The 126,980-nt window shown below is 50.3% G+C and overlaps 1 protein-coding gene and 1 long non-coding RNA gene across 2 annotated transcripts; one reads left to right on the top strand and one right to left on the bottom strand.

The window, feature by feature from the left end:
* Positions 1 to 5,378: 5,378 nt before the first annotated feature.
* On the bottom strand, positions 5,379 to 7,370 carry LOC122368672. The gene is made up of 2 exons (XR_006254276.1): positions 6,512 to 7,370; positions 5,379 to 6,200 (listed from the first exon to the last, which is right to left on the bottom strand). It is a non-coding gene; the product is annotated as an uncharacterized LOC122368672 (long non-coding RNA).
* Positions 7,371 to 46,356: 38,986 nt separating this feature from the next.
* Positions 46,357 to 121,526, top strand: LOC122368673 (glutamate receptor ionotropic, NMDA 2B-like; the record flags this gene model as incomplete). The annotated part of the gene is made up of 12 exons (XM_043342847.1): positions 46,357 to 46,895; positions 54,315 to 54,493; positions 56,988 to 57,172; positions 70,523 to 70,671; positions 74,873 to 74,956; positions 88,081 to 88,267; positions 97,382 to 97,520; positions 107,366 to 107,462; positions 108,969 to 109,113; positions 110,204 to 110,351; positions 111,251 to 111,446; positions 121,417 to 121,526. Coding segments are annotated over exons 1-12 (1,899 nt in total), but the record flags the coding sequence as incomplete, so codon positions are not given.
* Between the last annotated feature and the right edge of the window lie 5,454 nt (positions 121,527 to 126,980).

Raw genomic sequence — 126,980 nt, forward strand, 5'->3', positions numbered from 1 at the left:
CAAAACTCGCAAATGATAACTTCACGTGCGGATTCAATGCTGACCGTCTCGAGCATAGGTAAGTGAAGCCGGTTTTTAGGTTCATATGAGGCTAATCTTGTAAAAACTGCGTTGTGTCCAAAAGGTGGCACCCTTCCTTTAAAGGGACTGTTCCACCTTTGCATTAGTTCTGAGTTGAGATAGCCAAGTTGGCGGCCAGGTTCAGAAACCACTATATATCCTGGTCGCAATATCCTCAGTTTCGTGGTGTTAAAGAAATTCGTTCCCTTCACTTGAAAAGTGGGCCTTAGCTAAGGCCCTATCTCATAACTATTAACGGCCATTTGATGACGTCATCAGCCGTTTCACGCGTTCGACCTGTTTTACGAATAAGTTGAAATCGGCGTATATTTATAAATATATTATATTAGTAAGTAAATATTATTTAGTAAATATATTTGCTGCCAAATTTCCCCCCACATTGACATGAAGTAAATCCTTCATTACGTCACAGATCCGATCCAAATGACGTCACGAAGAAACAAAGTCGCAGTATCTCAAAAAGTATACGATGAAAACGCGTATAAAACTGCAAAATTCGTCACAATATCCTGAGTAACATTTCGGAATCCTAAATGGTACTTTTTTGAAGGTGGGATAGTCCCTTTAAAGGGACCCTCCCACCTTCAAAAAAGTTAATGAATTGGCATGAAAGTGGCAATGAAAGTGCCCTTGGTTCAGAAAGAGCGAAAACGAATATCTACCAAATTTCACCGAAAAATATTCACTGGTTTTCAAGATATTAGGCTTTTACTTTTGTTTACGTTTTGGGATCTCCCTGTTACTAGCGACTTTATTTGGAAGCAATAATTTGGCAGCCTTAAAGTGCGGCAGACGTTGCGCGCAAAGCAGCGTATACCACCACGTGTTAACGATGGTTTTAGTCTAAGATTTAAAAATCGTTAGATCTCCGCTGACGTCACAAATTCTAAGGGGGCATACCAATGCATTAGCCCCTTAGAATCCGAAAACTGCAAGTTTGAAATTCCATATCTTCGAATTAAAGCATTTCTCGATGTTGTGAGTGCCCAAACCGGTATTTGCAGGCCATGGCCACCAATTTGGCTATCTCAACTCAAAACTAATGTTAAAGGGACCCTCCCAAGTTCATAAAAGTTAATGAATTGGCACGAAAGTGATGTCGTTCGGTTCAGAAAGAGCGAAAACGAATATCTACTAAATTTCATCGAAAAATATTCACCGGTTTTCAAGATATTAGACTTTTACTTTTGTTTACTTTTTGGGATCTCCGCTGTTCCTAGCGACTTTATTTGAAAGTGCGGCATTTGTTGCGCGCAAAGCAGCATATACCACCGCGTGCTACCAAACGTTATAGTAAAAGATTTAAAAATCGTTAGATCTCCGCTGACGTCACAAATTCTAAGGGGGCATACCAATGCACTAGCCCCTTAGAATCCGAAAACTGCAAGTTTGAAATTCCATATCTCCGAATTAAAGCATTTGTCGATGTTGTGAGTGCCCAAACCGGTATTTGCAGGCCATGGCCACCAATTTGGCTATCTCAACTCAAAACTAATGTTAAGGTGGGAGTGTCCCTTTAAGGTGGGAGGGTCCCTTTAACACGCGCGGTGGAAGGGGGGGATTTCGCCCACCCCTCCTGTTTTTCGCCAATAACTCGCGCCGCGAACATAATATTAGTGTGAAATTTTTCCTACCTGTCCAGAATTGAATTGCGGATCTTCTCGTGCAAGAAATAAAACCGGTTCGCAAGTTTTCTAGTAATAGCGGTGTAAAGTCAAACATCCTGCCGCGCTAGCCGTTACGCGCCGCCTGAATTGTAAACTGTGCCGGGGCGGGACGGTTCCGTCTTCACATCGCGCTCCTTACCACTGATTATATTCGATTCGCGTCAAATTTGGTGAGAAGACTAAGAAATGTACAGGCAATCTTATGGTCAAAGAATTTTGAAAATCGGCCGGTAAAAACTTTATGAGTGTGTAAACACAAAATTGTGATTGCCGCTTTTCCCGCGTCCGCCGATCCCGCTTCAGCCGGCGACATCTTACCCTTAGCAGGATTCTAACTGCCATATTTATTATTTGATTAACTAGAAATTTACCCTACATACTCATAAATGTATGTTCTTTCGTATAGTGAAAGAAAAAAGAAAATCGGCTGGTAACTTTTTGAGTTATCGGCGTGTAAACGCAACAAAGTTGCTTATATGGCAGATTTGACCACATTTGACCTCATTTGATCTTGTAGATATTGACCTAGGGTCATGAAATTCACACACAACAGAGTTCCCCAGGGCCCCCACCTACCCTCCAAATTTCGTCTTCCTAGCTCCACTGGGAGCTGAGAATTTAGGGGGGGCGCCATCCGCCCCCCTTCCACTGGGCGTAGTACTTGCAACCCTACCACTGCGCGTGTTAACCCCCGTGCGCCTCCACGAGGTAGAGTCTCTGAGCCAGCTGTCGCCGATTCCTATCCGTGGCGCGCAGCGCTGCCGCCAGCATCTCTTCATCCCTGCCAGTGCCGGGGTGCAGCTGTTGGATGACATCCCGGTTATATTCCCGTCAGTTGAGTCTACCCCTCCAGCAAGTATCCAGCCGAAGCAGGAGCCCATGGCCACCGGCGCGGCCCGGCTGAGCTGACTCAGGCCCATGTCGTCCCCTATCTCCCTGTGTGTCCAAGTGCACAGATGACGTCACACGAAGGGGCGGAGTCGGGGGCGGAGCCTAGCGCAACGGCCGCCATATTTGAATTTGTTTTATTAGAATGTATTCTATATTTTGTGTTTCAGTCAATTGTTATCGATAGTTTTATGAACGGTTAGCTGTAATATAAGTCATTCATCAAGAAACAACACATATTCTGCTTGCAATTTCGATTTAAGTACGACCCGCGCCTAGATTCGAACACACGATCTTTGGATTACGGCGCAAGCATCCTAACCACTACACCACCGCGGCGGCGTGGCGGCCGGCGGAAGGGAGGCTGCGGAGGCATGGGGGCTTTTTACGCATTTTTGGAAAAACTAATGGGTTTAGTGAAAAATGCTTCTTAGATAATTCGAACAAAAATGTATCGGCTTTCCGATGATGCACTTAGTTTTGTGCTAGCTTTAGCAGAGTTTGTTCTATAGCGCTTTAAAAATCGCCCATTTGCATAGGACTTAAACGGGACTTCAAGACTTGCCCCCAGATGACGTCACGAGCTGACGTCACGATCAGGTAGAATCGCCGGACGACCCTACCTGGTATATTCGCCTCGTGACACCTCGCTAGGTGGCAGCACTGTGGAGCCGTATAGATAGGATAGCGAATATGGCGCACGAGTTACGAATACCGGTGAACATGTATTTCTGTATCAGTTTCAGTGGAAATTGGGGTTGAAGGGCGCTGGTTAATATCGATTTTGATTCCTTTTATGTAACGTTTTGGGTTTTTGACCTCTGGAGTAAATTATCTAGCTATCGCTAGTGAATATCATACAGCATTTGGCTGCAGAAAATTGCCATGACCATTGACTTTTGGTCTCAGTCTGAAGCAGCTTACAAAGACGCATGGCAATTCTTTAAATGATTTTGTTTCCATAATTAGAATGGATATATTTCAGGCAATAAGGTGCATATGCAATCTTTCATGTTGTAGCAATAGCATGCTATGACAATGACATGACCACACAAGTACAAAAGACAGGATCACAACTCAAACTAGTGGCATTTGACCGAAATAGGAAGACAAGTGATGGCTGCCAAGTGCCAACCCGATGCCACTGCTAACAGCAGCTGTTCCACTATGCTAGGGTTTCTGAGGCAGCTTCCAGCAGCAGGTTGCAGCCCTGGAAGGAAGGAACTGAGGAGTCTTGCTGCCAACCCTCAAAACCCACTTGCTGCTGAGAGGGCTGCTTGTTTCGAGGAGGTAGCTGAAGAGATTATACCTCAAATTAAGTCTGTTGTTGGCATGTGTGGTGCAGCTCAATATGCTACATGTGTTCTGCACATGTGTCCAGCAGAGCACAGAACATATTTAGCTCATTGCACCTCACCTCAGTCACCCCCTTGCTCAGCATTGAATTGACAAATGGTCTGCTCTATTAGTTAAACCTCTGCTAAGTGCTTTAGAAGTTGGTGCAGTATTGGTGGCATTAGAGGCATTGTAATCAATGATAAGTTCACAACTGGCCTGAATTTGCACATTATCTCTTTTGTTTCCTGAACTATATCAACATCATATGATCAATGGTGTGAGAACTGAGAATACTATCTGGGAGAGGGAAGCAGTCTGACGTCCTCGGATGTTCATTCATACCTTCCCTTCAAAAAGCCTGGGCCTAACCTTAAAGTTATTTTCATTGCCAGTTTTAGGCCATTTATCTTTCACATATGTAACTGATAACTGAAAGGAAGAATGTAAAAATCAAAAATTTTTGGTGTCAGTGGTCATAAGGCTCCACCCAGCCCCCTCCTAAGTCATATGGCAGCATGGGCGTGACTTTTCCTACTAGCCCATAGGGTTGCGTGTTAAAATGCGACTTTTCGCGCTCGGTTTTCAAGGTTTCGTAGTGTGGGCATCCACAAAGTATGTCAAAAGATAGCTACAACATTTTTATTTCCATTTTTGGGATGAAAAGTTCAAGCCCATCCAACCGTTTTCGAGATATTCGTCCATATATGACCCCATGTTTTTGATACATCGGAAGGTCCTGTGTTCGAATCTCGGACAGACCAAAACTTTTATCGTTAATGTGCGGCAAACCATTGCTGCAAAGTAAAGTAGGGGTGAGCGCGCTGGTGATGGAGGGTTGTAAGTTGGCATACCTGACCTTTGATTCAAGCCGGATTTTGTGACACCAACCTCATTTTCAGGTCAGGTCAGGTCACTGACCTATGACGTCATAAGTGAACCTCTGCACGGTCTCAAAAACGTCGTAACATAGCAACTCCATCAATTCAAGGAGATCTATCACAGGTAGATGAAACTTACAGAACTTATCAAACTCCCTTATTCTCAAAAGTCGTTAACTTCGGATTTCTCCTAAGGGTCACCTAACGTCAGGTCGGTCAGGTGATCTGGCCATTATAAGCCGATGGGGGGGGGGGGGATATAGAGACAGTTATTTTGGCGCTGACAGTGATCTTAGACGGAAAAGACACAAATAGACTCAGAAAGACCTGCCAAATTGAATAACGTGCAACTTGACCTCATCATGAGGTAATGACCTGACCTGACCTTGGACGGAGGTCAACATCCTAAATTGACCTCACCCATACAAAAAGCATATCATTCGATGTGGCTGAGCATGACGAACACGATTGTGTCAAAATTGCAGCTCTGATACCATTTTAGGCGACCACCGAACAATCCACTTCCTGATATGCCAATGCTTTTATTATCTAAAGACGATGAACACTGAACATTCTCATATATGCAAACATGCCACCAGAGTAAGTGGTTCCCAATCGTACATACTACACGTTCCACACATCACACTACCGCTCGTAATTGCAATGCAAACAAGCTTTGGCTCGTTGGAAATAAACTTTGGCATTGGAAGATGTCACGGTGTTACACTTAACATTGACCACAATTAGATATCAGGTATCAATATCAGTAACATTCAGCTCATCCTCAACACATAACAATCAGACGGAGAACACTACCTACAGTAAACCTCAAAGAGGTTTTGGCCATGGTAGGCAATGAGGCATAGCTGCGAGCAAGATCTTCGATCTGAGAAAACATGAAGATGAAATTACATGCATCACACTTGCAATAAAAACAAACTCAAGTGATATTTATCTTTGAAAAATCAGGATGAAAGAACATGAACCTATTTGAAAACATAACAAGCATTATCAGATGAATAATGCATGGTTATTTAAAAGACCTGTTAATATTAAGGTAGTGGACAGGATCTTAGAATGGTCGAGAGATGTTACCTTCAGAAGGGTTTCCTTTCGTGGTCACACATTATTGATGTTAACAAATGAACACCGGGTGGTGCACACCCTGAAAGTCACATTGTCTATGTTGAAAACTAGGCTTCCTTCCTGTTCAGATTAAGACAGTTGATGGCACCTTTGGTTAGCTTTGTTCAAGGAAGCATTCATTTTGCCAGTGTCGGTAGGGCAACCTTGCTACATATAGGAATCTTGAGCCAGGCACAGCATATGTAGTAGTGCATGTCTTGTCCTGAAAAAGGATCAGAGATATATGGCTAAGGAAGTCGTGAATGGAATTGACTCAGGCTGCTCTGAGGATGATTGACCACAAAGACATGGCTATTGCGAAAGCCCTGAAATAACTTATGAACTGGTGTGTTTTGAGTGAAGTGGAATATCAAGAACAGCATTAAAAAAGAAAAAGTAAAAATTGACCTAAAAATTATCTTCCATGTTTAGTTTCAATCACCTAAATCTTACGCGTTTTCATACAAACTTAAAATACCAAGAAATTGTACAATTATCACTAACATGTGGCAACAAATGCTTCTTTCTACTTACTATCCACTTTCATGGATGCAGGATGCATGTGTTTTGATTTCATTATCACAGCAACACAGTTGTACAAGATGCTTACACAAAGTATTATGTTATATGTAGATGTTATTCAGCTGGAGCCTGGGACAGTGGTATTGTATTGTTAAGTTTGTTCAAAACCAATGTCCCAAAATTTGCCAGTTTTGGGTGGGAAGTGACATCCAACTGAAATCAATTTTCCACTTTCATCTCCAATTTTCAAGAACAATTTTTCACTCTGAAATAAAATTTTGGGACACTGTTCACTGTTCATAACACCAGCTCCATTTCTTAGTAATGATAGCTTTCAGAAGACTTTAGTCATCCTTCATCAGCCTGTCAGGGCTCTAAAAATACATACAAACGAGTAGCGACCAACATAGAAAAGACAATACACAAATGTCGTACGAAAGCTGCCATTGCAAATAGATAAAGCCGGTGTACGCAATCTTTGCAATACGATTATACCAAATATGCTCACAGATAAGTCGAAAGGTGTCGCCATGCATCACAATTGATAAAATTCCTTGAAACTTCTTTTTTAACACATTGCTACGCAACAGTGAAAGAATGAGAAAGCATGAGGCTGGCCCACCACCCAGTCAAGGACAGCAGTTTGCAAATTTGTACACAGTTACTCAGAAAGGCCTTTGTACACACAATTCCATGCATAATGAAGAGCCAATTTTTTAATGCACACGATAGTTATTAAATACTTAGCCAGCACAATTTGTAAGTATTTAAATGTAGGGAGAACACCATGGAACCGCGTGAAACCACAGGCCGCCTTGTGTATAAATATGAAGCGCAATGTATTGAAACACGAGCGCCAGCTGCGCCGCGCTTCAGCGCAGCCATATCCTAGGATAGTTTTCGGTATATAGTAAAAAAACTCCCAGTTCTAGTTGTTTTTCTAGATGATATAGTATAATTCTAGTATATACTAGGAAAAACTTTGGAGTACCCGACTCTTTAGTGCCCTGGCTCCACCCTCTGAAGCCTTATGAATCTGAAGTGATAACTGAGAACTGAGTTTGAATTACACAGATAACGTATCCAACCCCCTATCATTGGGAGCAGAATCAGCCCTTTCTGAACCGAATACATCTCTCATTCCCTGCTCAGTGCTCAGGCTAGTAGCTACCTACTGCTAACTTATTGGTCCTGACACTCAGATATCATTAGCAAAAAGCAATGTGAAATGAACATGTTCCTTCGCCTTCCAGGCGCCGTTCGAGCAGCTGGTTTTGTTAGTCTGTTCCATTCCATTCCATTGGTCAACAGGTCATTTGAAAGGTTGAGCGAACCCGCACTGAACTCACCTTTGGCCCGCACCAATCCCTGATCATTCTACATCGGCACCCGAGGGTCCACGCTGGTTTCTGAAGGCTGCAATCTACAGTGGCGGATCCAGGGGAGGGCGAAATGGGCATTTGCCCTCCCCAAAGCTAAATCATGTGGGCAAGACTGTCCTTTTGCCCCTCCCAAAGCATATAGAGATGATAAAATTGAATACGGCGTCGAGGACTATCTGGACGAAAAGCAGGACTTTCGGTGACGGCCATTCCGAAGGAAGGAGCTGGACGCTCGCTGCTGATGATTCAGCCAGAATGCTGTTAATAGATCGAACTCCCTGAACTGATTGCATGTAGATAGTAAGGCGTTGTAAAGTCGTTTGGTCATCTCGGTGCTCAAGGGCAGCGGAAACCCGGATAGAGGGTGCAGGGGTTTCAGCTCCAGACCCATGGAAAACATTGGAGTGCAAACATAGCTTTTTGCACCCTCCAAAAGCCGTATAAGAGGCCTGTCTTACCACCAAATATATTTTATTCTAAAAACCAGTGATCGGGAAACGAACGATCATGTGGGATCACCGATCATCAGACGTCCAGTTGTTGGTCAGGAGCGCCCTATGCTGGTCTTTGGGGCCCTCACCGGCTAGGAGTGTCCCGAACCGCGTTTGGTGCCCCATGACGGCATCTGAGGACCCCACGGAGACTCCAGGGGCTACGCTGCCTCTGAGGGCCCCCACGGCGGTCTCTGAGGGCCCTCGTGACACGGTCCTAGACCCATCTCAGGTCTGAGTGCCCATCGGGCTTTAGACGGCCCACGACGGCCTCTGAGGGCCCCAACACAACCAGGCTGCAGGGGCAATGCTGGCATCTGAGGAACCTGTGACGGTCTCTTGATGGCCCTAACGATGGACTCTGATGTCCTTACCACAGCCTCTGAGGGCCTTGCAAAGATACCTGAGGGCCCAGGGCCTATGAAGACCGTCATGATGGCCAAGGATCTTCATGATGACCTCTGATGGTCCTCTTGAAGGCTTCTAAGGGCCCTCACAACGATTTCCACAGTGATTCCACCCGAGACGGTCCCTGAGGGCCCTCACGACGACCTCTATCATCTATGGGCCTTCACGACGACCTCTAGGACCAAATGCAAGCTTCAAATGCCCACGCTGGCGTCTGAGGGCCCCACGACGGCCTCTGATCTGGCCTCAACGCAGGCAGACTGCAGGGGTCATGCTGACCTCTGAGAGTCCTGCAACGAAGGCTCTAAGGGCCCACGCTGGCCTATGAAGAACCCTACGACGGCCTCTGGAGGGCCTTAACGCAGGCAGGGGACATGCTGGTCTCGGGCCCCGTTAAGATTTCAGATTCAGAGGCCCTTCACAACGACCTTTGAGGGCCTTACAAAGGTCTCTGAGGGCTTACGCAGGCTCGTGGGATTCCACACTAATTGTCAGGTCCCATGCAGGCTTGTTGAGACACTGTATCCGCTCCTGGTGCCCCTTCGCCGGCCTCTGAGAGTCTCAACACCGGAACTTCTTGGCCCTACACCGGCTTTTAGGACCATTACATCGATCTTGGTACCCACGACCCATCAAATGTCTGGAGGATACCCAAATATCTGGAGATCTGGAGGATCTGGAGGATACCCAAAAAAGCGGCTTCTAAGAATCCCCATGCATGTGTGGTCCACGGACATGAAGCCGAATTTTTGGGCTCACACGCGAGCTCTTGGGACCCCATGCACGCTCCGGGACCTACCTGCCTCCAAGAGCCTCACACATACTTTTGGGGCCCTAAACGCTTGCCCCTGAAGGCCCCACTCAGACTCCTACCCTTTCCTCCACACCGGTTCTTTAGGCTAAACATCAGCTCCTTTGGCCTCTATCCCGGTTTTTGAGGGCCTCCATACAGGCTTTTGGGTCCAATGCCGGTCTTTGAGAAGTTTCCAGACTCTCGAGCCTACGCTGCTTTCTGAAACCCTTCAGCACCTTCTGAGGAACCGACCCTGGTCGGGGACTCATTCAATCTGAGAAGTCGTGAAGGCTTCTGGAGGAGCCTCCATTGAGTCATTCAGTTTCCAGAGGTTTTTTAACGGTCTTGTAAGAGCGGACCCGTAGGGCTCTCAAAGGTCCACTGCGGATCCAGAAAAGTGGTTTGAGGCTTGCGGGTGGTGGTTAGCATAAGAAATATCACCCAGTAACAAAAAAACTTTTTGCATTTCACGTATTTAAGTATGCTATGATTGTGTTAGGTTCACTGAAATATGCAAACATTTTGGGTACCTTCCTGTATGGATTGTTTCCTTTACTTTTGGTTTTCATAAATCGATGATTGACAGCTTGAAAAAGTAAAGGGGCCAAAAAACCTTCAGTGGGGCCCCTTGAGAAAATTTTGCATCCCCATCCAAAATTTATCTTACATTTCTCCCAGTGCGGGGGCGGATAGGGGTCGTCGGATAGGTCGGAAACTTTTGCCCTCCCCAAACGGATCGGCTGGATCCGCCCCTGGCAATCTACAGGTCTTTGAGGGCTCCACGGTGGCGTTTTGGAGCCCATCGCAGGTGCTTAAGTTCCGATGGTAGTCAATGAGGGCCTTATGCAGGTTTCCGAGAACTCCATGCCTATTTCTGAGGGCCCCACGTCGGCCTGTGACGGGCTACAAAAGGTGAATGTCTTATGCCGGCATATGAATGCTCTTAAGATCTCATGGCGGTTCCAAAGCATCGGGCGGTACCTACCTACGTAGAAAACCGTTACGACGAGGGTTCAGACAACTAAAATTGACATCCTAAGTACGATATGTGCCCGGAACCTTGCTCTTTCGGCGGATTGCAATATCCTTATCGGCCGCCCTTACCGCCCTAACAGGTTGTGATCACCAATACTGCTTACTAAGTGCCACAGGGCGCTTTGTTCAGGGCCCTTTTGGCTGTGAAAGGATGTAGGATGGGCTATGAGAATCATTATTCGTGATCTATGGGGAATTTGTCGTCGAATTATGTGCATTGCTTTCCAATTTTGAAAGAAAAAACATTCGAAATCCGGGGTCTCGTGAGATTAGACCGGCCGGCCTGCATGCGGCGCGGCCGCCGGATCCTACCTATAGTAGTTCAGGAAACGGCCACCAGATGTCAGCCACTTCTGAGTCACGAGGCGAATAGGGCCTTGAGCTGACTCATTCTTCCGTCAACTACTTCCTGGAAGTGGTCTAGTCCTATCAAAATGTCCACTTCTTGACTGGGACCTGTACCATCAGAAAGTTCCGCGAGTTGAAGAGTATTGAATTTTGCTCCCGACAGGCCGAGGCCCTGGTCGGGGTGCCGGTGAGGTGAGGGTATTTCTTTATCTCTGCAGCTGTGACTGTAGGAGGCGCAGCGCAGATGTGTGGCACCTCGTACGCCGATATCGTCACGCCCGATTTGCTGTCAGGCTTCAAAGACAGCTCCATCTTTCGAGATCGACTCGGTGTCGTTTGACCCCCGCCGAAAGTTTCAACACTCAGTGGGTCGTTACTGAGAACGCGGCAGCCGAGGTCACGAGCAACCGCTGATCTCACGAAGCTCTTGTTACTCCCTGAATCGAGCATGATTCGCACTGTTCTTGATTTGACCTCTCCGGCTGCTCTCACCTGGGCCGTCTGCATCAGAATTTTTCTCTGTTTGTCGTTCGCCGCAGTACAGTCCCACGCACAAGGGGGAAAAGCTCAAATTATTGAGCGCTCAAAATATTGAGCGTGTGACGTCAGAGGCTCCCATAGGCGTAATGCTGAGGGCTCAAAAAATTGAGCCGTTTCAGGAACACGTTTTGCAAAAGCAACTCGCAACACCTAGGGAGAAATGGCAACACCCTAGGAGAATCACTAATGATGCAATACAGATTAGGCTTTCATATTTTTCACTGCTCAAGCTTCAATGATTGGGGGAACACCAATTTATAGGTCGAAATCTTACGGCATACCAGGATGACCTAAAAACAGGCCAATATTTATGTCGAAATAAAAGTTATTTTTTGTCCATTCAGGTTTTTTACTAGGGTTCTGTTGGAAAGAGCATTTTTCATACTACCCAAAATGATTGCGACTCAATTTCACATTACCCATATCGGAGAATATTTTTCATTTGGCGGCGCCGTTTGTTTATTTCGTCGCGACGTCTCCGGCCTCGTGGTTGTCGTCGTCCTTGTGTTGAAGGTAAGTTTTTATCGTTTTAGTTATACTTAGATGTTAAAAGGTACACTGAAAAGTTTGAATATGCTGTGATTTTAAATTTGGAAACACGTAAACGTCAATCAATTCACGTTTTCCTCGATTTGCGTGCAGATAAGTAACTGTCGACGAAAGTGGCGCCATCCGATATGATGTTTAGAAGGAAGGAGACACAACATATTTACGTGAAAATTTTTGTTTTTTAGTGGTCTAAGTGCTTCAAAGAGGCTGTGAATGTTTTCTTCACACAATTTTTCATTAGGTATGATGAGGTAAAAGGTAGTTTCAGTCTTAACTTTCATATAATTGACATTAAAACATATGATAGTCCACTGCTATCAGTGATTGAGTACCTTGATATTTGGCATTTCTTATTAATTTGAGTGTATTCTCTATCCATATGTCCTGATAGTAAGTGACAATACTCTGCCAATATGTTTCCATAGTTTTCACATTCATTTTCCAGTCCTTTACATAACATCACAATTTATAATCAACAAAACTCAACTCCTTCGTTGCTTCACAACACTGACAGCATGACAGACTGACAGTCAACTATTGTGTGTGTGAATGCTGAAACAGGATAGCCACTTTGCTGACTGGCTCATATGAAATAAGATAAAAATGATCCTTTATATCATTTCCATCTGGAGGATCGAAGTCAACGGAAAAGGAAGGCCACTTTTAAGCCTGAAGGTCTAGGCCGCCAAACGCCAGTCGGCAGTCACCACCAAATTTATAATAGATTTATTCATTATTATACTTTGAGACCCTTAGGTCACTGGATCGGCATCACATTTTCAGTTTCAATATAGTAAAGGTTTTTTATTTGTATGATGTGAAATATTTTCCGGAATCAGAATTTAATTATCCCTAGGTACCTGGTAGAGGTTTCGGATTTAATGCTCATTGTTGGTGTGCAGTCAGGATTTTTTGACAGGTCCAGATAGGGAATCCTGAGCAATTTTATAGTAAAGTGGTCTCCTTATAATCACCACACATTTTATCAAAAGTATTTGCAGAACTCATTCAATGAAGAATTTTATCAATGTTGCACCCATTTCTTAGACGACCTAGGCTGCATCTTTTTTTAGTTCCTGTTGTATGACATATTTTCCATTTTGTTCCACTGCATAAAGAAAAAAATCGTTTGAGATCACCAAACAGCTTTTCTTTTTCTGGCAGGTCTGCACAACCAAGCGGTCGCTGGCGAGGACGTCGGCCGTCCTTGTGGGTAAGGTCATCTGCTCAGCCTTTGTGGAGATCAGCAAGACGTCACCAAGAAGAAGACTTCGCTGGAGCAGAAGCCGCTGACCCGTGTCCGATCGGGCAGGTCATGCTCGACGGCACGAGCCACAACTTGAACGACTAAGTGACATCAACAACATGGTGGAGCAGGTGAATGAGTTTGGCGACGTGTTGTGCGACTGCAAGAAGGGTTGTCTGCGTGTTCTGGCCGGCGGAGCGGCGACGCTGCGCATCTGTGCTGGCGGTGAGCAGCTGGCCGTGGTGACCGCGCGCGCCCACATGCGCCGACAACCTGTGCGGCTTCGACGGCCCCGGGACAGCCCGATGCCGCCCACTATGCGACGCCGACCGCGCACTGTCCGCACGGCCACATGGAGGTGTGCCCGCGCCTTTTGCCCGCACGCCGCTACCTCGCAGCTGGTCTGCAACCACGCCGTCGCCGCCTGTAGCCCGATAACAAAACGGCTGTCTGAAAATGCCGCGTGTTCTTTGTGATGTTGCTACTGTGATGGTTGCTACTGCTGGTCTGAGACTCGATGTTTCCATTCGTCCTTTACATGTTAAGGATTTGATAATGATTAGCTTAGTCCGAGCTTAGGTCGTTTATATCATTTGTTATATGGCATATTTTGGATCAAAGCAGTACGACACTGCCTCCTGCTTTTGTGATGTATGCTGGCAAGACGCAGGTTCCGGTCGCAGGTCACCCGGTTCCAATGTGGTCGGGCTGGCATGCGATAATGTGATGTTGTTTTGCTCGTCTCTGTGTTCCACACTTGATGATGTTTGTGAATCTAACCCACATTGTATAGTATTTTTGTTTGTTTGCGGCCGATAGCCTTGTAAGTTGTAACCGTGGCAATACAGTTTTTCCTGCTATAATTCTCCAATATTCAAGCGTGGGTGGATATCTTTCTGTATTCACGTATTCCCTTCTTCCAGTACAGTCAGAGAATAGCAATACAGTATTCATACGGATTATTCAAGCCCTGTATTTGATTTTGAGGTGTGCCGAATCCGAAAGGCGACCGATAAAACTACTAGCGGAAAATGTGACATGATGCCATGGGTTTGTGAAAAGTTTAGGTACCACGTAGCATTCAACTTACTGCATTTCTGTTTCAACTCAGTTTAACGTATTTCAACGAACATAACATCAAAAATGGCAGCCAGTACCGGCTTCACCTGTCACGGAGAACGCTCAAAAAATTGAGTGTAGATGCTGGCCGGCACTCAATTTTTTGAGCGCCAGCTGACTGTCGTCTGTCGTGGCGCTCAATTTATTGAGTATCGCGGTCCCGAACGACAAGTGGCGCTCAAAAAGTTGAGCGTCTTTAGGGCATTTTCTTTCCAAAAACACCGATATGAATTATCACGGCGAGTGTTCGAGAAGAAACCTTGTTGCTCTCTCTTGCCATTGATACCTTATTTGGATACGATATTTGCCGTAGTGTGACGCTAACGGCATTGTAAAATACCATCGTTTCGCCTATTCCTTCATAATGGGGCCCGCTCAATTTTTTGAGCGCTCAATTTTTTGAGCTTTTCCCCCTTGTGCGTGGGACTGAGTAACGGTGATGCTGGCTCCTACACTCACTGACTTCTTGGAGATCGCAGAAGTTGCAGCGGTCGGTGAACTATCTGCGGTAACGGCGTTGACTGGTGCACTGACTGCATCCGCACATAGGAGTGTGTCGTGTCTTTCGGCACAGTTGGTTTGCGTTTCTGATGGACCCCTGGACAGTGGACACGTGCGATGGGGTCCTTGACCTCGACCGGGATGGATCCGATGCTGGTGAGTTTGAGCAGTGCCTCGGTTTCCTGGTGTGTCCGGTGTGTCAGTGGCGGCGGAAGGTATTCTAGGATAGGGGTGCAAACGATATTGAAGCGCCCCTTCCCGCTGGGCGCCCCTTACCATGCCGATGGCCGTCCCTGCACTGGAAAATCAGTTTCGGCCCTATACAGGCGCCCATAGAAGTTTGCAGAGTGCTATTCCTGGTCATAATCATCTCCCCAGTAAAAAAAAACGCAAAATACGCCCTAGCACTAGGGGTGTAACCGCCCATACGGACAGTGCAATTTTACAGGCCCCAATCTCGGACCTCCCTTAACCCGCGCCCTGATGGGGGGGGGCCATTTTGGCCCCCCCTGTGGTTTTTCTTAAATAGCGAGAAAACGGCGGCGCGCAGCGCCGCCAAATTTTGGGTACCTTACCGGACATCAATTTGACACCTTCACACAAAATTTCAAGTCACAGGTCACCTCAGGTCAGGAGTTATTGAGGTCAAACTGAGGTCATGTTCGAGTAAAAATGAGCAAAAAACATGACATCTTGAAACGCTCACTTATTCTACAGTTCACAAGCAATTTTAAAGTTCTTTATGTGGTTGTGTAGAGAAAAGACGGCGCTACAAAACTGCTATCTCGGATTTTTGAAATTTTTGGATTTTGACCCCCAAAAATAAAAAAAATTGATTTTTTTAGAAAAACTCAAAAAATTTCCAAATTTTTTTTTGAATTTCGAAAAAACCGGAATATATGTGATAGTCCCTGCGCTCTTCGATATACATACCAAATTTTAGATCGATAGCTCTTTTTTTGGCCAAGTTATAGCGAAAAAACTGTTAAAAATTGATGACGTCAAATTTTTGAACTCAATTTTTAGCAATTCTATACCTCGTAGCGCACAACGGAGACCACCATTGAACTCCCCGTGACGAGCTGCATCGAATCGATACCCATTTTATGCAAAAGTATCAACTTTGAAATTTGACCTAATTTGACCTGACCTTGACCTGACCTTGACCTGACCTTGACCAAAACGTGACCTAAGCTGGCCCTAAAGTCTGTCTGACCCACATAATCGCATTTGTCATGAAAAATGGACCATAAAACATGTATCACACGACACTTTCATATTGTGACCCCCCAGTGACCTGACCTCTGTGACCTGACCTGGTATCAGTGACCTCAAATAGCAAAATATGTGTTTGAAGAACATTTCCCCATCGATGATTTTCATTGAAATGCATTTTACACGATTTTACAACGCATTTCTTGAAATGCCTGTAAACGGTGAAAATTCGACCTTTGACCTGACCTGTGATGTCATCGGTTTGACCGAGGTCAATGAAATTGGGTCACAAGGTAGTTCCCTGTTGGGGCTATCCAACACCGTTTACCGCTTGTCGCTATGTTGCGTGGTTCTCGAGATCTGAGGGGGGGGGGCCAAAATGGCCCCCCCCCCCATCAGACCGCGTTGCTCGGCAGACCCCATCTGGGCGCGGGTTAACATTCATATGTTGTAAACGGCAAACCGCCCCCGATAAATGTTACACAAACTAATTTCCTCTCGCATATCGGCCATCAGGCGCCCCTTTTTGTCGCATGGAGCCTGCAACGCTATAAGCCCTCATATGTTCGTGTTGGCGTTCGGAGGCTATCGCCTTCAAAGACGTCTCCATAAATGTTTCTTTTTCGTCCCACACACAGGCGCCCCTCTTTCGCATGCAGGCGCCCCTCTTCCGCATGGCGCGCTTCTCGAGTAGCTGCGCCCTCCTAGCCTTTATCGCCTGGCAAGATTATATTCGACGGGTCGGCAGCATCTGCCTTTGTTTCAGATAAGGATGCCCTCCACTCTTCAGCATATCAAAAGATACTTTTCCCACGTCATTACCACCCTCTCCGTGTCACAAGTGCCTTTATCAGTTGCGGTGTCGCACTGCTCAGCTTTATGGCTGCCGCACCTCTTAACTTCCTGCCTCCTCTACAGATTTTCGAGGCGCCCCTTTCCATAGCTTTAGGGTGCAGCTGCCCCCCTTGCCCCCCTGCTTCCGCCGCCACTGCGGTGTGTCGTCGTGTGTATGTAGAGAGCGGTGCCCTTGTCAGAGAGCTCGGCCTTGAGCTTGTAGGAGGTGGTGTTTAGAGTCGTGTTCATGTGGTTGGTGATGCTGTTCTCGATGACCCATGGATAGATCAGCTTAACCTCCTGCTTGTCCATGGGCCGCAGAACAAGCCACCGCCTCACTCACCATGGGAGGGTTGGGAGGGGAGGAAGGTGCGGGACATGGTTGGGAGCTATCGGATCGTCACTGTCGGCAAGAGGGGGCAGTATCGATAAGCCCTATCCTTTAAACCAGCAAGGTGCTTGACAGTGGAACTAGAAATTTTGAACCCAGACCAAATGGGTGGGCCTACAGGGGTGGCGCACTGAAAAAGAAGAGGTGGAATCTAAAGGAATCTGTGTCAAAATCAGCGGGGGGAGTGGGAAAGCCGAAGATCGTTGGTCGAGCAGAGAGTGCCTGAGAAGGCAACCGTACTCAGATGGCAGGTCTATGGCAGGTATCAGATGGCAGGTCAGAAGGCGCGGACGGCGAAGAAGCAGTTGACAGCGGTCCCAGGAGCGTGTCTTCTCGCGGACGGCGAGAGGACAGGGTGGCTGCCAGGGGCGTGCCGAACCGGCCCAGCACCGAGGACAGCGAAGAAAGAGGACTCGTAGAAGGTACCGAAGCGTGCCGAGCCGGCCCCGCTCCGGTACTGCCCGCAAAAGCGGAAGACCTCGAAGATGTCGAGGAGGAGACGATGCCCCGGAGCGTGCTGAATCGGCCCCACTCCGAGGCTGCCCGCAGCGGCGGAAGGACTGACAGGTGTCAGAAAAAAGGCGCCAGAGCGTGCCAAACCGGCCCCGTTCTGTTGCAGCCCGGCAAAGCGGAAAAAGGTCTGTTGAGCTTGTGGCTTGACGTGGAGATCGCGTCGTGGCGGAGACCCGCTTTTACCCTGAAGGAGGGATCCAATTTTCGGTCGATTAATCCCCCAAATGGTCACAGCACCGTCATTTCGGTACCTGACACTTATCTGGCACCATCGAATTTGTGATGCTCCGCCGCGAAAAATGGTGTGCGGATATTTTGGAAAGCTCAACGTGCTTACCTCAGATCAGGGTCATAACGAAGTCGTTCAGGTAAAGAAACATGTCGATTGAGATGATTCTGAGTACCTACCTACATTGATGACCCTTCCCTCGATGCCCTCATTTTGTTTGGAGTCTATTGACGAAAAATTCTCACCTCAAACAGCTTTAATGACGTCACAATTGACGTTGCGTCTTTATGACGTCACGCAAGGTCCAGGAGCAAAACTGAAACATCGGACCTTGCAAAGAATGCGTGAAGTACATTCTCCCCGTAAATAATTGTTTGGCAATGAGGGCGTTTCGCTATTGCGACATTTTTAACATTACATAGGCTCACTTATTTGACGTCATAGTTCAGTGAAGTGACCTTGTATGAAGTTTGTTTGGAGACTTTAAATGCAAAAATAAATTGGAAAAAAGATGGCCACATTCTCAAAATTTGATTTCTAGAAACGAATTATATGTAAATAAATCAAATCAAAAATTTTCCAAAATAATTGATATCACAAAATCTTTGTTTAATTCCAATAGGGTTGGGACCTATCTGCATGCTCTGTATGTTTTGGTAAAATAAAAAAGCTCAGAATTTTTAATGATTTAATTTAAAATCACTTCGTTAAAAAATGCCTAGTTAGTTCAGAAATTAATTATTTGTGGCTGAAAACAACTTGCTTCTGATTGGTCGGGCTAATCATGACGTCACATGTAGGTAAATAACTGTCTGTATATTTGGCGCAGTTGAGACATACATTTTCTATGTATTTTCCTATGGTAAATCGGAGTGATTGGTCGTGTTTTCAGTGTCTCTTTATTTTGCGCTGGTATTGCGTGGCTAAGAAGTTTTATCAAGAATGGCATATACTAAAATGTTCCTTTAATAATGGAGCTTCAATATCTGTGAGTTTTATTGGCAAGCGAAAACTGATTTCGCTGTTATTTTATCTGGAAATTACTCATTTTTTAGGTCAATATTCAAAATATTTTACGGGAACAAGTTGGCACTTTTCTTGATTTTTGCACTCAAATCGCGTGCGTTTCAACTGTATTGGAACTTGCAAAGAAGCTTGGTGATTAATTAACTGTGTTGTTATGGCACTGTTTGCAAAGCATGGATAATGAAACTCTGCCAAAGACTTAGCTACATAGCAATGTCTCAAGAAATACGCAGGAGGGACAGAATTCAGAGTCCGATCGAGAAGAATCGGTGCAAATGCTACGAAGACCAGGCAGCTCTGATACAATAGCTAGTCGTCTCACTACTCTCACTCCATTAGACCAGCTGATTCCTGACAGCACCGACTCGGATGCAAAGATGGAGCTCATCTTCCAAGCCAGAAACCAGTTCTTTGATGGAAGATGTGATGCTGCCTCTGTCTCTGCTTTGTTGGCCACTTTGGACGGGGCGGAGCTCCGCTCCTTGCGTGAGCGGTTATTCGCCTGTCATCCAGAAATAGTTCCTTCGTTTGCTGGCCGTTCCCTGATTAGGTGCAATACGGGGAGCTGTAATCAGGGAAGTACCTAACTTTCCATATGAAAGGGGTGCAGGTGCACCCCCGTCCCCCATCCACTAGAAGTGCACCCCCATAGGCTAAGCGGCGCCCCACACGCCGCCCCACACGATTAGCTCTAGAGCAGATGGCGAGGGTGATTTCTCGGCTACATTCCATCTCGGCGTCGTGATGCTTGTGGGCTTGGAAAGCGTCCAGTCGTATGTAGGGTAGTGTAGGGGTAGGGTTGAGTTCAATAAGGTCCTTACATTTGAAAGCCACAACCCGCAATCAGCACAACATACCACAAGTTAAATAAAAAAACTACCAAACTCCGCCCAACTAATATTAATAAACATTACAGCCAAACTAATGGCCTAAATAAAAATATATCTCAAATCCTAACAGTTATCGCGGGTGATGGCGCCATGAGTTGCTATTATCCAAAACAGATGCAAATAAACATGTTTGTATGTCCTATGTATGTTTGTTTTAAAAACGTTGCAGCGGTGCTGGGAACTGCAGTCTTAGATCTGGGTATGTTTGGCATCTGCAACTCTTCATATACACATTAACCCTATTTCGGACGGGGAGACTTTTCAGGATTTTCTTGTACAATTGCCAAACGCCGCGAGACATTCAGCTCATATTTGGTGACTTTTCCAAAATGCTCATTGCGCACATCTCAGCAAAAAAAAAAAATGCCGGGTCAGGTCAGGTAACCAGAGCGGGTTTGTTGACCCCACCTCAGAAAAGTTTGCAAACACGTCAGAGCTTGAGTTTTTCACGAAGTTATTTCCTCTCATCAAGTCTTCAAAACAGTACCTGCAGTATGTGTCGTTTGTATATCTCAGAATTTTTGATCTGTGACCTGAGGTTAGGTCAGAGTCGTGACCTTTACATTGCAAGCCTATGGAAAAGTATTGAAATGCGACCTGCACCTCGAGTAAACGAGTCAAAACCACCAATTCTTTAAGAATTATGACAAATTATCTTATTTGTAATGATCCAGGTGCCATTTACTGACAGGGACACCGGAGAGGGTTATCTGAGCCGAGATCATGTGAGGTGATCTCGGCACAAGTTCTACGAGACATACTGGCTCGATTGTAAACCATGTGCTCGCCTTGTGTGATGGAAGCCTTGGTAGCATTGTCAGGATCGCTGGCGGCCACGTATCGCCCGAGTGGGTAACATGTCCTACTGTCCCCTGTGGCTTAACCGACTCACTACGATGGCTGATGGCCCAGAACGATACCTGTGCCTGGAGCCTCGTCAGACTGTTGACATGCGATGCTCTCAATCAAGGCCATTCATAGGCCCCGTCGGCTGAAAAACTGATCGTACTCGTAGTGTATGTAGTATAGGTGTGTATGTGTACATGTATATGTGTTTGTCCGTCAAGGATGTTGTAATAAATTGATGATGATTGATGATGATATCTACCATACATCAATGCTCACAATACTTACAATATTGACAATGCTTTTGCTTACAACACTTACAATACTTACGATGAGACCAGCAAGCACTCTGCCGTTACAGTTCTAACTTCTGTTTCGAAAAACGACGTTACACACATTCGCTGCCAGCATAACATGTATTGCTTGACAGTAACAAAATACAATTGACATCTGAACCCCAAGCGGACCGCCATCCACTCAAATTTTATAACCCTGACCGGTCAGGGGGCGAATGGAGGTCATTTCCTGGGCATTACACTCAGCCCTTGCACAAAATATCTCACCTCACAGTGATCATTACAACAATAGCACCGACTTGATAGTGGATTTCAAAGTACTTGCATCAGCTCTTCCTGCTATTGCAGACGATCATCTCCTCAGGGTAATGTTGTTCGGGACATGAACGAAGTTCGTTTTCGGAGTTTCATAAGTGCTACTGCAACAGCCTGGCACAAAACAGGACTTGTACGCTCTTCTCTGCACTTTGCCCTTCAGTATATCACAAAAGAATTGTTTAGAATCCATCTTACGCTTCTTTCACAGTCTCCCTTGCCACCGTAGGGCGTAGATAGATTGCAGTTGCTGGTAAGTTAAGGCACGGTAGATAGAAATTACCTCGGTTCTCAACGCCTTAAGTTATTTTCATAAAAAAGAACAAATAAATGATCAATAAGATGACAGGAATGTAAACATTTTAATCGTACTTGAACTTGAACTTGACGGTTTTGAGGAATTGCCTTTGCAACGGCTCCTCCTTTTCTTTTTAAACTTTAACTTAAACTATCGCGCTATGAGTTGGTACGGGGTGCTTAACAAGTATTGAGCTCTTTTTGCCTTTTAGTTCTTAGGGTCCACATGCTGTACAAAATCTGTTTCTTTTCTTCCATATTCCTTCTTTCCTTATCAAATAGAAATCTCATTATAACTTCTTCTTTGTCTTCCAAGTATGGCTGTTGTAATTCACGATGCTTCACCCTAACTTCATTTAATATTGGACATTCTAGCAAGAAATGATTAATATCTTCATTTTCCGCTTCACACAAGGCACAGTTCGTTCTTTCTTTTGTAAACTTCTTCCTTGCGTTCAGAGGGAGAGTATCCGTCCTCGCTTGAAAGAGGATTCTTGATTGCGGGGTGTTGTCATAAACATCATCCTCTTTTATCTTCAGCTTCCATCTCTTGTATACCTTCAAACTTGTTTTAGTCTCTACTTCCTCTTTCCATCTTTTATCGTCCCAACTAATCATCTTCTTATTTAGTTCTTCTTTCTTCATGTTTCTAAGTAATCGTAAAGTAGTCCAAATATTGGAATGAGCTTTTGCTTTTCAGCATCCTCCGATTCATCATCTTTATCATTTGAAAATTCGAGGTACATAAAATGTTTATCACGCGCTCATGTTAAGTGGGAATATAGTACACGGCAGACACATCAATTTTTGACACTGAACATTTCATCCGTAAATGTTTTAGCATAATTTAAAGTTAAAAACAGCGCGAATGGCAGAGTGAAGCAAACAACATCTTTCACCCATTGATATAACATGTAATCTGTGGTGCGCCAGATGCGCCATTATTTGTCAACCGCAGAAGGTGACATGTGACGTAACAGCATCAAGAGCATCTTTTTTCAAGAACCTTTCAAAACAAGTTTCCTATCTTTCTTCCCCCATTTCTCTCAGCTTATTGATTTTATGAGGCAATGGTATGCACCATAAATTCTGTGAAAATAGTTTGATCATTTTCATGCATTCTTAAAAAATCGAGTTCCCAACCCCATTGTGGGGATGTGCAGTTTTATATGAATCTAATGAGTATTTAGCTAAATATCCGCGGATGAAATTTATAGTTTTTATGATAGTCATTAAGTGGCCTGGGGCAGTATCTCCCAAAGTATTCGACGGATGTGATTGAAATTGTCACAATACGAATCGCCGGGCGAGATAATAAACCCATAGCCGAAATTTCATTAAAATTGGAGAGGTAGGTTGTTATTTCGCGATTTTTTTTTGGTCGATCTGTCGTGATGCCCCAGTTTCGTCGCGTCGACTCCGGCGTGTTATCAGACATAATAGCCGTTTTCACGACGGGCTATCCGGCGAGTGCACCTACTTTGACGAAATCTGCACCTATTCTCTTTTACAGCAAATATCTTTATTTTATGAATTTATTTCAGTGTTTTAATCGATGGTACTCTCTGATAATATGACTAAGCAGGCATATAAGCAAATAGTGCAACCCTAGCTGATAGCTACTTAGAGACACACTGAACCTAATTTGACCTAATCTGCACCAGATGTGCACCAAATGTGTACCAGATGGCCGTCGTGAAAACGGCTAGTATCAACAGTCATGTGCCTGCTGTACCGTCCGATACGCAAGATGTTGCCAGGACCCGCTCGGCATGACTTACATACTTTCGCGGTCTGGTGATGGAGGTCAGGGCGCCAGCTTTCCGGAGTTCTATAGCCTTGAGCTTTCCCGTCAGAGGAGCGCTTTTGCTGGCCTCCCGTGACCCCGTCCCTTTCTCTACAGGGACGGCATCGTCGGCTACGTTGCCGAGATCGTCTATACTGTCAATTACGGACAATTGGAATACCGATACCAAACCAAATACCAACCAAAACCGTGGGAAATACCGAAACCAAACCAACTTGGGAAAATCAGGGAAATACCAAATTTATACCGATTTCTTAGCCTCTTATACATTAGTGAGGTTCATGATACCAACACAATACCAAATACATTACGATTGAAATACCAAATACCAAGTTGGTATCGGTTTGGTATCGGTATACCAAAAAAGTTGGTATCCGATTGACATCTCTAGTCTATACTCGCATCGGGAGAACCAGGGATAGCCAGTAACAGTTGGTAGCATTAGGCCAAATGGGCGCTCAAAAACTACTACCCCACAGGGTTTCCATGTTAAATCGACCTTTTTTCAAGCGACTTTTTCCATACGTAAGCTAGAAGATAAAGTGTCAATATTATTGTGGGGAAAGGTAGTCTCAAGATTCCTCTACAACCTTTCTATCTAGCGTTTTTCGATGCGGAGGCCATAACAGGTCCAAAAAAGCATTGGGCGCTGCCCGAGGTACCAAAATCCCCTCCATAAGAGCACAATATCCTGCGCATGCGCACATTGCCTCAACCCTAGACTAGCGTAAATTAGTGATACTGCTAATGGACTCGATCAGCCAATCACCATCACTGATTACATTCATAGATGTCGCTAGCATAATGTAAATCCTGCTTGCGAACACATTTTAAGAATGAAACAGCTGCGCCATTTCTGCCTTATATTGACTCCTTCCATCTTAGCATCAACTATACGCTTTTCAACTAACTTTAGACTAAGTTTTAAACTATGGTTAGTACGTTAATTCTGGTACATATTATTAAAAAATAACTGCTTTATGAATTTGGCTTTACTTGTCAGAATGGAATACTCCATTTTTTTCCATATTCAATTTGTAAGGCCGATGAAATAGCCGGCTGCAATGCGATTACAATGCAGGGTTCGATACTGGCTGATGGCTGGTCATAAATACAAAATATTAGTTGCTCATACATTACACATGCTTAACTTCCTGCCCTTCAAAATATGCCGCTTATGCCTCCGTATGCCCCAAAATTGGTCCCTTTAAACAACATTGTTCGTCTGTTGCAGAGCGATGCACCGTAGAATATTTATAGGTTACACGGTTTCCGTGCATGAATGGTTGTAATGGATGACGTGGATGGACTGGAACACAGTCAATCCACAAAGGTGTTTTTTAACATGTATGCGAGGAAATCATGTATTAAATCGCCTATAACATTTTTCACGGTACGACTTTGCTCTCCCTTCAGTACCTCCCTGATCTCTATCTCTGTTCACTAAGGTGCAGTTAAATGGCGGTCTGCGCTTGCAGCGTATTTACAAATTGCAACCGAGCTCCGCCGTAGGGTATTTTATTTCCGCCGTAGTGTATTTCACTTGGGGGATTTTCTACCATACATCTGCCTGAGCTTAGGGTAATTACAATTTGTCGGCGACGTTAAAAAATGATGCACTTTTTTCGCAGCATAGGATATCGCATGTGCATATTTCTGCCTCTTTGGGTGCGCTCTATCGGTTTTTCGTGAGTAACTCACGTAAAAACCGTCCGATCGCGACGAAACTTTCAATGCCCCGATTTTATCAATTTTACACCTACCCTGTAAATTTCACGACCCTGACCCAAATGACCTTTGACCTGTGACCTATTTCTCGAGACCATGTTTGGCCCGAATCGCGATTCGGCGTATGTCGGCTCGCATTAGCCGCGCGGTTGCAGTCTTCACGTGGTTTCAAGCGTTAAAACATGTGATATGATGCTGGTCCCATGCATTATGGTGGGTGTCAAGGTCACCTGAAGGTCAGGTCAGCTCAATGACCTTTGATGACCTCGGTTCCTTTTTCGAGTTTTACATGTTTCCAGGCTAGTTTTTGGAGCTGATTTCGAATTTAGCAACCATTTGAACATTACAGGGGGTGTAACGAAATTATACGGACACCTTTCTTCCCGCTGTAATTAAAAAGCAAAACAATCTGGTACTTTTTCTTTTAACTGAGCTTGTAGCCACCTTTCATAAAAACACAGTGGTGAATGTTCTGGAGCATTTCAGCCAATGAATTATCCAGCACACTGGCTTTGATGCGGACCAACGCCGTCTAAACCTGTGCCTGCGGTTGAGCAGTGCTTATGGCGGGTGGCTCTTCATACACCTGCTGAACAAGAACCCACAGGTTTTCGATTGAATTGGGATCGCGACTTTTTCCAAGCCATAAGCGTTAGCCCAGAATGATTGAAGGTTCTATCGGCATCACTTCCCGTTCTTTTAGGGACTTTCAAGTAGCACGCCGCCCCGTATGAAGACAGCGTGGCTTGAATCAGGCATCAGTGCGCGTTCAGAAATCGTGCCCTCCTATGCCGTCTGGTTGAGCGCCTCCAATCATCCTCCACCACCTTCCCTGGAAAAGCTCCACCCTTGCCTATGGGGCAAAATATAAGGGACACAAAAACACAAAACAAGACAGATAAAAACAAAGCAAAATTAACTCATTACCTAATGAAATTCAGGCTGGAGCAAAAACATAGGTAATAGGTTAATAGGTAATAGTTTTCTACATCTACATCTACATAGGTAATAGGTATCTATGTCAAATTAGAATCTATATTATGAATTATAAGTCGTCCGTCCAATCTCCATCCATCCGTGTGTCATGCCTTATGTGTCTTATTGCGCCTGAAAGGCGCCGCGTAGCGACGTGAAATTTGGCATGCCGAATCGATGGGTTGATGTGACCTCTGTATTAAAATTTGGGACGGATTGGCCCAGGGGTGCGCCGTCGGCACGTGCAAATGGGCGCTCTCATAGGCTTAACACTGGGTCGGCGAGGCCGGCGGTCGGCCGAAAATCGGGCCGATACGGCTGGCCTTCCGGCTTGATATCTCGGCAACGGGTGGTCGGAGCGAGAAGCGGTTGCCACCAATGGGTAGAGGAGAGATGGAACTAGCGTATCGATATGGGTTCATAGTCTATATTATGAATTATAAGTTGTCTGTGCGTGCGTGATCCGTCATGACTTATGTGTCTTATTGCGCCTGAAAGGCGCCGCGTAGCGACGTGAAATTTGGCATGCCAAATCTGTGGGCGTGGGCGGCCTTTGTATTAAAATTTGGGCGTGATCGGACCAGGGGTGCACCGTCCGCACGCGCTCGCGTGCGCCATAGGGTTAACACGGGAAACGGTCAAATCGAAGATCGGGCGAAAACCGGCCTGCGGCGCCCACTTCCCGGGCCCAAAACTCGGTGACAGATTGCCGTAGCGAGGTGGGGTTTCCACCACGGGATAGAGGAGAGATGGGCCTAGCGTATTGACATGGTTTCATAGTGTAGCACGCGCCACGTGCAAGACAGCACCCCCGGTTGTCAAAAAATGACCGATTTCGTGCATTGTGACGGGAAAATCGATGCCGCTGGAAAACGGCTTGACGGAATGAAATCGGTGTGGTACCATTTTGCAGACAAATGTATGTGTAATCAGAGAATAGCAAACAAAAACTGATGATCCGTACCATTTCCTTAATAATGAAAAATTAATTTGAAAATTTGATTCGCGCGGAGTGCGTTGTCCTTTACAACATCAAAACGTATTGAAAACGCTGATCAATGGCTTTGAAACCTACATATTCGGAAAGAGCATTCTTTTCTGACCAATATCAACCCAAAATATTATCGAAAAGTCAATAAACTTTCGTGAAAATGACTTAAACAGACAACCGTGTTTTGTTAACGTTACGGGTATTTTTCGACAAAATCCGATCGATGGCTTCGGCAGGCAGGTCATTCTACTTTTCACAATAGCTATCAAAGCATGGGCTGCAATGCACCGCCCGCCCAGCGGAATCCCAAATGCTTGAAATAAGCGCTAAGCAGTAAACAGTACATTTTTGTACTAGGAATAACTCAGCTAATACTGGGCCGATTGCGCTGAAACTTGGACTGTGGGTGGAGGGGGCGCTCACCTGGCGATGCATGGTCATGTTTGACAGGTAGGGTGGGTCGATTGCACGTGCGCACGTGAGGGGTCCACTTATACATCTCAAGAACGGCTGGGCCGATTTCGCTCAAATTTTGTTCACTGTTGGGGACAATTTAGAAAGGTGGCTGGCACAAGTCATCTGGAGTCTCACTTAGCGCGTGCGCACGTGCAGTGGGCCAGTTTTATATCTCAAGAACGGCTGGGCCGATTGCGTTCAAATTTGGTACATTACTTTAATCGGGTATGAGAAGGGTAACTACGTGTAGGTTGTGAGTAGGTAGGGTATGGGTAGGTTAGGGTAGGGCGGCTTTGAGTTCGATAAAGGCAAACCACGAGAAAGGCTCTAACAACCCGCAACCAGCACCAGCATACCATGCCGTTCAAACAAATATCCAACTCCGACAAAATAAGACAAATAAAAATCAAAAGTTCCCACACCCAAACTAATGCCCCCTCAAACGCATCTATCAAAACGCACAGTTATAGCGCAAAACATGCCATCTAGTCTATCTATCTATATTATGATTTATAAGATGTCTGTGCGTAATCCGTCATGCCTAAACTGTGTTATAGCGCCGGAACGGCGCAACGTAGCGGCGTGAAATTTGGCATGCCGAATGGGTAGGTTGATGTGACCACTGTATTAAAATTTGGGACGGATTGGCCCAGGGGTGCGCCGTCGGCACGTGCAAAAGGGCGCTTCCGTAGGGATAACACGGGAAACGGTCAAATCGACGATCGGGCGAAAACCGGCCTGCGGCGCTCGCTTCCCGGGCCTGAAACTCGGCGACGGATTGCCGTAGCGAGATGCGGTTGCCACCGATGGGTAGAGGACAGATGGAACTAGCGTATTGATATGGTTTCATAGTATAGCACGCGCCACGTGCAAGACAGCACCCCCGGTTGTGAAAAAATGACCGATTTCGTGCATCGTGACGGGAAAATCGATGCCGCTGGAAAACGGCTTGACGGAATGAAATCGGTGTGGTGCCATTTTGCAGGCAAATGTACGTGCAATCAGAGGATAGCAGGTAAAAAGTGATGATCCGTACCATTTCTTTAATAATGAAAAATTAATTGGAAAATTTATTTCGCGCGGAGCGCGATGTCCTTTACAACATCGAAACGTATTGAAAACGTTGATCAATCGCTATGAAACCTACATATTCGGAAAGAGCATTCTTTTCTGACCAATATCCACCCAAAATATTGTCGAAAAGTCAATAAACTTTTGTGAAAATGACTCAAATATACGATCGTGTTTTGTTAGCGTTACCGGTATTTTTCGACAAAATCCGATCGATGGCTTATGGCCGGCAGGCCATTCAAATTTTGTTAATAGCTTTCAAAGCATGGGCTGCAATGCACCGTGCGCAAAGGGGAATTCCAAACACTGAAAATAAGCGCCTACCAGTAAACAGCACATTATTGTACTAGGAATAACTCAGCTACTACTGGGCCGATTGCGCTGAAACTTGGACTGTGGGTGGAGGGGACAATAACCTGGCGATGCATCGTCATTTCTGACAGGTAGGGTGGATCGATTGCACGTGCGCACGTGAGGGGTCCGCTTCTACATCTCAAGAACGGCTGGGCCGATTTCGCTCAAATTTTGTTCACTGTTGGGGACAATTTAGAAAGGTGGCTGGCACAAGTCATCTGGAGTCTCAGCTAGCGCGTGCGCACGTGCAGTGGGCCAGTTTGATATCTCAAGAACGGCTGGGCCAATTGCGCTCAAACTTGGTACGTTACTTTAATCGAGTATGAGAAGGGTAACTATGTGTTATTAGTAAGGTAGGGTATGGTTAGGTTAGGGTAGGGTAGGGTGGGTTTGAGTTCGATAAAGGCAAACCATGAAAAAGGCTCTAACAACCCGCAACCAGCACCAGCATACCATGCCGTACAAACAAATATCCAACTCCGACAAAATAAGACAAATAAAAATCAAAAGTTCCCACACCCAAACTAATGCCCCCTCAAACGCATCTATCAAAACGCACAGTTATAGCGCAAAACATGCCATCTAGTGAAAGATTAAAATCAACCTGACCAGGCCTTACGGTCTGACCTGGTTCTAACCACCTTACTTCGCCTAACTTAACCCAATTCAACCTAGCCTACCACCACAACACCTGCAGAGGTACCTTCCTGGAAAAATGACGCCCAGGGAGGTGAGGTGACTGTCCAACTTATTGAAATACTACCATGATTGCTTGTCAAAATGAGTGTCATCATGCTCTTGTTTGACAAGTGATGTATAATAAATGTGATATTCAATAATTATCTCCTGACTGTTGACTGTTGAGTGGTCAAAATATTCAAATAATCAGGGTACAATGCTGTGCATAGTGCACACTAATCATGTTGTTTTTGTGTAGGCCCTGTGCACATTGTTGTGTGCACTGCTATGTGCACCTTAAGTAAAAAAGTGACTGGTGGTACATGACAAAAGGTTATGCAACTGTGAAGTTCATGCCCTTGGTCAAGCTGGTGCCAAATGCCTATAGCTATAGCAGGATCAGTGAGGGTTGTAGACATGCTACATACATTGTGCATTGAAGATATTGGCACAAAGTTCATCCGTAATTACTATGCTTAACACCTAATGTAAGAAGCGACATAAATGCCTAGATGATAAAACTCTCTGGTCAACATCACACAAATTTATTGACATACTTTGCAGGTACATATTTACATTCATGGCAAATACTTTCGATTTGATTCAGAAACTAGGTAGTTGCTAGTAAGCTTGCATTTTTGTAGGTACAACAACGACCATATATTGAATCATAAAAAAACCTCATGGCATTCATCACATACCTTTTTACCGAACAAGTACCTAGCTACCATGCAATGATTCTAAATTGTTTCCGCAATCCATCTATATCTCAACTGACACAATGAATTTGAAATACCCTAACAAAACCTATAACTGTACATAAGAAGAATGCAATACTACAAGAACTATGAATTTCTGAAGTTATTCTGACATGCTGGAATGTTGAAACTCTACTTTTGTCGTCAATTTCCACGTTTGATTGAGCCATCATATCAACTGTTTTCGTTCTTCAGTCACAAGCTTTCGCACAAATCTTGAATTTTTACGCATCATCTTGAACCATGCTCCAGTCTTTCCAACAAGGTACTATGTAACATCAAAGCAATTTTGATTTGTTACAACAGCTTCAGATCATGATAGGCTTGGTGTATCAATTCCCAAACTAAGTAATTGATCATATCAGTATTATGTTTATATAAAGAAACTCAAATAATCCACAAATTGTTATTGAAACACTCCGACTTCAACTTCAAGAATAGAATTCACAGCAATAACAGTACAAGTTCAGAAGCAAACAAACATTGCGCCAGATTTCGTATGAAATGCGCCATCATCCTGAAGTTTCTACCACAGACGGTAGTTCCCCAAGTTCAACCGCAGCCGTAGTGCGAAAACCCCTGCCCATCTTGCCCCACGGCGGAGCTCGGTTGCAATTTGTAAATACGCGCGCTTGCACGGTGTACTGGCTGGTGTCGACCCGGCTCCTGAGCTACCAGCCACAACTAATGTAAAAAGTTATATTATTTCTAATTTTTTTAGAACGATATTACTAAAAAAACAGCGATCGCTAATGCGCAGACACAATGATTCGCATACAGCTTGATCACCCCATCTGACTTGCAGCTTTCATCAGTTGCTCGAGCGAGTTGACACCGAGCGGTTCATTCTTAAACCACATGTCATCCGCGGGTTATATTTTGAATCTGCTCTGCTTGAACCGCCATTGACAATTCCCGTGGAGTTGAGTTTGCTGACGAGCTTCATGATGTCTAGCAGTTAGTATTTTCCCAGCTCACAGTTCCTAGATAGTAGATAGTATACGGGTGTAGTCCCACTGCAACTCAGGGTCTGGTCCTTCGTTTTCTTTTCTTTTTCAATGAGCGACTGCTTAATAGTGAAGTGCTTAAGACCTTGGTCATCAGCAAACACCAAGCACTCTTTTTTCAGTTGACGATAGAGTTCTCGCCGGCGACATCCGGTGCTGAAGGCTATCACGAACCATGCAGCCTGCTGCAGTTTCCGTGAATCAGTAGCGGTGATTTCGCTCCCTAGATATTCCTTGGTAATCATCAGATCTCCCCCCCCCCCCCAACGCGGTGTGTGCCCTTCGCTGGGGATTGGCATTCCTGCTTTCCGTACAGCTTGCCCTTAGCAGTGAAAGTGACGTGAGGCGACGTTTCTTGAGTCATTCCCTCAGTCTAGCCATCGCCCAATGGGAGGGCTTATCCGTTTGTTTGGTTGCTACTAACGCCACCGTCCATTTGGGATGACCTGAAGCGGTAGGTGATTCACTGTCACTGTCCATAACTTAAGGGCGTCTGGTTGATGGTTCAAGAGCACTGACTACCAGTCGAGTCCGGCCGCCCATTTGAATCTGGTGCTGTTTGAACAGGGCGATTTGCTCGGACTTCCAATGGACAGCCTTTACCTGCTCGTTCGCGCCGCCTCCCAGTTCATCGGCCGAGCGAGCCGGCGGGAAGGTATAGCCGGGTGCCGTGGTGCCAGGTCAGGTCGTTCCCCGCCGTTAGCTGCAGAGGCACCAGGAAGGTGAACACCACTGGGTAGCCCACTGAACTCTATAATGTGGAATGCGCATCGGCCGCCAGATGGTGTCCAACGGTGCCGCCATGTTGCGCAGACCAGGAAGCGGCCGCCGCCTGTGTTGGGGAATAGGGAATTCGGGACCTCGATTTACGTTTGCGGTCGCTGCATCCGTTACGTTCAAGCTATGTGGACACGGAACCCGGCATCTTACGCAGAATTGAGTTGAGAACAAGGTGAAATCCTAAAAAATCCTCAGATACAAGGAACTAATACGTTGCACCCTTATAAGTCAATGAGGAAATATGAAAATTGCTATTTTAGCGCCGAGAATGATCTGAAACTATCTCAAGCATATAGAATCATGATGTCATGCACTCTTTGCAAGGTTCTATGCTTCATATTTGCATTGTTGTCCATGCGTGACGTCATCTGTGACGTCACAAGGGTCACAATTTTTCTTCAATAACTCCCGATCAAATTGAGCTAGCGAGTCGGGAAAGCCACCAATGGACCCAGGAAGACCTGCCGAATCGAATGATATGCGACATGACCTCTTTCGACCAACTTCGTGACCTGGGGGTGCTGACCTGACCTTGACCTGAGGTCAACACCCTAAGGTGACCTGACCCGAACAAAAAGTATATCACTCGATGCGCCTGAGCTAGCTGAACACGATGATGCCAAAATCGCGGCTCTACGGCCATTTTTGGCGAAGTTATTTACCAAAAACCGAACCCGTGCCTTTGATCACTTGACCTGACCTCAGAGGTCACCGGTTGACCTGAGACCCTTACAGCGGGTTCCTACCAGTCACTCTGCATTATACTTTGCCGCATACGACCACTTTACCGCTTAATTCTAGTTAAATTAGCGGCGCATTAGCGAGGTGGGTTCAATCAACCCCCTCGGCCGGGGCAAATGTAGGTCCGGCGAGTGAAGTTGAGGAATTCTGAAGATACTATCGTGTTCCCCACTCAATTCTGCGTAAGATGCCGGGTTCCGTAACTACGTAACTTGAACGTAACGGATATGGCGGCCGCAAACGTAAATCAAGGTCCCGAATTCCCTATTCCTCAACACAGGCGGCAGCCAGTTTCTGGTCTGCGCAATATGGCCGCCACCGTTAGACACTACGGCCAATAGGATTGAAGCGGCAGTGCTCCCCTGTGGGGTAGCCTCAGTAGCAGAGGATGGCTGGCTGGCTGTAGCTGCTTTGAGCTGTGGCCCTATCCAATGATCGGACTACCAAACTGGCGCAGGTAAAAAAGCTGTCGCCTGTTTTTCGCTATTTTGTATCTCATTTAGTTTACGCATGGTGCTCCATTATGTCAGAATGGGGGGAGTATGCGACCTTTGACATAACATTAAGCTAATTTGTAAACTTTAAAAATTGCTGGTGCATGTACCTACTTTTTTTCATTATTTTTTGACGGTCTATCGAGCGCCGTTTGTTGGTTGTCGCTGCGTGGTCAATAGCTGAGCTAAGGGTGGGGGAGGGCTTAACCCTCGCCGGCCGAGGGGGGGGGGGGGGCGGGTGCCGCCATACGTCATTTATGACGTCATCAAGGTCATATTAGTTTTTCGTCAATAACTCTTGATAAAATTGAGCTAGCGAGTCGGGAAAGCCACCAATGGACTCAGGAAGACCTGCCGAATCGAATGATATGCGACATGACCTCTTTCGACCAACTTCGTGACCTGGGGGTGCTGACCTGACCTTGACCTGAGGTCAACACCCCAAGTTGACCTGACCCGGACAAAAAGTATATCATTCGACGCGCCTGAGCGAGACGAACACGATGCTGCCAAAATCGGCGCTCTGCGGCCGTTTTTTGCGAAGTTATTCACCAAAAACTGAACCGTACCTTGGGGCACTTGACCTGACCTCAGAGGTCACCGGTTGACCTAGGACCTTAAAATCGGGTACCAATCTCTGCGTCTCGTAACGGCGCACACGCTCGTTTTTTTCCGCGACGCGCTAGCTCCACCAGGGGCGAAACGGCGAGGGGGGGGGGGGGTCGTACCCCCCCCCCCTCGGCCGGCGCGTATGTAGAAAACCAATAGGTCCGGCGAGGGTTAAAATACACTTGCGCGCTGTAAAATTGGAAGAAAGCGGCGAGTTGTTTGAAGAGTGCGCCGCGGCTACTGGGGCGAGCCACCGCCGGGGCGGCGGAGGCAGCACGCGGTCACTGTTGGCGGCAGCTGCACAGAGTGGTCTGCACTGCAGGGGCCGGCAGCGGGAGCATTGTCTGCGCCCGACCTGCCGGCGGGGGCGTTACACGGCCGTCCCTGCGGCGGGATAAGGTCAGGTCACCGTGTCTCGGAGGTGACCCCACCGGCCGCCGCACGGTGACGGGCGGTGGCGGGTCGGCAGTGGCACCGCTCAGTGGCACTATGATTGAGTTCCGGTAGTGGCGCCGGGAAGAGCTGCCGGCCCAATATGGGTGTAGGAATTCGGGCCGTTATTGGATGCGCCGCGGCTGGTCGGCGGCCGACGGTCGGGACACAGCGCGCCGGCCGGTCCATGCTGTTGCTCCTCCTGAAAGGTGCAGTCCCGGACGGAATCCACATACTGAGCACTGCTGCTGACGTGGGGGGAGGGGCGGCGGGGCGACTCGGCTTCCCGGTCAATTTTCTATTCTTTACAAAAAGGCTTTAGTAAGATAAAGTGAATTTTCCTTAGCATTCATTAGGAGCTTTGGGCAATTGGCAAACAATTTAGCTTTTATCTTGGCCAGAGGCGTCCAAAGACCCAGTTTCTGGGAGGCATGTTTTCGCTAAACCTCGGCTCCGCCGATATTGGCCGTTGATAGCCGGTTGTTTTGGTATGCACCTGCGATAAGTGGTATTTGACGTCGTAATTGTTCTCTGTGAGGCGTCTGACGTCACTTCGAATGAAAATTTAGATAGGCTAATGTAGGCATGGGGATTGAGTGAGGTATTTTGATTAATTGTAAGTTCTGCATGAACTGTGAGTAAAACTCTGCCAGATGTTACATTTTCATCCTAGCCGACGCAGAATGGATAGGTACAGCCCACCGCTAAAGTAATGTGTGGTTTTACCAATCTCAACGGATGGCTTTGACCGACGATTTTTAAATGCGGACTGATTGAAAAGAAGACGTCAATAGATAAAGTTGTAGCTGCAAGGGTGAAGATACATGTAAGCTACATTTAAAGTCTCGTTGCAGTCTGGCTGATCGTTCCTAGGCTTCAGAAGTAGAACATACCCATGACTGAAACCACACATTACTTCTGCTGTGTACTGTACTTTTAACGCGCGCCGAGGGTGGATATTTATATAATGACGGGTGTGCCTGGATGTAGGCAAGGGAAATGGGGGGTTGGGGGGTTGGGAGGAAGATGCGAGAGTGAAAACCACTAATTGCTCGACCATATTTGCATTCAATGTGATATTCCCAATTGATTTCCTGCATTGGCAACCGTGGTCAAATATGAAGAGACGGACGCAGGTACGAGCTAAGGGGGAGGGAAACTGGTTAATGCACTTTATGATACCGTATGCCGTTTACTACATCAAAATCGACTTTGCAGTTCTCGAAAAGTAAGCCAAGTACTAAGTGAATGGTGACGATGATATCGCAGTCAAGCTGGATACCGCCGGCTCCCGTCCGGTGCCGAGGGAAGCAGGGAAGGGCCGTTCTGGTTGGTTCCCGTTCGGTGATGGGGAGGAGGGAAGGGCCGTTCAGGTGTCGTTGGTTCCCGTCTGGTGCCGGGGGAGCAGGGAAGGGCTGATCTAGTGTCGTTGGTTCCCGTCTGGTGATATTATTCCTGCTTGCTGCTGAGGTGAAGCTGCTGGTGCCGCTATGTGCCGTCTCTTCCCGTTCGGTGCTGTGGGCAGTGCTGCTGTGCCGCTCGTTGCCGCTGGTTCGGTGCTGGGGGGTGCTGTGCCGCTCGTTGCCGCTGGTTCGGTGCTGGGGGGTGCTGTGCCGTTCTGTTGCCGCTGGTTCGGTGCTGGGGAGTGCTGCTGTGCCGCTCGTTGCCGCTGGTTCGGTGCTGGGGGAGTGCTGTGCCGTTCTGTTGCCGCTGGTTCGGTGCTGGGGGGTGCTGTGCCGTTCTGTTGCCGCTGGTTCGGTGCTGGGGGGTGCTGTGCCGTTCTGTTGCCGCTGGTTCGGTGCTGGGGGGTACTGTGCCGCTCCGTCGCCGTTTGGTGCTGACTGCTGGGGAGTGCTGTGCCGTTCTGTTGCCGCTGGTTCGGTGCTGGGGAGTGCTGCTGTGCCGCTCGTTGCCGCTGGTTCGGTGCTGGGGGAGTGCTGTGCCGTTCTGTTGCCGCTGGTTCGGTGCTGGGGAGTGCTGTGCCGCTCGCTGCCGCGGCCGGTCTCCGGAGGCCATCAGACGCCACTCGTCCGATCAGGTCATCACTCAGAGGAGGCCGCGGGCTGCGAGTGCTCTCCGAGTCAACAGGCGGTGTTGATACACTGCGGTCGGACAGGCACGTACACACACACACTGCACTACGGTATACACCACAGCGGACACCACACACAGACACAGGAACCCACCGAGCGCCGACGTGGCAGCGGAGCGATCAACGTATGACTGGCGCAGAGATAGCCTTCGCATTGAGTTTCTAGCTTCAGTGGTGTTTTTGTCAGCTCGCTGATCTTGTTTCTGCAAACGGCGTTTTTAGAAGGACTTGCCAGGGATGGATAATGAGTTTTTTTTTGTTAGAACGTCCCCACCCCGCAAACGAGCCGTGAAATTCCAAATTTCACATCCGGTAACGATCCTTTAGCTGGTGGATGCCTGCTTTCATAGCCGGACACAGGTCAGCAAGTGCATGCTGCAAACACCTATATACGTGTTTGAAAAATGCACCATTCACTTCTTTCTGAAGGAAAAAAAGTCCTTGGTATTTTCATGAAGTCTTATTCGGGGCTGCAGAGTTAATGGATTTTAAAGGGACCCTCCCACCTTCAAAAAAGTTAATGAATTGGCATGAAAGTGATGTCGCTCGGTTCAGAAAGAGAAAAAACGAATATCTACCAAATTTCATCGAAAAATATTCACCGGTTTTCAAGATATTAGACTTTTACTTTTGTTTACTTTTTGGGATCTCCGCTGTTCCTAGCGATTTTATTTGAAAGTGCGGCATTTGTTGCGCGCAAAGCAGCATATACCACCGCGTGCTACAAAACGTTTTAGTCAAACATTTAACGGACGTTCGAAAGCCTGATGACGTCATCAGATTCCCGTAATGGTTAAGAGATAGGGACCACGCTGGTCCCACCCTGCAAGTAAAGGGAAGAAATTTCTTGAACACCATAAAGCTGCGGGGGTTGCGACCAGGATAAATGGTGGTTTCTGAGCCTGGCCGCAAACTTGGCTATCTCAACTCAAAACTAATGTTAAGGTGGGAGGGTCGTGACTCCGACTCTGACTTCGACTCCGGCTTCCAAATTCGACTCCAACTCAGACACCGGACTTTGCTCGTTGAGGCCATAAAATAAAATCATTTTTTTTTAGGTCAGATCTTTTTATCTTGCCTGAAGCGACCGTTACGCGTTCCAAGCCCTTACATTATAAATAAGTACCTACTTTTTAAATAGCATGCAGATGCAGAAATTAAAACAGGTTTTGACGCAGCAGCCGTCTTCAGCCATTTTCAATGAAAATGCTCGTCCAAAACGGAGTATGTCCTTAGCTTAAACAAAATCTGATTTTGAAATGTCAGGAGTAGAATATCGTCAAGCAGCCATATGAGAGGCATGACTGAGCCATGCAGTGTTAATTCCGACTCCGGAGTCGGAGTCGGTAGGATTTTAGCGACCCCAACTCCACCTCCGACTCCGACTTCACAGCCCTGGTCCTATTGGTTTGTCTGTTTGAAGACGGAGCCTGCAGCGCGCCACAAGTCGCTGATTTTCGTGGCGTTGATGATTGACCCCTAGTCAGACCACGTCGCTTCTGCTTTCCCGCGACACAAAATGCACTAGCCAATCAGCGTGATATATGACTAACATTAACCGGATGTGAGCAACAGATGAACCTGCTAACGCCATGTTAGTGACTAAAAAAACAAACTATTTTTTGTAAAGCTTTGTGATCTTACTAGGCAGTAGGCGGAGAGTTGGGTGATAAGTTTCTGGCGGGTTTTTGCTCCTGACTAAGCGCACTGGCATGCATAGTGATTAGTGAGATGGTGACCTGATGAACTGGCCTGAAGCCACCAGGAATTGACGTTAAATAAAAACGTGCATGCTCACAGGATTGTATCAGCTTGCTGGGCGGGCGGGGGTGATGGCTAACCGTATCCTGAAGCACTAATCTAACACTATAATTTGCATTACAGGTCCTGGAACAAAGAAGCTCTCTGCATCAGCATGAAGCGGATCACTGGCTCACCTGTGGTTCGTCAGAGTAGCGTACCAGGTACACTCTGAGCATACAAAGGACCAAGGGTGAACTCTACCCAGAAGAGCCAAAAGATGAACTTTACCAAGAACTCTGGAAGCAGAGTATAGTGTACCAAGGACTCTGAGAGTAGAATATAGTGTACCAGGGACTCAGGAAGTAGAATATAGTGTACAAAGGGCTCAGGGAGTTGGTCAGAGTACAGTGTACTCTGGAAGTGGGGTGCAGTGTACCACCAGGGACTATAGGGCCTACCAGAGAGCCCAGACGGCCGCTGTGAACATGGCGGCGCGCCGGACGCTGATGGCGGCCGCCATATTGGCCGCCGCCGTGGCCGCGGCCTACGAGTACGACTACACGAAGCAGGAGTTGAACGTGGGAGTGGTGCTGCCGTACTCGAGCTGGCGGCGCCGCGAGTACCTGAACCACATCCGGACGGCGGTGGGCACGGTGCGCAAGGCGCGCGGCGCGCTCACCTTCCTGGAGCGCTTCCAGCTGACCGCGCTCGGCGTGCACATGGACATGCTCAAACTGTCGGCCAGCCCCACCAGTAAGTGCCGCCGTCCCACGGCGCCTCCCGCTCACCGGCCGCTGTGCCGCAGACGCAGCCAGCACCCGTATCAGTATCGGCGCCACCTGCCGCCGCGCGTGCCCGCCAGTGTCACTCGGTTATTCCCTCTCCCGCACCGCCACAGAACAGACATACTGAAAGCTGATTATTCGCCGCCGACCAGCCGGCGGCGACCGAGCCCAGTCCCGTCCCTCTGCTCCCGGTGCGGCCCACTCTGTACCAGCCGTACCATGGTAAACAGTGCTGAGTCGGTCAGTTATCGAGGCCTGGAAGCCACTGTGCTCAATGCTGGTCAATTTACCAGCACGAGGCTGGTTAACTGTATTGTCGCTCGCTAAATCTAATATTCAATCGAAAAACACATGCAGGCTGCACGTAGCTGCAGGTAACATGACTTGCAGAAATAACATTCTCATTGGCCCTTAAGTTAATGCCTTAATGCCCACACACGTGCATAAGCTGCATAAGAACATAGATGTCGAATTTTGCCTTGTTGACCACGATCTTTGGCTGAAGGATTGCGTGCAAAAGGTTTGTTTCTTGTGACGAGTGCTGCCAGCCACATTCCAACGGCAGTGACGGCGCGTTATTGCGCTCCGGCTGGGCCGTCCCTCTGCCGAGCTGTCGGCAAAGTTTGTTCATACCGGCCGCACTGGGCGCGGGTCCCACTGTGCGGGGAGCGGCCGCGCTGCGCCGGCCATACCCGCCCACCGGGAACACCCTCCAATATACGTGCAACATCGACACATATTGCCCAATCTCGGGGCGTGCGACGTCATCTGGCGAGCTGCGGCGGCTGCCAACCGCCCCTCTGTCCATAGTCATGCCCAACACCGCTCTCTGTCCTCTGCCTGTACCCAGCGATGAAGGAGTTCATTGAGATGTGTGCTAAAATCTGGACGAAATCGCCCCAGAAACAACAAAGCTACAGTCGTGTAAGCCATTTTCAGGAAAATCTCATTTTTGGAGTGTTTGGGCCACAAAACACAAATTTCCGACTTCTGATTTTGTAAAACTGGATAATATAGATCACGATTATGGCTGTTCGTCTGTCTGGGGCCGCGACTGCCCGGTGTTGGGCCGATGTCCGGCACCGGTAACCCTGCGCCGCACTCGCAGGCCGTGCTCAGTGGTTCCCGAAATAAGCGGCCGACTGACTGCTGCCGGCGGATAGCCCGCGGCCGCGCCGGCGGCGGCCACCGGCAGTGTCTGCGGGCGCGCCGCGCGCGCGCGACTGGGCCGCCCGACCAGGTGACCAGGTGACCGGTGACCAGGTGACAGGTGACCTGGTGACAGGTGACAGGTGACGCGTGCGACCCGCCGCCGGCTGCATTGTCTCCGTCTCCACCGTGGCGCTCTGGATAAGTCGTGTGATATGATTGCTGTATGGGACCGTGACATTGACTTCGTAGAATGATAATCATTAGCCGTTTTCACGGCGGCTTATCTAAGTCACCTTTAGTGCTATTTGGAATAGAACCTTTTCCACATCCAATAAGATGCAGGCGCTAACAAACAACTTTCTCAGATTTTCGAACTTATGGAGTTGTGACCCAAAATAAAGTTTGCTCAATGTGCATTCTTTGGAGCAATATGAAATATTTTGTAAGGTGACCGTTTTTATGTATATGACTCGGCACCAGCGACGCTATGATTAACTAGCCAAATGCACGATTCGCTTTTGACGGAATTTCTTTTGGACAGAAAGCGTTAAACTCCTTAGAACTACCTACGTAACGCACTTGTCTGTATTTAATATCACAAAAGGTAACCAATTTACTTTGACATAGGCGTAGGAACCGGGGGGGCCAGGGGGGCCACGGCCACCCCACCATTTTGGAGTGGGGGGGGGGGCAGTAATGTGTGTGGCCCCCCCACTTTTGAGAGCACTCCAATGTCTGAGATTCGCTCACTAAACACAAAAAGATGGGCCACGGTGCCGTTTCTGTCACGGATAATCTGTGCTTTGCAGGTAGAATTAACACCGTCTAAAACATGCAGCAGTTTAGCGATTTAGCGCGTAAATTTTCAAATTCAGCGCAGAAGAGACATATCTGATATGTTTATTGCGCCAACCGGTTTCGTTTTGTGGATCTGGTCAAGGCACTAAGATGAAGATCTGGTTTGAGTCAGGTAGAATTTAGAAATGAGATGGATATAAGAAGTTTTTTTGCGAAAAAGGTGGGTGTGTATCTGGTGAATATACATATTGCATGATTAATGCGACCTTGACAGGGGTGGAGAATTATGTAAATCCCAGGGTTGCCTTTTCTGGACGGACCTATGCACCTACCCTACCTACAATTTCCCCAATTTCATTCAAAATTAGCTACAAATGAAAGGTTGCCTTTTGTTCATGGGTACCTTTGGAAATAAGAGTGTGTTTAAGAGAGTGTGAAATAAGTGTGTGGAAATAAGTTTTTCGTCAATAACTAGGTACCGATCAAATTGAGCTAGCGAGTCGGGAAAGCCACCTATGGACTCAAGAAGACCTGCCGAATCGAATGATATGCGACATGACCTCCTTCGACCAATTTCGTGACCTGGGGACGCCGACCTGACCGTGACCCGAGGTCAACACCCTAAGTTTACCTCACCCAAACAAAAAGTATATCATTCGACGCGCCTGAGAGAGGCGAACACGATGCTGGCAAAATCGCGGCTCTGCGGCCATTTTTTGCGAAGTTATTCACCAAAAACGGAACCGTGCCTTGAGGCACTTGACCTGACCTCAGAGGTCACCGGTTTTTGTTTGTTTTGTTGGGTTAGGCCCTTTCAGTCCAATGAGACCATTTCAGAGTCAGAAGGATGATAGGATATACATAGGGGGAGACATTGGTCTGGGCAGGCACCCTAGTGAGTCGCCGGGGCTGAGCCCGTCCAGAGGACAGGCCACCCAGCCCCAAGGCACTCACTGCACCCGGCTACGGGGTGCGCTCCCTCGGGAGCAGCGGTGCCGCTCCAAGGGAGCAGCCCGCATGAGATAAAGTTGCCTGTCCAGCCCGGAGGGGGTTGCGGTGTGGAGGAGAAGGATTTCAGTATCCTGAGGATAGAAGCACGGAACGGTGTCAGAGGTCACTGGTTGACCTAGGACCATAAAATCGGGTATCGATCTCTGCGTCTCGTAACGGCGCACACGCTCGTTTTACCGCGACGCGCTAGCTCCACCTGGGGCGAAACGGCGAGGGGGGTCGTACCCGCCCCCCGCCCCCTCGGCCAGCGCGTATGTAGAAAACCTATAGGACCGGGCCGTGGAGGGTTAAACTGGCCTCTGAAGGCCCAGACCGTCTAAAAGTCCCACACCGGCCTCTGATAAGTGAAAGTCAATCAGCCCAGTTGCAGTGGTCGCTGATATAAAACCTCTTAAAACGTTATAGGCCTGGCTGAGCCTAGCTGGGCCGTTCATGCTGATTTTTATAGGTATATTGAAAAGACTCGCTTTGCACGTTTCACGCTTGCTCGTAATGAAAAAGTTGCTGGATGCCTCTGGAATTTGCATGGGTGCCAACGGCTGCGGAGGACAGGGGAACGCGTCCATCAGTTTGAGTTTATGGACGGGAGAGTGGAGACTCCCTGAAATTTCAACCATTTTTTTGTCTCTATTTTTTTTTTTACCTCTGAGCATGTACCTCTGAGCATGTTGCATGCGAAAACAAAGTGGCCGAAATCCGAGGAGAAATCGGATTTTGGGGGTAGGTTAGGTTTTGGATCTCTGGGACCCTGGCCCCCCCACTTTCGAAAACGTTCCTACGCCTATGTACTTTTTGATCTGATATGTCATCGGTAACACTAGATCAATGTCCCTGAGTTACCTGGTAAATTAGTCTTGACCCATCGAGGTATCCTTGTTTTTTCTAGTTGGTCCAGCAGTATCGGAGATAGCCAGGGGTGGAACTGCCCAACCCTAAAAGCACGGAGTCAGGTTCCGCGGTCAGGCACAGGTCAGGTTCCGCGGTCAGGTGCAGGGTCAGGTTCCGCGGTCAGGTACAGGTCAGGTTCCGCGGTCAGACACAGGGTCAGGACCGTAAGGATCGGTCCATGGGATCGGTCCAAGGAAGCGTTGTGTCGCCGGCTGGTTCTCAGACAGTGCAGTGGCAGGACAGCCAAACAGTCCCCCCGTGGATCGAGCACACGGTGTCCGCTTACGACTGGGTGTGCAGTGTGCCGTCGGCTGACCGGCGGCGCCTCTGACAGCCTCTGGAGTTCCATGTTTGGTAGGTAGGTTCTTACCGTGCCGTGCTGACGGGCGGCGCACCGCCGACCTCCGAGCCCAGGCAGTGTGTGTCGGCTGCTCGTGTGTTCGGGGCCCAAAGGGTGGCTGTTTGTGTTGGCGGTATGGACCGAGAGCTGGTCTCGGGCCGACCGACTGCCGACCGCCGACCGCCGACCGCCGACTCCGACTCCGACTCCGACCGCCGACCGCCGGGCCGATCAAAACGGAACCCCAGGCAGTGCTCGGTTTGACACTCGGCCGCGCCTGTTCGACACTCGGCCGTGTCGTGTTGGCACTCAGCCGGACCACTCTCGGCAGCTCATTGGGCGCCGGCCCGCCGCCAGCTGCGGACAGCTGCAGGTAGCACTGGTGCAGTGATAAACCCACGGAGATTGGTAACACTGGCGCAGTGATAAACCCACGGAGATTGTTTGTACAGGACGTCAAACAGTCGAACTGCTGCACGGCCGTTCAACGGAGGAAACCCTGCGACTTTTCCTGCAACACGCAAAAAGTACATTTTTTATGACAAGCAAATCAGAATCTGAAGTATGTGAATTGTGTTTAATGTATATAGGAGAAATGACCACAAAATATGCATGTCAACGAAGTAAATATTTTGAGCTTTTAGTTATTAGCAATAAAGAAATAGTAATTGTGTGCCGGTTTTCATCAAGTTTCCTTTTAAAATTTACCAAATAAGCATTCTATGTCAAATACTGTTAGCAGCTGAGAAATACTCCGTCTAAGATGGTGGCGCATGTGGTTCCGAAGTTCTGTCGACCTGTCACACCCGGGTCCGACGGGTGTGAGACCTGCCGGGTGCCGGGTCCGACGGGTGTGAGACCTGCCACACCCGGGTCAGACGGGTGTGGGACCTGCCCGGTGCCCGGTCAGACGGGTGTGAGACCTGCCCGGTGCCCGGTTCAGACGGGTGTGAGGCCTGCCCGGTGCCCGGTCAGACGGGTGTGAGACCTGCCCGGTGCCGGGTCCGACGGCCTGGGTGTCGCAGCCAGCCGTGCCTGGCGGTCATCCCACCCACCAGTCACACCTCCACAACAGGGGCCAGCACCGACACAGTGCAACACTGCGGTAACACTCGCCTCGCTCAGTCGGTTGACGTGGTTACATAAGACACAGTTCTCGTCCACATGTCTGGTCACCGGTGATCAGTGCTGGCGTTGGGCTTTGGTCACTTTCGCCCGGCATCGTCGGTCAGTTTTGGCCCTCAGTATCGGTCAGTTTTGGCCCTCAGTATCGGTCAGTTGTGAGTTTCGGTCTGAGTTTTGGTCGGCTGTGACCTGCAGTATCTGTCGGCTCTGACCTGGCTGTTGCTCGGTTCTGACCGGGCTGTTGCTCAGTTGTGACCAGATGTCGCTCGGTTCTGACCACTGACCTGGCTGTCGCTCGGTTCTGACCCGACTGTCGCTCGGTTCTGACCGGACTGTCGCTCGGTTCTGACCCGCGCTGTCGCTCGGTTCTGACCCGGCTGTCGCTCGGTTCTGACTGGGCTGTCGCTCGGTTCTGATCGCGCTGTCGCTCAGTTGTGGCCAGATGTCGCTCGGTTCTGACCGGGCTGTCGCCTGTCGTCGCCGCCAGCCCGGTGTGGGCGCGGCTCGGTGGGCGGCGACGCGGCGCGCTCATCCATCCGGCCGAGTCTGCTTGTCATGTGCGGCGCGCTCACCTCTCGTCCCCTCTCCTCCCTCCCGGTCTGATCAGCCCCCCCCCCCCCCGGCCCGGCCTGCGTCCGACAACCTCTCGCTCATTTCTCGTCATTAGGTTACCGCTGAAGAATGCCGGGTGCATTTCTTAGTGGGAGGGGCCGGGCTGGAGGGCTTTGTCCCAGACCAAGCTGGAGGGGGTGTCCGAGGCCAGGCTGCCTTGTTCGAGGTCAGGGAAGGACTGTGTCCGGGACACGGCTACTGTGTCCGGGACACGGCTACTGTGTCCGGGACACGGCTATACGTGTGTCGGCCTTTCTCGGACACCCCAGTCGGACAGGCCCTGGCAGCGGCGAGCTGGCTGGGGCGCCCGGTGCGATATCCAGTAGATATCCGACTGGAACGGCCGGTCCGATATCCTATAGATATCCGACTGGGACGGCCGGTCCGATATCCAGCAGATATCCGACAGGGACGGCCGACCGGCGCCCGCCGCTCCTGTCCCTCGTCTCGCCTGCCTTGTTGAGCTAGGTTCTGTTCGGTCTACTGAAACAGAGCCAAAGTGCCGATGACGGCTGCAGTTGCAGCCCTGCAGGCTGCAACGGTGGCCAGCGGAGCTCCGCGCCGGCTCAGCGCCTGCCGGCCTGTACCTATAGGTCAGAGGGCCACGCTAACGGTCTGCCTGGCCCACGGGCGCGTGGCACGCACCTCAATGGATAGGACGGACGACTCCGCTCGTATCTGCCGCGGCTTCTTCAGCTCTGGTCAGCGGCTTCTTCTGTCAGTTCGCTGTCGGCGTCCCGCCTGTCAAACGGCGCCGGGCGGTGGCGTGGCGCTGCTCCCAGCAGATCTGTGGGATATGAGATCCGCTACCTTAGAGAGACAGAGTGAGAGAGAGAGAGAGAGAGAGAGAGAGAGAGAGAGAGAGAGAGAGAGAGAGAGAGAGGCGGCACGGACCGTACCTCGTTTTTGCTACAGAGGCTGCTAGGCGTCTGCCACTGGGCGGGGTCGACTTTGGACGCCGGTCGGGTCGGGGGACTCTGACTGTCCAGATACGGCCGAGTTAAATTAATGCTGTATCTGAGCCCCTGATCTGTGCTGTACAGTTGTGCTAACGTGTAAACATGTGTGCAAAGCATTTCGTGGAGGTGTCAATATGACGCCGATATCATAGTTGGCAGTTAATATTTCTGTGTGACTAAATGCGTGGTGATTTGCTTCAGAATTGATGAACGAAGAGGACTTTGCTTTAAACAACACAAGAACATCTGGTCGTTGCGCTGCCCGTTGTCTGGCCAACGAGTGTTCTGTCCTCGGCGGCGTGGTCCAGAGCCAGGTGTACCGAGAGGCCAGTGGCGCGCAGCGGACGGCGGTGCCGGCCCTCTGCGGCGGACGGCGGTGCCGGCTCTCTGCGGCTCTGCGGCGGTGCCGGGGCCCTCTGCGGCGGACGGCGGTGCCGACCCTCTGCGGCGGACGGCGGTGCCGGCCATGCCGCCGCGGCTGCCGCTGCCGCTGCCGCCGCTGCTGCTGCTGGGGCTGCTGCTGGCGGCCGGCCGCGCGCAGACCGCGGACGGCGGCGACTGGACGGAGCGGCAGGCGCCGCGGATCGGCGCCGTCATCCCGCGCAGCAGCTTCGTGCGCGGCTACTGGCGCAGCCTGGTGATGCCGCTGGGCGAGATCAACCGGCGGCTCACCTTCCCCCAGCAGTACGCGCTCAGCACCGCCTCCGTCACACTGGGCATGATGAAGGACGAGAGCTCGCCGATGAGTGAGTGGCGCCGCCCCGGCGGCAGGCTGAACGACACTGGACAGTAGTGTGTGGCAGACTCACTCCTAATGGTCTGAGTCAGACTAACGCCCACTGGGCAGTGGTAGACCAGCAACTAACGCCCACTGGACAGTGCAGTCCGGTAACTAACGCCCACTGGACAGTAGTAGACCGGTTACTAACGCCCACTGAACAGTATATGCACGACTAGCAATGGTCAATGGCAGAACCATGGTGACACGGCCACTCTGTGGCAGCTTACAACTAGCTCCCACTGGCCTCTGGCAGCTTACAACTAGCTCCCACTGGCCTCTGGCAGCTTACAACTAACGCCCGCTGGTCTGTGGCGGACTAACAACTAACACCCGCTGCTCTGTGTCTGTCTGTCCCAGGAGGGGCTGTGTCTGTGCCCACGACTGCTGGCCTGTCTGTGCGCGCAGAGCGGGACTGGTATGTCCGCCGATGTGCAGTGAGCAGTGAGCGTATGTCGCGGCGTCGGCCCGTATCATTTCCGCGCGCCATTAGCATCGGGTAATCGGAGCCGGTCACCTCTGAGAGCCGGCAGCTGGGAGACCGGCTGCGCCCGCCGCCCACCGTATCGGGGGGCCCGGCTGCGCCCACCGCCCGCCGTATCGGGGGACCGGCTGCGCCCACTGCCGCTCTCACAGCCCCCTCATGGGCTCTGAGCGCCCCTCACGGCCTGATACCGGCCCTCGCGGCCTGTGACCGCCCCTCACGGCCTGTGACCTCCCCTCACGACCCACTGTGCAGCGTTCACGGGCTCTGTACCGTTCACGGGCTCTGTCACGGCCTGCCGTTGGATGGATGAGCCGCTTATCGGCGAGCGGCGGTCACTAACGCTACCGACAGTATTCAAAGGCTGATCGATCGCCTGTCGGTCTATTGGCTCCTAATGAGCACCGCTGCGGTGATTTGTGGTAAATGATGCGCCATTTTATAAAACCCCAGTCTGCGATAGGCACGTACAGGTATAGCACATACAGACGCACACAGCACATCCAACAGGGCCACCGGGCCTCGGTCGAACAAGTGAGCCCACCGTGGTCGGCTGCCACGCGTTCCAAGCAGCGGCCTGCTATTCGTAGCGTGCTATTTGTACCGTGCTATTTATAGCGTCAACACTAAGAGTTTTTATAAGCGTAGATTTTAATCAGGACATGCATATTTTTGGACTAAACAATTATAACAAGAGGCCACATAACTACAGTCAGAAGCATATCGGTATGTGCGACGCAGAGGCCTTTCGAGAGATGTGCCTAATCTTGCAAGCACGTCACACGGTAAAAGTTCTCCGGGCCCAGCGGTCCGCGAACAAAGAGCTCCTTTGGCGGCGCGGCCGGCCTGATTTGATGCCCAGGAGTGGCTCTTCTGGCCCTCCACAATCGGCGCTGCTACGTGCGGCGGCCGCGTTTAATGGACGCCGGCAGAAAGCGCCGCCGATGGGGCTGGTGTGCGCTCCCCCGGCCGGGCCCGACCGATGTAGATGGGCGTACCCAGAGCATACAAGCCACCTGACGTTGCCGTAAACTTCTCGTGTCGACATGTGTCTGTTTGGGAAATGTGGGCATTTCTTGCAGACGTCTCCAAACGGACTCAATATCTTCAAATTGTATGGCTCAAGGTCGAAGATCGCCAGTGAATAAACCAGCTCTTCTTTGCAGCAATATGCTAACCGGTAAACTGCTACCGGCTCCCTCGCAGCCAGCCAAATGCCGCCAAGAACCATATCATAATGTGCAATTTGTGCATGTTACAGACCGACTGACCGAGCAAAGCGCAGGCACGCTATTGATTCGAGTGTTGTAACGCTCGCGGACCAGCCTCTCCTGGGCCCATTCTACAAAGCGGGGTAATTTCAGCAGTTTAAGACGTGTGGTAACATGTGTATTGTGTATTGTATAGTTACAACAATAGGCTGGTGCTACCGGTCTAAAGAATTGTGCCAAATTTCAGCGCAATCGGCCCAGCTGGAAATGTCGCCCTGCAGGCGCGCACGTGCAAATTGAGTCTCATCGGACTTGTGCACTGTACCCTTCTAACCGGTTCCAAATCGTGTACCAAATTTGAGCGCAATCGGCCCAGCCGTTTTCGAGATCTGGAAGCGCCCCCTGCACGTGCGTGCGTGCAGTTGCACACTAACCGTTACACAAAGAAATGCAATGCCTTATAGATGCCTATCTGCGTATACCAAGTTTCGGCGGAATCGCCCCAGTATTTCCCGAGTTATTGCAATAGGCAAGGCCATGTAATAGGAACAAATTTGACACCTCTCTTTTTTGCATTTCGCACGTGCAAAGCGGGCGACCCAGATGCATTGTGAGCATAAAATGTCTGGGAGAAGGGGATCAGGGATGTAATGTAACTACTAACTAGGTACTCTAAAAAAAAATACCGCATGCACTTGGCCAAGTGGTTGCTGAGATATAGGCCTCTCAAAATCGTCAATTCTGCAAAACAGCTTAAATATCCCTGACTTTTCACGTGGCACGTGCCACGACAGTCACCTAGATACACGAAGAGCAGCCAATTACGGGGTTGATGGGATAGAGCCAGTGTTTCATTTTTCAGCCTTTTTGGTGGCAAATCACACCTAATGGGGAAAATATTTTCATCCCTAAAATATGAATGACCGACTTTACTTCATCTCTGAAAATAGTTTCATGTATTCCCAACAGCCAGTTCACTTGTCACTTGACAGTTGATGCACCCACATCCTTTTGTTCCACACCCTGTCAAGATCCTGACATGAAATCCTGGTTTATCAGTTAGCATAAAAATTGGCATTACACCATTTTGCAAAAATACTGCAGTTATTTACTTTCTTTTTTCTCATCCTATGATTTTTTTTCTTCATCGGCACACCCAACCAATATCCAATTTTAGAACACTGGATAGAGCTACCCGCCCCCCCCCCCCACCCAAAGAACGCAGGCCCTTAACTTACGACAAAAGTAAAAACCTGGCATCTTCTCGGGGCGCTGTTGGCGGGCTGTAGCTCGCGGCCCGGCCGGTCGGCTGTCTGGGTCGAGATCGTGGACAGAGTGGCCCGTCAGCTGGCGGGGGGTGACGGTGGGGGGGGGGGGGGGCATCCCGGCTAACAGAGCCGTGTCGGCTGCCTGTAACTATACAGGCCTGTTGAACAAGTTAAATGACCCGGCTGACGGTGTCGTTGCGGGGCAGAGCTGCGGCCGTCAGAAGGCCGGCGGGGCTGACGGCGTTTCTCCCCTCCCCCATTCCTCCTTTCCGTCCCCTCCTCCTCTCCCCCCCCCCCCGCCCGATCGGGGCCGTAACCAGCGCGGACAGACGCGCGGCCCACACCGAAACCGACGCCGGTGGAGCCGCGCCAGCCGCGGCGAACGTGGCGCACTGCCGCGCCGGAACGGCCGTCCCGTGGAGCCGCGCCAGAATCGGCGACAGCTGCGGGGGAGGGGGGGGGCTGTGTGCCGTGTTACAACTCAGCCCCGGATCGTCGGACGGGTCACCGACTGGGCACAGCTCCTCACCCCCGTGGGACCGCTGCTGTGACCGCTGCTGGGACCGCCGCGCTGCTGAAACCGCTGCGGGGACTGGTGGTCACCTATAGTAGGTGCGAACTGTTGCACACCGCTGTGAAGAGCAGCGCGGCCGGCTGCGCTCCAGCCGCTCCCAGCTCTGCTGTTGCTGTAGCCGGGCCGGTGCGGTTCCCGCTGTACCAATGTAAACTCGCTGCGCCGGCGCGGTGGGTTTCGGTGTGACGCCCCCGTTCTGTGATTTATTTCGCGGCCGATCCGGGACCTCCCACTCGTGATCTATCTGGCCGCCGATATTGGTCGGCCAGAGCTGAGCGGAGCACAGAATATCCCCTCTGTCTGACAACCTGTGCTTGGAGTGTATCGCAGCCGTATGGTGACGCCGACAGACTCTGTAGGACATCTGACATCTACATATCTTCTGTATGATACGGAAAGCCTTGGGCGTGCTTGTCAAACTAACCTTCGAAACTTACTGCAACTTTTTAATCCTCTTAGTTGCTGATATGCTCTGCAGAGAACGTAACTGGGTAAGGGTTTAAAAGGGGGGCAGGGGTAAAGGGATCAGCTGGTGGTGGTGATGTGAAGTGTTCCTTTTTCAAGGTGAACGTCTTTCGGCCTTCCCGGTCGTAAACTTCATTATTATGCTAAAAACTTAATCTAGCAATGTTTTCTTTCAAGGGTGAAAATGCCCAAAAATTTACGTTTCCCATGCTTAGAGATGTTATGTCTTTATTGGTTTCGTCAGTGGCTGTTTGGCAGTTTTAAAAGAAGAGGTCTATTGCCGACACAATTTTTCACTTGAATCCGTTTCCGAACATTGCACGTAGTTTCAAGCAGTTGAAAAATTGGAAGAAGTGAGTAATTTTTAAAGAAATAAAAATTCTGATTGACGGCTTTGCTATAAGACCACAAAAGCTTCCGATCGCGATATCAATTACACGTCTTTGCTCAGAAGTCAGTCGAGTTAGGGATACACTTCAAAGTTTGCCTGATTCATTTTTTAATGTTTTTTATTCAGTATGCCACTTTACATTTGCACTGATTACTGAAGGACGACATGCTATCCAGTGCTATCCAGTAGCCTGTGAACGCCGGAGCCGTTACCGGAGCTGGAGTCAGAGCCAGAGTCGCAGCAGGAGTCAGAGCAGGAGTCGCCAGTCGGAGTCAGAGCCAAATTCAGAGCTGGAGTCGCAGCCGGAGTCGCAGCCGGAGTCAAAGCAGGACACATGGCCGAAGTCAGCACAGGAGTCGGAGCCGGAATCTCAGAGCCAAAGTCAAAGCCACAGCCGAAGCCGAGGGCAGAACAGGAGTCAGAGTTGGGGAGTCCGAGTCTCCGTGAGCCAACAGCGGGGAGCAGAGCAGCCGGACCACCCTTAGGAGCCGGCCAGTCAGTCTGGCCAGTCCGGCCAGTCAGTCCGGCCAGTCAGTCCGGCCAGTCCGGCCAGTCAGTCCGGCCAGTCCGGCCAGTCAGTCCGCGTCAGCGCAACTCCGCCCCGCCCGCTCAATCCCCGGCAGTCTGCCCCGCCTGGTCAGCCCGCTCCGTCTGGTCAGCCCGCTCCGTCTGCTCCGTCACCGGCAGTCTGCTCCGTCACCGGCAGCCCTCAGCCCGCTCCGTCTGCTCCGACACCGGCAGCCCGCTCCGTCTGGCTGCTGTTGCCATATCCCGAGCAGCTGATGATTGAAAGGCGGCCGACGAGCTGGCCGACCAGAAACTTACTCTCACCCGCGGAACAGCCCAGTCAAGAACGATAGATGAATGGACGCTGCACAAGGAACGATGTCATCTTCGACAACATACAGAGGAAGAGCGATGCTGGCGGCGAGAGAGAGAGAGAGAGAGAGAGAGAGAGAGAGAGGGAGAGAGAGAGAGAGAGAGAGAGAGAGAGAGAGAGAGAGAGAGGGAGAGAGAAAGGGAATTTTGAGACTTTTCCGGGCAGATTGGGAATTTTGAGACTTTCCCAGCAGCTTCAGATGCTTTCTGGATCGGTTGATAATTAACCCTCGCATGTGTAGGGGGGGGGGGGGGTCGGATGGACCCCCCCCCATGGTTTTTCGCGAATAACTCGCGTAAAAAGCGGCCGATCGCGACGAAACTTTCAGTACCCTCGCATTGATCAATTTTACACCTACCCTGAAAATTTCATGACCCTGACCCAAATGACCTTTGACCTGTGACCTCTTTTCCGAGACCATGTTTGGCCGGAATCGCGATTTCGCGTATGTCGGCTCGCACTAGCCGCGTGTTTGCAAGCTTTTCGTGGTTTCAAACGTTCAAACATGTGATTTGATGTTACTCCCGTGTGTGTCAAGGTCACCTGAAGGTCAGGTCAGGTCATTGACCTTTGGTGACCTCGGGTGACCTCGGGTCACTTTTTCGAGTTTTACATGTTTCTAGGCTAGTTTTTGGAGCTGAATTCGAATTTAGCAACCATTTGAACATTTACGAAGTAGTTTTGGTGACTTCGTAACATGTTACGAAGCTGTCAGAGGCGGTTGACACGTACTACGAATACCCGTCACGACGCCTACTGGTTGACCTGACCTGACCTGACCCGACCTGGTCTAAATGCTTCAAGACATCATCTGTGATCAAAACTAACACGATATTCGTGATCAGCATCCCGAAAAACCCCTTAGCAGCCACACTTTACGACTTTCTAACAGGTCCCGATTTTCCCGACTTTGGGTCATTGACCTGACCTGGAAGGTCAACCAATGACCTAGGACCTTAAAATTGGGTATCATCGGCTTCCTCTCGTCACGGGCAACACGCTCGTTTTTTTCCGCGAAGCTCTAGCTCGATCAGGGGCCAAACGGCAAGGGGGGGGGTCCAACCGACCCCCCCCCCCCTACACATTAGAAGCTGGCAAACGCCGCACACATGCGAGGGTTAAAATGTACGCGACAGATGATGCAATCAAGAGTCCTGTCAATAGGGCGTGTTGTTTCAGAGGTCTATTTCGGACACCGTATTGACGTCCGGCCGGCGGCGGCGCGCCCGCCTCTGACTCGATATACCGCCTCCTTTGGCTCGGCCTTCCGTGACTGGATGCAAATGTCGCTCAATTTCATGCCCGGCTGGGCCGGCCGGAGATCGGCCGGCCCGGGGCGGTACGTGCGGCCCACTCGGGGGAAACGAACTGTATCAGTCCGACCGACGTCCCGCCGCATTCCATAATAATTAGACGCCGTTGGGGCCGTGTTGGTGTGTCGGCGGCGTTATGAGAGGCGCGGGACCGCCCTCAGCGGCCAGTGTCCGGCCGTCGCTCCATCTGCGGTCCGATTATAGTAGAGCGGCGCGGCGCGGAGCCGTCCACTGACAGTCCCACCGGAACTCGTAACTGGTGACGTCACTGGCGGCGGTCCCTGTCAGAACTCAGAACAGTCTGTGGTCTCTGTTACAGCAGTCTGTAGCCTATGTTACAGCAGTCTGTGGTCTCTGTCACAACAGTCTGTGGTCTCTGTCAGAACAGTCTCTGGTCTCCTTCATATCAGTTTTTGTCACAGCAGTGTCTGTCACATCAGTCTGTAGCCTCTGTCACAGCAGTCTGTTCTCTCTGTTTCAGCAGTCTGTGGTCTCTGTCACAGCAGTCTGTGGTCTCTGTCACAGCAGTCTGTGGCCTCTGTCACAGCAGTCCGTGTTCTCGTTTAAGCAGTGTGTGGTCTCTGTTACAGCAGTCTGTATTCTCGTTTCAGCAGTCTGTGTTCTCGTTTAAGCAGTGTGTGGTCTCTGTTACAGCAGTCTGTGTTCTCGTTTCAGCAGTCTATGTTCTCGTTTCAACATTCTGTGTTCTGGTTTCAGCAGTCTGTGTTCTGGTTTCAGCAGTCTGTGTTCTGGTTTCAGCAGTCTGTGTTCTGGTTTCAGCAGTCTGTGTTCTGGTTTCAGCGATTCTGGAGACGCTGTGTGACAAGTTCCTGCCGAACAACGTGACGGCCATTTTCTACCTGACCAACTCGGAGCGGTACGGCCGGAGCACGGCCTCCAGCCAGTACTTCATCCAGCTGGCCGGCTACCTGGGCCTGCCTGTCATCTGCTGGAACGCCGACAACAGCGGACTCGAACGGGTACGGACCACGGACCACGGACCATGGACCACGGACCACGGACCACGCGCCGCAGATGCCTAGGGGGCGGGCGGTACGGCGGGGAGGGGGGGAGGTACGGCGGGGGAGGGGGGGGGGCGGTACGGCAGGGGGGGGGGGGGGTACGGGGCGGGTACACGACGGGTGCGGTGAGACGGGGCAGGCACTGCTCGCAGGAAGCGTCCCGGAGGCTGGAGCGCTATGGCATTTTTTTAGAAGGTAAGGAATGATCGAAATGGGAGGAGTGGTCGGATTTACAAATGGTGATTGGTGGGACATTGCATACGTCGCCAAGGAACTGCCGCTGATGGATGCACCAATACCGTGTCTGTACCTACTGGTAAATGTACGCAGCTTGGGGAAAAGAGATCGCTGTCATTAGCCTACTGATGTGTTGAGTCCAAAACGACAAACTGATTTATAAAGTTGTATCCAACGATAAAACGGCATCAACATTCAACAAATAACAAAATTATTGTTGTGCTTGCCTTACGCGATTGCTATGTAGAGATAGAGATATTGTTTTTGTTGCGCAATGCGCAATGCCAGCTGCATAATAAAGTCTTGGGAATAAGCTAAGACATTTGGAGATTAACTTTTTAGGTTTCAACATAAATACAGAAGCATTACGCTACATAATTGATAATGTGATCACAAATAACTATATGCATCATTTTGAAATAAAGTCGATGACCGAAAAGATCCGATCCAAAGGCATTGATTCTGATCAATTTGGTCACGTTTGCCGCTCAATTCAGGAACAGGTAAGGGGAATAAACTGCCCTTAGTTTTGTTCATACAGTTTGTAGTTTTGATGACTATCGATCACATGCATGATACCAATTATTTTATTTTCTAACTTTTTTTTCCATCAACATGGCCATCAGGCACCCGCGTTTTCAAACGCTCGTATACGGCCTGGGCATAAACAGCTGCAGTCTATGCCAAAAAGCTTGCGGACGGCGTATTTCCAAATCAAATTGTTTTTTGTGCATAACCAGGAATGCTAAAACGACATACAGCACAAAAGTCGAGCTTTTGGAGGCGCTTTTACCGCAACCTTTTTGGAGATTCGGTGAAGTAGATATGGAACTCCTTCTGCCAAATTTTCCTGCACGTTTCTTTAAGTAACAGAAGCATGCTCTTTGTGTATTTACTCAGTCGCTTATGTACAGTCCACAGCAGAAGTAATGTGGGGTTTCAGTCATGGGTATGTTCTGCTTCTGAAGCTTAGGAACGATTAGCCAGACTACAGTGAAACTTTGAATGTAGCTTATATGTATCGTCACCCTTGCAGCTGCAACTTTAGCTATTAACATCTTCTTTTCGATCACTCCGCATTAAACAATCGCCAGTCAAAGCCAACCGTTGAGATTGGTAAAACCCTACATTACTTTAGCGGTGGGCTGTACCTACTAAGATGATGACGCTGTTGTCCGAATACTGTTATTTGACTAGCAATCAAGCATACATTTTAATTTTTGTCCTCACGATTCTTATTTTAAATGCAATAACATAGAAAGTGAAAATTGTATTCGAAGCCAAAGCAATCTAACATTTTACAAGGCAACAACGATACCAATTTTAAATGCCTGTTGGAAATCCGAGCTAAATAGTTAAGATACTTAATCCACGGATATATGCCCAAAACAGTATTGATTAGGGAAAAAACCGAATGTTTGCTGTCAATAGTTATCACTATTTGTTAAAATTGTGTTTCTCTATTGAAAAAAGAAATCTGAGTTCCCTGACAATATTGCAGAAGTATGGGTAAGAACAATATTTATTGATTTCGGAGCATTTCAGAATCTGTTAGGACTGAGGAAGAGGATTGCTCAATTAAAAAGACGAAGGTATGAACCAAAAATGTTGCTTTTAAATTACCTTATGCCTGGTCTGTTGGAATAGCTAGCAGAGATGCCAGTCGTGTCACGTGTGGTTCTCACCCTTGGCCCTGGGCATCGGCTGGAAAATTAACAGCGGCCTATGTCCCGCGAAATCATTAACCATCCCCGCGCGTGTGGCACTTTCCAGCGTGACGCACTTATTACGTCACTGTTACGGCTGATGTTACCTATCGAATCTGCGTCAGCAACTGTTATTTGCATCTAGTGTGACAAGAAGCTGAACACTCTGCTGATATTTAAGTAGTAAACAGCCTACGATGATCCTTTGCTATTGCTTAACGTCTCAAACAAATCGTGTGTTTTGCTGGAAAACATGGGCCATTACAGTTATGCTGACGTGTCATTGACGTGCTGTAATGAAGTGATGTTGACTCCGTCTGAGTTTGCCGCCATCCGCCGTCACTCAGTCGCGTCCAGCGGCTGGCGACGTCTGCCCCTGTGCCCTGAGACTGGGGCTGTCTGTATGTACTCCCAGTCCAGTGACGGTCCGTGCGCACGTGCCGGCAGTCCAGTGACGGTCACTGCTCGTGCCGGCAGTCCAGTGACAGTCACTCCGCGCGTGCCGGCAGTCGGGCGCCCAGTCGCCGCTGCAGCTGCAGATGGCGCCCACCATTCAGCAGCAGGTGGGCGCCATGTTGTCCATCCTGGTGCGCTACAACTGGCACCGGCTGTTCGTCGTCACCAGCCAGATCGCCGGACACAAGGAGTTCACGCAGGCCGCCTGGAACCAGGCCGCCGACTTCGCCGACTTCAAGTGAGCCCACTCACTGACAGACTCAGTGACTCATAGACCGACTCAGTGAGTCTGTGACTCACTCACTGCTCACTGAGTGACTCAGTAACACAGTGACTCATTGAGTGGTTCACAAAAACACCGACTGACTGAAACACTAACACAAAACTCACACTGCTTCCTTGACTGAGACATAGGCTCACAGCACTGACTGAAACACTAACACAAAACTCACACTGCTTCCTTGACTGAGACATAGGCTCACACCGCTGATTCCCTGAGACGCAGCCTTTTGCTGTGAGCGAGGCGGCAGCCCCGGGACATGTGTGTGCTGAGCGCTGCCCCGGGACATGTGTGTGTGCTGAGCGCTGCCCCGGGACATGTGTGTGCTGAGCGCAGCCAGCTGTTCTCTTTTTACTTATGGACATTTGTGGATGTTACTCCGTGACAGTTTATAACCTGGTGATTTATGACAGTTTATTTCTGACCCACTGCTGTCTGCTGGTGTTGCCGGGCGTGCTATCGGGTCCTCTACCATCCAGTCTATCGGGTCCTCTGCCCACAACAACACGATTTCTCGGCATTTTCCAAACATTCCCGCGGCTAGGAGGGATATGATAGCTCGACCAATAACTGTCACCCGTCTGAGGCTGCAGGTTCCCTCGGCTCCCACTCCCCCGACCCCCGGGCGCCAGGCAATCCCCTATTCTCTTCCGTCTGCACCAAATCGCATGCTCCATGTGATAATCAAACGCTTTATTGATAATCCAACACCATTCATGCGTGAAAGGTGTCCGTTCTTATACGAAGATAGTTATCTTTGTACGAAAATATCATCACCCATTCAGTAACTAGTATACTGAAAACTTTTTTACCATTTCCTGAAGGGTAAACCCGCCATAGCATGGTAGCTTGACACACAGACGTTTTTTACCACCTTCCAGATGGTAAATTTTACTCTTTCATGAAGAGTAAACTCGCCAGGGAGGGGTAACATGACACACAGACGTTTTTTACCATCTTCTGAATGGTAAACTCTTTTGATTTACTCTTGTCTAGAGTGTAACATTTTTTGGGTTACACTCTTTGAAAGGGTAAATCTTTAACGGAACCCTTTTTTAGGGAGTAACGCATCATCTACTCTGTGCTTTACCCTCCTACAAAGAGTATATTCTTATGGCCTACCCTTTGTCACATGATAATGTTTACTCTTTCCTTTAGTGTAAACCCCCCAGAGGATGGTAACAGACCCACAGACGCTTCCTTCAGAAGCTTCACGAAGCTTCTGTTAACCGGAGCTCACCAACTAAAAAAAATGTTTCAAGAGCAATAATGTAGGTATATTTGGCTTCCGTACAAACAATACGAGGGGCACACCAACCATGAACATTGTGAGACTCTTCACTTATTCATACAAATTTATACAAAGCGTTCAGCAATGCACATGCGGTAAATAAACACCACGATACAACTTGAATGCAATTTGAATATGAATACAAGACATTCAGCGCCCTCATATTGGATTAGGCAGAGCGCACAATATTTGAAGTGAGCGACGGCGTTCCTGGGTGGTCGCCCGTCTGCGTGAGATAATGAGACTGGATCACTACAGTGCAAGGCTTTTTCAAAGTCACCAACAAAATGCATTAACTTTTAGCATCACAACAAAATTAATGTACGTACTCACAACACTAGGCCACGTGGCCGTGCACGGGGTCCTGTTAACCAGGTCAAATTAGCACCACTCAACGGCACGCAATGCTCTAGCCCTCGCCCGCACATGGGGGGGGGGGTGGTTGCCACCCCCCCCAGGTAGTCTTTCTGCTCTGCACTCAACATTTTTAGAGCTAGAAGGCTGATTTTTCGTATAGCTGCTTCTCTATCCTTTCTTGATGTCCACTGACAATTTCAAGTTTCTGTGATTTTTGGTTTCGGAGATATGACCTTGTTTTTCAGGTCATGTCATGACCCAAATGGCCAATTCTCAACATCTTGCGTTTGCCATGGGCCTTATGAGCTTTTGACACCCTGATTTCGGCCTTTTTTGCCAGTCTTACCTCCTACCTATCATGGAACATGTTCTTTGACGATGTACAGGGGTCAAGGTCAGGGTCAAGGTCAACCTAGGTCACCTAAGATAATTGCGTTTTAGGCAAGCTGAATTTACTTTTTTGAAGTTTTTTGACGGCATTTTGGGTAAAAGCTTCTCAGATCATGATTTCATGTAATATGGACCCAAAAACAATCGGTGCACACATCAGTACACACACAGACACACACAGACATACAAACACATATAATTGACCTTGACCTAACTTGACCTGAAATGACCTCAGCAGCAAACTTCTGGTCGGGTAGTGTGACAAAGAGGTTCTAGCTGGCTTGGCACCAGAAAACAGCATCGTCATCGGTATTTGATAAGCAGCACACTTGATATCCAACGGTGACCCAAAACAGCAACATTTTTTAGTTTGACCTGACCTGGAAGGTCAATGACTGACCTGAGAAGGTAAAACTGGATATCATTGGATTCGTCTCTTCCCAAAGAATCTTTTTGGTCTTTACTGCTAAGCTCTATCTCCAACAGGAACGAAATGGCGCGGGGGGGGGGGGTGGCAACCACCCCCCCCCCCATGTGCGTTCTAGGATGGGAAAATGGCATGTGCGGGCGAGGGCTAGCACATCGGTACTTACAATAAAATGTCCACAGAGGCTCTATAGGCGATGAACAACACACAAGCACAATCACCAACGGCCACGCCGCGCGGCACCGACACTGCTCACATCCTCTCTCGGAGACCAACGGCCGAAAACTGACAGATGCGCGCGGCCTTCAAACCGCAAACGGCCGATCTCGTTTCTGATTGGCTGATTGTTTCCATTTCAAATATCATCTTCACGAGGGTAAACAAGATCCACGCATGAAATGACTATCTGTACCCGAGTCACGATACCCAGGAGGAAAGAGTTTTCGTGATGTTCTGGATCGCGAGAGTAATATTGAATTGATATTTACATGGTAATAATACTCTTCGCTGGCGAATAAGTTCATATTAACCACGTACCGTTACTATGCACATAATGGTAGCAGCGAGTTACCCTTTCAATATACTATTATCTTGCGGGTTTGATGAAAATGAACTCTCCAGGAGGTAGTAAAAAAGTTTTGAGTGACTCCGTAATAAAAAGGAATTGCGGAATGACACCGTAATGATGTGGCTGCGGCTACCTGTGGCTGTGGCGAATGTTCGCTGTAATGTTTCTTACTCTTTCAGTTTGTCAGATTATCTGCCAAGATGTGATGTATTTCTGCTGATGTTAACTGTCGGTGGGTTTAACCCTATTCCTGGCGGGGGGGGGGCCTCAGGAGCCCCCCCCCCCTGAGGTTTTTTGGTTATTTCTCCCAAACGCGTTGAGCTAGGAAGCTCAAATTTTCTGACTTTTCCTAAAAGGCTTCTACGCAACATGTCTGAAAATTTTGAGTTGATCTGACCTCAGGTCAGGTCACCAGAGGCGGTTTGGTGACCCTACCTCAGAAAAGTTTGCAATCACGCCAGAGCTAGAGTTTTTGACCGATCAATTTCTTCTCTTCAGGCTTTAGTTAGGGTACCAGTATGTGCAATTTGTTTATCTCGGAATTTTGATATCGGTGACCTAAGGTCAGGTCAGTTTCGCGACCTCCCCATTATAAGTCAATGGGGGAAAAATCAACTCCCTGTTTTTACCACTAAAACGGGTCGGAATGGCCCCATATACCATACATGACTTCATATACGATCAACCTTCACTACCTTGAGGTCTGTTTTGCTGTTGGGCAGCTGTGAGGTCATGTGACGTCATCAAAGGTCACCAAAGGTTTTTGGCCAATAACTCCGTACAGGAACAAGATACAGACGCGTGGATGGTCTCATTGTGTTCAGCTCGTCAAGATGCATCGAATGATATACATGATGACCTCGAGGTCACGTGACCTGAGGTCAACCTTTGACCTTGACCTTGCGAGGTCAACATATATATATCATTCGATGCGGATTGACGAGAGGATCACGATGATGCCCTTAGTTTGTTCCTATCTTGACTAATTCGAAAGTTATTCGAGAAAAACTCTCTCCATATCTAGCGCCGCCATTTTGACTTTTTCGACCCCTGTGACGTCATCTTTGACCTGACCTGAAAATGACCTTAGTAAAAATTGTAGATCTTGACCGTGCGTATCCGATGCCGTTTACCGTTTGTCGCTATCTTGCTTCGTTCTCGAGATCTCAGGGGGGGGGCGAATCGCCCCCCCCCCCGCCAGTCTCTTGTCCCGGCGGAGCCCGCCAGGAATAGGGTTAAGTGTGGTGTATTCCTCCTATGGTGTGATAAGCTCCTGCCGATGTGTGGTGCATTATTTCTTATTCCGATTATTGCCGCTCATCCACGAATTAGTGCCGCGTATCCGCCAGACGGGGGTGCAGCAATTCGCTGCTGCAGTGGGTGCCAAGTCCAACAGCAGCGGCCGCCGGCCTAGCTCGGCCGACCGGGGGTACCGGCACAGGGGGCGAACAGTACCCGCTCCAGGCACCACTGGCCCGCTCCAGGCAGCCATCCCCCCGACCTGCTCCAGGCAGCCATCCCCCCTGACCCGCCCCAGGCAGCTATCCCCCTCCCCCTGACCCGCCCCAGGCAGCCATCCCCCTCCCACTGACCCGTTCCAGGCAGTCCCCCCAACCTGACCGAGTCGGGTCACTGACCCACGTGCACCCGAGCGCTGGCGAAACGAACCCAAGGTCAGAGGTCACACTTCGGTGCTATTTGACATTCGATTGAGTTTTCGGTTCGATTCAAGGAGCTGCCATCCGATTTCTTTAATTAATTCGCCACCATTGCTGCCTTTCGAACTAAGAAATCGTTGCCAAACTCGCGGGTTCGATCATTCTCTTCATTTATGTATTGACACTGGCAGACTGGCGCAATGACGATGCTGAGCATTGTGCGGCGGAGTTTTGTCACTGGCTCCCTCGTCCCTGATCTGTGGCCACTCTCACCCCCTGAGCATTGTGTGGAGTTTTGTCACTGGCTCCTCGTCCCTGATCTGTGGCCACTCTCACCCCCTGAGCATTGTGTGGAGTTTTGTCACTGGCTCCCTCGTCCCTGATCTGTGGCCACTCTCACCCCCTGAGCATTGAATGGAGTTTTGTACTCACTGGCTCCCTCGTCCCTGATCTGTGGCCACTCTCACCCCCTGAGCATTGAATGGAGTTTTGTACTCACTGGCTCCCTCGTCCCTGATCTGTGGCCACTCTCACCCCCCCCCCCCCGGACTCCTCCGCTAATTCTGTGGCCCCGGTGACGGTAACTCTCCGTAAGGTGGTGATGTCGGGTGTCTGTCCCCTCCGGACGGAGGTGATTTCGGATGACACCCTCTCCGGGCCGACCGGCTCTGACTCCCGGCTCGGCCCGACTGGCGACAGGCCCCAGCCGGCAGCCGGCACCGGCCGGCCGGCCGACCCAGCCGCCCCGCCGCGGCCGACCTCGCCCTGTGCCGGCTAACCTCTCAGAATTCGAATCAACTGCCATGTGAAAATATTGGGCCCGTATATCTGGTCTGCGAAGTGGCGCCATCGGCAGCCGGCCGGCCAGCTAGGTCACAGACGGAATCCGGCACCGGTCCGGGGGGCAGGGGGGGCAGGGGGGCAGGGGGCTGCCGCAGCTAATCACCAGACAGCTCGTCCCGGCGGGGGACGGGCGCCGACCCGGTCAAAGTATTGTCCCGATGTGACCGGTACGGGTGAATACCTACAACAGGGACATCAGGCAGGGCGAATATACGATTACTATCGGATGCCAAGAAGCATACAGCTTTACAACAGTGCACCGCAGCCCCTTGTATGGTGTACGACGGAGCGCACGGCTCCCATTATGTGTCATTGGGATGCATAACCACCGGGAGCCAGCTGCAGTTGGCCGCGGCGCTGCCGCTACCGACCCCACTAGCACTGCCGGAGACGAGCCGTCGCAGACGGGCTCGCCTTTAGCCTCTGGCTCTGACGTTCAACACTGCAGGCGCTGACACGTGTCGTCACTGCAGCGCACCTCACATTTTCCCCGGCACAAACCATGTCGGACGGAGCGCGGCTGTCGGCTGTCAGGCGCGCCTGTCCCCTGTCGTAGCCGGCTGTCGGCTGTCGTCTGTCAGCTGTCAGACGCAGCCCCTTCTCAGGTTTCCCGGCCGCTCGTCGCTCTGAAATTTCTCCGCGGGTGGTCAGACTCAGTGCCGTCCCCGGCTGCGGGTCTCGAGGGAGAACCGCTGAGGACGGGACCGCTACGCGGTCTCGGGACGAGCATTTAAATGCCAGTTAAGGGTAACGCAGCATCCTTGCTCAAACGTCTCCCAGCGGCTGGCCTCTAGAACCACGCCGGCCGGCACCGGCGCGCGGTGACCCGACCTGACCCCGCCGGAGGGGTCGTGACCTCACCGGCGCGCCGGCCGCGAGCGAGACGGCCGAGGTCCACTCAACGCGGCCCGAGCGAGTGGAGCGGACCAGCAGCGGTCGCTGCCGAGCACGTTTCCTCCACCCACCCCCTCCAACCAGCTGCGCTGCTCTTTATTTACCTGCATTTCCTTACCTTGTCGACGTGGTCCTCTTCCTGGAAGGCGAATAGGATATAACGGAAAGAGAGAGAGAGAGAGAGAGAGAGAGAGAGAGAGAGAGAGAGAGGGAGAGGGAGAGGGAGAGGGAGAGGGAGAGGGAGAGGGAGAGGGAGAGGGAGAGGGAGAGGGAGAGGGAGAGGGAGAGGGAGAGAGAGGGAAGGAGAGGGAGAGGGAGGGGGAGAGGGAGAGGGAGAGGGAGAGGGAGAGAGAGAGAGGGAGAGGGGGAGAGAGAGAGAGAGAGAGAGAGAGAGAGAGAGAGAGAGAGAGAGAGAGAGAGAGAGAGAGAGAGAGAGAGAGAGAGAGAGAGAGAGAGATATTGATCGACTGGTTGTATGTTGAATACGATAGACTTGGTGAGGGTAATACATACTATGTGGTTGGGTAAATGCATGTCTAGTGAGGGGGCGGGCTGAGGGCGGATATACCGGGCTGAGGGCGGATATATCGGTCTGAGCGCAGATATATCGGTCTGAGCGCGGATACCGGGCTGAGGGTGGGCCGCCGCTGACGGGACGGATATACCGGTCTGAAATCCGGGCGCGTTTCCCCCCACCGCGCCGACGGGCGCCCCGGCAGGGGGACAGCTGAGTCAATGACCCGGAAAACGCCGGTCGCCGTCGCACCGTAATTGGTTTTCTATTAGCATATCTGGGCCTATGTATCACCACTAACTACATCCGATCGGACGCGCTGATCGCTGAAGGACTGTGGGACTGAATGACTGAACGGCTGCTGAATGCTCACCAAACGACTCCTGCTCTGTGGTATGTGACCAAACGATCTTGTCATTCATGCCATTCTCTTAAAGGTAGTGTGCCAGCTTTCTTGGACCGTATGGAGTTAATGGCCCAGATAAGGAGAACCGGATTTTTAGGAAACGTCTTAAATTCTTCAAATTTTGAGTACCCCAGTGCGAAATTCGCCCCGACGGGTTGTCGGTCGTACCCCAACCACATTTCACACCACTATGAACAATAAATGCACACACTGAAATCGCTATTACCGATATGCTCATCCAATCAAGTTTCGATAAACCCGTTCATCATCAGCTCCTGCAGTTTCGAACACTCCTGTTAGGTGGTGCGGTAGACCACGCCCAAAGCCAGGGCCCCGGTAACGTGAGGTAGCCGAGTCAGGGCAGCGTGCGCTGACCCAAGCCGGAGCCGCGCGTCCTCCCGGTGTCATGTGATAGCCCGGGGCCGCCGACTCGGCTACCTCACGTTACCGGGGCCCTGGCTTTGGGCGCGGCTTCTGCTCATACTTTGTGGTGCGGTGGTGGTGCGTCGGGCTGCGCGCTCTGACTTCGGCCAAGAAAAATGCGTCAGCTGATCTTGTCATTTCTGCCACTTGCGTGTGGTGAAATGGGGTCATAACTTATAAGACGGCTTTATCATATCAATTATTTTACATAAAATCATATTTCAAACCATAAATAATGTTCGACAGCCAAATAAAAGAAACAATACCAATACGGGCTTACAGTTTAAGGCTCGACATTGTGTTGTCTACGATTAGACAGCTGATAACTCATTCCCGTACGTCGTATGGTCGTAACACTATAATGACCTTTGCTTATTGTCACAAGTGCGCCGCATTCGCTATTGTTGCCCGACGCCTGTTTGCAGGTGAGCCCACTACAGTTGTTATACATATCTAAAAACCGATAAACTTTTAGGCGAAAAAGGCACTATTCCAGGCCCATTTTTGATTTTTTTTTTGCGATATTAGGTAAAAACAGAAGCTTCTTATACTAGGAAAAATAAAATGGGAAATCTTTCAAAGGTGGCACACTACCTTTAAGCAGTATATGTATTCGGGTGATCAGATGTAGTGTAAAACTTTTCAGTAGCTATATCTACCTAAGACCCAGAGTATGATTCCCAATAATGCCTTCGAGTGGGAGTAGGAACTCACGGTACCTACTCAAGCGTCATCTTTTGCGCACTCGAGTGCCGCGTGGTTTCCCCGAGCATCCATACCGGGGCTGTTGACCGCAGTCAAACAGACCGTTGCCGACCAAAAAGGAGCGCGGTCTGCTCATTGCCGGCGACCCGGGAGCTCAGAGCTCGGAGCTCGGAGCTCGGAGCTCGGAGCTCGGCGTCGGCCGGCGGTCGGCGCTCGGCCGGTCCGCTGCAGGTGCCAGTGTCTGTGCAGTTCTGTCAGTCTCACTGTCTGTGCGGCAGTTCTCTCAGTCTCAGTATCTGTGCAGTTCTGTCAGTCTCAGTGTCGGTGCGGCAGTTCTCTCAGTCTCAGTGTCTGTGCGGCACGGTTCGTCGGAAGGTCATCTCAGGCTCAAAAGAAACGGTATATACCATTCGAAAGCTGACGGTGAGCTGAATCCAAAAATGTAATTTTTATCAAAATCGATCGATGGCCTTTTTTGAAAATTGCGTTTTTGTAAAAACTTTATAATCTTTTATTCAACGGGCTGTCCCGGATATTCTTGAAAACATAAACATGTATTTTATAGTTCCAATGAAAGCTGAACACCAAAAGAACAATATTTAGCGAAGCAATATTTCCAAACATTAATATGCGTCTCCCACAGCCGACAATAAGGCGTAATCACACAGCCCTGTGTTACGATGGACCAAAGTCAGCCACACAGAAGCGTGAAATGACCCTTATCGACTCGCAGACCCGGCGCTCTCGGCCCGCCTGACCGGCCACGGAAAGAACGTTCGGCTCTCGTTCTACTAACCAAATGTCATATTTGTCAGTTTAACTGTCCACATCGCCAGTAAAGTTATTCAGGATACCTGTGAAGAAAATTCATTGTTCTGTCATCTTCACATCATACATTAATTTGCATTTGTTCGTGTCTTCTTTGCTCAATTGAGCTTGGTATCATGCCCATATAAGGAAAATTGGCCGCGCTGAAATGTCAGAGGTTGAACCGGCCTCAGCTCGGGTGGAGTGGGGGTAGCGCCCGGTGGGGTAGGGTAACCTTTGACCGGTCGCACGGCCGAGCAGCTGTCACCAGTACAGCCTCTGACAGTGAAACCCCGTTAACTTCCCCTGCGCGGGCACTGAGCGCAGCTGGATGGAACAAAACATGTAAAAGAAATAGGTAAATTAAAGCATGTTGTAAATCTAGCAGAACAATGAATTTTCTTCACAGGTATCCTGAATAACTTTACTGGCGATGTGGACAGTTAAACTGACAAATATGACATTTGGTTAGTAGAACGAGAGCCGAACGTTCTTTCCGTGGCTGGTCGGGCGGGCCGAGAGCGCCGAGTCTGCGAGTCGATAAGGGTCATTTCACGCTTCTGTGTGGCTGACTTTGGTCCATCGTGACACTGGGCTGTGTGATTGCGCCTTATTGTTGGCTGTGGGAGACGCATATTAATGTTTGGAAATATTGCTTCGCTAAATATTGTTCTTTTGGCGTTCAGCTTTCATTGGAACTAAAAAATACATGTTTATGTTTTCAAGAATGTCCGGGACAGCCCGTTGAATAAAAGATTATAAAGTTTTTACAAAAACGCAATTTTCAAAAAAGGCCATCGATCGATTTTGATAAGAATTACATTTTTGGATTCAGCTCACCGCCAGCTTTCGAATGGTATATATCGTTTCTTTTGAGCCTGAGATGACCTTCCGACGAACCGTGGCGGCAGCTCCGTCAGTCTCAGTATCTGTGCAGTTCTGTCAGTCTCACTGTCTGTGCGGCAGTTCTCTCCGTCTCACTGTCTGTGCGGCAGTTCTCCGTCAGCTACTGGCTGTCTGTGCGGCAGCTCCGTCAGCTCCTGTCGGTCTGTGCGGCAGTTCTCTCTCAGTCTCAGTGTCTGTGCGGCAGTTCTCTCTCAGTCTCAGTGTCTGTGCGGCAGTTCTCCGTCAGCTCCTGGCTGTCTGTGCGGCAGTTCTCTCCGTCTCAGTGTTTGTGCGGCAGCTCCGTCAGCTCCTGCCTGTCTGTGCGGCAGTTCTCCGTCAGCTCCTGGCTGTCTGTGCGGCAGCTCTCCGTCAGCTCCTGGCTGTCTGTGCGGCAGTTCTCTCCAGGGGCGTAGGCAGGGGGGGGGGCCACTGGGCCATGGCCCCCCCCTTGGGCGCCGAAGGCGCCCTTTGCGATTGGAGGGCGCCGAAGGCGCCCTCCAATCGCAAATGCAATTGTGATGTAATAGAATCGAAAAACAATCGCGACTGGAGGGCGCCCTCCAATCGCGAATGTGTTTACAGGGAAAATACGGATGGAGGGCGCCCTCGGAGGACGCCCATTCCAAATACGCCCTCCAAATACGGTTGGAGGGCTCCCTCGGGCGCCCTCCAACCACATTTGTAGGCTGTAGCTCTCTAAGCGTAACGGTGGTCGCCTATGTAAGCCGCTGTCCTGTAAATAAGCGCCCTCTCACCCGAAGGCGCCCTCCTGTAGGTCGCCACCCTGCTACACATTGCCGCCCTTCTGCTGATCGGCGTCCTCATAATTATTGGCGCTCTTCTACCTATTGCGCCCTCATGTGAAATTTTGAAGGCCGCCTTTCTCCCTTTTGGCACCCTCTTGCTCAGTGCCGCCCTCCTACCTATTGGTTCCCTAGTCCTTCCTGTTGAATGCTAATCGGGGCCCTTCTCCTATTGGCGCCCTCGTGTTGATCGCCGCCCTCCTAACCACTGGCACCCTCCTGTTGATCACCGCCCTCCTATCTACTGGCACCTTCCTGTTGACCAGCGCCCTCCGCACAGACGCCGTCCTGTTCGTGTCATCCTCTTGAGCAAAGGCGCCCTCCTCACCATTGCCACCCCCATTTTAATCGTCACCCTTCCGCTCATTGGCGACTTGCAGTTGATGACCGCCCTCCCACCTATTGGCGACCTCTTGTTGATCGCCACCCTCCTATTGGTGCTCTCCTGTTCCTCGCCACCCTCTTACCTGGTGGCGCCCTCCTGTTGATTGTTGATCGGGGCCCTCCTACCTATTGGTGCCCTCCTGTTGATCGCTGCCCTTCTATCCATTGGCGCCCTCCTGCTGCTCGCCAACTTCCTACCTATCGGTGCCCTACTGTCGAAACTCGGGATGTTGATCGGGGCTCTTCTACCTATTAGCGCCCTCCTGTGGATCGCAGCCCTTCTACCTATTGGCAACATCCGTTGATCGCTGCCCTCCTATCATTTATTTACTCCTTTGGCATGTTCTTCAACTTAGTCGTTCTATTGCACATAGGTAGTTGATGTCTTGCCTGTGAAAACTGCCACAAATGAACGTGCATTCAGCACAATGAATGAAGTACCTATACCTACCAAAACTATCTACGCTCTACGATGCATAAAACACGTCTTTGGTCTTAACGGATTGATCCTACTTTACGTGCATCATGGCATCTATATGTATTACGATTAAGTATTGTCAACAGGTTCGGCCGCAACAGCAGGCATCTGAAGTTTCGGTGATTGAAACTGGTTATGTGGGTACACTGTATGCACCTGTGAGAAGGCTATGAAGGCTGGTCTGAGGTAATTTGGATGATGTTTACGCATCTCGCGCTCCGGTATCAATCCGATACGGTGATCTGGTGCGTAGATATGCCACCGCCAATAAACTTTTATACATCGACACCCATGAGCCAAGCTTTCTATACAGTTTGTGTGGCAGCGGCCCGACCAAACCTTAGGTATTTTTTATACCTTCAAATTTGGTAAAAGAGCGAGAGGAGCTTTGAACAGTGATCGTATAAAAGGCGTGCCTAAAAAGCGGAGGAAAAGGTTGTTTTCAAAAATTTCGCGCGCCTTCGGCGCAGCATTTCAAGACCACTTGACCTTTTGTGACCTGGAGTATAAAGAATACACACGATGCAAAATCAATGCAGCACGACCTATACGAGGTTACGCAAAAAAAAAACTGGTGGCATGGTAAAAAACGCCTCCCAACCCCCCCCCCCCCCCGTTGAGTGATTTTTTATCTCGCGACCGTATGGCGCCCTCCTTGGGTGAGGTGGCGCCCTCCAAACCCTTGGCCCCCCCCCTTCGCGATTTTCTAAATACGCCGCTGGTTCTCTCTCAGTCTCAGTGTCTGTGCGGCAGTTCTCTGTCAGTCTCAGTGTCTGTGCGGCAGTTCTCTGTCAGTCTCAGTGTCTGTGCGGCAGTTCTCTGTCAGTCTCAGTGTCTGTGCGGCAGTTCTCCGTCAATCTCGGTGTCTGTGCGGCAGTTCTCCGTCAGCTCCTGGCTGTCTGTGCGGCAGTTCTCCGTCAGCTCCTGGCTGTCTGCGCGGCAGTTCTCTCAGTCTCAGTGTCTGTGCGTCAGTTCTCCGTCAGCTCCTGGCGGTCTGTGCGGCAGTTCTCCGTCAGCTCCTGGCTGTCTGTGCGGCAGTTCTCCGTCAGCTCCTGGCTGTCTGTGCGGCTGTTCTCCGTCAGCTCCTGGCGGTCTGTGCGGCTGTTCTGCGGCAGTTCTCTGTCAGTCTCAGTGTCTGTGCGGCAGCTCTCCGTCAGCTCCTGGCCGTCTGTGCGGCTGTTCTCCGTCAGCTCCTGGCTGTCTGTGCGGCTGTTCTCCGTCAGCTCCTGGCTGTCTGTGCGGCTGTTCTCCGTCAGCTCCTGGCTGTCTGTGCGGCAGTTCTCCGTCAGCTCCTGGCGGTCTGTGCGGCTGTTCTCCGTCAGCTCCTGGCTGTCTGTGCGACAGGTTCACCATCATCTCCTGGCTGTCTGTGCGGCAGCTCTCCGTCAGCTCCTGGCTGTCTGTGCGGCAGTTCTCTGTCAGTCTCAGTGTCTGTGCGGCAGTTCTCTGTCAGCTCCTGACTGTCTGTGCGGCAGGTTCACCATCATCGGCACGCTGACGGTGTCCAGTCAGGAGGCCGACCTGTCCGAGCTCAGTCAGTCGGACGCGCGCATCATCCTGCTCTACTCGACCCGCGACGAGGCCAAGGAGATCCTGCGGCAGGCCACCGCCAGCGGACTGACAGGTAACAGTCACCACCGCCAGCGGACTGACAGGTAACTGTCACCACCGCCAGCGGACTAACAGGTAACTGTCACCACCGCCAGCGGACCGACAGGTAACTGTCACCACTGACAGCGCCCAGCGGACTGACAGGTAACTGTCACCACTGACAGCGGACTGACAGGTAACAGTCACCACCGCCAGCGGACTGACAGGTGACTGTCACCACTGCCACCGCCAGCGGACTAACAGGTAACTGTCACCACCGCCAGCGGACCGACAGGTAACTGTCACCACTGACAGCGCCCAGCGGACTGACAGGTAACTGTCACCACTGACAGCGGACTGACAGGTAACTGTCACCACTGACACGTAACAGTCACCACCGCCAGCGGACTGACAGGTGACTGTCACCACTGCCACCGCCAGCGGACTGACAGGTAACAGTCACCGCTGACAGTCACCACCGCCAGCGGACTGACAGGTGACTGTCACCACTGCCACCGCCAGCGGACTGACAGGTAACAGTCACCACTGACAGCGGACTGACAGGTAACAGTCACCACTGACAGCGTACTGACAGGTAACAGTCACCACGGACAGGTGACTGTCACCGCTGCCACCGCCAGCGGACTGACAGGTAACTGTCACCACCGCCAGCGGACTGACAGGTAACAGTCACCACCGCCACCGCCAGCGGACTGACAGGTAACTGTCACCACCGCCAGCGGACTGACAGGTAACTGTCACCACTGCCACCGCCAGCGGACTGACAGGTAACTGTCACCACTGCCACCGCCAGCGGACTGACAGGTAACAGTCACCACTGACAGGTAACAGTCACCACCCAGTATACCTGCCGACGTCGGCCCGACGTCGGCCGACGTCGGGGTGACGTCGGCAACTCGGCATCGGCATGCCGACGTCGGCCCGACGTCGGTCCAACCTCGGAACGACGTCGGCTGGATGTCGGATATGCCCGCATGTTCCGACGTCCAGCCGAGGTCCAGCCGACGTCGGGCCGACGTCGGACCGAGATCAATTGCTGAGGTCCAGCCGACGTCGGGCCGACGTCGGACCGACATCGGCCGCTGTTTTGACCGTTAAAATAATATAAAATACATGTTTCATGTTTCATAAAGAGCTCCTGTATTCAAAATATCCTCAGGAAACTCAAATCTTCCTCCACGCCGCAACCCCCTGATCCGGACTGGACGGGAAACTTTATCCCATTTGGGATTGCCCGTAAGCCGAGCTCGCCCGTAGCCGGGTGCGGTGAGTGCTTGGGGGCTGCTCGACCTATCCTTTGGTCAGGCTCAGCCCCGGCAACTCACCAGGGCCGGGCCCAGTTCATATAGAAAGGCCAGTCGGCAAGTGTCACTTTGCCAAAGTGCCACTTGTCAAAGGGACACTTTGGGAAACGTTGGTGCAGGTGTGTAGGGGAAGGTGGGGTAAGACGGACCAGCTAAGGTTTGAGGCCGCATATCTTGCTACACTGCTCTCGTAATTCATATTATTTATAATCTTCGGAATGCTCAATCCTTCCTCTGTTGATATGTGTAAAGACTAAATTTCAAATTAAAGACATCTAGGTGGTGGATGCTCTTAAAGAGGGACATGTCAAAAACTCAAACAAGAAAAAACGTGGGGTAAGACGGACCACCCAGCAGTGCCTGCTTTCCGTTCATGTGTGTTACACTTCTGCTCTCTACTCTTGTAAGAAAAAGTAACCAGAATGGTAAAATAACAAAATGAGCCTTTATTCTTTACTCATGTGTGTTGGAAGTGCAGCTAAAAGCTGGGAACATGTGTGTTGATTGTCGTTTGGCATGAATGCATGCTAACTGAACACTTGCATGCATGGCTCACATGCAACAAAGACTCCTTCCTGAAAAATTTGCTTACTTAAGCTTGTGTCAATGTTTTGGGAAAGAACTTTCCATATGCAGGGTATAATGGACCACCACAGGGTAAGATGGAACACAGTGGTCCGTCTTGCCCCAAATCTAAATTCTGTCATTATCATGACGTATATGTCAAATAGCCCAACATTGCAAAACCTTGCCTTTCCTAAAGTGTGACTATAACTAAGTTTATAACTTTGTTCTACACAGTTAAGTGCAAAATAGAAACTAATCATGCCAGAAAGGCGCCGTAATTGAATCACCCGTAGACCTCTTATATTAGATCGGTTTGACGAAAAACAACATTTTTCTCAATAACTCAAAAGCTATGCATCCTAGCAGCATGAGCTCAAGGTGGCCATTGTTACGAAGGAAAACAAACATAGTGAGTGCATAAAGCAGTAGATACCAGCAGCGGTTCAGCCGGGAGGGCTGGTGGTCCGTCTTGCCCCGCTGGGCCGTCTTACCCCACCTTCCCCTAAGAGTGGCTATATAAATCCATTGTGGGGTCGCCCTTTCCAATAAGCGTCACGTAACAGCAATGGGACCAGGGACTCTATATGAACTGGACCCAGGGTGCTCGCCAAAAAGACCAATGTCTCCATCCTATGATCCTTCCGGCTCTGAAATGGTCTTGTCAGACCAAAAGGGCATAACGGAACAAAACAAACCAAATTCGTTAGCTGGCTGCGTGGTGTAGTGGTTAGCGCACTAACCTCGCGTTCGAATGACACTGGGTTCGAATCCCATCGCCGGCTGATGCTTTTGGCGTGTTGTCCCAGTAAACATGCCGACGTCGGCGACTGGGGGGCTCGAATCCCGCCGCCGGTTGATATTTTTGGCGCGTTGTCGCAATAAACATGCCGACGTCGGCCCCGTCGGTTCAACGACAAACGATCTCGTCAACCTCGGCAAACGATCTCGGCTCGACGTCGGCTCGACGTCGGTTGGACTTCGGCTGGACGTCGGAACATGCGGGCATATCCGACGTCCAGCCGATGTCGGGCCGAGGTTGAACCGACGTTGGGCCGACGTCGTCATGTTTACTGGGCACCGCCAGCGGACTGACAGGTAACAGTCACCACCGCCAGCGGACTGACAGGTAACAGTCACCGCTGCCACCGCCAGCGGACTGACAGGTAACTGTCACCGCTGACAGTCACCACCGCCAGCGGACTGACAGGTGACAGTCACCACCGCCAGCGGACTGACAGGTAACTGTCACCGCTGACAGTCACCACCGCCAGCGGACTGACAGGTGACAGTCACCACCGCCAGCGGACTGACAAACTGTCACCACCGCCAGCGGACTGACAGGTGACAGTCACCACCGCCAGCGGACTGACAGGTAACTGTCACCACCGCCAGCGGACTGACAGGTAACAGTCACCACCGCCAGCGGACTGACAGGTAACTGTCACCACCGCCAGCGGACTGACAGGTAACTGTCACCACCGCCAGCGGACTGACAGGTGACAGTCACCACCGCCAGCGGACTGACAAACTGTCACCACCGCCAGCGGGCTGACAGGTGACAGTCACCACCGCCAGCGGACTGACAGGTAACTGTCACCACCGCCAGCGGACTGACAGGTAACAGTCACCGCTGACAGTCACCGCTGACAGCTGACAGTCGCCACTGCCATCGTCCAGCGGACTGACAGGTGACAGTCACCACTGACAGATGTCAGTCACCGCTGACAGGTTGGGGTCACTCGGGTCCCGCTATACATCATACACACACGACACCCCGCCGCCGTCAACACAACTGGAAGGCAAAATGTTATTAATGTGCTATTGCAAAAAGGTAGATGTCCTTGCTTAGCACACCGTACTCATAACGTAACAGTCATATTTTGACAATCATAATGGGGCAGTCATATTGTGACAGTGATATTGTGACAGTGATATTGTGACAGTCATATTGTGACAGTCATATTGTGACAGTCATTATGTGACAGTCATATTGTGACAGTCATATCGTGGCAGTTCAAGCTGTTCAAACTGGTGTTCATGCGCTCTGAATGCCTCGCCTCGGGATGGAGTGTTGGAAAGCTGCCATAAGATGTCCCAAAGCGAACCTACCAACGCGAACGGTTGTGCATTTTTCCAAATACATACTTCTTGTGGTACCGCTTTTGTGTTAGTATTTGACTGCTTTGCTCAAGATAACGAGAATTTTAACTTCTTACTTGCTTACTCCGCTCGCACTTTCAAAAATATATTTTGCAGTTATTCCAAGTTGCCGAAATTACCAACTTAGCCAGCCTGTTCCTACCCGGTTATGTTCATGACACCGGTGGTTGTTCCCACCTCCAGGGAAGAACTACGTGTGGATCGTGACGCAGAGCGTGCAGGGCAGCACGGCAGTGGCGCCCGACAGTTTCCCCATCGGGATGCTCGGTGAGTCTGGGGCGCCTCGCGGCCCGTGGGTCATATCCGGGGCGCCCCCCGGCCGGCGCCCCACTGGGGAACGCCCCCGGCCGGCGCCCACGCGCTGCCTCACGGGGGGTAACGCTACCGACAGGGCGGCCTCTGATCCTGATCCCATGGAGCGCCGCGACCATTTGTACCAATTCACACGCCGAGGGGTAGAGCACCGCCAAATGCGGCTTCATGTTTCAGAGCGCTGCTTTCGGATGTGCCTGTGTGATTGTGATTGATACGCTGATGTCTCTGTTTTAGTAGAAACTAGGGTGACCCGCGTGCTCCGCAACGCGAAAAGGGATATTTTCGATCGGCGGGTGTTCGGTTGTTCTTGTGTCGGTTGGGTTATCTATCCATTTCGGTCGATTGCTTTTTGACGGCTAAACGTTTTGGTTTGTGGAAAAAATATCCACCGCATCGAGGTGCCCGTGTCTGATAAGCATGCTTTCCACTTCAGAATCTGTCAAATGTGCTTTATAATTTAGGCGCGTAGTTTTATGACAAATTAAAGGCGTAGATAATTTTCACTAAAAATCGTTTTGCAGAGGTTTGAAACATTTATATTTTTAAGAATACTGTTGCTTGTCATGCAAACGTGATGATTGGATCTTGGAGAGAATTGAATGCTCTTTCCAATGATAGCATTTTCAATTGTCAAACGTATCAGGTTAAGCAGCAAAATCCGTGTAATTATTTAGTGGCACATTTTGGACAAATACCATTTAATTCAGCGATTTTTTCCACATTGTTTTTTATCAATTAGCTTTTCACAATTTTTCCATGAGAGACGGTACATTTTTATTGCTAATAGGCGCTGTTTCAACTCATTCCGTCTGACGATCACCTGAAATTAATATAAATTCCAAAATCCGTCCAAAACGTCCATTTTTCAAAAGAAAGTGTCCTCCCCGGTGCACGTGGCGCGTGCCAACCCCTGCACCGCACACCATTCGATAGCTCGTTCGATTCTCTACACGATGCTGTTTTCCCCGTACCGGTCGGGCCCACGGTTACCGAGATATTGCACCGGGACCGGACCCGTGTCGGGCAAATTTGGCTGTTTTCGCCCGTTTTTGCCAGCCGATTAATACATGTAAAGTCTATGACGCGAATTTGCACTTTTTGGGCACGCGCCACGCGCTCGCTATTGATCCGATCGAGCTGAGACCCATCAAAGGCACGTTGTCCATCCTTGTTCTATGAGTTGCGCAAACTTCAGCGCGGTAGGTGCAACGGTGTGACCTGTAACCCGCGCTACGTAGCACCATGTCGCGACCTTTGTAATAGACAGAAACTACGTCACCACAAATAGTAATATAGACAAGCGGCTGCGCCACTTGCTTTGCTGCGTGGTAGGAAAAATTGCGGCACCAGCCAATTTGCTTTCGAATGGTGTTTGATTCATGTCGATGTGTCGTCTAGAAGCATAGATATGGACGGAAATGTGAAGAGAATTTAAAAAAGAACTGTTCTGAGGGCGTTGTTGGATGAAATTTGGGTGATACGGGGTCAAGACGGGTCAAAGGGGTCAGCCCCGGTCACTTTGGGTCAGGCCAGGTCACATAGGTCACCTCTCGTCCGCTGGGATCAGCCCGGGCCACTTTTTTGCTTTTGTCTCCACCACTACCCCTACCCCTACCACTACCCCTACCACTACCCCTACCCTACCACTACCCCTACCCCTACCCCTGTCCCCTACCACTACCCCTACCACTACCCCTACCACTACCCCTACCCCTACCCCTACCACTACATCTACCCCTACCACTACTACTACCCATACCACTACCCCTACCACTACCCCTACCACTACCCCTACCACTACCCTTACCACTACACTACCCCTACCACTACCCCTACCACTACCCCTACCACTACCCCTACCCCTACTCCTACCAACACCGCTGGGTCATGTCAGGTCACAGAATAATTCGTGCCATTCCATTGCCCTTACTCGATTTTGTCGGAAATGGCGCTTTGTGGCAAATGTGGCGCATTGCGGCAAATGCGGCGCATCTGTACCTGTTGTTTGAGCATGCATCTTGACACCAAATTACACCCATATCGGACTATATTTGACAAAACTGTGCGAGTTGCGGCGAAAATGACGCCCTGAGATAATTGTGGCGCATTGCGGCAAACGCGGTGCATTTGTAAACTCGTATCACAAACTGTTGCCATTCAACGAAAATCTACACATTCTCTCGACACTATTTATTCAAATTAAAACCTGCCCATCCGCCAATGCGAGGCACCCGCCACCGATCGGCATGCATTTAGTCCACAAAGTTTGTCGACCCCGGCTCTCAATGAAGATATACGAACCGATGAAAATTTCATTGGCGTTCTTCCAGCGCGCCCCACGCGCAAACCGTGCACCCCAGCGAGTGGAAACCTAGAAAAGGCGCTGACCCGCTTTGTCACCTATAAGGTGTGCAAATTTCAACCCCCTACGATATACCGTCTGCCCTGTAGGCCGGCTAAATTGAACCCACTACACGGCGTGGCGGACAAACAGACAGACAGACAGATGGATCCTGTTCAAATAGTAGTATAGATGTTGTAAAAGTAGAATACATCAAGCTGAGTTTAAGTTATGAAGTTGTCGCCGTTAAATCGTCATCATCACGCCTCAAAGATCAGATCACTGATAACTCGGAGTCGTAATACCAAAACAACCACATAAGGATCGTCTATGTTTTATTATCTATTTTGCATGCTGAATCAGCTGGGGCTGGCAACGGCCACTTCACGACTGGTGTTAAGTTAGGTCCAGATCATTCTCAAGTCTGGCAAAACAAATTGCAATCCAAACTTGTGAATGAGCCAGGTTAGGCTCAGATCAGCCCGGAAAAGTTTGAAATCCAAGCTTGTGCATGACAGGTTATCTGTCCGACATTTTTCTAGATGGAACTTTCTGCAGTTTTAGTTCTTTCCCTAGGCAAATAGGTCACTGGCTGTTTTCGTATGGTACCGAGGGGTACACTGGGTCAGTGTTTATAATAATAATAATCCATTTATTTCGCACCGATATTTCACGGTACATATTCAACACATAACAATACACACCAACACAACACACGAACATGCAGACATAGCACAGCTACGTTTTACCCATTAAGTCAGGCATCTAAGTCATTACATCTAGGTGGTCCCGCCTTGGTCCCGCCTCATCATGCGTTCATTGACTATACGCTCAATGTTCGACATAAATATGTTTTGTAAGTCAAATGGAGTTATGACACTGAAATCCAAGCCTAGTAGGTCGTAGCGTCTCCGTATTGCGAGGCTAGCTTTCGCAGATAATCCATTACGGCCTATTACACTATTTCTAATACACTGGACAATACCATTACTGCTTTGATTGATGCGACGGTGAAACATGAGCTGTCTTTTAGCCAGAAGCATAGGACAAGTAAGTAATTTGACTCGATGACACAGTTCATGATTTCTGGTTCCAAGGGGCAAATTCATAAGCTTTTTAATGCACCGATGATACGCTACATGCATTTCACGAAGAGATCTCTGATTGGTATCAACATTCCATAGTTCACATCCGTACATATGTGTACAGTATGACTTAAATAATTTTATAAGTAAACTCTTATTAGCATGCCTGAGCTTTGCATAAAGCATGTTGGTCATATAGTACATTGAGCGCTTTACCCTTCGAATATCGGGCACATCACATAAGTCATTAGAAATGATATGGCCAAGGTATTTAAATTGACTGACCCATTTCAGATTCTCACCACACAGTGCGATTTTTGGCTCCTTAGAGTTCATTAAATGACTAGCTTTATAAGGCTTCCTAGGGTTAAAAACCATGCACACAGTTTTTTGCACATTAAACCTTATATCTCTGGACACAGCAAAACATTCACACTGATCCACCAGAGTCTGAAGCCCTTGTCTGGTGGGGGATAGAAGCACTATATCATCCGCATAGGCGATGACATTGACGGCACAATCGCCAACAAAACATCCAGTTCGAAGAGAACGCAACTTAATCAACAGATCATCAATATATACATTGAATAGCAATGGGGAGAGGTTTCCGCCCTGCCTTACACCATTCTGGATGGAGAATGACACTGATTCCCTACTGGCCCATTTGACACTCATTCTCTGATGCCCGTACCAGTGAATAAGAAGTTTCAAATATATTGGGGGAACTTTTCGTTGATCAAGTATCTTAAAAAGCGTGGCATGACACACTCTGTCAAACGCCTTACTCGCATCTAAAAAGGACACATACACCGAACTGCCTCGCTCTGTGTAATAGTTCACTGTCTCTTTAAATGCATAAACAGCATGAGATGTCGAATGGCCATCCTTGAATCCAAATTGGGATTCACATGTCTTTAAGAAGGGAGCTAGAAGCTAGAAGGGAGCTGTTTGTTGTAGCCGTGTTTTTTTATTTTAGGGCAGCCGGAGATTGCGTCTCATTATCGATAAATACGGACTCAGCAGCAGCGGCTGGCCCGCATGAGAGATACACAATACCGTAGTTAGATACCTACTTACTCGCTTCATCAGGCTACCAGGTTGGCCAGTTACAGGTGAAGTAGGACAGGGTTTTCACTTGGGCATATCGATACAGTGTCGACCACACGGAAGACGTTTGTGATGTGAAACCACTGATGCCAGTGATAGTTCACTATTACTTTGGGGAGGGGTTGCGGGAGGGGAGACCGCCTTATTGGACCTGCAAAGGGTATGACCTGCTGAATCTCCAGGAACGGCCAGAAACCTGAGCGCCGAACTCAGCCTTATTGCCAAATCTAGGTGCTGTGAGCGCGGCGTCATCGATTGGCCGTGGTGTGGGGCGGTGCGCGGCGCTGAGCGGTGCTTTAGTAGCCGCGGGGATTTCGGGGTGAGTTGGAGTGGAGCGGACCGCGCGCGTCTCACCAACTGAAGGCGACCCTAAGCCGGCGATCTGCGGCCGCACTCGGCGCACGCCCGGAGTTCCGACTGCTGGGGGAGGGAGAGAGTCGAGGGACAGAGGGGAGAGAGTCGAGGGAGAGAGGAGAGAGCGACACTGGGCAGAGGAGGAAGAACACCAGAGCGGCGGTACCTGGACCTCCAGAGCGGCGTGTGATATACATGTCGATAACCAGAGAAGTGCATTACCTATTTGACTGAGACAGGACGTCCCAGTCCCATCGCACTGGGGAGACACAGCCCGGTGTCGGAGGAGACACTCACAGCAACTGTGGTGCAGGCTGTCCCGGGGCCACTGGGGAGACACAGCCCGGCGGTGGGAGGGGGAGGAGTCCCTCTGGGGAGACACAGCCCGGTGGGGAGGGGGAGGAATCCCAGTCCCACTGGGGAGACACAGCCCGGTGGGGAGGAGTCCCAGTCCCGCTGGGGAGACACAGTCCGGCGGGGAGGGGAGGGGGGAGGAGTCCCAGTCCCGGTGGGGAGACACAGCCCGGTGGGGAGGGGGAGGGGGAGGAGTCCCAGTCCCGGTGGGGAGACACAGTCCGGGGGGAGGGGGAGGGGGAGGAGTCCCAGTCCCGCTGGGGAGACGCAGTCAGCAGTGGGACTGCCGGGTACGGAGCAGTTGCCGAGACTGCAGCGACTGACTGCGCAGCCCGCTGACTGACTGACTGCGCAGCCCGCTGACTGACTGAGTGCGCAGCCCGCTGACTGACTGACTGACTGCGCAGCCCTCTGACTGACTGAGTGCGCAGCCCTCTGACTGACTGAGTGCGCAGCCCGCTGACTGACTGAGTGCGCAGCCCGCTCAGGGCGGCGGCGGGCCCGCTACACGCTACACAGCGCTACGAAACGACAGGTCAGGTCCGGCTGGGTCGTACTCGTAACAATAAGGAATCGTCTAGACATGAACTGGCACAGCCCCGAGTATTTTATACAGCCAGAACCATCTCGTAGTTTACCAGGAGTTTACCTAAGTTGTAAACTCGTAAAACTCGGCAACTCGTAAAACTCGCAGTCTGTCATTGGTTTGACAAATCGCCCACGCTTGGTCATAAAAAAATGTGGGACATACATCACAATGTCGTGCGATAAACGTTACTTTATGATTATGTGGAAACAGGCTGCAGTTTTGAAGCTAGATGTGTTTTTAAGCTAGATGTGCAGTTTTAAAACTAGATGTTTACTTATCTTAACCCTGGTTTTTCCAGCCCTCCGTTTCTGAGATTTCCGGCAGTTTCAGATCAGTTACAATTCAGTTTCAGTTCAGTTTCAGTTCAGTTTCAGTCCAGGCGAACTAGCACTATTAACCCTCGCCCCGTTGGGGGGGGGGCCATTTTGGCCCCCCCTGTGGTTTTTCCTGAATAGCAAGAAAACGGCGGCGCGCAGCGCCGCCAAATTTTCAGTACCTTCCCGGGCATCAATTTGACACCTTCACACCAAATTTCAAGTCTTAGGTCACCTTAGGTCAGGAATTATTGAGGTCAAACTGAGGTCATGTTCGAGCAAAAATGAGCAAAAAACATGCAATCTTGAAACGCTCACGAAATCTACAGTTATCAAGCAATTTCAAAGTTCTTTATATGGTCTAGTAGACAAAAAGCGGCGCTACAAAACTGCTATCTCGGATTTTCAAAATTTTTGGTTTTTGACCCAAAAAAAATCAAAAAATTGATTTTTTTAGAAAAACTTTGAAAAAATCCAAAATTTTTCCGAATTTCGAAAAAAAACGGAATATATGTGATAGTCCCAGCGCTCTTCTATATACATACCAAATTTCAGATCGATATCTCGTTTTTTGGCCAAGTTATAGCGAAAAAACTGTTCAAAAATGATGACGTCAAATTTTTGAACTCAATTTTTAGCAATTCTAGACCTCGTACGGCAAAACAAAGACCACCATTGAACTCCCCGTGACGAGCTGCATCGATTCGATACCCATTTTATGCAAAAATATTAACTTTGAAATTTGACCTAATTTGACCTGACCTTGACCTGACCTTGACCTGACCTTGACCTGACCTTGACCAAAACGTGATTTAAGCTGGCCCCAAAGGCTGCCTGACCCATATAATCGCATTTGTCATGTAAAATGGACCATAAAACATGTATCACACGACGCTTTCATATTGTGACCCCCCCGTGACCTGACCTCTGTGACCTGACCTGGTATCAGTGACCTCAAATAGCAAAATATGTGTTTGAAGAACATTTCCCCATCGATGATTTTCAATGAAATGCATTTTACTCGATTTTACAACGCATTTCTTGAAGTGCCTGTGAACGGTGAAAATTGGACCTTTGACCTGACCTGTGACGTCATCGGTTTGACCTAGGTCAATAAAATTGGGTCACAAGGTAGTTCCCCGTTGGGGCTATCCAACGCCGTTTACCGCTTGTCGCTATGTTGCGTGGTTCTCGAGATCTTAGGGGGGGCCAAAATGGCCCCCCCCCAACCGGGCGCGTTGCTCGGCAGAGCCCAACGGGGCGCGGGTTAATACTGTCGGTACTGATTGTATGTATGTTACAGTTAGTATGCGAAATCCGTTAGTTTGCAACGCAACTAGTTTCGTTGCAAACTACCTGACCGGCCAGGTAGTTTGCAACGAAACTAGTTCCGTTGCAAACTAACTGACCGTCCAGTTAGTTTGCAAACTAACTAGTTAGGATGCAAACTACCTAGTTACTTTGCAACGGAACCAGGTGTGTTGCAACGGAACTAGTTGTAATGCGAAATCGACGAGGCAGTGGCTCTATTTGTCGGTTATATTCAACTTTTATGTAAATTTTAGCAACGGTTGTTAAAACAAAGCTGTGTTTTTCTAACGGATGACACTAGACATAAGACGGGTGGTCACATTTAGGATATAAACAGTGAATTAACCGGATTCGACTACATACGTTACGATCACTGGCGGATCCAGAGGGGGGGGGGGGCGCCCAAAATCGCTTCGCCATCCACGCAGCGCCCGAAAGTGACAAATATTTACTTATTTTGAGAACGAAACGGAAACTGAGCAACTTTTATAATCAAATACTTGTTTCAGATTGCACAGCCGTGTGTAAGGATTGGAATCAAAATCCGAAAGGTTTTTGGAAAACTTTTTTTTTTTGGATTATGTCTCCCGCAACGTTTAAGACCATCTTTCTGGAACCGCCAGTGATCACCATAAATGTGTACTGTAGACATAACCCGCGCCCCACTGGGGGAGGGGGGCTATTCATAGCCCCCCTCCCGTTTTTCTGCAATAACTTCTAAACCGCTTGACGTATCGCCGCCAAACTTTCAGCAGGTACCTTCGGCTGCATCAATTTGACACCTTGTGTCAAAATTTCAACTACGTATCTATCATAGGTCGGCCGGAAATGACGTCAGAGTGACGTCATGTTCGATTTTCAAAATTTTCAAAAAAAAAAATTGACTTTGAAAATTATACATATTAAAATTTAAAATTTGTATTTTTATCTTTTTTCAAAAACTTTTGCACTTTTCGAAAAAACGGAATAAATATTATAGAACACATGCTTATGACTTAACCTAGCAAGTTTTAGCCAGATATCTTAAAAAATGGTCAAGTTATACGCATTATAGCAAAAATTTCACAATTTTGAATTTTCAAATCAATTTTTCTGTACCAATTTGACATCGCACACCAATATAAACAGCACCATCGTGTTCCTGAGCTCAAACTGCATCCGATAGACATGTTTTTTGTTGAAAAATTTCAACTTTAAAATTTGACCTTTTTTGACCTGAAAGTGACCTGACCTCAGCTATATTCAGATGAAAATGGCCTCAACTGACACAGGCGACACCGAATTCGAAATCTATAGCCTAAATGGACCATAAACCATGTGTCACGTGACCGACTTATGACATAAGATTTCCGTGACCTATGATGACCTGACCCTGACCTGAAAATCAAAGTACCTACAAGTTTGGTACCCTCAGAATATCTAAAGCATCTGTTCAAGAGTGTGTAAACCAAAAATCAGCCTGATCTGACTTGTAAGACGGCAGCCATAGAGCCCAAAAGGTGAACAAGCCAAATATCAATAATATTTACTTTGACCTGACCTGTGACGATATCGGTGACCTCGAGGTCAATGAAATTTGGTTTCGTTCGACAGTTTTTCCGGGGCTATTAGATGCCGTTTGAATTTTGACGATCGGACCAGTAGTTTCGGAGTAAGAAGGGGGAGTCTATGAATAGCCCCCCCCCCCCGTAGGGCGTGTTATACACAGACCCCAGTGGGGCGCGGGATAAGCGGAAAGTAAAGGTTCTGCTGCCGATTTCGGAATATTCCAGAACCGAGTCGCTGACGAGCTCCTACCTCCACAACCGATCATTCTGTGACGCAACCTGCCCTCTGCTCATTGGCTGTTACCGAATGACCCGGCACCGCTAGGTCACCTGGCTAGGCAAGTCGCAGTAGGAGTCGCCCGGTGAGACAGATTCTTGATCGCACGCTTACCCTGGATCACGGGACAAAATGGGACAATACAGTTCAGTTCTGTTCTGTGCGACGGCTGTGGTGACTGGTGTTAGTGGGTGTCTAAAAAAATCAAAATCGTAAAATGCCCCCCGGAACTGCCCCTCCTCTGGATCCGCCAGTGATCGTCACATTATGTAGTCACTAGTCGAAACTGTTTCAATTTTCATCCATAAATGTGACCACCCGTCCTACACGTATGTCTAGTGTCACACGTTAGAAAAACACAGCTTTGTTTTAACAACCGTTGCTAAAATTTACATAAAAGATGAATATAAACGACAAATAGAGCCACTGCCTCGTCGATTTCGCATTACAACTAGTTCCGTTGCAACACACCTAGTTCCGTTGCAAAGTAACTAGGTCTACCTGGCCGGTCAGGTAGTTTGCAACGTAACTAGTTGTGTTGCAAACTAACGGATTTCGCATACTAACTGTAACATGTATACTGTATAGGCACGGGAACTGCTGGTGCTGTTGGTAAGTGTCGGTCCTGCCAGAACTGTCGGTAGGCACTGTGGGTATTGATGATGGCCCTTGGGCCCGTGGGTGAGAGCATGGCTCAGCTCACCGCTCCGTGAGAGCAGGACACAACTCACCGTTCGGTGAGAACCAGCACAGCTCACGGTTCTCTGCGCTGAGTGGGCCGACCGCTGAGCCAGTCTCGGCTATCCGGCAGGTGTTTCCATAGCGACCGGCCAGAGCTGGCTGGGGACTGAATGTGGGGGACTGAATGTGCCCCATTGTCTGTCAGCAGCTGTGCAGAGCGCTGTTCAAGTCCCGAACTGCGGCTCTGTGGTGGAAGTTTGGTTAATAGATTTGCATGGGGAGGGTAATTGTTTTGTTTTGGTGCGTCCCGCTGAGTAGCTCATCCCGTCTCTGCGTGCTGCTGTTGAGGGGGGCGGTAATTGCCTGAGTTGCGGGGTGGGCTGTTGACATCTTGTTGGAGGCGGGATTGACATTCAAATTAGTTCAACGTTAAGAGGCTTGTTTTGTTGCATTGTTCAACTGAATAGCAAGGTAGTAATGATCCACGCTAGCCATGGCGCCAATAGAAGCAACCACTGATGCCAATAGCGAGTTACAATAGCCCGCGTACAAGGCGGCCATTTCTGCAGGCCCATATCTGATGAGATGGATATCGCAACAGGTGGATATCCACTGGTCGACAGGTCTGAGATATCCCAGAAACGGCGATGCGCGGCGCCATTTATTTGGTGAAACTCTTCTTAGATTTATCAAGTGAGTTTTTGCTCATTCCTGACTCCAGACCATCAGGCCACGCTAGGTGATTTAACTTCCCAACTGATTTTGCTGCAGCTGGCAAAATGTCATTTGGGTAAGGGTCATCGAATTCTTAGATAAGATGCAGAATTGAATGACTGGAGCGTACGTTCTTGCAATTCCTCGCCTTTTCCGCCAGTTATTTGTAAAAAAAACGAGGGGTGTCCGTTCAATTCACCTTCTATAATTATGTGCACGAGGGCTAAGCTTACATATCTCAATTGTCATTTGTTACAGTGCAGAACGTACCGTTTTTTTCTTTTTTTGGCACTAATAATTTATAACATTTTTTTCGACTACGCAAAGATGAGCCTATCAGAAACAAACTTAATTGTTATGGTCTCGTCTACTCTACATTATGCCGAGTACATTGTATGTATATTGTACAGTCTGTCTTAAAAGTACCGCGCAAAGTAACGGTGGATCCATCAAGCCTGACCGAGGAAGGACTGCTAAATTTGAGTCACCGCAGTCACCGCAGTCCTTACAGTGAAGGACGTCCTCACTGTAAAAAAATGTTTACTTATTTCTTAGTTATCCGGCCACTTTTCACTAACAAAATGCGAGTAGACTTGAAGTGCGAGTAATACTCGTATTTTGTTAGTTAAAGTAAAGTTTACTCCTATGTAGTTAGTGAAAAGTGGCAGGATAACTAAAAAATAGTAAACATTTTTTACAGTGCTCGTCCCAGGTCAATTGGTTCGGTGACTTTCAAATTATAGCAGTCCTTCCTTGGTCAGGCTTGATGGGTCCACCGTTAATTTGCGCGGTACTTTTAAGACAGTTTGTACCTACACACATTAGCCCGTGAAGGTCAACTGAACTCGCCAGTGAGCGTCTGTTCCAATAGTTTTTTTTTTTTAGTTTGTCCAAGGCAACACAAAACTTTTGCTAGTGAGGTGCCTCTGTAAAATTAGAAGAAAAAAAAATGAGAGAATGAAAAATGTGTATGCATTATGCATTGTCTGCATTTGTTTATAAAACTTAACATCATATTTTGCGGTCTATGTACTAAAATAAATGAGGCATTCAGCAATCAGCATTCGTCAAAAGCTGGTCAAGGTATGGCCCTTGACTCTAAGCCTTATCTTTTTTGGGGAAAAAACTGAGGGATAAAATATCGACCATTGCAATATCGAATGGACCAAAGCATCACAATTGCTAAAACAGTTAAATTGAAGTTTTTCTCAACATGAACGGGCTAATAAGCGGCCAATTGAGCAACAGGCGATTCGACATAAAATCATGCTTTCATTTCTCTAAATGCAGACATGCATATTGCATAACTACAAACATACACATTTACATGTCTACAAGCATACATACCTACAAATATACATACCTATTACATACACACATATACATATACTTACATACAACGCATACATACATACATCCATTCGTGCAAACATACACGCATTCAGATCATGGATGCTAATTACCCGCATGCATGCATAACTACATGCACGATAGATACCTTTCTATGTACTTACGTGTTCCATAGGAAACGTGTACCTTTAATTGCATGGACCCAATGTTTGATCCGTGATCTCAACAATGTCTCACGACCAGTCAGGCTAAGGTCCATGACGTCACTGTAGGTATTCCAGGGGTGCAATTCGCCAGTACCCCGTGCGTGCGATTGATATGGGGGGAGGCAATTTATTGGAAAAGGCTGATGGATTCGATTTCCTGCGTATATGCCGAAAGAGTGTGTTTCAGCCTCTTCCGGCAAAAAGGTACGCATAATCGCCTATACTTACATCGGATCTAAAAAACAGAACCATTTAAAAATGCTTATATATCTCCCTGAGTATAGAGATATGAATATGCTTATATATCCCCCTTATTATAATTGCTCCCCGAATAACCAGCGCCGCTCCCTGAATAACTAACCCTCCTGTCGGCCCGTCCGTCGTCTGCGCGGCGCTGCATCTCCAAATGGAGCCGGGGGATTACCGCCGCCATTTCAGCGGCCAAACGGGGACGGACTGACAATGGAGCGGTATATAGCGGACCTCAATTATGCACTGTCACATCGGCCTTTATAGCAGAATTACGAGACTTCTGGCGGCTTCATGTGGTCTGAAATTGTTTATTACGGCTCAGCCGACTGCATATTACTGTCTTGAAATTCACACCTAGTATACCGCTCAGCACGGACGGTTATATGCCAACTAGCAGGGGTTGTAAACCAACTACGGGTGGGTATGCCGACCGCCCGGCGTGGTACACCAGCAGGGGTGGTATGCCGACTACCCCCTGCCGCCACGTGTGATGTACCCGTTCCGTGGTTACTGATCTCCTGGCTACCCCCTGCCGCCGGGGGTGATGTACCCGTTCCGTGGTTACTGATCTCCGGCTACCCCCTGTCGCTGCAGGCGTCCATTTCCGGACGGACGAGGAGAGCCTGAAGGAGGCGATCGGTCGCGCCATGACGGTGTACGCTCACGGCCTGGAGCTGCTGTACCGGGACCGGGCGGCGGCCGGCAACCTCAGCCTCAGCCCGGCGCTCTCCTGCACCGGCGGCGGACAGTCGCGCTGGGCAGACGGCGAGCGCTTCTACCGGTGAGAGGGGAGCGCTTCTACCGGTGAGAGGGGAGCGCATCTACCGGTGAGAGGGGAGGGGGGGGGGGCGAGCGCTTCTACCGGTGAGAGGGGGAGCGCTTCTACCGGTGAGAGGGGGAGCGCTTCTACCGGTGAGAGGGGAGCGCTTCTACCGGTGAGAGGGGGAGCGCTTCTACCGGTGAGAGGGGAGCGCTTCTACCGGTGAGAGGGGGAGCGCTTCTACCGGTGAGAGGGGGAGCGCTTCTACCGGTGAGAGGGGGAGCGCTTCTACCGGTGAGAGGGGGGGGGGGTCGCTTCTACCGGTGAGAGAGGTGGGGAGGGGAGGGAGCCGTGCATAGGTTCTCCTGCGCGTACAACGAGTCTGGTATACTCTGTACACAATGACACAGTATATTTATGTTAAGGCTGGCTGCTGTCCAAGTTCACAGAAAGCCGTCCCTGTTCTTTATTTTCAGCTGAAGAATTCAAGTGAATCGCCTAGAAAAGCCCCGAGGCTGATGCATTGTGCACATAAATAATTTTACGGTCGGAGCGCGGATCAAGTGGGCGCAGTACTCGCGTTTACAGAGAGAATGTGATGCCGTCAGTCACATATGGAATAAAGCGCGAACCAGCTGAATGACAATGGAGCGGGCGGCCGAGGAGCGGCCCGCTCCTGAGCCGACGGCAGTGTTTCCGTCACGGCTCGGAGAAGCGGCGGCGCGCGCCGGGCCGCCGGTTATGGTCGGGTGTCCGCTGCCGCCGGCGCCGGCCTGTTTAACCCATCCATCTCATGGTCTGATATTTCTGTCCGAATGGAGCCGGATGGGCCATCAGAAGCCGCAAACACTCGGGGCTGTTTGGCCAGAGAGCTGGCGACGGCCGCCGATTGTCGCCAGTTCCGACCCCGACAGGTCGGACCACCGCCACGGACAATGTCACACCACCCTCACATCTGAGACATCATGCATCACCTGATAGCCACAGCGGGGTGGGCACTTCTTAAAGATGACCTTATTGACTCTCCTGGATTCGTGTGGCATTATAATGATAGTTAGGTAATAATGATACCGGCTTCTCACTTCTTTCTTATTGAATCATTTGCAAAAATCCTCCCCGTGGCCTAGTGGATAAGGCGTCCGTCTCCTAACTCGGTGGCAGCGAGTTCGCGGCCGGGAAGCTCCACGTCGTTTGACCCGCGTTCCTATATTAAGCCAGCTGGCAACTGGCGAGAGAGGGCCACGCTAGACCCGGGAGGACCGTGCCGCCATCTACCTGCGGCACGTTAAACTTTCGATCCAAATTATCACCGGTGAACCGGGCGCGGGCAAAGTGGGGTGGTGGGTCCGTGGTGTCATTCGCAACAAGCACTGCTTAGCGGGGCACCCGGGCCCGTAGCCACCCATTCATCCATTCGGACAAAATTTCAAAACAAAAAAAGACAAACAGTGGCATGGAATCACTACCTTCATTCCCACCGCTCAGCTGGTATTGTCGATCAGTGACCTGTCACGAGTGACGGCGCCCCCCGCCGTCTGTCGCACGGTCCCGCCGGGCCGGCCGGCCGGGCCGTCGTCACTCACCCCCGTCCAGCCGTTCCCACTCCAATCCGGCGGCGCCGCCGTGCCCGGCAGTGCCATATCTCCGGCTGCCGGCTCCGACACCATCTATTGGCGGCGGATAGGCGCGCCGCGGCAGCCGCTCAGATTGGGAGCAAGCGAGCGCCGACCGATCGCTCAGATAATGAGCCGCCCCATGATGGATAGGTCGGCCACAGGATGGCCACAGGGCGCCCACAGGCAGGGCTGCGGAGTCGATGGATTTTCGGCGACTCCGACTCCGACTCCGACTCCGGCTTTCAAAAACCAGCTCCGACTCCGACTCCGGGCAGAATTGTCGACTCCGACCGACTCCAACTCCCGACTCCGACTCCGCAGACCTAGCAGGGCTGCGGAGTCGACAGATTTTCGATGACTCCGACTCCGACTCCGGCTCGGGTTTCTAAAATCGACTCCGACTCCGACTCCGACTCCGGTCACAACTGTCGACTCCGACCGACTCCGACTCCGACTCCGACTCCGACTCCGCAGCCCTGCCCACAGGATAGTCACAGTGTTCCACAGGACGTCACAGGACGGCCGCAGGGTCCCACAGGGCGCCCACAGGTGACGGAAACTGCCGCGGTGAGTCGGCTACAGCGCGATCGGCCGCTGCACGCTGGCAGCTCACCCGACCAGCCGCTCCTCGGCCGCTGCACGCTGGCAGCTCACCCGACCAGCCGCTCCCCGGCCGCTGCACGCTGGCAGCTCACCCGACCAGCCGCTCCCCGGCCGCTGCACGCTGGCAGCTCACCCGACCAGCCGCTCCTCGGCCGCTGCACGCTGGCAGCCCACCCGACCAGCCGCTCCTCGGCCGCTGCACGCTGGCAGCTCACCCGACCAGCCGCTCCTCGGCCGCTGCACGCTGGCAGCCCACCCGACCAGCCGCTCCTCGGCCGCTGCACGCTGGCAGCCCACCCGACCAGCCGCTCGGCCGCTGCACGCTGGCAGCTCACCCGACCAGCCGCTCCTCGGCCGACATGCGACCGGGAGAAATGACACGCCACCGGCCACACGACTTTATACCTACACGGCCGGGAGAAATGACACGACTGTATACACGGGTCGGGAAATGGCACGATCAACCAATCCTGACGCCGCTGGGGGAGCTGATACGATCATATACATGCAATACACAGCCGGGGAAACAGTCACAGCTGGGGCCGCTCGGGGAGCTGACACGGTATCAGATTACACAACCGAGAGAAGTCAGAGTCGGGCTTACTCGTATTGAGAATCTCATGAAACATGGCTATTCTGATATTCTATGTAGATACCTTCGGACAAAGTTTACAGCACATTTGCTAACATGTTTAGAGGAATGCCTGAGCAGAATCCATTGAGTGCTGTCGAAGTGTCGCTATCCGTCACACAGCCGGGGTGAGTGACGCGCGTCGGTACAGGCCACACTGACGAATGTGTTCTCACGGCCGCTCTGACGCCGTTACCGGGAGGGGGGGGGGGGGGGGCGGCTCGCTGACCGCCGGTCATGTCTCCGGCGTCCGGGGGTCATCAGGTGTCCGTCCGGGGGTCGGCGGGTGGCCGCCACACTCCGCCGCCGCCGTTCCATCCCGGTAACGGCGGCCCGCCGGACCTCATTTGAAGCGGCGCCGGACAGCCCCGTGGCCGCAGCAGCAGACTGGTCGCAGTGAGACTCAGGCAGCAGCAGACTGGTCGCAGTCGGAGCCGCCAGAGCAGCGGTGGACTGGTCACAGTCGGAGCCACCAGAGCAGCAGTGGACTGTCGCGGTCGGAGCCGCCAGAGCAGCGGTGGACTGGTCACAGTCGGAGCCGCCAGAGCGGCAGTGGACTGGTCACAGTCGGAGCCGCCAGAGCAGCAGTGGACTGGTCACAGTCGGAGACGCCAGAACAGCGGTGGACTGGTCACAGTCGGAGCCGCCAGAGCAGCAGTGGACTGGTCGCAGTCGGAGCCACCAGAGCAGCAGTGGACTGTCGCGGTCGGAGCCGCCGCCCGCCAGAGCAGCGGTGGACTGGTCACAGTCGGAGCCGCCAGAGCGGCAGTGGACTGGTCACAGTCGGAGCCGCCAGAGCAGCAGTGGACTGGTCACAGTCGGAGCCGCCAGAGCAGCGTTGGACTGGTCACAGTCGGAGCCGCCAGAGCAGCGGTGGACTGGTCACAGTCGGAGCCGCCAGAGCAGCGGTGGACTGGTCGCAGTCGGAGCCGCCAGAGCAGCGGTGGACTGGTCACAGTCGGAGCCGCGGCGCGGCCGGATATATCCCGATCAGAGCTCGATCCGACGATATATCACCTCAGTGGGCCGGCAGACACGGCCAGAGACGACCTGAATCTGATGCACTCACAGACGGCCAGTGACGGCCACAGGCGGTCAATGGCGGTCAGTGACGGTCAGTAACGGCCACAGGCGGCCACAGACGGTCGGTGACGCGCCGGGTGGACCGTAAATCCCTCGACCGTTTCCCGGCGGCCGGCCGTCCCGCGAAGAAGAGGAACAGCAGATTGGCTGTCCAGGCGGCCCAGAAAAAGACACTCTGCCGCCCGTCTGTCTGTCTGTCTGTCTGTCTGTCTGTCTGTCTCTCTGTCTGTCTGCAGAAAAGAAATCATCACTTGGCCTTGGGACGGAGACGGTCCATAACCAGAGAGCGGTTTGATATCTGAGATGGTGCCGCGGTCGCCGGCGGCCGGCAGATCGGCGGAGCAGTGGGGGCCTGTCGACATCTCACCAGCACTCGCTGGGTGTTAACTGAGGTCATGGGGTCATACTGCAAGACGGGTTTCCGTTCATTTTTTATAGAGGTGCTTAGCCCGGTAAGTAGCAGTTACAATAAGGGAATGATCCGGTTTTAGCTGGCACTAGCTTTTTCATTAGAAATACCCGACTTTGTTTAATTATTATCGTCGTTTGATCTCGATAATTGCTATTCGGAACGAGCGTCTACGTAGTTGGTACCGAAAATATGTTGATCGGGGTGAAACTCCTCTTCTCGAAGATAGGTTTATGCACGAAAGACGGCACATAACGAAAAAGGAGCACTTAATGCCCGTAGTAATAAAAATGCAACAGTAAAGTCCGAAACGTAACAAGCGAGAACGAGGAGACATCTAAGCAATGCCACATCAGTCGTTTCAAATGTTCTGGCTCTGTTGTGACATCTCGCACAGTGAGTGTGATACCGAAAAACATTAATTTTGGAAGAACATTTGAAGGTGTCAAGCTCCCTCGCCTGCTCAGACCTTTGCAGACACCGCCTTGAGATCTCATCTAGTCCTGCAGTCGCTCCAGTGCAGAAACTCTTCAAACGCCTCAGTCAGTTGCGCGGGAACTTTTTCCAGACTGGGGGGGGGGGGGGGGGCTGCACCGTAATAGAGATAAACCTAGGGTACCCCCAAATCTAGTTTTCTCACCGGTTTTAGGCCACTTATTTTTCAGACCTTGGCCTTTGCAATAAAAAAAAAGTGAGATATTCCGTCTCAGGCCTCAGCAGTCAGCTGAGTGAAGAACTTACCGTTTTGGCAACCTGGAATAAATGTTTTAATCTGCCAAATGAGTTGCCGAGCCAGTGAAAGGGGTGGATTTTTCACTTCCATGCTTTCTTCCTTTGTGACCTACAGCCCCTAATTTGGGGAGGACAAGCTGCCCCAACGGTTCCTGGCCTCATGAGAAGTTGTGAGGCACCGCCCCTACGGCCCCAGACTTGTGGGGGCAAGCTGCCCGCATTGCCCCCGGTTCCCGCGCCTATATGTGAATCTATGAAATTATGTTGGTAGATTTCTGATTTTGATTCCTTCAGTTGGAGGGGCTCAAATACATTACGAGCCCCCGAGCCGAAAAGTTGGTGGGGCTCAGCCCCCGCCAGCCATTTGTTAGCGGGGCCCCCCGGTTCCTGCGCCACTGGTCTCAGTTAAAGCCGTCATGTTACGCTGTTACAGCGGTCTTATTACCGCTCACACAGCCGTCCTACAGCATCCTATTCCCGCTGTACCAGTGTAACTTACAGCCGCCTATTCCCGCTGTACCAGTGTAACTCACAGCCGCCTATTCCCGCTGTACCAGTGTAACTCACGGCCGTCCTATACCCGCTGTACCAGTGTAACTCACGGCCGTCCTATTCCCGCTGTACAAGTGTAACTCACGGCCGCCTATACCCGCTGTACCAGTGTAACTCACGGCCGCCTATTCCCGCGGTAGCAGTGTAACTCACGGCCGCCTATTCCCGCGGTAGCAGTGTAGCTCACGACCGCCTATTCCCGCGGTAGCAGTGTAACTCACGGCCGCCTATTCCCGCGGTAGCAGTGTAGCTCACGACCGCCTATTCCCGCGGTAGCAGTGTAACTCACGGCCGCCTATTCCCGCGGTAGCAGTGTAGCTCACGACCGCCTATTCCCGCGGTAGCAGTGTAGCTCACGACCGCCTATTCCCGCGGTAGCAGTGTAGCTCACGACCGCCTATTCCCGCGGTAGCAGTGTAGCTCACGGCCGCCTATTCCCGCTGTACCAGTGTAGCTCACGGCCGCCTATTCCCGCGGTAGCAGTTGTCGGTCGGAACTGAACAGGCGGTGGGCGCCGCTCGTGCTCCGGCCGCCCGCGGATGTCCATGAAGACGGCAACGTATTCGTATGCGCATTCAAAAACGCATCCGGGGACCCCTGCGACTTCGCTCAAATTCACACAGGGGCCTATAGGGGCTTCCTATAGGGGCCCTTATCTCACATGTGCCATATTTTAAGCAGCATATTCATGCGTATACGAATGCGTTGCTGCCTTCATGGACATCCGCCCGGCGGGCAGGTCCCCGCGTGCTCCCGCCGTTCCGCCCGTGGCTGGCTGGCGGGTCGATCCCCGCGTGCTCCCGCCGTTCCGCCCGGGGCGGGCTGGCGGCCGGTTCCCGCGTGCTCCCGCCGTTCCGCTCCGCCCGGGGCGGGCTGGCGGGTCGGTCCCCGCGTGCTCCCGCCGTTCCGCCCGGGGCGGGCTGGCGGGCCGGTACGCGCGTGCTCCCGCCGTTCCGCCCGGGGCGGGCTGGCGGGCCGGTCCCCGCGTGCTCCCGCCGCCCGACGGTCACAAATAGCACGTGCCTGCGTGTGGGACATGACGCGTGACCGGTACCATTGGCCACTGTGTGTGGCGTGTGTCTAATGTGTACTGTGTGTAATGTGTATGGACCGGCCGGCCCCGGTAGGTACACATTAGAGGTGGCAAAATGTGGACCCGAGGACCCGGTCCAAAGAACCAGTCTGGACCCATATGGGTCCAGACCGGTTCCTGGAAATTTTCTGACGGGTCCAACCGGGTCCTACCATAAATTATACATCTTGCACACTACACATTATTGCAAAATATGAATGTTTCTTTGCACACAGAAGCTCATGAGTATTCCCAATTAGAAATAGGCTCTCTTGCATGATGCAACTAATGATACCTACAAGTAGTTTGTATTAATTGACTTTTGGAGAACGGGTCCAACTGGTTCCGATTCCAACTAAGACCGGGTCCGACTGGTTCCAGAAATGTCCAGCCGGGTCTGGTTCGAGTCTGGTTCCCAAAATTTTCATCTTTTGCCACCTCTAGTACACATTACCTAGTCACTGGTGGTCCGTCCCGCACTAACACGGCGCACCGGGCACAGAGAAAGCCTCCCTCAAATTCTACAACTAGCTCTTCTTGTCCGTAACCCTAGTCCTCCCTCTCTCTCTCTCTCTCTCTCTCTCTCTCTCTCTCTCTCTCTCTCTATCCTTTTTCTTCCTCTCTCTCTCCCTCTTCTATTTCTTTCTTTCTTTCTTACTCCTGTATTCCTCCATCTGCTTCTTTCCCTCGCCTATTGATCTATTTATGTTAGTCTCTCTATCATTAAACACATGTATCTGTCCGCCAGCGGGCTTCAGCAAACAAACAGTAAAGGAGAGCAAATAGGGGAGGAAGAGAGCCACCTTTGCTGGGGAGAGAGAGAGAGAGAGAGAGAGAGAGAGAGAGAGAGAGAGAGAGAGAGAGAGAGAGAGAGAGAGAGAGGTGTTAGACTCTAACCTCAGAGCTACTGCTTTGACTAGCTGGTCTATGTAGGCATACTCGTATGTATTTTTTTTTTCGCTCCTCCTGGGTAACCATTGTCCCATCCATGTAGCCTTATGCAGCTTTACGGCTGCACGATAACATGATGATCAATTATTTTGTCACAACTGTGTAGCGGTGAGACGGACCCCTTCTTCCCCCCCCCCCACCTCCTGACGACCCTCCTCCCCCTCCCTAGCAGGCTCCCTCCCTCCCCCCTCCCCGCCCTCCCCGCAGGAGGCAGCTACAATAAAGCTCAGGCTATTTCCAAGGGATTCATTCGCCCGGCCCCGCCCCAGCCGGCAGCGTCCGGTTATATCAATTCAGATGTCTGAAATCGGCCGCCAGTCCTGAGCCGAGGTGTTTTGACAGGCTCTCAAAGGGAGCGGGTTCTTTGGCTGGGCGGTGTGTTGTGTCGTCGTGCCGGTGTCATCCAATTGTGAGTCGCCGAGACGGACGGACGGACGGCGAAACTTCCCCCACTGTGCGCGGCCGCGCGGCGGCGGGGCAGAGCCGGACGAAACGCGACAAACAGTTGTCGCTGTCCTCGGGAAGTTTCCGTTTATGCTCACCTTTGTGGCGCTACCGTAGCACAACTTTTGGCTACTTACTTTGGCACTTCTTCTATTGCATTCATACTCCAGTTACATACGTCATACATAATACAACGTACGCAGTAGCAGTTAATGCAGTATACGTTTACAGCTAAATATCTGCACATTTGTTACCGTGCCCATGTTAACATATACTTTGCCTAGTTACCTCAGTAAATGTTAGCATGTCATGGGCTGATTGTGGTGTAAGCAGTTTGTTATGCCATCCGAACTTGCAGAAATGTGGACAGCAAAACTGAATGAAAAGGGGAGCTGGGGAGAAAGAAAACTAGATATGAAATTATAACACTTAATTCATTACGAGCGCTTCATGAACCAACGATAATAATTATCATTTTTCGGGCTTAGTATTTGTGAACCCGAAATTCGGTAGTTAAGCAGGTGTCCTAATCACATTTCTGATGCAGTAGTCGCTCGGCTGTTGTGTACTGTGTATGCCTAATTGCTGGTGGTGAGCCCTGTGTGAGGCCGCTGGTTTGTTGTTTTGTTTTGTTTTGTTTTGTTTTGTTTTGTTTTGTTTTGCTTTGTTTTGTTTTGTTTTGTTTTGTTTTGTTTTGTTTTTTAACTGTACAAAGTGCATGTAGGGCCGTAGGCGTTCCCCGTTCGTTAACTCCGTGTGCACTTTGTGTAAGCGCTCGTTAACTCTGTGTGTACGTTGTGTAAGCGCTCGTTCCCTCTGTGTGCTTAGCTACCCATTCGCTGTGTGTGTGACGGCCCGTCCGCCCCGTTCCGTGGCCAGGTACCTTTGTGTGTGTTTCGGCGCTCGTTAACTCTGGTGTGTGTGTGTGTGTGTGTGTGTGTGACGGCCCGTCCGCCCTGTTCCGTGGCCAGGTACCTTTGTGTGTGTTTCGGCGCTCGTTAAGTCTGGTGTGTGACGGCCCGTCCGGCCTGTTCCGTGGCAGGTACCTGCGCAGCGTCCGAGTGCCGGGTGCGCACAACCAGCCCGAGCTGGCGTTTGACGCCAACGGCGGCCGGACGGCGGTGGAGCTGACCATCCGCAACCTGCGCTCCGACACCAGCGGCGCCAAGGCCTGGGAGCCGGTGAGTGACACACTGACACACTGACACACCGACACACTGACACACTGACACTGACACACTGACACTGACACACTGACACTGACACACTGACACTGACACACTGACACTGACACACTGACACTGACACACCAGCGGCGCCAAGGCCTGGGAGCCGGTGAGTGACACACTGACACACTGACACACCGACACACTGACACACTGACACACTGATACTGACACACCGGCGGCGCCAAGGCCTACGAGCCGGTGAGTGACACATTGACATACTGACACACCGACACACTGACACTGACACTGACACCGACACACTGACACTGACACACCGGCGGCGCCAAGGCCTGGGAGCCGGTGAGTAGTTACTCTGACACTGACACACTGACACCGACACTGACACTGACACTGACACTGACACTGATCGGGATAGCAGTCAGGAAAGATTGTGGCGGAGGTTATCAGGATTGAAGTCAGGAGTGGTTGTTTCAGAGGTTATCATGTAGCAGCCAGTGGAGATTGTGCAGCTAATAGCGCTGGAAGCGCTCGGCCGCCGGCCGATTAGCTGCTCTGCGGGAAAATTATTGCAGCCCCGGCGGCGGCGTTTGGATTAGAGCTCCAACAGTAGTTCCTCACATTTTTATGATTGATGTCCTACCATGCAATTTATAACAAAACCAGTATAGCAATCACGAACTTCCGAAAGTTATCTCTGCCCAGTGCTGGGATTACGGAGGCCTGTAATATGCGGAGCGTTTGCCGGTCGGCCGGCAGCGGCCGCCGCCGCACACCGGCCCAGCGCCGTCCGCGGCCACCTCGCCAACTCATAGCGCGCTAGTGCTCACTCTAGTGTTCAGCTGTCTGTCAATCAACAGGAATGTCTGGTGACTGGTTTCCTCGGCACACTGTGGGCACACACAAGTATCAACGGACTATGATGCATGCATGATGATAGACGGACAGCTGCATATCAGCTAATGCATGATATATGTAGACGGACAAAAGTCCGTTTATATCATGCATTACTATGGCACTGTCCAAATTTCGATAGAGCCATTTGTCAGCGCCGCTACAGTAGCGCCCGTGACCCAGAACGGAGGACAGCGCCATATGAGCACCCGAGACCCAGGACGCAGGACAGCGCCATATGAGCTCCCGTGACCCAGAAATGAGCCCGGCACCATCTCGCCGACACGCTCGGTGGTGAGGGCGCCAGGGCTGAGCGCTCAGAGGAAGCCGGCACCGACGTCTCCCCTTCCTGCGCGTTTTTCCGGTAACACTTCAGGGGTCTCCCTCCCTCGGCTCTGTCCCTCCCTCGGCTCTGTCTCTCCCTCGGTTCTCTCCCTCTCTCGGCTCTGCCTCGGCTCTGTCGCGCCGACTCTGACCGGGAGAAGCCCACACCAGGACTGACGTGTGTGTGTGTGGGGGGGGGGGGGGGCTGACGGCGTGTCAAACTACTGTCAGTCCAGCCGTCTGTCTGTCCTACCGTCTGCCTGACCTGCAAGCTCAGTATAACTGCGGGTCGCAGCTCTTAGCTGGCCACAGGGCTCCGGCCACAGGGCTCCGGCCACAGAACGGCACATCAGACCGGTCTGAGGAGTTGCTAGTGCACAGCTGTACATCGTAGATCCATCCACCGACAGCCGTTTAAAGTCTCCAGTTCGTGTACACCGCGGGAGCGGAGCCACCTGATCGGTCCCGGAGGTGGCCGCCGGCCGTCCGCCGTCCCTCCGGTCATCCTCCGGACCAGCTGGTCTGCAGTCACACACGGTCTCTGCCGGCCACGGACCAGCTGGTCTGCAGTCACACACGGTCTCTGCCGGGCCCGGACCAGCTGGTCTGCAGTCACACACGGTCTCTGCCGGGCCCGGACCAGCTGGTCTGCAGTCACACACGGTCTCTGCCGGCCACGGAGGCAGCGAAAGGCTGAACGACTGGGATCCCGCTCTTCAACGCCTTGCTGTTGGTTATCGTTGAAATGCCGGTGAGACGGGGCGGAATAACGCATTCGCAGCTCTGTCTCTGAGCTCAGCTGCCGTCGGCTCCACTTTGTCAGCCGTTCAATCACGTGTTGTTTTCCGTCGAACCAGCGAATAACTCCAGAATCGGTCCATCCACTTTGGCACGAACAAGCCGAAATAACTTTACGCTTCAAACTTCCGTCCGTCTCCTAGATATAGCAGTGGTTTTCCGTCGGTGAGAGCACTGGTTCGAGCCGCTCCGGCGCCCGATTTATGTGTGGTTCTGGATGACTGATGAGGATGGTCTGAGGTTGGTGGGAGCGGCCGCGGCCAGTTGAGGTCAGTCAAATGGGACAGAGTATCCGGCTGTGTAATGTATTGCACACGCCAAATTTTGGCACAAACAATCCCCGACTGCAGCCAATTTTCCCGATCATATGGTAGCAGTGTGCCTTGTGCAGCAGGCTGGGCGTGTGGCGCGACACCAGCTGATCGGCACTGAGCCTCTCCAGCCGCCGCAGCAGGTCAGATGCGTGGCCGTATCAGGCCTGCGAACGAAAACAATCCATCGTCCATCGCGGTATACTTCATTTCAACACCCTCTGAACGCCACAGCGGTGCTGCTTGCCAGCGCAGCCGCATATGGATGTGCAATGCCTTACAGCTTCCCACTTTCAGTGGCTCACAAAGGATGGGGAGTGGGGAGTCCCCGGGCAGGCAGGGGAGGGGGACCCCCGGCACCGAGCCCCGGATGTCACCGTTCGACTCCCGGTGGTGCCCACGCCCCACATGTAGCCCTGGGGCGGCCGCCGTAACCGCGCCAGGTGCCGGTCGGCTTCCCGAGCACGAGCGGCATCAAGGCGCCGGCTGAGTGGATGGCGATACAGACACGTGCAGTGATCGCCGGGCGGCCGTCAGTAGGCGGGCGGCGCGGCGGACCGGACAGCGCTCACAGTCGGACTAACGAGCCGGCACAGCGGCGGGCACCGTCACACCCGGCCCGGCCGACAATTGGCACAGCGGCGGCGCTCGTTACTGCAACACTGCGACACTTCCCGGGCAGGCCGGCCAGGATAAAAGGACAGCGCGTGGCTGTGACAGTAATGATAGAGGATACTGTTACCTATCGTTCTTTTTGTCACACGAAATGATCATTTGTTATCCCGCAGTTTGACAGTGATCGTTGTGCACTTGCAGTCATAGCACAATAATCAGTGTCACGTAACATAGTTTCCAGAAAATTTCATAATGCATGCAATAGGCGCACCTATAGACTACATTACAAAAGGTGTGAGTTTTTTTAGTACTTTTGGTTCATGTTTTAGTGATAAAATCGTTGGACCATTCCAGAGTGCTTTTTGGTGTTCAGATACGGAATAACAGTATGTAACTTGCTCAGTGTTCGTCCTGGCAGCGGCTCCATTCACAGACACTATCACACTCTCATATCAGCAGTCGCTGGTACTGCAGCAGTCGCTGGTACTGCAGCAGTCACTGGTACAGCAGTCACTGGTACCAGCAGTCACTGGTACTGCAGCAGTCAGTGGTACTGCAGTCAGTAGACCGAGCAGTGCAGGACCGCGCCACAGTTGTCTCCCACTCCGCCACTAATCCAGCTATTTATCGGCGGGGAGAAAAAGCCGCCCGCCACCGGCCAGCAAATAAAACACGGGCTGGCGGTGAGCCGCTCTCCGGGCTGGCGGTGAGCCGCTCTCTGGGCTGGCAGTGAGCCGCTCTCTGGGCTGGCGGTGAGCCGCCCTCTGCGGGCACCTCTCCCGCGGGACGCGGCACACATCATTCCAATAAACGTCACGGCGCCCGTCCGCCCGTCCGTCCGTCCGTCCGTCCGTCCGTCCGTCCGTCTCCCGTGGGGCGCCGCGCGACCCACACCGTCTGCCTGGGATCACAGTCACAGTCACAGTCACAGTCACAGTCACAGCCAGTGACTCCCACACTCACAGTCACAGTCTCCCCGTGGCAGTCACAGTCACAGCGTGTACTTGTTACTGTCGTGTGTCAATACATATTGGTATGTAGGTATTAGTGATGTCAATTACGGAAAATCGGAATACCGATACCAAGCCAAATACCAACCGAAACCACGGGGAAATACCGAAACCAAACCGACTTGGGAAAATGAGGGAAATACCAACTTTTACCGATTTTTTAGCCTCTTATACATTAGTGAGGGTTCATGATACCAACAAAATACCGAACAGATTACGAGTCAAATACCAAATACGAAGTTGGTATCGGTTTGGTATCGGTATACCAAAAAGTTGGTATCCGATTGACATCTCTAGTAGGTATGTACAGGTCTCGCGGGTTTTAGCGGTAGGTTTTGCACCTAGAAAATTTAGTGTACTTCAGGCTATATCTTCGTCGTCTTAAGCTTTTAAGTGTTGAAGATGCGATCGACTTGTTGGGTAACAAGCCGGCCATGATCGTGTAAAATGGCTTCATCGTAGATCGATTAGTTTCTGAGATATAACCGGAAATGTAAAAGTGCAAAACCTACCGCTTAATCTCGCGAAACCTGTACATCTCCCTTGCGATTTACCATGCGGTATCCTGATACCGATTCTACAGTGTCTCGTATAATTAAATAAGGAGCGTCTATGGTATCGTGCTCCGGCCGGCCTGACCCGGTGCCGCCCCCCCCCCCCCTCCGTCCCAGCCTGCCCCAGAGTCCTTCCGTACCAGATCAGTCGGCTAACGAGGGGCAATCAGAGCCTGAAAAAGGCCGGGCAGAGCCCGGAGGCGAGTGCAGACCTTCCCGGCGCCGCGCCGGGGCCGGCCCCACAGCCGGCAGCGCTTCTCAGGGCACGGGGGATGGAGGGTTTGATGTGGACCTGAGCACGGCTCGTTGGAAATCAGATGTACGATCGAAAGACGATGCTATCGACAACATGGTATGGTATACTTAATAATAACTTATCGAAACTATTCATCCCCTACCGTGATGCGGTAATACTTTTTTTGTTTTCTTTAGATATTAGAAAAGGGTTATTATTCGTATGTACTTAATTGCAATCGTATGCGTAATATATATTTTTTGTCACAGTGCAGTAATTTCATAACTCTAATACGTTTGTGGGCTCGACCGGGAATGCTGATTAATGACACGTGAGCATCGAATTTGCTCTGCACGATAAATGGCGTGTACGTAAGTACCTGCCGCTTCTGGTCGAGCCTCGACCGGCGCTCGGACCGCCACCTGCACATCGGCTCGGGTCCACAGACTGAGACCACCACATATACACTTACCAAATTCAGCCCACCCGACCCGGGCCGCGGTAACGGCGAGCAGGGACCCCCGCGCGGCGCCGGGGCCTGGCGTCAGCACCAAGGACCCACCAGAGGGCGGCGTCAGCACCAAGGGGCAAGGGCCCACCCAGAGGGCGGCGTCAGCACCAAAGGCCCAATGAAGAGGGCGGTGTCAGAGGGCCACCAGAGGGCGGTGTCAGAGGGCCCACCAGAGGGCGGCGTCAGAGGGCCCACCAGAGGGCGGCGTCAGAGGCCCCACCAGAGGGCGGCGTCAGAGGCCCCACCAGAGGGCGGCGTCAGAGGCCCCACCAGAGGGCGGCGTCAGAGGCCCCACCAGAGGGCGGAGGGCGGTGTCAGAGGGCCCCAGAGGGCGGAGGGCGGCGTCAGAGGGCCCCAGAGGGCGGAAGGCGGCGTCAGAGGGCGGCGGAAAGTTGTCACATCGCCACCTGCGAGCCTCGAGCTGGGCGGCGCAACTTGGCACACCCACTAACTATCCTAATGCGGCAACTTTGCCCGAACCTGGGCGAATAGTTATGCAATGAAAGCAGCCCGAGAGAATGAATGCAGCGAACTTCCTGAAAATGTGAGACAGTCGACGGTCTTTTGTTTTATATTTATATGCCCGGAACGGCCACCTTGGGTACCCATATATCAGCACTCGACCACTCGTATTTGCGCTTGGATCCTTCGGATTTGTCAACTATAAAGAGTCACATTAAATTAAATTTTATGTCTGAAAGCGTTTGCTTAACCCGCGCCCCGCTGGGCTATTCAGCCATACGCGCCCTGCTGGGGGGGGGGGGGGGGCAGATTCTGCCCCCCTGTCTAACTTCCGAACCGATGGTCGTAGAAAGACGGGGAAAACGGCAATCGAAAGCTCTCAACAAGGTGGATCTTAAGAGCCCAAATTTTTTTGCTTAAGTAGGTCAGAGGTCAGGTCAAGGTCAGGTCAAGGGTACAAAATGCAAGTTTCTACAGTATCGGCCTTGCACCGTAGTTGCCGAAGAATGCACTGAGACTGATTGCCCAAAACGTGTTCTTAGACTATCAAGACAATATTCGTTGCATACAATGTCATTCAAAGGTCAAGGTCAAGGTCAGGTCAGGTCAGGTCAGGTCAGGACACCAAAAACAAAATATAGAAAAGGACATGTGCGACACATGTTTTATTGGTCATTTTACTCATAGAATGCAATAGGCACACTCAATAAGTGATATGGACCACCTCTGGATGAATTTCAGGTCGAGGTCAGGTCAAGGTCAGGTCAAGTGAGGTCAAATTTTGAAGTTGGTTGTTAAGGCCTAAAAAATTGTCTATCTGATGCAGTTTTTCACGGCGAATCGAATGGTGCTATTTTTGTTTCCGTACGAGGTCTAAAACTTCCAAAAATATCATTTTTGAAAATTGTTGTGTGTCATGACGTCATAAAATTTTGAATAACTCCCACATTTTTGAACCGATTCTTCTAAAAAATTGGTATGTAGGTGCACATAGACCAGTTCTCTGACATATATTCCGGTTTTTCGATACACTCAAAATTTTGGATTTTATAACTATTTTCCCAAAAAAGTCAGTTTTTGAAGGAAAAAAAAATGGCCAAAATCCAAAATTTTCAAAAAACCGAGATAGCCATTTGATAGACAAAGTAGAATCACGTATAACCTTTTTTTGTTACGTCTTGATTCCTTTAAAAATGAAGATGTTAGCGGCGTTTGAAATTTTGCCGTTTTTAAAGGGAGATTATGACCTTTTTCCACAAAATCTGAGTTAGGACCATTTTCTGACAAAACACAACAAGTTATAATGTAAATTAAAACCATTTTGCTCAATTCGGTACCTTGCCGCAAATATCTCAACTTGAAGTCACGTTAGCGGGGAGCGCTGAAAATGACCGTTGAATAAGTACTTACATCACTTTTTGGTACTTGCATGTAATTTTGTAAAATGAGCGTATTCATTACATTTGATCTTCATCACATCTAGTTAGTTAATGGTCGTCTATAGTGCCTTCAAAAGATATTCATGGTTTGGGGGTGGTTTATGTCTAAATTTACGCAACTATTTTTCCTGTTCATCATCTGTCGCCATATGCTGCTATTTTAGTAGCAACGACTCAATTTTGAATCGGTCCCGCCGACTGCACAATAAAAGAAGATAGATACAACACTTTTGCGGCATCACTGAAAAACTTATGCAGTACTGTTATCAAAATTCTCATAACACCGTTCGACAAACCTGAAGTCTTTTTGAAATAAATATGCTTGTATTTTTCGCTTCAGGCTCTGAGGCCAAAATAATGAATTTCGTAGTCGCAATCGCAAGATTTGGCTGCGTTTCTGGCGCATGCCATTCATTTGTGGCGCAAAATAATACTTGGAAACAAAGAAGAGTAGGCACTATGTACCCCCGAATTAGAATCTAATTAATTCTAAACCGAATTAACTCTAATTCAAATTAGAATCCTTACAACCAAGCAACGACAAGGCGATAACATAAACAAAAACCCAAGCGTCGCTGTTTGAAACAAAAGCGCCATATACTGCGACTTTTTTATAGAGAAGGACAACGCATTTCGGTGGGTGTTACAAGTACTGCAAGTACTGCTTCTTTTTTGCAAAAATAAAAACCTTTTTCACATACGAAAATGTGCTAGAAAATTTTCATATTTTATAGAAACTACAGTAGAAATAGTATAGATGTCGAGTAATTTTTATTTAAGAAAAAAGAAAGCTCATTATCTCCCTTTAAGGCGAAAATTGCGAACATTACGTCACTAAAACGTCAATTTCTCAAAAAATTTTTGACGGATTTCGCTCCAATTTTCAGGGAACGTGTCACATTGATGTATAATAAGGTACTGAAAGTTTGACGTCGCTGGCGTAACGCGTTTAGATATTAGGTATTGGCGAAAAACGGGAGGGGGGCAGATTCTGCCCCTCCCCCCCCCAGCGGGGCGCGGGTTAAGGCTCCTGATAATTAGTTTATTTATGAAAGAAAACTGCAGCTTCATAATATCAAAGACATTTTCAAGAATGACTGAAACAATTTCGGGCAAAACCTATCATAAGCCACCAGTGGACTCAGGAAGACCTGCCAAATCGAATGATATGTGATATGACTTCCTTTGACCAGCTTCGTGACCTGAGGGGCTCTGACCTGACTCCTAAAGTTTACCTGACCTGACTCCTAAAGTTAACCTCACCCGAACAAAAAGTATTGGGATAAAGTTTAAGTATTATATAAATGTTCAAATAAAATAAATGAATAAATAAATGAATAAATAGATAGATAGATAAACATATAACATAAATAAAATGAAATAAAGTATTCGACGCGCCTGAGCTTATAGGTGAACACGATGATGCCAAAATCGCGTCCCTGCCAACATTTAGGTAATAGTGATTGGTGAGGTCACGTGACCGACCTGGCCTCATGTGACGTTAAGGAAACATCCGAGATATAAAAGTTGTAAGACTTTTGGAGGATACTACATATGTCCTTAAAGTTTCAGCTCCCTGTGAAAGCTCTTCTGGCATTAAGGGCGTTGCAAAGTTGCGGCATTCTAGGACCGTGCAGAGTTTCAGTAATGCCCCTGTGGACGGCGAGGTCCATCTTACGAGCTATCGCGAAAAGCTCTATGGGGGACACCCCCTGGGCCGGCGAGGGTTCAATCAATGGCCCTGTCTGACAATGGTTGGCCTGGCACCAGCGGCACCTGAGCCGCCTCCGTGCGACACTGCTCTCCACCCAGCGTGGGACAGCTTCAATGCCATAATTCTTGTCCGCACAGCTTCTGAAATTAAAAGCCTTTTGAGAGCAAAGTTAGTTGGCCGATGAAGTTTCTCAGAAATATTGTTCACGCACTGCTGGACTGATTGTGACCCCCGTCAGCTGAGATGCAGTGTACCACAGCCCGGTATTGGCGGTATCACAGCCCGGTATCGGCGGTATCACAGCCCGGTATCGGCGGTATCACAGCCCGGTATCGGCGGTATCACAACCCGGTATCGGCGGTATCACAGCCCGGTATCGGCGGTATCACAGCCCGGTATCGGCGGTACCACAGCCCGGTATCGGCGGTATCACAGCCCGGTATCGGCGGTACCACAGCCCGGTATCGGCGGTATCACAGCCCGGTATCGGCGGTACCACAGCCCGGTATCGGCGGTACCACAGCCCGGTATCGGCGGTATCACAGCCCGGTATCGCCGGTATCATAGCCCGGTATCGGCGGTATCACAGCCCGGTATCGGCGGTATCACAGCCCGGTATCGGCGGTATCACAGCCCGGTATCGGCGGTATCACAGCCCGGTATCGGCGGTATCACAGCCCGGTATCGGCGGTACCACAGCCTGGTGCGAGGTGTATCTCAGTAGTCACTGCAGTGGCTGCAGTAGCACAGCCCGGGATCGGTGGTATCACAGACCCGTGTATCACCGCATCACAGCTCGCTCTCTCGCAGTATCACAGCCCGGTATCTCATCCCGCTCTTCCTCCGCCCTGGGGTATCACCGTATCACAGCCCTGTGTATTACAGTATTGCAGCTCCCTGTCCCGGTGTCGGCAGTACCACAGCCCGGTATCACAGCCCGGTATCACAGCCCGGTCGCCCCGGTGTCGGCAGATCGGCACGTGGCGCTCCTGGGGCGGCAGTCAGGGACAGGGCGACCTGGACATCAAGGACATCGTCTGGCCCGGCTACTCGCATCTGCCGCCGGAAGGTGAGACACGCTGACCTTCCCTCACACATCCCACTGAGGTGATACCTTACCAAACCTCACACATCACACTGAGGTGATGCCTTACCAACCCTCACACATCACACAGAGGTGATATCTTACCAAACCTCACACATCACACTGAGGTGATATCTTACCAAACCTCACATATCCCACTGAGGTGGGATTTAGTACTGAGTAACACTGAGTACCAGCCCGACCCCCACCAAACACGATTTGGCAGCACTGTAATGACGCCTGCTGGGCGTGAAGTTTTCCCTTCACCATAGGGTTTACACACAAACTGGTCAAAGTTTGAGCCAGGATATAGTAGTCTAAAAATGCAAAAAACGAACAAATTTTGGCATCAATAGATTCAGCATTTCATCGTGTGCATCAAACCGTCCATCATTTGGCCTCAAAGGAGGTAAAAATTGTTCAAAATCGAAGTTGAAAAGATGCTTTCTGAGCACATAATCTGGTAGCAATCACGTGACCTGCTATAAGCAGCTTATCGATAATTTACAAACATAATTGTTAATATGCTGCTTTAAACAACATTAAACATACATTTTGAGCTTTCAGTACTTTAAATAAGGTCAAAACATCGCAAAACACAAAAGTTAATACAATAGTCACGTGGGTGTCAGGAAATGTCACAGGTGCGTCAAATTTGTGACTGGGGCTTTACTTTCAAACATCGGATCTACCTGTTTCTTATAGGTATCTTGTACCAGCCCGCACACACACAGAGGTGGGACTTGCCTAGCCTTACCTATCACCAAAATGCGGGGTTTACTTATACTCGTACATATATCACCCAGAGCGGAGAATAAGTAACTCAATTTTAAGCAATCAGCTGTGCTACGATCTTTGCCAAATGTTTCATGTGTACGTTCATAGTGTTATTTTGCGAAACTGAGGCGACGCGTCGCTCTTGTGGGCGGTGTTGTCCATCGATTTCGTCAATCGCCGGCAGGGACCCCTCCTGATTTCGCCGTCTGCCCGCCGGGCGATTGGCCTAACTCAGTTAATTAGTGGGCCGACGGAGGCGGAGGCGGCTGAGACTGCACGAGCCGCCGTCCCGTGCCGTCCTGAACGCTGTTCGGTCATCTCCTGTCCTGTTCTGTCCTGTCCTGTTCTGTCCTGTTCTGTCCTGTTCTGCTGTCCTGTTCTGTTCTGCAATGTCCCGTACTATTATGACTCTGTTCTGTTCTGTTCTGTTCTGCACTGCTCCATGTTATGTTGTACTATATTTCCTTGTTCTCTCCTATGCTGTATTGCTCTGCCCTGTCCTGCGCTGTTGCATTCAGTGCTGTTCTGCTCGGCGCCCTGCAGGCGTTCCGGAGAAGTTTCCCTGTTGCATTCAGTGCTGTACTGCCCGGCGCCCTGCAGGCGTTCCGGAGAAGTTTCCCTGTTGCATTCAGTGCTGTTCTGCCCGGCGCCCTGCAGGCGTTCCGGAGAAGTTTCCCTGTTGCATTCAGTGCTGTTGTGCCCGGCGCCCTGCAGGCGTTCCGGAGAAGTTTCACCTGCGTGTGGTGTTCATGGAGGACTCTCCGTACGTGATGCTGGACCCGCCCGATCCTGTCACCGGGACGTGCGCCGCCAACAAGGGCGTGCTCTGCCGCGTGGCCAACGAGACGGCGCTGCACGGGTACGTGCACCCAGGTCACCACCCCGGGTCGCCGTATGCTAATTGTCTAATGTCGCCGTAAACTGATTATCATTTGACGCGTCTGGATAAGTGAAACACGATGCAAGTACAATAGTATCGATATATGTTCTGTTATATATGTATATTAGTATCGATATCATTCAACCTTACCTGTGGCCTTATTGGACTAAAAAAAAAATCAAAACAAATTTGATATCAATACCTACCAGACATTTTTAGCAATGCTCTAGCTCTAGTTAATAGCCCAATATCCAAGGTGTAAAAATGTCAAAATGACCTGAGATGAACACGGATGACCTGGCTTTGAGTTGGCCTGAAATGCACGCACTCGCAAGTATCTGCTTGATATATATATTTTTACGGCCTTTCGAGCGCCACTAATCGCTTATCGCTGCATGGCTCAGCAGTCGAGTCGTCTGGGAGATTTGCGGGAGGTGCGATACCCCTCCCCCGCCCCGGTTCGATATGTGGCGGTCACGCCACCACTGGCTCAGTGCGGGATAAACGCGCCATTTTCCTCCTTTTTCGATATGTATGTACTGCACCCATTGATCATTTACTCCAGTGTACAGCATGGTCAGAAGAATGCATGTTGTGGCATTAGATTGGAATACACTAAAAAGACCACTGTTTAAGGACACTGAGCACTGAGCTGTCTATGCCTCTGTAAGTAATTTATGTGCCTACATATGTACACTAAGCTGTTCCTGCACTCCCAGGGTGAACATGACGGAGGCGCGGGTGTACTGAGCTGTTCCTGCACTCCCAGGGTGAACATGACGGAGGCGCGGGTGTACTGAGCTGTTCCTGCACTCCCAGGGTGAACATGACGGAGGCGCGGGTGTACTGAGCTGTTCCTGCACTCCCAGGGTGAACATGACGGAGGCGCGGGTGTACTGAGCTGTTCCTGCACTCCCAGGGTGAACATGACGGAGGCGCGGGTGTACTGAGCTGTTCCTGCACTCCCAGGGTGAACATGACGGAGGCGCGGGTGTACTGAGCTGTTCCTGCACTCCCAGGGTGAACATGACGGAGGCGCGGGTGTACTGAGCTGTTCCTGCACTCCCAGGGTGAACATGACGGAGGCGCGGGCGGACCCGCGCCTCTTCCGCTGCTGCTCCGGCTTCTGCATTGACTTGCTGGAGAAGTTCGCCGACGACCTGGGCTTCACATACGACCTCTTCAGGAACGAGGACGGCCTCTGGGGCGCTCAGGTGGTGAGTGTGCCGTCCCCCCGGCCACTGGGGCACTCAGGTGGTGAGTGTGCACTGTGGCCCACCCAGGCCTCTGGGGCGCCCAGGGGGTCAGTGTGCCCCGCCCCGGCCTCTGGGGCGCCCAGGGGATCAGTGTGTGGCCCACCCCGGCCTCTGGGGCGCACAGGTGGTGAGTGTGTGGCCCACCCCGGCCTCTGGGGCGCCCAGGGGGTCAGTGCGCCCGGGACGGTATGTAGACTGCAGCCGGCGTCTGTATGTAATTACCGGAGCCGGCCGCCTTCCGCTCAGTGCTCACTGCTCCGTCCTCCGAACGGCAGGGGCAGACGCGGCATCCCTGAGTGGCCTCCGCCTTCCTGCCGCCTTTAATCTGGCCGGTGGCGGCGCCCTGTCATTTCTCTCCCCCCCCCTCCCCTAGTTCCGCCTCCGTGTAGAGAAGCCAGAAGGCCTTTGCCCTTGAGGCCCGGGGCTTCCATCGCAGCATGGACGGCTTAGAAATGAGTCGTCATTGCTTCTTAGAAATGATGGTCTCATGCAGCGCAATTTTAACTAATCGAAAAAGAGGTCCAACTAAACTGAAGTTTCTTGTTGTGGGCTCATATATTTTTTTTTTTGTTACTACAGAAGAAGCTTAGAACTAATGCCTTAAACAAAAAGTATTAAACCGTTCAGGGAGAGTCTCCCACATTTTGACCACACAAAGCACAAAAATAACATCTTGATTTCACGCATCTAATAATGTAAAAATGATATATTACGTCGGTTTTAATCATCAGACAGTTTTGAATCAGGTCTTCATGCCTCCCCCAGGACGAGAAGGGGAGTGTGGTGATTTCCGTTGTTTTCCCATCACGAGGAGGGGAGTGTAGGTACCTAGTGATTTATGTTGCTGTTTTTTGTCGCAGCACGAGGATGGCAAGGTGCGCTGGAACGGCCTGCCGGGCGTGCTCATCAACAAGAAGGCCGACATGGTGATGACGTCGTTCAAGATCAACTCGTACCGTCAGACGGCCGTCGACTTCACCGTGCCCTTCCTGGACACCGGCGTCAGCATCGTGGTCTCCAAACGCACCGGCATCATCTCCCCGACGGCCTTCCTCGGTGGGTGCACACTGCACACCTCCCCTGCGTCTCCCCAGCGTCTCCCCGACTTCTACCCGACAGCTACCCGACATCTCCCCAACACCTCCCCAACACCTCCCCAACACCTCCCCAACGTCTACCCAGCGTCTCCCCGACGTCTACCCGACATCTCCCCGGCACAACCTCCCCGTTATTTCCCCGATGCAGATGGCCCTCCTCGGTGGTGTGCACTGCACGCTCACACCTGCACCCTTGCGTCACCACCACCACCACCCACTGCATCTACTCGCCGGCATCACTATAGCGTCATTTTAACTTGCCTCCTGATTTATCTATTCGGCGAACAAATTTCTCTGAAGTTTAGCTCGGTTTTGTGAAATTGAGGTATGGTTATTTTGTGCGTCGACCTAAATGTTTTCCTCTTATTAATCCAACTGAGGCGGCGCTCAGAATAGCCGGAGAGTGTGTTAATTGTCAACACATACATGCATACATACTTCCCAGTGCCTTCTCCTCTCCACCTCCTACCCCTAACTTTTCCCATAGCGATCTCCACGACCACATTATCATCTTCCCATCATTATCTCCACACCACATCTGCGCCGTGATCTGCCCACGATCTCCCGGTCATCTCTCCATCTCCCCTGGTCCGACCTCGTCACTCAGTGGCACACCGAGTCCCATCTGCTGCCGTTCCGGCCTTCATCTGCTCTGGAGAGGCGGACCAAGCTGTAACATAAAACCGCGGCTCTTCAACCCTGCAGAAGCCAAGGCGACGGCCGACTCTCTACAGTCTGCTCTAAACTGGAGCTCATTTGGTTTAAGCTCTTCTTAATCGGATATGACTGGTGGGCGAGTCTTCTGTGAGGCGTGCGGTTCAGAGAGACCAGTTCCAGGAAAGCGCGCCTGATATAGTGGTTATTCGGTCTAATTTTAGACCAGCGGTCAGCCCCTCCGCTCTGGCGCGGTGGATGCGAGCCCTCTCCGCTCTGTATTCTACAGTCAGCCGTTCCGCGCAGTTCGCTGACCACCGGCGCTGGACACGGAAGTGCAGATGTCCTTTTTGCACGTATCTGGCGAAAATCGGCGGTGTTTTTGCCACCGGCGGCGGGCGGCCGGGCGTGGCAAAACCGCCGGCCGGAGACAGTCGCCGCCGCCGCGCCGAATACAAACGGCCGCGGCCGCTCGCCGGCCCGAATTATTCATGTCCGTCGCTGACGCCGGGTGACGGTCCAAGCTCGGTCCGGCGGGGGAGCCATTCATCAGGGACAGATTTATCGGGCGCCGGTCGGCGGCTGATCAGAGGTCCCCCGACCCGACCCGACTCGGCGGCGGCGCGGCGGCACGACAGGTCCGGCCGGAGACCGAGCGCGGGCCACCGGGCCATCCGTCTATCACAGTCCATCGGTCCATCGGGCCACCGGACTACCGGTCCGGTCCATCACTCTACCCACCCATCGATCATGGCCATCAAGACAGCCCAGATTCAGCCCGGAGTCAGTCCAGATTGGGGACACCTCAGATCAAGGTAAAACTTGCACACAATCGAGGTCATGACATATACCATTCCCAACCCGAGCTATTTGCTGGCAGTTGCACTCCCAGCCGTTTGACCTGCGGAGGTCAGCAAAGGTCACCTGACCCAAAGTTGCATAGTAGTTTGTGGCCTACTCAGAAGAGCTAGTCACTAAAAATGACACCATACGACTCGAGTTCTAAGCTTACTTTCCATTAGTATTCGACCTCTCAGGGCCATCCGATGACTCTGAGAATCCGGGCTGAATCCGGTCTCTGACGCGGGAGAGGTCGCTTATTTGTGCATGCATTTTGTCTTGCCGATGTCAGACAGGGTCACATATCGAGGAGCAGCTTTCACGAAACTTCCTACGGCTTATGCGCTACCCGATGGTGTGCTTTGGTTTGGAATTCGGCCCATCCTTATACTCGAGATCCGCTGTGCAAGCGTACTTTCGACATAACTCATAAATGACCTTAGGTCATCGCATGACCTTGAGAAGTCAAGTGCCAGTGGGAATGTAAGATTAGATACTGGCGAGTGGTTTGGTGTCATTTTTAGCGCTCTAGCCCTACTGGGTGGGCCACAATCTGCTGTGCAAATTTGGGTCAGGTGACCTTTGCTGACCTCCGCAGGTCAAACGGCTGGGAGTGACAGCAAATAGCTCTGGCTGTGGGTTGCGTATGTCACGACCTACATTGTGTGCAAGTTTCAGCTCGACCTGAGGTGTCCCGAATCTGGGCTGAATATCGGCTGTCTTGACGAACATCTTATCGATCCACCGTCTTTCATATCCAGCAGTGGCGCGGACAGAGCTGGGCATTGCGCAACTTCAGTCCGCAACTCCGCAACTCCGCAACTCCGCAACTTGCGGACTACCCTCTTGGTAGCGGAGTTACGGATCGGCTTCCGAGCCCAAAAGAGTTGCGGAGTTGCGAGTTGCGGAAGCGAAAAATTATAAAGCGCAACCGCTACCGCGGGGCCGCCACCGACATACAGGATTGAAGCGAGATACAGGTTCCAGGATAAATTCATTGTGTTTATCTCGTCAATACTAATCAATTGACATGCAACATGACCTTTTTGGGTCAGGTCGTGACCTTGACCTGAGGTCACATTTTCAGTTTGACCTTTCAGCCATCCTGTATATTATTGATGACCTCAAAACGCCTTGGCGCGCCTTGATGAGAGAAGTGCCATGGTGATTGGTGATTAAATTGTTGACCCAGCAGAAGCTATGGCCGTTATGTCAGAAGTTTGCCCCCCCCCCCAAAAAAAAACAACTGGTTTCGGCAATATAGGCTATTTTGGCGATTTTTGGCGCCTAGAGGCCCAACCGTCGACCTGAGGTGGTCAAATCTGGCGCTAAACTCCAGACACTGTACAGGGTGGGGCAGAAAAATTTACCTGTTGAGTTTTACAAATATTTGGGTCCCGAACAAAGATAATCAATCAATATTTGGTACACGTATTCAGTATATGCCAGGAACCATCGGGGCAGCTTGTCCTCCCTATATTAGTGGCCGTGGGCCTCAAAGAAAAGCTAAATGGAAGACAATACCTATTTAAGTAAAAAAAAAAACTCTGTACCTGACTTGACACTTGACAACTCATGTGTGAAAGCTTTAAACGTTTATTCCAGGTTACCAAAAAGGTAGTTCCTTGACTCAGATGAGACGGAATATCTCACTTTTTGCAAATGTTTTCGTTTCGATTTTTCGTTGTAAAGGCCAAGGGGTCAAAAATAAGTGGCCTAAAACCGATGAGAAAACTAGATTTGGGGGTACCCTAGGCTCCGGGAAGGATCAGGTATGCCCCCCATCCCAAATTACCTTCCGCCGCCTCTGATTAGCTGGCAAACGGATCAACTTTGGAGGGCCACCATTTGAGAACAAGGCAATTTTGGAATGAATGGCTTCGGATTAGGGTGTTAGCCACCTGCTTGTATGCTTACGTCGCACTAAATAACTCCGAATAACTCCGAAATTCATAGCCTTAAATAACTAAATAACTCCGAAATTCTGAACAAAAACCCTAATTTTAAGATGTGCTGTGAGCCGTGACTGTTGTATGATTGCACTGTCGTCACTATCATTTTGTCGCATGCATCCACTATGAAACAGACCAATAAATACATTGCCGTTTTTTCGAAAAAAAAACACATTCGACCCCAAGCCCAGTGCTCTGCGTCACTGTTTGGTATGAGAGCCATCAACATACACTCTCGGAATTCGTTTGTTTGGAATTTGTGTTTGTTGTTGTGTTTTTTTAACTTTTTGAGATATATCGATTTTAGTGATGTAACTACATGGCGTTTTTAGTCGAAAAGTGGTAAATGTTTAAAAAATCGCCAAAAATCAGGGTTTGAAGCAAATTGCAAATTAAGGACAACAAAAGACGCAGCTCAACGAGTTCTTTAAAATGGCTATCTCGGATTTTCCATAAAATGCGTTTTTTACCCCTAAAAATTCAAAAAACTATATTTTTTGGAAAACAGCTAATAAAATCCAAAATTTTGGAAATTTCCAAAAAACCGGAATATATGTTGTAGAGCTATATTAGAACATTAGATGCCCCAAATTTCAACTTTCTATCTTGATTTTTGACCCCCAAATTGTAAAAAATAGCTCCAACATGCATAGGGCATGGTGACGTCATAAGCATTTTCGTGAATTAGAGGCACTTTTGAACATCGCATGTGAAAACAAATGGCATCACTAGATTCCTGGGACAAAGCTCGTCTAGAAAAGTGCATTTTTATGTCAAAAATAAAAAGTTGAAAAATTGACCTTTTTTCTTAGCCCTCGTTTAGTTATGTATAGTATAAACGATTTTTTATGCTTTCAATGCACACTTATCACCAGCACAGTGACTTGGGGTCACTTATAACCATTGCCATCGGATTCGGCGTGAAAAATAAGCCATAAAACATGTGTCGCACGCCCATGTAGCAGAAAGTGAAAACCGTGACCTTTCGTGACCTGACCTGACCTTGACCTGTACCTAGTATGACCCCTATACGCACATGGTACCTTCACTAGGCCTTTGAGGTCATTTTTGGTGAGTTTCGAGCAGCAGCTATCGATTCCGCTGTCCGTAAGCCGATTCATGCAAAACCCCAGAATTTGACCTTTGACCTGACCTTGACCCGAAAGTTGACCTCAATCTTAAAATCTTAAGAGTGCTTTGAGAAGGTCTCGTAGAGACCTTTCGAACGCCGCCTCGCGGGGCTCGATACGACCATTGGTTCTCGAGATAACAGGGGGGGGGGGTCGGATCCGACCCCCCCCAGGCTGTCGTGGGTACGGAAATAGCCCAGGCGGTGCCGGGTTAAGGGACGCCACGGGGGCAATGGCCGTGTCAGCGCCTGGACACGACCGATCCGACACATCTCTGAGGGCTCGGCAGCCTCCGCGGCGCGGTGACTGCTGGGCGGCGGCCGGCTCGGGTCGGTGCTGCAGTCACTCCTTGTTCCACCGTCCCAGCCCGCGCCGCGGTCCGCCGCGCCGCGCCGGTGTGGAGTGGCGGGTCCGTCAGAGTCCCAGCCCGCGGCCCGCCCCGCTGTGTGTTTGGCGCCGCGCTGGGACGCCGCTCTCGGCGCGCGGGTCGGGCCCCGGCTGCCATTACGGCGCCGTGATTTGTCTCCCTGTCCGGGCGCGGCGTGCTGTGGCGCGTTAAGGGTGCGTTTCACGCGACCTTTACACCACCTGGCGAGGATCTTGCCGACATAGAGATACGTTTCTAGACCAGTAGATGGCCCTAGCGCTGAACGCCGATTTGTTGTCATAGGACAAGTATCACATTTCTCCTGTCCATCCATCTGTTAGCGCAGAGGGGTTCGACTGCCGGGCCGCCCCTCCCCATCCGCGCCCCGCGAGTTCGGGGAGGAGTGGCACGGGTCCGCCGCGCCGCGCCGGTCAGGCCGGGCGGAAAGGACCAGATGTCAAGCACTCAGTCGAACCACATTGGGCCTAACCCGCGCCGACACACATGGATAGGGAAAGACCGGAATAATGAGAAGGCTAATAAAATGAGGTACAGGAAAGCAGCTTCAGTCACATTCATAGTGTTAGGGAAGTGGGGCATTTTTTGGTCAATCTTGCAAGTTTTTATTTTGTTGCCCGTATAAGCGCTGCGAAACTTGGCATAGCTTATCATGCATCAATTTCTCATCGTGTGTGAAATTGTAGAACCCAGGTCTCAGAAGTTTAGGTCACCCAGCTCAGGCATATCCTAGGTGCTCGAAACTCGGGTTATTGCATGAGCTATCAGAATGAGCTACACTGTATAGTGCCGGACTATCGCATCAGAAGGCACAGAAGAATATGCTTTATAAAACGCTTACAATTTTGTCACCGCATCAGAGCTATAGTAGATGCCCGAGTCCTTTGTAAGTTGCAGTGCACGATGTAATAAGGCCATTGGTAGCTGCAACTTGCATGTCCCGGAATCTTATAACCGCATCCGAACTTAAATCCCCCAAGAAATCGTTCGGGTCGGAGCTTTCGAATTGTATAACAAAACTTCGTCAGCGTGTCGTAATCAGGTTCGGGGGGTATCGGTTGGAAAATTGAGGACGTTTTGCGACCGATGGAACTCCTCGTGATGAGGTGCATCAAAATAGGTACTCTTTTTATGCAAAAGTATCAACTTCGAAATTTGACCTTTTTTACCAGATCTTGACCTAACCTCCACCAGAAAGTAACCTAAGTCCTAAGCCGTCCCTCATGGTCGTCTAACCAAAACCATTGAGTTGGAAATGAAAAATTGGTCACAAAACATGCATCACACGGCCCTAGAAAAGTTGGGTTCACGTGCTGACCCTTGGTGACCTGACCTCTGTGACCTGACCTGGTATCAGTGACGTCTTTTAACAACATCTGTATGTACAAGGCAACCGACGCGTTAACCCGCGCCCTGGTGGTGTCTGTTTATAACGCGACCTGGTGGGGGGGGGGGAGGGGGGGGCTATTTTTTGCCCCCCCCCCCCCTCGTATCTCCGAAACTACTGGACGGATCCGCGAAATTCAAACGGCGTTCGAAAGGCCTGTCAAATTTGTTGAGGGAAACCAAATTTCATTGACCTCGGGGTCACCGATGACGTCACAAGTCAGGTCAAAGATGAAATGTTTCACCGTTCACGGGTCATCTAGGGAATGCGCTATAACACCGAAGAAAACGCATTTTGTCGAGAATCAGCGATAGGGCGTCAGTTGCCTAGTACATATGTTACTATAAGAGGTCACTGACATTATCAGGTCAGGTCACAGTTCAGGTCACCAAGGGTCACGGTCACATGAACCTAACTTTAGGTACTAAGGTTGTGCGATGCATGTTTTATGGCCAATTTTTCATTTCCAACTCTATGGTGTTGGTTATAAGACTATCAGGTACGGCTTAGGTCACTTTCTGGTGAAGGTCAGGTCAAGGTCAGGTCAAAAAAGGTCAAATTTTAAAGTTGATAGTTTTGTATAAAATGGGTATTGATTCGATGCAGCTCGTCACGGGGAGTCTAATGATGGTCTTTGTTTTGCGCTACGGGGTCTAGAATTGCTAAAATTGAGTTTGAAAATTTGACGTCATCAATTTTGAACCGTTTTTTCGCTATAACTTCGCCAAAAAAAGAGGTATCAATCTCAAATTTGGTATGTAGATAGAAAGCGGTAAGGAATATCACATATATTCTGGTTTTTGCGAAATTCAAAAAACGTTTTGGATTTTCGGCTATTATATTCAAGAAATATATTTTTTGATTTTTGGGGGTCAAAATCCAAAAATTTCAAAAATCTGAGATAGCAGTTTAGTAGCCCTGTCAATTTTACAGCGTTTATGTCTTCATCGTTTTTCTGTATTTGCAAAGCTATAGGCCTGACAGCTCTTCCGGCGAAACCCTTTTTTGGGTCGAAAACGGCAGAACATGACGTCACTCTGACGTCATTTCCGGCCAACCTATCATAGTCTTTGGAAACATTTTTGGTCACAATGTGTAAAATTGATGTTCGGGAGGGTACTGAAAGTTTGGTGACGATCAGCGCAGCGGTTCTGGAGATATATGGAAAAGTCTGGAGGAGGGGCAAAAAATAGCCCCCCCACCAGGGCGCGGGTTAATACCCTGCCAGGGCGAGGGTTTTGACATAACAGTCGAACTGTTCTTTGGTCTCACGTCACTTAGGGTCTATGCCTCCATGGAATTGGTAGGTATTGCTGGTTATTTTCATTATTTATGACCAGTACCGACTGCCCAGGTCAGGTCAAATACCTATTGTCAAAACATACCTGTTCGCTGTTCGTAATACCACTGACACAAACTAATTGTGACATCTTTCAAAGTTGTCAGTCTCTCACAAGCTCTTCCCGGCGTACTCCCGATCAAGAGTGAGAGGCGCGTGATAGGAGACGCCGGGCTGGGCGCCGCTCATGGATAGATCGTGGGATGAGTCTCCGTCCTCCGACACGTCTGGTCACGGCGAAACTTAGCAGGGAGGGCTCAGGGCACCTCGACGGCGGCCGAACGCCAGCGGAGCGCCGAAACTAATGGGTGTGACACTGTGTCAACAAACGCCGCTGAGTGACGAGCCGAGGGGACCGTCGAAACGCGCGGGCCATACAGCCAGTGACATCTCTCGGCGATTTTATGAACTAGCTGTGCAATGACTTTCAAATGAATAGAACTGCATAGTGATGCATGCAATGATGATTCAATCTACAGGATTGTGTAGAGAATCGATGTCTTTATGATTCCTAGCAGCCACATTTTTGAAATTGTTGTCGCGGCTTTTATGCAATGCACTGCAAGATGAAAATTGTATCATGCAAAACATGGTACAAAAATTGAAAAAAGGCTTGCTAGGAAATGTTTTCCTTGACTTAGTCAGTCCAAAACTGCAAACATCACAGTCGTACGACAATCCGTTATTGAGTTCTATTCGTTTGAAATTTTGATTTTGCAATATGTTTGTCCCAATTGCTCAGTATATGTGGATTGCAGAACAACGGTTACCACTCTGTGATGACGAGGTTAACGTCCTTCATAACATATCAAAAAACGAAGGCAATCGAAGCAACGATGCTCTAGATATTTACGAAAAACGTTTCTCATAGCGTTACGCGTGAAACGCACCCTTAATGAGCGGCGCGGGAGGCGGCTCAATGCCGGCCCGGCCCGGCGCGGCGGCTCAATGGACGCCGGCGGCTCACACGGGCCGGGCCGCCAAGCGCCGAGCAGCGCCGCCGCTGGCCGCCCTCAATGGTCACACTTTAATGAACAGCGTGCTGAGCGGCACTGAATAACGGCGCTCAATAACGGCATCATACAGCCGTCAGCCGGGCTTAGTGCGTTCCTGAGGGGGCTGGGTGCCAGCACTCACCGGTTTTCACGATTGCTCAGAACGATAGAAGTAGAGTACTGAGCTTAATGTCAGCTCGGTTTGCTTAAGGCCGGACATTTGGCAGAGGTACAGTTTTAGGTCAGCTCAGGTCACAAAGCCACCAATGGGTCAACCAATGTCCTGGGAACTGAAAATTTTAAGGTTATTGAAGATATTGGAGTGAAATAATCTTCATACGTCTTGATTTTGTTCGTAGCATGGCAGGATAGTAAACAAAAACATGCATCGAGGATACTTGTCACTGGGCATCACGAGTGTATCACAAGTCCAGTCCACAGTAGAACGGTGAAGACACCATACAAAAAAGGAGACGGCAGGTCAGTCAGTTCAGGGCTCCTGCCAAACATGAGTCTCTCAAAAGCGTGATGACGGCCGGCCGCGCATACTGAGGATGCTCCATACATTGTACGACAGAGAGATCCCGTTCTGAAATACATATTTCGTGCGTGACGTGACTGCATCCCCGCTGGCTTTTTACCGGGGCTCTCGGGGGCAAACCCGGTGAGATTGGGATCAGCAGCGCTCAATCAGTTTGCTGAAAATCGCTGGGCTGGCGTTGGATAAATGCACTGAATCGTGTCGCGTCTGAGGATGGTTTCACTGACATAATGCGAGGACGTACGGAAAATGTCTCCATTCATTCATATTGTGACTTGGTGCATATCGCGGACAGAAATGACACTGCGATGACGAGGTACTCTGCTACTCTAAATGACTGTGAATAAACTTTTGACATAAATGCCGCTAAAAGTGCGCTTATTTCGTCGTACTTAGTTATGCTTGTATTCGGGACTGGCGAAGTTATTTGATTCTACTCTTTTTTCGGAGCCCTGTGACCTGACTTGTCCGGGCTGTCCCCGCCTGACCGCGGCCTGTGACCTGACCTGTCCCCGTCTGACCGCGGCCTGTGACCTGCCCTGTCCCCGTCTGACCGCGCTGTGACCTGACCTGTCCCCGTCTGACCGCGGCCTGTGACCTGACCTGTCCCCGTCTGACCGCGGCCTGTGACCTGACCTGTCCCCGTCTGACCGCGGCCTGTGACCTGACCTGTCCCCGTCTGACCGCGGCCTGTGCCCGGTTCCAGAGCCGTTTGACACGGCCTCCTGGCTGCTGGTGGCTCTGGTGGCCATCCAGGCGGCCGGCGCTGCCATCTTCATCTTCGAGTGGCTCTCCCCCATCGGATACGACATGAAGGTAACGCCAGTGGCGGACGTGGGGGGGGGGGGGGCAGTACGGCCAGCGGCGGACGTGGACACGGCCGTCCCGCTAGATACCACTTAAAAGGAATATACCACTTTAACATGGAATTATGAACTGGATTAGCAGTTTTGTAGCTTGAGCTGAGACAAGCACAAATCAGGAGATTTTTACGCCCTAACGATCGCCCATAGGCAAAGGTTTCCATTTCTCGTTCCCAAAAGCAGTGGCGGCGGATTCGATTTTGGCGTGGGGGGGCAAGATCCCAGTCGAGATGATGTCATAGGCGGATCCAGAAAGGCGTTTTCGACGCTGTAGGGGACATACCCCCCCAAAAAAAGTGTCCAACATCCAAAAACTCCTCGGATTTCGATTTCTCGGACTGCTGAACAGTATTAAAAAAAAAAATCCTGATAAAAATGTTATTACTAGGAAACATAAGGTACGTTTTGTCTATTTCGGGCGATGTAGGGGCCAGGGGGAGGGGGAGTAAATATTTGCTTTAAATGCCCGCTCCCTGGATCCGCCAGTGAACGATGTAACGCATTTCGTATTGCTGTATTAGAAAAAAGCTCCAATGGGAAAAAATTGTGCCATAACCCAATCGCATATCAGATGTTGAAGAACGGTGCCAAACCTTTTTAAGTAGGCGAGCGCTACTCTTCAATGAGGTAACTCGTTACCATTTCCTCTGTTCATTTTACGTTGGATTTTCGGTTAACTTCCTTTAAAAAGTATTTCTGAGACAGATATCAACTGAAACTAGCTCACAGCGGGAGGAGACCGCTCAAACATTCAGAGACAGTCGGTCGCATCTAAACCTATTGGGACAGCGATCCGCCAGAAACCCTCCCCAAGGCAGTAGTTCGCCAACTAAGCTCACCGAGACGGGCTGTCTCGATGGGTTTATCCTACAGTAAGCCCACAGCAAGGCTTAACTAAGGCCCAAACGCTCGTCAAGCTGGGAACGGAGGGCTGACGTGAGGGAGTCGAGCAGCGGACTAGGGTGAAGGAATTCGGTGAACTGGATGCAGAAGCTCTGGGGGGGGGGGGGGCGTTTCTTTATTAGGACTTAAGGGTGCGCTGACTGCGGTAAGGTCCAAATTATCACACCAAATTTTACCACGACATCTACCGGTTCAGGCACTCGAGAATCAGCGGCCAGTGATATCTGCAAAGACGAAGCATTTCCAACCCAGCTTCAGCCTAGTGTGGGCGCCTCAGGTGGCTTTAATTACAGTTGCACATACCAAACGACCTCAGTGCAGCCAGTCTGTCGCCTAAACCATTCGGAACAGACTTCAACGAAAAGTGAGACAAGGTTAGTGCTATCGTTAAGTGTCATTATAGACTTGGACCCCGTTGGCTTGACCCACTGGAAGGTGGTAGTTATCGGACGCTGCGGGGCATACTCATTTTTCCAAAATGCCTTAGATTTTGCTTTCGTGTTCGATGCTCTGTATTTTATAGCCAGCCTTTAGCCAGAGGGGGCCCCACTAATGAACAGTGCCCTAACCCTCAAAAGTTTCCAACGTTAATTTTAACTTATTTAATAGTGAATACTGAAATAAAGCGGATACTGAACTGTGAACATCCAGTTTTTACACTGGCCCCACACAAGCCTCCGAATGCCCAAAGCAGATATCTGATGACTGGCCTTTGGGTGTCATACCGTGCATTTGTCAATGTGGTCAATGTGTACGACCTCGGCGTTTACCATTTTACTTGCACTGGAAACTGTTGCGCTCGAAAAAAATCAGGGGAGTGGCTTATTACGAGCGCTCATCAGTCCTAACTACCCGCAGGCGAATGGCTAGCCCTTCCGTCTCCGCTCGCTTGCGATTTGGCATTCTGTAGGTACAAAATAGCGGCAAACGACCACTGAGGGTGTGAGTTGCGTCTCTTGCACACTTAAAATATCTCTAAATCGAATCTGAAAAGACCAAAAATGCTATAAATCGGAAATGGTTAGCATTTACACATATTCAAAAGGCACCGTTGGACAAACTGTAGGAGTGCATAGCTGCAATATGGCTATGGAAATTTTCCTCATGTTTAGGGCACAAATTATGGAGGGGCAAGAATATACGTTTGCCCCTCCTCCAGAAGTTTCTTAGGGAACGATGCCTCCTCTGTAGGTATCCGTCGCCCCTGTAAGCGGTCCACTGAAGGCCTGGGTTGCCGCTGCGTCACGTTGACGCTTATAATGTCTCCAAAACTAGGGTGAAGAGAGGAAAACTTCAATTGAACGCGAACACTTGCCATTTAAGAAAAGCAACGTATGATAAAGTATATGGGCATCTGGTTACATCTTCAAATGATCGAACAGAATAATCAGGTATATGTTTCTTGTCTAAGTTTTGTCACAAATTATGGGGGGGGCAAAAAGATACTTTTGCCCCCCCACGAGTTTGCCAGGGGGGGGGGCAGCTGCCCCCCCTGCCCCCCCGAATCCGCCGCCCCTGCCCAAAAGAGTGCCTTATAGAGGAATGTTTCACTTGTAGAAGAATGCCAAGAATGCAGCCACCTGTCGCAGAGGCTAAGCTCTGCCAATCAGTATGCAGTTGCTTTTGAACTACGCAATATGATTGGTCAACGCGTAAAAATTTTCCGCGCCACCGCTAGCTACCCTCCATCAAGGATGGAATAAAGTTCTTCCTTATAGGTATGCAAATAGTAAAAAATCCTTTTGTAAATATTTTCTGTTCTGATCATTTTAAGTATAAAAATCTTTAGGAAATGTTGTAAAAAAGACTAATTTCAGGAAAGTGGTATCGGATATTTCCCTTGGGCGGCTGTTGGCAGACCGGCGACCGCTATCCGTTGTGCGCGGTCTATACTGTTCGCCGACCGGCCTGTGGTTGTCGGCTCCGCTCTGAACCGCTAAACTGCTGCACTGTCACTGCACTGCTAAACTGCTGCACTGTCACTGCACTGCTAAACTGCTGCACTGTCACTGCACTGCTAAACTGGTGCACTGTCACTGCACTGCTAAACTGCTGCACTGTCACTGCACTGCTAAACTGCTGCACTGTCACTGCACTGCTAAACTGCTGCACTGTCACTGCACTGCTAAACTGCTGCACTGTCACTGCACTGCTAAACTGCTGCACTGTCACTGCACTGCTAAACTGCTGCACTGTCACTGCACTGCTAAACTGCTGCACTGTCACTGCACTGCTAAACTGCTGCACTGTCACTGCACTGCTAAACTGCTGCACTGTCACTGCACTGCTAAACTGCTGCACTGTCACTGCACTGCTAAACTGCTGCACTGTCACTGCACTGCTAAACTGCTGCACTGTCACTGCACTGCTAAACTGCTGCACTGTCACTGCACTGCTAAACTGCTGCACTGTCACTGCACTGCTAAACTGCTGCACTGTCACTGCACTGCTAAACTGGTGCACTGTCACTGCACTGCTAAACTGCTGCACTGTCACTGCACTGCTAAACTGCTGCACTGTCACTGCACTGCTAAACTGCTGCACTGTCACTGCACTGCTAAACTGCTGCACTGTCACTGCACTGCTAAACTGCTGCACTGTCACTGCACTGCTAAACTGCTGCACTGTCACTGCACTGCTAAACTGCTGCACTGTCACTGCACTGCTAAACTGCTGCACTGTCACTGCACTGCTAAACTGCTGCACTGTCACTGCACTGCTAAACTGCTGCACTGTCACTGCACTGCTAAACTGCTGCACTGTCACTGCACTGCTAAACTGCTGCACTGTCACTGCACTGCTAAACTGCTGCACTGTCACTGCACTGCTAAACTGGTGCAGTCACTGCACTGCTAAACTGCTGCACTGTCACTGCACTGCTTAACTGCTGCACTGTCACTGCACTGCTAAACTGCTGCACTGTCACTGCACTGCTAAACTGCTGCACTGTCACTGCACTGCTAAACTGCTGCACTGTCACTGCACTGCTAAACTGCTGCCTTTTTGTAGTTATTGTACATACAACACGCATGCCATACCTCTGCTGAGTCGGAACGGAACGGACCTGCAACATTCATCAGCTTCTTATACTGGTACTGGGTACATATAAGGTACCTACTCGTACCTGGAATATTTAGTCACTAGTCATTTCCATTTTAAACGGATTAATTGAAGATATGTTGTTGAGAGCTCTCGCGAGAAATAGGTATCTCGTTACAATATCATAGAATATTTTTAATGACCTTTCCCTCGAATAAAGAAATATTTTGAAGTCGAAAGTAGTACATTGTCACTTATATTAAAGTAATATATTCTCATTGAGAATATTTCACTTGAGAAGGTATGCATTTTTCGACTACTAAATAGTCGTTTTCACGACGGGCTATCTGGCGAATGCACGTAACTTGACCAAATCTGTACCTAATCTTTTTTACAGCAAATATCTTTAAATTATGATATCATTTTAGTGTTTTAGTATACTGTCTGATAGCATGACAAAGAAGGCATATAAGCAATTAGCGCAACCCTAGCTAATAGTACGAAGAAACACACCGAACCTTATTTGACCAAATTTCAACCAAATCTGACCAAATGTGTACCAAATGTGTACCAGATGGCCGTCGTGAAAACGGGTAATATTTATTCATTCGAGGAAAACGTCATCAATAAATATTCTATGATATCTTAAACACTTTTATTACCCTAGGAGTAACAACCGTTTTGTCTTTTGGAAAAATGCTTCAGGTCTGAATGTATTCATTGGCTGATCAGAAAAGCACCTTAAACTAGAGCAGAATGACTGAATGTGAGTTCCGACCTGTAGTGACTGAGGCTGCAGCCGGTGCTCCGGGCAGCCGCGCCGGCCGCGGTGGTGGTGGTCCGCCCCGTGCCCTGACCAGACGCCGCGGTGGCGCTGCCCCCCCCCCCCCCCCTGGACCGCCGCCGCCGTCAGTTGGGGGGGGGGGGTCGTTTCCGCCATCAGTGTCAGATGACTGCCATTTCCCTGGCCGCGCCGCCGAACTTCCAGCGCCGTCAACACACGGCAGACATGTTTCAATACCGTTCACTGGGTGGGGCCGGGGACAGATGACCGCCATTTCCTCTGCATATCCTTTACATGTCCAATCAGCTATCGACAGCTCCTTTTTGCACCCAGGCCTCCGAGATGGCAAACACTCGAGTCGGCGATAGAAAACCAGGGAAACGTTCGGTGTTTGTCGATCTTGTTTCGACAATCGGGTAAAGCTCTGTTCAGAGAGGACATTTGTTCGCTGAGCGGGACTATGCGGAGCCAATGTATGCGGAGAGGCTAGCAGGCCCGCTGTCACCCGGATCAGGTCAAAGGCCGTATCACCACGTTAGAACACAAATGGGATGAAAAGCTTCCACTTGCCAACCCAACCCCTGTTTCGCTTGATATTGAAGACAACTTTGCAGTCAAAACTACAAGTTTTCCGGGCTGTCAAACGAAGCTGATTTCGGCTTTGTATTTCAGTTCCTTGTC

The sequence above is a fragment of the Amphibalanus amphitrite genome, unplaced genomic scaffold (assembly GCF_019059575.1).
Source record: "Amphibalanus amphitrite isolate SeventyFive unplaced genomic scaffold, NRLGWU_Aamphi_draft 000966F_arrow, whole genome shotgun sequence".
NCBI lineage: Eukaryota > Metazoa > Arthropoda > Thecostraca > Balanomorpha > Balanidae > Amphibalanus > Amphibalanus amphitrite.